At 43.9% G+C, this 144,179-nt stretch overlaps 2 protein-coding genes across 7 annotated transcripts; both read right to left on the bottom strand.

Moving 5' to 3' along the window:
- Window positions 1-1,426: 1,426 nt before the first annotated feature.
- LOC137570504 (transcription cofactor HES-6-like) lies at window positions 1,427-18,801 on the bottom strand. Its single transcript, XM_068279178.1, has 4 exons — window positions 18,745-18,801; window positions 13,980-14,075; window positions 6,839-6,927; window positions 1,427-1,739 (listed from the first exon to the last, which is right to left on the bottom strand). The coding sequence occupies exons 1-4, from the start codon at window positions 18,799-18,801 to the stop codon at window positions 1,427-1,429; spliced, it is 555 nt and encodes a 184-aa protein (XP_068135279.1).
- A 41,286-nt stretch (window positions 18,802-60,087) lies between these two features.
- LOC137571441 (period circadian protein homolog 2-like) lies at window positions 60,088-135,315 on the bottom strand. Of its 6 annotated transcripts, none has more exons than XM_068280550.1 (23): window positions 135,150-135,315; window positions 118,337-118,953; window positions 113,016-113,078; window positions 111,609-111,763; window positions 109,758-109,879; window positions 107,172-107,373; window positions 105,899-105,950; window positions 104,203-104,351; window positions 102,649-102,727; window positions 102,454-102,560; window positions 100,090-100,243; window positions 99,055-99,163; window positions 96,833-96,970; window positions 94,294-94,384; window positions 91,948-92,095; window positions 89,602-89,711; window positions 88,967-89,245; window positions 85,318-85,530; window positions 80,971-81,830; window positions 80,695-80,878; window positions 79,138-79,327; window positions 73,496-73,646; window positions 60,088-63,942 (listed from the first exon to the last, which is right to left on the bottom strand). In XM_068280550.1, the coding sequence occupies exons 2-23, from the start codon at window positions 118,909-118,911 to the stop codon at window positions 63,844-63,846; spliced, it is 4,230 nt and encodes a 1,409-aa protein (XP_068136651.1). In that variant the 5' UTR covers window positions 118,912-118,953; window positions 135,150-135,315; the 3' UTR covers window positions 60,088-63,843. The 6 variants fall into 6 exon arrangements, with proteins under 6 accessions (XP_068136651.1, XP_068136652.1, XP_068136653.1 ...); XM_068280551.1 differs by lacking the exon at window positions 135,150-135,315 and adding an exon at window positions 122,477-122,554; XM_068280552.1 differs by lacking the exon at window positions 135,150-135,315 and adding an exon at window positions 122,340-122,458.
- Window positions 135,316-144,179: the final 8,864 nt, after the last annotated feature.

The following is a 144,179-nucleotide window of genomic DNA, read 5'->3' as shown; positions in this document are numbered from 1 at the left end:
GAAATGTAAAAGGTTTGTGGGTTGTTAGTATCTCAGGAATTCCCTGTATCCACCTTATATGGCACATGCTTTATATCCTATAGTGTGTTGTGTTTTTGTTCAAGGGGGACTGGACTTTTTGCCGGGAGTGACAAAAAGGCTACAAACGTCCCTGCTGGTTTTGATAAATCTGCCCCAGACTCAAGTTGATATGTTGATTATTACCAAGCATTTAAACCTAGAACAAGACCCTTATTTGCTGCTCCAACGCCGGCAGAATAACCTCATAGAGATGGTCCATGGCAGAGTTCCCCAATCCTGTCCTCAAGGCCCATCAACATTACATGTTTTGCAGGAAACCTCAAACATTCACAGGTGAGGTAATTAATGTCTAGGTAACCTACAGTGTTGTGCCAACTTATATAGGCAGCTGAATCTGGATAGGGGGTTCCCAAAATCCCCTAAAAACTTCAAGTAGACTATATAACAAAAATTCAGACAACCCTCAGATAAAAATCTAAAGTTTTATTAATAATAGTTTGATCAGTATTGATGTCACAAAAATATATTCATCTAGTGAGTCACCAATATGGTGCACATACATGTGTTAATCTACTGCAGTAGAAAATAGATCTAAAATTAATTACTCATTGCGCAAATCTAAAAATGTTAAAAAACCCACACTTTTGAGGAACTTTTTAGAAAAATGGTCCCAATTTTTTGGGGTGTAGTACTGCTTTAGCTTGGATGTAATTAGTGTCTCAGCAGAGCTGATTAACTACCTCTTTGGATTTCTACAAAACATGCACTGTTGGTGGGCCTCCTATTTCAGACTCGCTTGCATCTTCTGTTCAATCTTGTTTATAATATGAAATCTGAAAGTTGATGCCACCTACTGGTCATGTTAGGGTATAAAATCATTCTATCTGATAAATCATAGTTACTTGCACAAAATTAAAAAAACATTTATTCGGGGAAATACATCAGAAAAGATCACTTTACTTACTTACCACTATGTTTGGTCAGCTGTCTTTTGTAGCAAGGAACTACTGACACAGCTTACTGTATATATTATATTTATTTTGAAATAAGAAAGTGTAAATTACTTTAAGTGAATAGAAATGTTACATGAAGAGATCTGTAATAAATAGTGGGGAAAAAAAGCCTTCTACAATGCAGGCTACAAACATGGGGCTCCAGCCAGAAGCACCGGGTCTTTAGTACACCTAATGGGGTGCGCACCCCAATGTGTTAAACAAAGTATATCTATAAGATACAAATATCATGCTAGGTCCAACAGCAGGTTCACTCTCTGCTCCTACACCCAGGGTACCTGCAGGAGACAAGGTGCAGAGGAAGTGAATACATGTTAAGGAGACAGAGGAGAGTTGAGTGAGTCTGGCTATAGGTTACCCAGTCTGCACTATGGCAGCCCTGTCACTACTGATTACCAGGGCCTCCACATCTGTAGTGTGCCCACAAGGGGGCAGTGCGTCTGCAGAACGTTAGTATGCGGCTCTGGGTCTGGATCAGGTTTCAGAGCTGGCAGGGTTGTTCTTCCAGCAGCACTCTCCTCACAGCTCACAGTCAGCTCAGCGTTGGCATCCTTGCCCTTGGGAAGTGACTTCAGGAGGTGGTTGAGCAGACGCGCACCGAGGGCTTGGTCCATCCAGTCACAGTTGAGGAGCAGATTGTGGAGTTCATGCATACACTGGATGTATCCTGTGCTGAATCTCTGCTGAGAATCCACATACTGGACGCTTTCACCTGTGAGAGCACAAAGCGGAGTATACATCAATAAAGACATTGTGCACTGACATATAGTCACTCCTGCATCAGCCTATAGGTTCAGATGTCCTGGCACCTTAGACTTCACCCTCCACAAACCTATAAACTCCCGCCGAACCGCACCGCAAGTGTTGGCTGGCGCAGCTGTCACTTCTCCCTTAATTCTCTTGCCTATCATAGGTATCTACAGGTCAGAATCAGAATCAGCTTTATTCGCCAAGTACGCGGAATGACGTACCCGGAATTGTTTTTGGTACACATGGCATGGCAGTCAAACATATACAAACATATACAACATAGCATTGCATGGCAGTCGAACATATACAAACATAGCAAACATATACAACATAGCATTGCACTACATCAAAATAACATAACACACATGGAGAGCCTAGGGGACATGCATTCAGGGCAAGGGCCAGGGGGTGGCTGAACTGGTCATGGGGGGGCTCGAGGTTGAGTTCAGAAGGTGTACCGCCTGAGGGAAGAAGTTATTTCAGCGTCTGGTGGTTCTGGAGGGGATGGCTCTGAAACGGCGGCCCAGTGGGAGAAGCTTGAAGAAGCGGTTGCCGGGGTGGGAGGGGTCCTGCGAGATCTTGATGGCCCTTGTCCTCATTCTGGTAGTGTGGAGAAGATCAAGGGGCGGCAGGGGCACTCCGATGATCTTTTCTGCGGTGCTGATTACTCTATGCAGTTTGTACTTGTCCCTGGCAGATGCCCCTGCATGCCAGACGATGAGAGAGGAGCACAGGATGGATTCCACGGTAGCCGTGTAAAAGCTCTTAAGCAGTTCACGCGGGATGCCGAATTTTTTCAGCTGGCGCAGGAAAAATAGCCGCTGCTGTGCCTTCTTTTGGATTTTAGTGGAGTTCTCCCACCATCTTAGGTCATTAGTAATGCTTGTGCCGAGGAATCTAACGCACGGAACCCTGGAGACCTCGGTCTCCCCAATGTGAACTGGAAGGAGGGGGGGCGGACGCTTCCTATAGTCCACAATCAGTTCAACAGTCTTTGCCGCATTGAGGACGAGATTGTTGTCTTTGCACCAGTTGCAGATCCTGTCTATCTCATAACGATAGGCATGCTCGCTATTCCTGCTGATGAGGCCGATGATTGTTGTGTCATCTGCGAATTTAATGATCTTGACAGAGTCATCAGTTGAGGTGCAGTTGTTGGTGTATAATGAGAACAGGAGCGGGGACAAAACACACCCCTGCGGTGCTCCTGTGTTAGTTGTTCGCTCGCTGGAGTAGCAATTGCCAAGCTTAACTTTCTGCGATCTGTTTGAAAGGAAGTCTCTAATCCACCTGCAGAGGTAGGGGGCTACTCTCAGCTGCGCAAGGTTGGCAAGCAGGTGCTCCTTAGTATTAGGTAGCCAGAAGCACCCTCAATATTAAGTAGCTAGAGGTGCCCCCAAGTATTAGGTATCTGCGAATTTAATGATCTTGACAGAGTCATCAGTTGAGGTGCAGTTGTTGGTGTATAATGAGAACAGGAGCGGGGACAAAACACACCCCTGCGGTGCTCCTGTGTTAGTTGTTCGCTCGCTGGAGTAGCAATTGCCAAGCTTAACTTTCTGCGATCTGTTTGAAAGGAAGTCTCTAATCCACCTGCAGAGGTAGGGGGCTACTCTCAGCTGCGCAAGGTTGGCAAGCAGGTGCTCCTTAGTATTAGGTAGCCAGAAGCACCCTCAATATTAAGTAGCTAGAGGTGCCCCCAAGTATTAGGTATCTGCGAATTTAATGATCTTGACAGAGTCATCAGTTGAGGTGCAGTTGTTGGTGTATAATGAGAACAGGAGTGGGGACAAAACACACCCCTGCGGTGCTCCTGTGTTAGTTGTTCGCTCGCTGGAGTAGCAATTGCCAAGCTTAACTTTCTGCGATCTGTTTGAAAGGAAGTCTCTAATCCACCTGCAGAGGCAGGGGGCTACTCTCAGCTGCGCAAGGTTGGCAAGCAGGTGCTCCTTAGTATTAGGTAGCCAGAAGCACCCTCAATATTAAGTAGCTAGAGGTGCCCCCAAGTATTAGGTAGCTAGAGGACAGGGGAGGTTCCCCTGACTGGAGGGAGATCTGGTCAGTGGAATGTCGAGAGCAGAGTGGGTAACCTCTCATTTACATTCTTATCAGTACTCTGCATAGTGAAGGAGGGAGGGAGGCACTCTGGGGGGAAGTGAGATGCCTTTTCATCATTAGGCACGGTAATTAGTTAGGTATGGTAAATACGGCCCTATAGCTAAACATACAACTGTTGTTTATTATTATTAATAATAATAATAATTCTAACATTTATATAGTGCTTCTTTCCTGTCAGGCTCAAAGCGTTTCTGCGCTGCAGCCACTAAGTCTACGCTCAGTAGGTAGAAGCAGTGTTAGGGATTCTTGCTCAAGGACTCCTTACTCCTTGAATAGGTATTGGCTTACTGAATAATAAGAGCCGAGATTCACTTACTCTATGCATTTCCCATTCTTGTAAAGCACCAAGTTGTTATGAGGCCAAACGATGAACACGAACATCTTCTGAAGTCAGTGGCACACGCTGATATCTGCCATACAATGGTCACTGTGAATCATCTGATGCTCAGGAATGGAAGGTTTTGTATTGTGCTGCTGGCATTGCACTAGTTCCTTTGCTATAATCTTTGGGTGAATGTCTTCTCCTGTGAGGCCACTATACTGCTGCTCAGAGATATGAGATGACTGCAATGAAAGCTGCCGGATTCCTGTGTGACTACTGGTCTGCGTAATGACACAATCAGAACGAGACCCCGCGGCTCCTTCTGATTGCGTCATTACGCGACACTAGTGAAGCCGCCGGGAGGAACATTATGGGGTGAGAGGATGCCGCTGATTGGCCCGGAGCCGCCCTGGAAGATGGTGAGACTTGTTGCGCCTCCTGCTGCGCATACTCTGCATTAGGGGCCACAGAGACACAGAGGGGGGCACGAGAGACACAGAGGGGGGACACTGGAAGCACAGGGGACAGAGATAGCACAGCGTCCCGACTTAAAGGGACACTTAAGCCAGAAAAAAAAACGAGTTTTACTCACCTGGGGCTTCTACCAGCCCCCTGCAGCAGTCCTGTGCCCTCGCAGCCACTCACTAATCCTCTGGTCCCCCGCTGCCAACTAGTTTCGTTTTTGCCGACAGGCCAGTCAGGACTGGCCACGCGTAGCTTTTTCCGCATTCCCGACTGTAATTAGCGCTATTGCGGACCGCAACGCGTACAAAAATACGCGTAGCCGCATTACGAACGCATAGATATGCGGCAAATACGCGTTGCGGCGTGCAATAGCGCTAATTACAGTTGGGAATGCGGAAAAAGCTATGCATGGCCAGTCCTGACGGGCCTGTCTGCAAAAACGAAACTAGCTGGCAGCGGGGGACCAGAGGATTAGTGAGTGGCTGCGAGGGCACAGGACTGCTGCAGGGGGCTGGTAGAAGCCCCAGGTGAGTAAAACTCATTTTTTTTTCTGACTTAAGGTTCACTTTAACCTTCCCAGCGTTCAATTTCCCCAGGATTTCTGAGCAAACAGTGATAAAATTTATTTTTAAAACTTTTTTTTTACTGTAACTTGCCAAAATGTGTCAAGCAAGGGTCTAGTATACAGTGCAGGAGAGTATTGATGTGTATGCATGTTTATACTGTTCACAGCATGTTTTTTTGAACGGACATTTCTGTCCATACCGCTAGGGAGGTTAAGGACGGTCTCAGGTTAAGAACAAGCCTACAGTCCCTATCTCGTTCGTTAACCGGGGACTACCTGTATTGATTATTCCCATAAACTGCTTGATTGGGGTACTTTCTCTCGTCACATTTTATTGCAAAATCCAACATTCCGATCAACAAAATGTTGTATTCCAATTGACCATGGAATCATTTCGCATTGATTTTCTCCACATACTACATGGTTTCTTGTACAATTTGATTGTAAAAAACGTATTGAATGATCGCATCTGAGAATAATTTTGTATTGTTAAAGAGCACCTTAAAGCTTATAAATTTTACAGAGCCACGCCAATCCAACATGCATACAGCCTGTTTCTGTCTTTCTAGTCCTCATCAGTGTACGGCAGTGATTGATATGGCTCTGTGGGATAGGGCTTGGACCAGTGCTACAGAATACCCAGATAGCTCATGGTGACCCAGAATCACTAGGAAAGTATAAGGGGCTAAGAGAGACTGTAAAGCAGGACTGTAAAGTTGAGAGCAAAATCATCCGACTCCGGCTCATCAGTTTATGAAACCACTGACTCCGACTCCAGGTACCAAACATTTTCTCCGACTCCAGGTACCCAAAAATTGCTCTGACTCCTCGACTCCACAGTGGTGTGGTTCTGGGCCACCATGAGCTGTCTGGGTATCTCATGTGAGTGTTGTACCATGTTATTGTAAGCAGGGCCAGCGCGTGCATTAAGGCAAGGGGGGCAATTGCCCCAGGGCCCAGACCACTGTCGGGGCCTCAGCCTCCCCCTGCCTTAACATTACTAAGGTCGCCCCCCCCCACCTCCCACACTGCCAGAACCCCGAACTCCCACCAATTGATTTACACTGAAAAATACATCCGCCAGCGTGGCCCCAACACGACAGGTAAACTACAGATGCTGTTGTCGTGCTGGGGCCCCGCTAGCGGATGCATTTGTCATTGCAGATCAGTTGGAGGGAGGTCGGGGTTCTGGCAGCGGGCGGGTGGGGGTGGGGGGGTGTTGATGGGTTTGGCATCTGGGCACTGGTGAAATTAAATTTTTCTGGGCGATGGGGCCCCAGGTTACCTTTGCCCTGGGCCCCATCATGCCCTGATTGTAAGTAAAATGAAAACGTTTTGATCCTCGCCCTGATTCAAAACTTCTTACTGTGAGATTTGTGACTATTTCAGAATTTCCTTGACATTGTCTCTTTCTTTTTAGCCAACCTTTCCAAAACCTAGTGGTCATATCTTCTGAATACGTTTCTGCATTCCATATGTGCCAACAACAGTGCAGAATACGACAGTGAACACGTTAGTATTAAAAGATTTTTAGCTGGGTAAGAGCTCCCTCTAGTGACAGAAAAAAAACAAGTGCTGAAGAGCCTCATCTCACCTGAGTTTCTGTTTCTCTGAATATTTTCCAAATGTCTGACTGTCATCTCCAAGATGTCTGCTTTCTCCAACTTGGACTGCTGAAAAGACAATTTGTAGTAGAATTTTATAACACTGTGCTAAACTTTACTTTGGAAACTCAAAAAGGAGAAGGCAGGTACTTAGTAAAAAGACATGTATGCTGGTAGCTGCATGTATAGTTGCTGGATGTGCGCTCCCTGCAATAGCTACGTGCTCTAGATCATGTAGATACACTATAGCAGACAAACTGAAGCAAGATGTAATCTGGCACTGTAGCTTTAATTGAACATAGCAAATGTACAACTTGGATGGATGCAAGGGAGCCATCAGGGGGGGACAACTGACACTGCAGTGAGGGGCCCTGGGCCCCCCAAAGCACTGGAAGGGCCACATGTGCTGGCTGCGGGCCTGTGGCTCACTAACCAGCACACCGCATTCCAGCACTGAGAGAAGAGTGACATCAGCGCTTGCACGTGGGGAGCAGATGAGTGAGCCCGCTACTATACTGTACTGGGGCACCTATGCCTGGATACCTATACTGGGGGCACCAGGAAGAAAAGAGGGCGACAAAAGAACAGATAAAGGATAATAACGGACTTACAAGTCCCTATCTCATTTGTTAACCGTGGACTGCCTGTATTTGCTAGTATTTGGCCCCACCCACAACATGCCATGGTCACTCCCACTTTTTGCCGCATCATACTGTGCATGCCTCTTTCTTCAGTGTCGGAGCCATGCACATTTTTTGCCGCAGCGCACTTCGCGCACGGACACGGGGTAGCTAACAGCAACCAGTGGGTGGGCCTAGGGAGGGGGGGCCCAGGCTTAAGGATGTGTGAGGAGCCCCAAAATTTCTGATGTCGGCCTTGGATGGATGAACACAATTCACAGTGAAACATTCAATAGTGAAAGTTCCTTGTACTTATCGTGCTCCTGCTGGGGTGTGGAAGATTATTATTGATTTATAAATTGCCAACATATTCCGTGGCGCTGTACAAAGTAAGAAACAAACATGGGGTACATAATACAGACAATGGTGTACACTAATATACAAGATACATAATTAGTGACAAAATACAAAAAATGATACAACATACAGAATACAAAATACGGAATTGGTAATGACAGTGATAAAAGTAACATGATGCATAAAATGTATAATGATTTCCAAGACACAAAAAGGGGGAGAGAGCCCTGCCCCTGTGAGCTTACAATCTAAAGGGAGATGACTGTGGGCGCCAGAGGGTGCGCGGACTCTGACCGTTTCGCTGTGGGGTGAGCCTTGCTTCTTCCGAGACCTGAGTGCATCTCCCACACCCCAGCAGGAGCACGAGAAGTACAAGGAACTTTCACTATTGGATTTTTCACTGTGAATTGTGTTCATCCATCCAAGTTGTACATTTGCTATGTTCAATTAAAGCTACAGTGTCAGATTACTTTTACTTGCTCCAGTTTGTAAACTTTACTTTGGACATTAAAGCGGACCTGAACTCAGAACTTCCTCTCTGCTCTAAAAGATAGGCTACAGATAAAAAACCTTCAAATAAAAACATTTCTTTGTTACAGCTGATTAAAATCCTGCAATAAATCTGCAATGTGTCTATTTCCTGCTTGAATGGAAGCAGACATATTGTTAACATCCTTTGTTTACCAATTAGTTGCTCTGCCGTGGCAGTCAATGAACAAATTACAACATGTGATTAGTCACAGATGAGGGGTAATTAGACAGGTTAAACTCTCTAAATACAAACAGGGTGTATTTCTCTATGTTTTCTTTCTGTCATGTGCAAGAGTTCAGGTCCACTTTAAGGCTTCTTTCCCACTAAGATGTTGCGTTAGATGACACGTTAAGGTCGCATAACGTGCCCCTAACGCAACGCCTGGTGGTGTTGGAGCAGGACGCTACCAAGAGCCGCGTTAAAAGCAGCTCTTGGTGCGCCTGCTCTGTCAGATGCGTTGCAGAGACCACGTGAGCGGAGCTCTCCACATCACGTGCTCCCGCCAGCCAATCAGTGGCCGCTCCTGGAAGTAAACACTGCAAGTGCAGCGAATATAAAGTAGCCATGTGCCTGGCTACATAGCGGCCTCTCCCCGCCTCCTCTCCGCCCACAAAATAAAAAAAACACCCATACTGAGCATGTGCAAACAGTCTAACGCGGCTTAAGCCGCTAGAACGCACAGTATGCTGCACTTCAAACGAACGTGCAGCGGTACAATGTAACGCAATGTGGGCACTGTGAACAGCCCATTGATTTTTCATTGCTGTGCGGTGGGGTGCGTTACAGGCTGCTCTAACGTGCGCCTTTAACGTCTCACTGTGAAAGCAGCCTAAGAGTAAGGGTTAACAATCTGATTTTTTAAAAAGCTGCAAAACTCCAGAATATAAACAAATCCTTCATCTTGCCTGTAGCATTTTTAACTACCTGCCGCGCCAATTGGCGTGAACGCGGTGGCAGCCCCAGGACCACTCCACACCGATTGGCGTGAATGGCTCCCTATGGGGCTTGCAGGAGAGCGCGTGCGCTGATGCGCGTGCATCTCCATTCTGATGATGGAGCTCCACTCGGAGACTGTTAGACGGCGAAACCAGCGTCTAATAACTATGAACAGCGCTGCGATCTAAGGCAGTGCTGTACGGGGCACAGCGGTGTGACACGGCTGTTCCCCGGGGGGACACAGGAGCGATCTGCTGTGATAGGCTGAAGCCTATCACAGCCGATCGCTGTGATAGGTTAATGGGGGGAGGGTGGGAAAAATACAAAAAAATAAGCACATTTATTTAAAAAAAAAAAAAAAAAAAAGAAAAATATTTATAAAAAAAAATGAACATTGGGGGAGCGATTAGACCCCACCAACAGAGAGCTCTGTTGGTGGGGAGAAAAGGGGGGGGATATCACTTGTGTGCTGATTTGTGCGGCCCTGCAGCAAGGCCTTAAAGCTGCAGTGGCTCATTTAGTAGAAAATGGCCTGGTCACTAGGGGGGTTTAACACCGCGGTCCTCAAGTGGTTAAGCCCGCGTTCACACTATGATGTTGTGTAATGCTGTGTTGCTGCATGTATGTGCACTGGCCATACAGTTATATGGGCATGTTCACAGTTCTGCGGACCACGTTATCTTAACACACTTATCCTAACACATCAGGATAATGTTGCAAAAACACACACGTTACATAGCAATTCTTCGTGCTATGAAAATAATATGCACAGTTTGCATCACATTATGCCTGCACTTTAGCACAGTTGTTATGGAGCACACATTGGTGTCGCTAAGGAGCTATGGGCCCCAGTGTGAGTATTACTTTGGGCCTCCAAGCACTCTATACGGCGCTCCAAAACCTGCCAAGGACAAACTCATATCAGGGCCGCGGTAGCGTTTTTGCGTGCAATTGCGAAATTTTGTGTGCAATTGAGAATGTGCGAAAAATTCAAGATTGCGTGCGAAAACGTGAAAATGCTGGTGCGGACGTGATATGAGTTATCACAGTTCAGTGAATGAAGCCCTATGTGCGCTCCCAGTGGCGTGGTAATAGGGGGTGCAGAGGTCTTGACCGCACCGGGCCCCTTGGGCCAGAGGAACCCCGTAGGGCCCTCCCTCAACTGCAGTATTAGCTCTTTATTGGTCCTGTGCTGGTAATAATCACTTCTATAGTTGCTTTGAATAGTAGTTATCAGTAACAAGTTGTTCCCCATCCCCTCCTTGCACCTCTGACACTGTGGTTGTCCTTGGCAGAATTTGGAGCGCCGTATAGAGTGCTTGGAGGCCCAAAGTAATACTCACACTGAGGCCCATAGCTCCTTAGCTACGCCACTGTGCGCTCCATAACAACTGTGCTAAAGTCACGGTTTAGTGAATCAAGCCCATAGTGTGAACTTTGCCTGAAAGTCAGTAATGTGGACAACAGGAGATAGAAATAAAAGGTTGACAGACTTTACAGCTGCCAACAACTAAAAGAACTTGTGTTATATTTCCTAGGCCTCTTTATGATCAAAATCCTTGCTGGACCCGATTACCGCCAATTCTAAACCTGACTTATTTTATACGAACACCATATTTATAACCTCTTGCTGCGTCAGCTCTTTCTGTGGATGTAATAATGCAACTATAGTTGTATTGCTGCTTTGGACCCTTACACTGAAATAAGCTTTCCTGTGTGTTGAGTGACTCTACATTACCATTGGAAGAGCTTTGTAATGTGTGAGTAAAAAACAATCCTGTGGCCTTCTGCGATGGTATGACTGCGTTGTTCATGGTGTCTCCATATTTTACTTTTGTGTGCTGTTCCAGATGAAACTGTAAAAACTGACCTGTTTTCCATTTAATCGCATCAGTTTTTCATCCAGTTCCATCTGCTCCATTTTCGCATTGCCACCTGCTCGGTATCCATCGCCATCACATTCATGTTTCTCTGCTGTTCTACACACTAAAAACATTTGGTATGTTGATCCCAGAGCCCCATCAGAAGCATCAGGGCCCTTTAACACCGGGGCGGTGCGGTATTTTTACCACACCCCACTGCCGGGCAATGAAGGGCTATGGAGACTTTCATAGTGCCACAGTACGGTGCAGTGCAACGGAAGTGATGTTTTCGCCGCATCTCCGATGCTGGTCCAGAACTACATTACCGCGCGGCGTCTGCGGCACCTTGCGTCGGCTCAGAAGTCATGTTAGTCTATGGCAACGTGTGGACTTTTAAACAATTACTAACGCAAAGTTGCAGCGCACATGTGCTGTGAACTTCTGCATACCCTGAAGCAGGAAGTGACTGCAAGCGTGCGTCACTTCCTGCTTGGCTCAATGCCAGATGGGGAATAAGGCATAGTAATACGGTATTCCTCTGAAGTCCTGTTTTTTGTAGTGTGGTGCAGCTTCGCACTGCCAGTTTGCGGTGTGAAACCGGCTTCAGGCGTCCATTGGTTAGCAAAATACCAATGGGAATCCTCACTGAGCAGCAAGGAGGATTTTCATTAGTCTACTACTCAGTGAACCAATGAGAATCTTCCCTGGGAAGGGAGGATTCCAATTGGTCTATTACTATCCGAAGGGAGCCTGCTGCTTGTGCTGGGGCTCTGGGAGCTGTATTCCAGCATTTCTTCCATGAAGGGACCCAAATGGACGGTGTCAGCAGTGGCAGAGGATCCAAATGGATGGTGGCAGGTGAGCATTTTGCAAAACATATATACGTTGAGCAGCCTTGATTGCCTCAGGTGTGACCACAGGAGACGGGGGTTACTTACCCAGAAGTCAGTCGGCTTCTATACGTCTCAACTCATTCACACGACCTATGGGACACGTTCCATGACTCACTACCACACTTCCTCCTTCAAGCCGGAAGGAGGAAGTGCAGTAGTGAGTCATGCAACATGTCCTATAGGACGTGTGAGAGTGAATTGAGATGCATAGAGGCTGACGGACTTCTGGGTAAGTAACCCCCGTCTCCTGTGGTCACACCTGAGGCAATCAAGCCTCATTTTAATTTCGAATTCGAGTAGTTCCTTACTCAAAAGCCTATCCCTGGTTGTTCCCTTCCCCTTTGATTAGACATGTCATAGACTGCAGCTATCATTGCTAAGCAGGTTCTGGTGGTTTGTTACCTACACAGTGCTGGGTGAGTGGACAGGGTAGGGGGGTTTCCTTTGTAAAGTTTGTACCTGGGTCATGGCTGTGGGCATAACAATAGTACCTGTGACCCCTGCGATCACGGGGTCCATCATTTTCCCCTTTATGCAGAGCAGTGCAGCATGCACATACTTGCATTTCCACGGCACCAGCACCAGCGTTCCTCCACAGGGCCCTGATGCATGTCACATGACATTCAGGCCATCTGGAGGAAAGCTGTTGCCTGCTGTAGTGCTGCAGAGTGAGCAGGGAAGAACGAAGTGGCAGCCACATAAGTAGTGGACGAACATGTTTTCTGGCGGACAGTTTGTGGTAAACAACGATCGTTTGCTGTTCACATCCGCACTATACTTTAACATGGACCCATTTTTGGACCCTTCGTTCACTCTTAAGTCAGGTGGTACAGACCGGCCAATTAAGCATTTTTACCACATGGGCCAAAACAGCATATTTTGTGACCGCACCATAATTGTGTCACTTCACCAGACGTCACACAAAGCATTTCACATCACTATTGAGTTTGTAGTGCAGTAGTAGGCTCACACTGCGCAAGCAGCAATTTTTCTTGTTTACACATTAAGAAAAGCCTCTGCGCAAAATACAGATTTTTATGGGAAATTGTTGCGATCCCATTCCGCCTTGCCACTGTGTTCTTGTACCGTTTTGCCACCCTTTTAAAAGAAATTGCGGCTGCAAATATGCCCTGAAGGCTTTCAAAGTTTGCCTGCCAATAAAGTTAATGTGGTCTGATGCAATGTTCGATGCGGAAACTTTTGCAAACGGTCCACAAATGTTTGTTCATGATGTTCGTCCATCACTAGACGTACATTAAGGGAGTCCGGCGGTCACAGAGACAGGACACACTTAGGGGGGGGGGGGAGCTGGTTTTCTTAAAGAGAACCTGAGGTGGGTTTGAAGAATATTATCTGCATACAGAGGCTGGATCTGCCTATACAGCCCAGCCTCTGTTGCTATCCCAAACCCCCCTAAGGTCCCCCTGCACTCTGCAATCCCTCGTAAATCACAGCCACGCTGCTGACAAACAGCTTGTCAGAGCTGGCTGTGTTTATCTCTATAGTGTCAGTCTGCTGCTCTCCCCGCCTCCTGCAGAACTCCAGTCCCCGCCTGCATCCCTTCCCTCCCTGCTGATTGGAGGGAAGGGACGGGGGCAGGGACCGGAGCTATGCAGGAGGCGGGGGAGCAGCTGAGACTGACACTACAGATGTAAACACAGCCTCACAGAATGGCTGTGATTTATGAGGGATTGCAGAGTGTAGGGGGACCTTAGGGGGGTTTAGGATAGCAACAGAGGCTGGGCTGTATAGGCAGATCCAGCCTCTGTATGCAGATAACATTCTTTAAACACACCTCGGGTTCTCTTTAAGCATGGTGCCCCACAAAGTTTTTGCTTGGGGCCCCATGCACCCGAGTTACGCCCCTGGCCATGGCTCTGTAACTGCGCTACTGAGCTTCAGCCATTCAGTCAATACTCACATCAAGATGGAAGGCACTGATTACAGTTTCTTTCAGTTGTTCCAGACATAGGTTGATCCTCTCTCTTCTTTTACGTTCAATGAGGGGCTTTCTGAGCTATGAAGAAGGTGAGGAAAAATAACAATAATGGTTATTAATACTGAGGCTACTAAATACGATGGCTTAGGTTAGTTAGGAAAATGTTCAAGCAGGCCAGGACTTACATCACAGGAGCCTATAGGAACAGATATCCTGGCACCCTAGAATTCACCCTCCGTGAACCTACAAACACCCTATGAACTGCAGCGCAAGTGTGTTGGCAGTTCCAGCTGTCACTTCTCCCTTACTTCCCTTGCCCATCATAGGTAGCTACAGGTGCCCCTTAGTACCATCAATATTAAGTAGCTAGAAGTGCCCCCAAGTATTAGGTAGCAAGAGGTGCCCCTGACTAAAGGGAGATCTCATCAATGAAATGCCAAGAGCTGGTTGAGTAACTTCTCAGTTACACTCTCATCAGGACTCTGCATAGGTAAGGAGGGAGAAGGCGCTCAAGGAGGGGAGTGAGCCGCCTTTCCATCATCAGGCGCCTGTAGGCAAATGCCTACAGTGCCTTATGGTAAATCCAGCCCTGTGTTCAAGTTTAAATGTGTGGGCTGCAAGAGCAGATTTGTAAATCTAAAATCTAAAATGGCACTGCTATTAGAAACCCTTGCACTAAAGGAAACCTCCACTCTCTTTATTAATCACTTGTTATAGTTAAGTTTTCAAATCTGGCATTCAACTTTATATTTCATACACTATCTGCAGTAATAATACTTTCAATTGAAAAGAACCTGCTTCTGACTGTGATGAGACTGGGGGTCACAAATGTAATCTAGGGGTCATGTTTGGCCTCAGACTCAGTGAGTAAAATAAGGGTGGTCATGGCGATATGTAATCAGGGCCGGTTCTAGACTTTTTGCTGCCTGAGACAATCTTATGAGGATGCCCCTCCCCCCCCCCCCCCCCCCCATTTGGAATTATTGCACAGCACCCGGCAATTTACTCTGCTTCATTTAATATTATCACATGATGACATGCTGCAACTCAACACAGTAGCACACTGGCTGGCTGTGAGTCTGTGACAAACAAACTGCTTCCTCTCAGTCACTCCATTCCTCCTGAGTCAGGACAGCAGTGCCACCTCCTGCCTTCTGCTGTGCAAGTCAAATGAAACACTGCTGCTCTCCTGCCTCCCACCTCCTTACTCACAGTGAGAATCCTCACACTGCACAACTAGCTGCTTTTCCCCAATGATGACCTCTTCACCTTGCTCTCCTCTCGCTTCTCCTCCTACTCTGACTGCATGATGTTAGTGTAAACACAGTACAAAAATGCTGCCCCTGTAATCTCAGTGTCTGATGCAAATGTTTCATGTTGCTTCATGAGAGAGACGGCCCTGTATGCGATATGTTATATATATATATACAGTTGTGTTCAAAATTATTCAACCCCCACTGAAATTGAGTGTTTTGGCCAGTGTGACATTGATTTTGATCATTTCAGTCATCTTGTTTACAATCAAATCAAAGAGGCACTTGTACGTCATACAAATATAACATACCATTTATAGTGAAATAACCACAAATGTCTTTTCTGTGCTCACATCATTATCAGTTTTATTCAACCCCCAAGTGACATTCATTCTTAGTACTTAGTACAACATCCTTTTCCAGTTATAACAGCTTTTAAACATGAAGCATAGCTTGACACAAGTGTCTTGCAGCGATCTACTTCATGGGCAAAAGCCTCCAGTTCAGTCACATTCGTAGGCTTGCGCGCTGCAACTGCTTTCTTTAAGTCCCACCAGAGGTTCTCAATCGGATTTAAGTCTGGTCACTGCGATGGCCACTCCAAAATGCTCCAGCCTTTAATCTGCAACCATGCTTTAGTGGACTTGGAGGTATGCTTGGGATCATTGTCCTGTTGAAAGGTCCAACGTCTCCCAAGCCTCAGGTTTGTGACAGCATCACATTTTCTTCCAATATCTCCTGGTACTGAAGAGAATTCATGGTCTTCCCTGTACCTGCAAAAGCAAAACAGCCCCAAAGCATGATTGACCCCCCGCCATGCTTCACAGTAGGCAAGGTGTTCTTTTCTTCATAGGCCTTGTTCTTTCTCCTCCAAACATAGCGTTGATCCATGGGCCCAAACAGTTCTATTTTTGTTTCATCAATCCACAGAACATACACTACCACAAAATGTCAAACTGGCCAAAACACTCAATTTTAGTGAGGTTTGAATAATTTTGAACATAACTGTATATCGACAGAGACACACACACACAAACTCTCTGCTCTGTGGCCTCCCTGCCAAGCGTTTAGCCCCGCTACAGTCTATCATGAACTCTGCTGCACGACTCATTCACCTCTCCTCCTGCTTCTCCAGCCCAATCCCCCTCTGTCAGTCCCTTCACTGGCTGCCAGTTACACTAGGGATACAATTTAAAATCCTTACTCTCGCCTACAAAGCTCTCCACAACCTAGCTCCTTCCTTCTTAATCAACTTATTTCCAGATACCATCCTACACGGAATCTCCGCTCTGCTAATGATATCCTTCTGTCTTCTTCCCTGATCACCTCTTCCCAAACACGTGACCAGAAAGACAACTGAAGGTCTGTATCAGTTCGGGTTATATTTTGGGATTAGACATTATTTTGGCAGGATTAATGTTGGGCATAGAGTAGTAGAAGGTTAGTACCGAATACTTAGGGTTAGTATATAAGGTTTAGTCCTTAGAAAGCACTGAATGTCATTGGGGTAGGTTAGAGTTAGGTGTCAGAAAAGAGTTTATGTGGGGGCAGATTCGATCTAGGCATTAGAAAGCACTATACAATGGGGGAAAGTTAAGAATAGGAATCAGGAGTGGTTTATCTATCACGAGTAAGGCTGGAGTTAAAAGAGCATTGGAGAATGTTGATGGTGGTGAAAGAACCGGGTTTATAGATAGGGAAAGGAAAGGAGGGGGGGGGGGGAGGGGGTCAGTGGCCACAATTGTTTTAACACTTGAACACTTGTTGTATGACCCTTGGTATGTGGGCCGCCAGATTACTGGGGTCACCATGGAGAAAGGGGGGTTAATGAGGTTGAGGTAGACCCCATCGAAGCTTCACTGGGGGGAGGCCCATGTAGGTATGTTACTGCTTGGGCAACAGAACCCTAGAGTATAACTTAAATGCATTTCAATTCTATTTGGAAGGCTATTGTGTTTCGGTGGGTGACTGTTCAGTATTCATTTCTGTACTGTGCAGGTGAGTTATCCAGAGTCGGCATAATGCTTCGCTTGTACATATGTCTACTAAGAACAGAACATCTGAATTGAAGGAGTTTCAGGGTCAGTGGATGGAGGTGGTGCTTGGATAGCATCATCCTATTATACAGACTGGAATGATGCAAGCACAGACTAAATCTCTCTGAGGAGATTGCAGTCTATAGCACAGTCAGTCTGTGGCACAGGAAGTGAGCAGTATCGAATTTGCTGACCAGACACTTTAAAAAGTGATTTATTTGATATCCGTTATTCAAGGAGTATCTATACTGACAAAACAGCTTCTGCAAATAAGATGCTACACAGGTGTAGAAAAACAGATGTGCTTGGAATGGGGCTTCAAATTACAGCTGTAATTCAGTTGCTTGCTATAAATCTCAATTTCCCACTCCTCCAGTCTTCTTGACACAAGATTGCCAAGACCGACAATACCTCTCTATAGATCACCTACTAGTATTACCCATTAAATAATTCCATGACTTGACATTTTCACACTTACAGGAAATCTGAAATAATTACAGCTCGGTGGCCCAAATTTATAGCCATCATCTTAAAAAGGCAATGTAGTGACATATATTAAAATGCAGTACATTATTTAAGATACCCACTTTTATGTAACATTTCCTGGTTTCAACATCAGAAACAATTCCCATGACTATATATTGCTGTATATTAAATGTAGCTCTGCCCTTCCAGGAATGCTTATCCTAGGCTGATAAGATATGCAGAATACTCCTCCCAAAGAATTCTGGGAGACTGGGTATATTTTGGACTGGCTTCAGAACTCTCAAACATTCTGTAGAGATAACCTGCCAGCAGTAAAGTTGTCACCACCTGTGATAAATTCCAGCATGTAAATCAAGGAAAGGAAAGATTTTACAATTGGCAAACAATTACTAAATAATTTATAAATGAATATTGTAAAAAAAAAAACAAAAAAAAGTAAAAAGTAATTTAATTAATTGCGTTATTTTAACTAAAGTTCCTTGTTAAAACAAATGTCACTAAAGACATCAGCAGTGGCATTGAGGAACAAGAGGAAGAGGTTGAGGCCACTTCCTTCTGGGGAATGTCATCATGAACAGATAAAAAGAAAAAAAATCATTAATTACAGTAGTCCTTTAATAACAGTGTTGATGCCAATTAATACCTAGCAACCAGTAGCTAATAACCAATACAATTTTACTTAATAAAAAAAGCAATTGTTTCAATTTAGTTTACAAGAGTTGCTATTGGTTACTGCTAATCACTGCTAGGTATTGCACTTTTATAAAAGATCCTTAAATGCTTGAGGGTTATTGGTTATGATTGGTTTGAACATGGTACAAAGTGGCAGCAACTCAAGGCAGCCAATCAGAAATCAGCTTACAGCAGACTTACAAGTGACCAGCATTGGGAATTTAGATATGAGTTTGAATTTGAATAGATTGAGTGAAGGAGACTTGTGTGATTCTAGCCTGTCACTAATGGTTCTCTTACCTTCCTTTCCTGCTTGGCACTGGATGGCTTCAAGCTGTCCTTTGCTGCTGCAGACATTGCTGGCTGCTGGTATGGGACTGATATTCCTGTGCTGGTTTCCTGTATGAGCAGTCACTGCTCTCTGCCACCTGCCTATATGACTCTTCTCAATGCCAGTGCGCTTACTGCTTTGCCTGATCAACAGTTTCCCGCTCTAGCATTATATACAAGCCTCTATTTGCATGTGAATTGCTCTCTTCTTCTTCCCTATTGAAAGTTTCCAGGCACAGATGTCCAGATCAGTTCCTTTTGTTAGGATACCACCACCCTCCTAAAGCACCCATGTCACTATGTAACCCCATCACAGCCAGGAATGCATCTACTGTACATCAGCACTACTGGAAAAAAATTGCTGAGGATTTTGCTCATATTCATGATATTCCTACATAAAGCAGTACAGTATTCCGGTTTGGATTGCTGCACTACAAACTAGCGCGAAAGCTGCATGCTCTGCTACCTTTCCTTCAGGGTGGCACAGTCCTCTTCTCCAACTGGAGAAACCTTGAACTCCTAATTGGTCCAACAGTAGACGCTAAGGGGGAGTGGACAAGTCAAGCCAATGTCAATATCAACCCCTTGATATAAAACTACATAAACTACATGCAATCAGGAAACCAGGTAAACAAACAGATATAAAAACCTATGAAGGTGTTGGAAATGGAGGACATTAGTTTATCAAAGCACTGCAGAAGTTTGCATTAAGCTAATTCACTGAGCTTCAACCTTTGTCCCTACTCTAGCCAACCTTACCATTTTATGCCTCCCAGAATTTATTTGCTATAGCTGCTGTTGCTTTTCATTGATAACAGTTGCTCAATTTACCATCATCTAGTATTCCCGAGTCTTACTTCAAGTGGGATGTCCCCATTTAATTTATATGGTGCTTTGGCATTGGCACATTGAAGATACATTTATCAACATTATATGATTATCCGTCATTTCCCTGCCCATATACAGTAGTAATATTATGCAGGAGAACAGAGGCGCCAAAAGGATAAAAGGAAGCTAAATGAGCTTAAAAACCAACTTCTTGGTAAATAGAGGAGGTAGTGGTGGACTTACCTCCTCCAAGTAGACACACAATGACTGTAGTAAACACAGTCAATATATTTTATTTATGAACTCCAAATATGCAACGCGTTTCGCAGGTTTGATCCCGCTTCATCAGGCAATAACAACGGAGCAATAGCATATGTGGTCAGTAGAAGAGCCAGGCACCTAACATACAAAATGTAAATAGTGAAGCAGTATGGATGAGAGTGCAGTTTGGACTAATCCACTAGATTGTTAATTAGGATTAGTCTAACCTCTCACACTATATAGTAAATACAAAACACCCCCCTGCATATAACCCGGCATGTTTAAAACCCTCAAAAAACGGGGTTCTTTGTCAGGGAAACAAAGTGATACGTGCCAAAGGTGCCTAATGCTAAGGTGCAAAGCTATCTACAAAACAGTAGATTCACATATCACATCTCAGTAAGCCTGTCGGCTCATATGGCAGCCAGGTTTCTGACACTGTGCAGTACATTTTGCTCAAAAAAGTCTTTATAGTTTTTAGATGTCATTGTTCCCAGCATAGATTCCAGGGCCCATATGCAATTCAGTTTTTCACCTGAGTTTTCTCCTAGGTGATATTTTTAAACCTCCAGAAAGCAAGAACATACTCAAAATAATTTTGATAGTACTTTTTCATTTACATTTTGGTACTTTTTTTAGTTGAAAAGTGCTGGAAAGTTATTTTAAATAGAAGGTGAAAAATTATCTCCTAGGAGAAAACTCAGGAGAAAAGGTTAATCACATATTGGCCCAGGGGCCAGATGCAATTAACTTTTTCACCTGAGCTTTCTCCTAGGAGATAATTTTTCATCTTCTATTTAAAATAACTCTTCAGCACTGTGCAACTGAAAAAGTAGCAAAAAGTAGGTAAAAAAAAAGTACTATCAATATTATTTTGAACATTTTCTTGCTTGCTGATGGTTTAAAATACATTTTATTGATAAGTTTGAAAATATCACCTAGCAGAAAGCTCCGGAGAAAAAGATGAATTGCATATGGCCCCAGGTATCCTATGTCAGATGTAGCAAAGCAGCTCGAAAACATAACAGCCTCCTCCATGTTTCTGTGTGAATGGTAGTTTGTTATGGTAAGACAAATAAAAGAAAAAAAAAAAGGTACAAACTATTTCTCAGCTACAAATGTGAATAATTTACTGCTCCTGAGCAAATAGTACAGAAATATGACCAAAAAGGAGAGAGCGTACATGTATACACAGTACAGGCATACATAAAAGTCACAGTAATATACCTATAGATCTGGAGGTAATTAAATAATCTCAAATACCTATTGAAGTGTTTTTAGAAAACACAAAAAACTTAAAATCTCTGTAAAGAAAATTTTTGAACTTTAGAATTTTAATGCAGTGACCGTAGCCCTGTCTTCCCAAATTATGATATATTTATTCAAGTTATCAGTTATAAAATAAAATATTCTGTCTGTTAGTACATTTGGTCAATCATCTGTAAATAGAGAGAATGGAATATTACCAGTAGTGTGTTTCCAACTGTAGGCTATAGTCCAGTTGGCCGAACAGAAAAAATAGCGGTAGAGTTAAGAGAAAAGTTTAGTGACATCAGAGTTAGAGAACCACAAAAAAGCATGTTCAATTGAATATTAAATTTGAATTTGCTTTGTATTATACATTTAGGCTGGTTTCACAGTGGAACGTTAACCACGTTACAGCAGCCAGTAATGCAGCCTAACTCACAGCACTGTAAAATCAATGTGCTTGTTCACAGTGCACACGTTGCGTTAGGTAGTAACGCAGCACGTTTAAACAAAGTGCTGCATGCTGTACGTTATACTGGGCTAAGCCACGTTAGACTGCTTGCACATGCTCAGTAATGTTGGAGGTGGAGGTCTTCCCTCCTCCTCTGCGGCCAGCCACATGGCTAATTAATATTCACTGCACTGTGGTGACTCGTGGTGGAACTAGTAGTGTTCGGATCATGAACGGATCGTTCATTTGATCCGGATCTTTTTTGTGAGTCGAATCATCCGGATCACCACAATGAACGATTTGGTTCACAGTGGATGTCTGTCTGGAAGAAACAGGAACATACAGAATGTACAGTGCAGGGAAAGTCCTGTCCTGCTAGCCATTTCATCCAGTCTGCTTCCCTAGTAAAATGATTCAAATGATTCGGTTCAATGATCCGGATATTTTCAATGATCCGATTCAAATGATCTGAATCCTTAAAAAGATCCGGACTTCCTATCACTGACCTGGAGCGGCTGCTGTGAGAGCTGCATAACGCAGCTCAATCTGACGTCCAACTTCAACACCACCATGCGTTGCGTTAGGGGCACGTTATGCGACCACAACGTCCCCTAAAACGCAACGTCCTGGTGGGAAAGTAGCCTAAACCTTGCTCCTAAATTTAACTGCAAAATATGTGGGAAAGGGAACCATCATGTGCGCATCCTCTAAAACGGGGGTCCCCAACCTGTGGGCCGCAGCACACTGGTGGTCCGCGGGCAGTTTCGCGATGGGCCGCAGCAGCTCTCCCCCTTCGCGGCCGCTGCTCCTGTTACCTTAGGAGCGGCGTCCGCTTCCTTCCTTATGTTCCCCATAGCCGCTCTCCTCGCTTCAGCACCTTCAATTACAGCGCTATCATCGCGTCCCCCGGCTGCTTTAAGAAGGGAAGGAACCAAGGCAGCGGTTACCATGTTAGCGGCGATGCTACAGGAAGTCGCTGCCCTACTTCCCTTCTTACAGCAGCCGTGTGACGAGATGATCGCGCTGTAATTGAAGGTGCTGAAGCGAGGAGAGTGGCTATGGAGATTATAAGGAAGGACACGCCCGCCGGCTAAGCCTAAGGTAATAGCAGCAGCGGCGGCCGCAAGGGGGGGGGGGGGGGGGGGCGGTGACGCCTATACTGGGACACTACCTACCGATACAGGGGCGCGCTGTACTGGGGCACTATACTGGCACTATACTGGCTATACTGGGCACTAAACTTACTGGGCACTATACTGGCTATACTGGGCACTATACTAGCTATACTGGGCACTATACCGGCTATACTGGGGCACTACCTACCCATACTGGCACTATACTAGCTATACTGGGGCAACTAAACTCCCTATACTGGTGCAACTGATAGTTATGCATCCATCCCTCCCCCCCCCCCCCCCGGTAACCCGTTGTGCACGACAAACCGCCAGCTAACCCCCCCCTCCTGGCGGGCCAGAAAAAAATTTGGTCAGAGAGTGGTCACCGGGCCAGAAAAGGTTGGGGACCCCTGCACACACATGTCAAACTCTGGCCCTCAAGTGGTTTCCCCACTTTGCATTATGTTTGCCCACTCTTGATCACCAGGGAAGCTATACTAAGGATTAAGCCCTAGATCATCAGGGAAGCCATATGGGGGAGTGAAGGATGAAAGCAGACATCAGGGAACTGTATAGGGGAGGGAGTGAGATCACTAGACTCCAGGGAACTGTATAGGGTAGGGAGGGGGGCCACTAGACACCAGGGAACTGTATAGGGGAGGGAGTGAGATCACTAGACTCCAGGGAACTGTATAGGGTAGGGAGGGGGCCATTAGACACCAGGGAACTTTATAAGGGAGGGAGGTGGCCACTAGACATTGAGGTTGGCCCACGACCCAGTGTTTCATTTCGGCCCACTATGTACTTGAGTTTGACACCCCTGTGTAACGATCGGTGGGCGCAGAGAGTATCTGATTACCGGTGATCTGCAGTATCACCGGAAATACAGATATATACCAGATTATAAGTGATCTGCAGTCTCACCGATAATCCGATATACAAACTAACCTCTGTTCACCTGAGTAGAGTGTAGTGTTTGGTGTAACAGTAACACTTAGAGGACAAGGCCTCAATGCAGCAAGGAGTACTGCACAGATTCCTTCCGCAGACCTGAGCTCTCCAAGACGGGAGGAGTCAGACTGACAGTAGGAAGGTATATCTGAAAGTGACCCTCAGGAGGAAGGATCGCTAACAGAGCGAGGAACCGCCTCTAACGGTAAGGTCGGTTCTCGAGGTCGGACAAGCCAGGTCGTACACACACGGACAGATAAAGTACAAGATCAGGAGGCAAAGGCGGAGTCAAAGTACAGGCAGGGTTCAGCAACGAGGTATCAGATATATCGGGGTACAAAATCAGGAGGCAGAAACAGAGTCAAGGAACGAGCCGGGGTTCGGCAACAGAGTATCAGAAATATCGAGGTACAAGATCAGAGTTTAGGAGGATAGTCAAAGCAGGCAAAAGTCATAACATATAATCACAATCAAACTAGTACTTTAGCTATCAACAGAATCTAGCTAAGTGTAGGATTACAGCTCCAGCTGGTCCCGGCACACTTAAGGATCTGACTACAGGTCTGAGTGCTCCCACATATGTGATCGCACGCCAGACAAAGAGCAAGTGAACAACCAGCAGTATATATACTCTAGGACCTTTCCAGGACCTCCCTAATTGCTGGTCCAATGAGAGCAGTGGAATTTGTCAGCTGACCCAGCTGGTCAGCCGACACCCTTCTAACTGCTATTTAAACTCTGCCTCTGTGCTCGCGCGCGTGTAAGTCTGAATCCTGGTGGACTATCAGTCCCAGCCACACCAGTACTGTCATGCAATGTATCTAGTGCGGGGGCCGCCTCTGATGCGGATTCCGCCGTTACCAATGCGGATTCCGCCGCACTGCCCATGCGGCATGCGGCGTTTTTTCCGCGTTGTGACGCCATGCTGGACGCGGAAACAGCCGCCTCACCTCGAGAGACGGCGGCTTTTCCGCGTTTCCTCACACCCTGCTCTAAAACATTCACGTTGAGTAGCTGGAAATATTCTATGCAATTTTAGACATGCAAAGTAGCATCTAATAAGTAGTTTGAATACAGTTGCTTTAAACATAATGGGCCCTATGCAATTACCAAACTCGCCAGCGCTAAGTGCTGGCGAGTTCCTAAATTAGGCGTCAGCAAGGTCGCCTAATGCAATTGCATTTAACACCCCCCAGGGCGGAAAAGAACTCGCTTGGGCGATATAATCGCCCAGCAAGTGCCTTTCCCCCTATGCAATTGCATTTTGCACCCCCCGGGAAGCGATGCTTCCCGGCAAACATAGGTGCTAACTTTTCACCTGCTCTGAGCAGGCGAAAAGACCTATCGCTGCTGTCAGCGGGCTGATTTTGGCATCTGGGAGCCTCCTTTACTAAGGAAACTCCAGATGCCAGTCATTTAAATAGGTAAAGGAGTCAGCTTTGACTCCTTACCTATTTAAAATGTAACAAAAAAACATACCTCCATCGTTCCCGTCTCGCCACATGTCCCACGCCGCTCCTCCGCTCATCTCTGTGATTGTGAGTATTGGAGCCGGCAAAGCATCTTTGAGTATCCCGCCGGGGCTCTCCATTCGTCCACTAGGTGGCCCAATGAGAATCATCCTGATTCTCATTGGTCCAATTAGAATCAGGATGATTCTCATTGGGCCACCTAGTGGAGGAATGGGGAGCCCCGGCGGGAGACTCAAAGATGCTTTGCCGGCTCCAAGAATACTCACAGTCACAGAGATGAGCGGAGGAGCGGCGTGGGACATGCGGCGACCCGGAACGATGGAGGTATGTATCTTCTGAAGGTCCCGCGGTAGCGACGAGCGGCAGGAGGCGACGGGCGGCGGGTACGAGCCTTGCAACGATGCGCTGGCTCTTCCGACGATGCGCGCGCATCTTCCCGGGAGCGAGGCAGCAGTGTTGTGGTGCTGAAGGACAGCGCCATTGCACAAATGCCTCGCTCCACATCGCTGGCCACACAGGAGCATCGCTCGGCGAATACCTAGTATTCGCCTGAGTTATGCTCCTTTACACAAGGACATCGCTCAGGTGAAACTGGCAATTGAATTTGCCGGTAAATCCTGAGCGATGTGAGGAGATAAGAAGCTCGCATGTTTTCAGCTTCTTATCTCCTCGAATTGCATATGGCCCAATGGCCCATATGCAATTAACTTTTTCTCCTGAGTTTTCTCCTGGGTGATATTTTTAAATGTGTCAAAATGCATTTTAAGCCGTCAGAAAGCAAGATAATGCTCAATATAATCTTGATAGTCCCTTTTTATTTACTTTTTTTAATTGAAAAGTACTGGAAAGTTATTTTAATTTGAAGATGAAAAAATATCTCCAGGGAGAAAACTCAGGTGAAAAAGGGAATTGCATATGGCCCCATAGCTTTTAGCGATATGATAACATGTTTTATCCCATTGGGACATAGAGTATTCCCTCCTCCATGTTTCACAGTAGGTATTGTGCTATGGTGTTCATCTCTTTTAAAGTTTTACATTTTTGTCTGTGGACATAGAGCTCATGGGACTTGTCAGAAAGGTCTAGTTTTACCTTATCTATCCAAAGAACATTTTCCCAGCAGTAATGTGACTTGTCAATATGTATTTAAGCATATCCCAGTCTGGCTTTCTTATGCTTTTCTTTCCACAGTGGCATTTCCCTGGGTCTTCTTCCATTGAAAGAAAAAAGTCCAGCTGCTCACACTGCAAAGCTTTAGCACCAGGGAGTCAACTAGTCCACACCCGGATCCACCTGAGGTGCAGGTATACACAGCAAAAAAGAAAGATGACTTGGTCTCAGACCTGGATTTTAGTGCAAATTAGCTATACATTTATTTCACCATAGCAAAAAGACAACACGACGTTTCGGCCAGCGGCCTTTATCAAGTGTTAACACATGAAGCAATTGCTCACAATATAAAACTTAAAACACACCCACAAGGGGCGGGCACACACTTAATCAAAAGGGAGGGGAAAAAAAACAGATAGGCCATTTAACGGCAAGCATACGTATTAAAACGTCATGCTTTCCCCTATTAATGGCAACATGACGTTTTAATACGTCGCGCGTTCCCGCCGCCGCTCCGCACGTGTCCGCGCCGCTACCGCCGCAGTTTCCGTCGGGTTCCCGTGCTGGGTGATTGGGGAAGAGGACCGAGTGGTCCTCTACCCAATCGCACTGCCTGGAGTGAATGGACGCGACCGCGAACAGCGGCCGCATCCATTCACAAAACAGGAAACTGTCACAGTTGCTAAAATGTAAAAAGAAAAAAAAAGTGATCACTTCCTAATGGGAGAGTGTTCACTAGCACCATCTTGTGGCCAAAAAGTATATTGCACATACAGGCAAATACATAATATCCACACAATATTAATAAAATTAAATTACATTTCCACCCTTTCCTCCATCAAAAAAAACCCACTTTTAAAAAAAAATCAGCTATAAATAAATAGTTGCCTTAGGGACTCAGCTTTTTTAATCTATATTGTATGAGGGAAAAATAATTTTACTTTATTACATAGGGGCTTGTAATTATGGCCAGAACAAAAACAAAACAAAACAGAAAAATAACACCTATATTTCAAAATAATATATTGTCGCCATACATTGTGATAGGGACATAATTTAAACGGTTTAATAATCGGGACTACTGGGCAAATACAATGTGTTGGTTTTATCAACAGGAGCATGTTTAATTTTAAAACTATAATGGCTGAAAACTGAGAAATAACGATTTTTTCCCATTTTTTTTGTATTTTTCCAATTAAAATGCAATTAGAATAAAAAAATTCGTAGCAAAATGTACTACCCACAGAAAGCCTAATTGGTGGCGAAAAAAACGAGGTATAGATCATTTCCTTGTGATAAGTAGTAATATAGTTATTAGGGAATAAAAGGGAGGAGCACTGACAGGTGAAAATTGCTCTGGTCCGTTAGGGTAAAAACCCTTGGGGGTGAACTGGTTAAAGAGACAGTACCTACTAAAAAAAAAACACAAAAAGCATTTAAAATTGAAATCATGTCCAGATGGACTTTAGTGAGTGACACATAATGGCATACTTATTATTTTTCTCCTTTTAAATAGGCTGAATGGCTGTATAATTGGTGACATGTGCAATACTAATTAATCACTTGCGTACCAGCAGTCTCTGGCTCCTTAAAGAGTAACTGTCAGGCTGCAGAAGCTAATTTAAACCTCTATTCTCCTGTGTTAAACAGTTTAGAAGGAAGCCCAAAAGCCATTAGTGAAGATAAAAATCTCAGTTACCTTTGATGTGTGCTTATCAGCAAGGCTGTTAAAACCCAAGAGGACGCAAGCCGCATACTATACTGCAAAGCATTCTGGGGCCCTTCCCTCGGCTGCTAATGATACGTTACAGCAGCGTGTAATCAGTCCAGCGCGTAGCACTGATAAATCTCCGGGCAGAGTACACTACAGGAGTCAGCTATTGTTCCTAGCCACATGGCTCATTAATATTCACTGCACACTGTGTTGTTCAAGTAGGAGCTTATCTGTGATCAGGAAGCAGGCAGGACATGACGACACATTTGACAGAAAAACATGGAGCCTGCCATGAGCTGTCAGGAGCATCTATCTCTGCATATACTATATACAAATTCTGTGAAATCCAAACGTGGACAGTGAAATGCATATGTAATGTAAGTACAGCCAATCTTTAGCTACTGATATATGTGTTTATTTTCTCTGAGACCTTATACCTAACAGCTCCTCTTTAAGGACAAGAGACTGCTGGTACAAAAAAGTGGGACTTACTGACATCTCGATGCACAAAATTGCTGCTGTCGCTGTTCACCTGTCGCTGTTCACCTGTCGCTAAAGCCCACTCGTTCTGCTGTTGCTGTGACAACAGAGCTCTGTGAACCGGTTCCATTGGCTCCTGACCCTGTGATCAATGTGAGTCAATGAGATTAGCTCACAGACATCACGGTGTCAGTAGCCAATGGAATTGGTACCTGACCGGCTCATGGAGCTCTGCTGTCATAGCAGGGTGAGTGGGCTTTAGCCAGGGACATTTCTAGCCCCCAAGATCAGTGGCACATGCCCGGATCTATTCTGTGGTGCCCCGAATGTCCCCCAAGCAGAGTCAACTGTGATGCCTCAATGGCGGACATGCTGGGAGCTGTGGTGCTTCAATCAGGGGTTTCTAGGGTGCTGTGGTGCCTTTATGTGGGCAAACTAGTTGCTGTGATGCCTTTATGGGGGCATGCAGGTAACTGTGGTAACTGTGGTTCTTCTATGGGGACATGCTTTGAGTTGTGGTGCCTCAATGGGAGGCCTGTGGGAGCATGGGAGGGGGTCCATTAAAAGTCAGGGAATGCTGGGGGGGGGGGGGGGGGGTGGGGACTGCCAGACAGCCTGGCATCAGGCCAGCCTGCCCAGCAGAAAGCCAGCACAGAAGTCAGGTATCTCTGCCCTTCTATAATTAAGTGACACTGCCCATTTATGTGATATGCTGTTTTTTTTGTATTAACGGAGAGGGGGCTTCATCCAACATTTTGTTGGGCAGGTCTACTTAGACCGTACATTTAAACATTAAATTTGGCTTCACCCATGACCACACCCACATTCTGGTGCATGCCCACACCCATTTTCCAGGTGGAGTGCCCTGTATCTCTTAGGATCCTAGCAACACTCCTGGCTTTAGCAACAGGAGAGCAGCGTGATCGGTGGTAGTGTGCATCCGGGAAGTTGAAATCTACACCCTGACAAGGATAACAGGTCCCAAACAGGGCGTAGATTTCAAGTTGTGTATTCCAGAAGCGGTTTAAGAAAATACTTTTGGAGAATAGGAAATACTTTATCTCTTTTTATACTTGCTTTGTTTAATCAATGGTATATCAATGGCATGAAGGTATAATGGCACAAATGTCATTTAATCTTTTTCATGAGGTAGAAAGTATTTTTTCAATGACCTGTGAGGGTAATACAAATGTGTAAGTGATTGTAAATAAAAAAACAACAACATTGTACTGTTTTTATTGCTCAAAATCACCATGGCATTATTTCAGCTAAACTTTGTTTGATAAGTCTTGGGAGTGTCTTGAGCTTTTTTCAGGAACCCCTCTTCCTCCTTGATTGTTTAGCTCATGCAGCTTGCTCCAAAAAAGAGGCCACTCATGATCTGGGGCATCTGCTCCATTTGTGCACCAGTTTTGCTTCAATGTTCCTTGCGCCAGTTTTGATAAACCTTCCCCATGGTCTGTAGTTAACTTAATCACTATTGGGTGTTCTACAGTATTCCAAGAGACTAGTCACAGCAACTAGTTGCTAGCAGGGGCGAAACAATAGCCCCCTCGACCCCGCCATCATGGGGGAGCATGAGAGCTGGTGGGAGATGGTCCTGTACTGAGCGACAGTGGAGCTTTAACGATTGGTGTAGCAACACAGATGTCTGATTATGTGTGATCTGCAGAATCACCAATAATACAGACGCTATACCTGATTATGTGGTGATCTGCAGTATCACCAATAATACAAATATAGCTGGCAGGGTACAAGGTATTTAGTGCTTGGTGCAACAGTAACAGAATAGTATAGCTAGGCCTCACCAGGGGAGCTGGTGGGCACTAGAACACAGTAACTGATTAGTTTGGCTAAACCTCACCAGAGGAGTTGGTGGGTACTATCAGAAACAGTAACTGAATAGATTTAACTAAACCTCACCAGAGGAGCTGGTGGGTACTATCAGAAAAGCACCTCACCAGTGGCGAGGGCCCACTGGTGAGTAGAGAGGTCAGACAGGCTAGGTTCGGCAACTGAGAGGTAGGTACAGTACAGAATCAGTAGGCAATAGAGTAGTAGGTATTCAGGCAGAGGTTCAGCAACTAGATCAGATGGGCAGAGGTACAGAAACGTTAAGCAATAGCAGAGTCAGAGATAAGCCAGAGTCGTACACAGAATATCAATAATAATACAATAACAATAGTCCTAGTCTTGTGTGAAATCCCTGGTTTCCTCCCAGATCAAAGCACACCGGATACTAATCTAAGGTCTGAGCGCTAACACGTATGTATTCGCAACCGCAGACAGGTTGCGAGTGAAATGTGAAGGCTTAAGAAGCAGAGGAGACCTCACAGCCGCGCCCACAACAATCAGCAAATCCTGAGCGGCGTGAGTCTTCTCTGACGTCAGCCGACCAGCGGGTCAGCTGACGCGCCTCCTCCCAGCATAAAGGTCCTGTCTACGTGCGCGGCCGCGCGATACAGCAACCCTATGACTAAATGACAGTTCCGTCCTCGGTGTGCTAGACACCGGCGGAACGGAAAAGCTTTCCGAGCAGGGAACTGAGGCGGCTGCGGAGACACCCAGAGTGTCCGCAGCCGCAGATGTTACAGGAGCGTTGTACATTACCTGCTCCCAGTGGGTATACAGGTCCTCTTCACTTCCTGTTCAGTTTACAAGTGCTGTGTAGCCAGCCAAACGCCATGCAGCTTCCGTCCCTGTCACATGACATGGGACTTCAATATTCATCATGGGAAAGATTCAGCAGACAAACCCATACTGCTACAGGCCAGGACAGATTTATGTCACTGCTGTTGGGTTTGTTCATCTGCATTGTTACGGTATTGAAACAGGCAAGGATTAGGACTGCTAATTTTACATAGTTTTCCTAACACTGCAATTATACCTGTAATCAGGCTTGTGTAAAAAACAAAAAAAACACAGAAACAGACACTGCTTTAGCTAATGTCAATACTAGGTAGTGATCGGCCATTTGTTTCAATACACTTTCTCTAAATGCTGAGTGACACTGTGACATTGCTTGTGATGGCCCTTATGACTTGTTTCTGTCATTGCTGTTAAATATATATATATATGTATATTTCTTTAAACATTTGTGTAAGACAAATACATTCTGTATTCCAGTGACATAGTTATTCCATGGCTGTGCTTGTTGCTTTTTTCAAACTACATTAACATTTTTTTTTACAAGAAAAGGACAGTGTCAGGTATGGGATTGGAAGGGGGGGGGGGGGAGAGAAGGGTAATGGGTCAGGGAGATTAGCTCCTAAAGAATCTGCAGTATGACACAGCTGTAGTAGGAATTCAAGAAATGAAAGATACCAGGCACGTTTGCCGCTTCCTGCAGATGTGTTGTTGGCCAATGACAACATATGACTTTATGGGACAGTCATTGTATGATCCCCTATAACCCCATGTCCCCCCGTCCCCTCCTTCTCCCGTCCCCCCAAAAAAAGAGAGATTGGCTTCAATTCATCAAAGGCCGTTCCAAAAAACCAAGTCCTTACAATACCGCATTCGAAATTTTAGACTCATCAACATTTTCACAGGTGCAGTAGAAGTTCGGTAATTTACTGAAGCCCATTGACAAAAAACTGTTCATAACAGCAAAAAAGTCTCTGTTGTTACATGCTGGCCTCCGTGCAGAGACAGCATTACAATAGTAAGAGGCATCCCACCATCCCTTTAGATGTACATGTTTTGTTATACTGTTTGTTATACTGCCTTTGCTCGCTCTGAATCTGTCGATAAGGTTTTTGTTTACATTTTATTTAGTTGCGACAGCTTAGAATAACTTCCAGGAGACTTTAAACATGCCATACTTAGGCGATTTCTCCACTAACTCCTCCGCATCTTCAAACAGGAACCTAAAATTTTATACCGCTGAAGGGGGGTAGGGGAAGCCACTTTTATTCTGTGATCTCTCTGCTTGCTGCTTGGGGGAGGGGGGTAGAAAAGCTAGACCTGGAGAGGCCTGGAGCCGGAGAAGCCTGTGGGTCATATCACATCGTTCAGCAGGACTTGCAGGAGACAGGGGCTGTAACTATTGGCCCCCCTGCTCTTGTCAATCATGGGGATAGCCACATGGAAGGCATTCAAAGCTGTTTTTCGCCACCTCGGAGCTTATACCACATGCTGTATTAAGCGGCCTATTTACAGTTATCAGTTTACCGGCTCCTTGTCATTATATGAATAGCTTATGTCTGATCATATTGGTCACACCTTTTCTATACTCTGTGAGTGGTTATAATCATACTCAATTACTATAATGCAAACAATAAATTTTTGCAGGATATCAACCACGTAATTATCCTTCCGTCTCACCTATACAAACAACCAATATCTAACAAATTTATAGGGAGCCAGGTTTACAAAAGTAGAAATTTATTATTACACTATTCAATTTATTTCAATTAGCCACTATGCGTGTTTAAAAACAATTAAAAATCATCAAATATAGCCAGCATTGTTGGATTCCCACCCGGATATTGTAGGTGCACCTATGAAATTGATTTGATACCGGTATTCAGTTCTATTGATTTTCTTCAGGCCCCTTTTAATCACAGGTAATCCATCATGTTAGCTATATTGGGTCACCATAAGCTGTTTTCTTCAGCCCTCTCCGTGTGCCACTACAGCACGCCTCTAATCACAATTGGATACGCTCTCATTACGTACAATTATATTGTGTACAACCCTGCTGCCTTAGCATCAACCGGACACTTTCCAAAGGTCATACCATCCGCAAAAAGCATCCCTCTGTAGTCACATTTAACATTTGCAGAGCATTGCTCAATTGTATGCTTGTGGAGAACAGCAGGCCGGGTATGCCGGTACTCACGCAACCTGGACGGCAGAGTTGCTCACTGAGGGTCCTTCAGGCTTTCCATGCGGACGCGACGGTACAAAGTCCGCGTTTCTGCGGCGTCTGGGTGCACAGGCTAACAAGGAAGAGAGCGGAGGCACGGGGAGGACAAGCGTGATGACGCACCCTTCACGTGACGCGTTTCGCCTAATTGGCTTCTTCAGACGTCGCGTCCGCATGGAAAGCCTGAAGGACCCTCAGTGAGCAACTCTGCCGTCCAGGTTGCGTGAGTACCGGCATAGCCGGCCTGCTGTTCTCCACAAGCATACAATTGAGCAATGCTCTGCAAATGTTAAATGTGACTACAGAGGGATGCTTTTTGCGGATGGTATGACCTTTGGAAAGTGTCCGGTTGATGCTAAGGCAGCAGGGTTGTACACAATATAATTGTACGTAATGAGAGCGTATCCAATTGTGATTAGAGGCGTGCTGTAGTGGCACACGGAGAGGGCTGAAGAAAACAGCTTATGGTGACCCAATATAGCTAACATGATGGATTACCTGTGATTAAAAGGGGCCTGAAGAAAATCAATAGAACTGAATACCGGTATCAAATCAATTTCATAGGTGCACCTACAATATCCGGGTGGGAATCCAACAATGCTGGCTATATTTGATGATTTTTAATTGTTTTTAAACACGCATAGTGGCTAATTGAAATAAATTGAATAGTGTAATAATAAATTTCTACTTTTGTAAACCTGGCTCCCTATAAATTTGTCAATTACTATAATGGTTTCCTCACAGCGGTTGGCTATGGTGTCCCCAATAATTCTACCATGACTCAATTTAAATTTTGGGGTTACCTTGATTATCTCACCTCATACTGACATCTTTTGATATTGGCCATATTGGTTGCACCAGGATTTGCCCTCTGTGAGTGGTTATGACCATAGCTGTCTTACCTCATTGGTCTCCTCGCGGGAATATTATGTTGGTGCCACCAAGGTGCAATGAATTATCAGGACTAGGTCCCATGGTTACTGTCTAGAATTATTTAAAGAATACAGGTATCTTTTGACATTGACCATATTGGTTGCGCCAGGATTTGCCCTCTGTGAGTGGTTATGACCATAGCCGTTCTAAATATCCGGGTCTCCTCGCGGAGGTATTATGTTGGTGCCACCAAGGTGCAATGAATTATTTGGACTATTTTCCCATGGCTACTGCTTATATTTATTAAGCTATATATAGCCCCTAGCCAGTATCATATGTTTTTTAGATCTGTTGAGATATATTATGCCACTGATAGTTGGATGTGATCTGACTTATTAAATTGCTATTCATATTCATACGGGGTTGTTTGTACTGTCCTTGACAGTTGCAGCACATAGTATTGTACTTGTCAATACTTAAATCTATATGCCAGGTTATTTCCTGACATTTTTTCTATAATATATGTGTGTGCCTTTTTAAACTATTTTGAATAAAGTGCAGTTTTTTGAGCAGCATAAACTGGTTTTCTCCTTTCCTCTTTTTTCATACCTCATGCTGTAACCTGCATGTATTGATATTTACTGACATTTGTTGAGGTATTTACCGAACAAGTCGGTAATTTACCTCACTGCTCGGTAATTTCAGCTTTTCATGTGGTAACAGCCTTGATGAATTCACATTTTCCCAAGTGCTCGGTAAAATCAGCTGTTTTCTGCATTACCGAATGCGGTAATGCTTGATGAATTGAGGCCTTTGTTCTTTTATTTCCTGTATAAACTTGGGCGGATGTCTTTATTCAACCAAACTAACCATGTAACTATGAAGTTTTGATTCTTTTTGCTAGGATCCCTATAAAAGCCTTCTGCCTTGCCAGGAGTAAGATACATTAATAATAATTTTCAATACAAAACTGCCAAGAATAAATGTGTCGGAATAGATTTGTAAAATTGTAAATTACAGCTAAACATAAAATGTAGTAGCAGTCGCAGACTATTGCACAAGCTGTTTCGAATATCAGGACATATCCATTCTCAAGCCATGAAGAAGTACTTTCATTTGAAGGATTTGTTAGTTGCCAAGCCTTACAAACTGGTCTCCACTGTGTTCCGCAGACCCATGGTAAGCTTTGCATGCCATTTTGGTGAATTTGGCTGTTGTAGTTGGCCTGCAGGAGACCAAATAAACCATCAGAATTTTTTAATGTTGAGATTTGGGGCCTCCAATGCTCAAACACTAAACACGGGCAATTATTCCCCCTCAGTGACAGAATCACCAGCAGAGAATTACGAGAATGAACCTACAGTGTCAGTATAGCGTCACTAGCCACTGAACTTGCAAACAGCTGAGTTTCCACAGACTGCAGCTAGTGACAGACAGAGGAGCGCTTTTGTGTTGCTAGTGATTCTATATTAAAAATAAAAAGTTCCTTCAGTTGATGGCCTTCACGTGATGGTGTCACTGAGCGATGAATCATCTAGATTATATAATCTAGATAATATAATTCCAAAAGTTGTATCACATACATAGATGTGTAGCAGCTACAAATCTCAAGTTTCGAACGTTATTCAATGAAGTTGGTTACATTTATGTCACACTAGCAGTAACATGTAAGCTGCTTGCTTTGTATTGTAGCTATGTACGTGTCTCTTCCACTAATTTACGGATGTGAGAAAAACCTAAGAAACATTTGTGCCTTCCATTAAAGGACAAGTGAAGTGAGAGGTATATGGAGGCTGCCAGATTTATTTCCTTTCAATCAATACTAATTGCCTGGCTGTCCTGCTGATGCTCTGCTTTTAATATGTTTAACCATAGACCCAAAACAAGCATGCAGCAGATCACATGTTTCTGACATTGTCAGATATTTCAAGATTAGCTGCATGCTTGTTTCTGGTGTTATTCAGACACTACTGCAGTCAAATAGATCAGCAGGGCTGCCAGGCAACTGGTATTGTTTAAAAGGAAATAAATATGGCAGGCTCCATATACTTCTCACGTCAGTTATCCTGTAAAAAGGTTTTTAGCTTCAGAATATTTAGTATGATGTCTACAAGATACTCTGGTTGGCTGAAACAGTCAGTATTGTTTCGTCTAGCAAAGCATTTGCTCAGAATGACCGATCCTTCTTATGGCGCTCATACATTACTTGATTTTTGGCATCGATATCCAGCCAATTAAATCATGATGATCGAATCTGGCAGATTTTGTTGCTGCAACCTGGCCATCCAAGTGATTATTTTGATAGATTTCTGTTCAAAGTTGATCAAATGGATTGATCGGGGCACGCTGGAAAATCATGGTCGCTAGGGCTTGATTAGGAGGTAACGGCATCCGATTTCCTGATGCCCAAGTGTATGTGTCCATCCACCCTGAGCCGAGTGATGAAGCCAGGGCTGTGGAGTCGGAGTCACAGCAATTTTGGGGATCTGAAGTCGGTGGTTTCATAAACTGCGGAGTCTGAGTTGGATGGTTTTTGTACTGATTCCACAGCCCCAGTTGAAGCATCACCTGTCACGCCGGCGTGAAACCTTGCCTTTTCCGTCTTTTTCAACTGTCACCACAAGCTCCAGTACCACGTGACACCCAGATGTCACTACATGCACCAATGTCACATGGTACAGACGTTCATTGTGGCAATTGAAAAAGACTCCAAACACAGAAGGCAAGGATTTGCAGTGGAGTGACAGGTGAGTCTTCAAAACTTACCATGGGCACGGGGAAGGACACATACACTTGAGGAACCAGCCCAGCAAGTGGTGGCGGCAGCACTGATGTCTTCCGATTTTTGGAAATCTGTATTCAATGTGTGGCCAGGCAAGGCAATAGATCCCTCTCTGACCAGACTCAAGCAGAGAGGGATCTATCTTATGGTCGATCTGGTGGCAGATTGACAGGCGTATGGCCACCTTTAATAAAAAAATCTGATCTGCCAGTGCCAGGTGCTTTTAGCAAAGGCATCAGGGTACAGTAGATACAGACACATTGCTCAGCTATGGCAGAGGGATTAGTGAAGCCAAGCGGAAGTGGCGAATGATAGCGGTTGTTGGTTTCGTGATCTGGTGTGAGAGATTGCTAAACAACATCGTGGAACAACTGTATTGACTCTAGATTTTTTACTGAGACCATCACGAGAAAAGCACTTTAGAAATGTTAGCTTATGCTTTCATCTCGGCCAACAAAAATCTACTGTCCGTAATGGTTCGTTGCCTAAAAAAGGACAAAAAAACCCCAAAAAACCGACAAAATGCTAAAAATTTGCACTAAAAAGTATGCAAGAAATAGCTTTTTTCTCATAATTCCAGGAGCAAAAGGACACGCATAGTTCAACAAGGAAGTGACAACAAAGGCTGCGGCTCTTGTCCCGACATTGTCACAGTTGTTAGCAGGCTTGTTACATCATCAATAGCTGCAGCAAGCAGCTTGATTCTTCCCCAAGACACAGCCGTGCCCCCTGCCCCCAACACCTGCCCTCTCTGCCAAACAATAAGCCACTCCTCATGAAACCCTTCACATCATTTCATGTACATCTCTGTGCCCACCGCAGAGCAGCTGGGATCTGAGTCAACCTCCTCTCTCATAAGAGAGCAGCAGCTGCCAGTCCTCACACCAGATGCTGAGGAGGGGAATGTGCACAAGTCTAAAAAGAAAGTTTTGTTTCTTTCTCTAAGAGTGGATTAATTATGCAGCATATTGTAGAGCAGATCTTACAGACACAAAGCTGCGAGGAAATAAATAAGAGAAGAATTGCCAATTTTCCCCCAGTAGGGATGTGGAATTAATAAACAGTGTAACTCTGAGATTTGAGAAAGGGTATTTCCTCAAGCTAGCTGATGCTGCCCATAGCCTACTTGCCTGCACAGGGATGTTCTAATTGCTGATTATAAAGAGGCCTGGCACACAGAGCACTCACCTGACACCTTCTGCATCATTTCAGTATGAAAAATCATGGATCCCAAAATAAGCATCATCAGGAGCACAATAGCCATAGCAATGATAGAAGATTCTGTGGGATCTCAATCTGTCCCTAACCTGGTCAACATGGTTTTGATTTGTACATAGCTCTGTGACGATACGGGTGCATACACACATCCAATTTGTATTGGCCAATGATTGGCCAATTTAGCCATTTCCATGGAGTATTAGAGCTTGCCTTTTTGGCCTTCATACTATATGGAAGTGGTAAAATTGGCCATCAAAATTGGATATGTGTATGCAGCCTAAAGAGGAGCAGTTTTTAGAGCAAACACATTACGGCAAAATAAATTCTACTACTCTATACCTTCATCATAGTCCAGTCTCACCTTTATCATGCATCCAGTCATACGGGTAATAAGTAGGAAAATACATTTTGAATTGAATGTTATGTCAGTGTTTTATCCCACCTTAAACCTCTATACTTACCGTATCTTCTATAGCGTTTTAAGAACAACAGATCAAGCCTGACTAAAAGTTTATACGGAAGAAAGGGAAGCCTATCAATGGCTGTAGTACGGATACAAACAGACTGACAAAAATACTAAAGGTAGACAAAGGTCATATATAATTCAATCCTGTGGCTCAGGTGTATTATATTCATGAACTTGCGACCGCTCACTTTTAAAACAATATTTAGTATACACAAAGTTAACTTACATGTTTCACCCCATAATTGGGGCTTTGTCAGGATTGAAATAGAGTGCTCCTTTCTGTGCAAACATATGTACAGATACAACTAATGTCAGTCCGTCACACTAGCAGCATTGCTATATGACCGAGCCAGTGGCTGTATGATCTTTACAGGCCAGGTAAGCATTCTTGGGCATGTTAGAAATACACAAGGGGCTATATCTATGTATTGTAAAATGATTTCAGTGACAAGCAACATCCATATCTGCACCCTTTTGATGCACGGAATTCAATACATCAAACAACATTTACATTTTCAAAAATGGTTATTGCCTCTTCCTTATGCTTAAATGTATGTAAAGTTGTGTATGTAAGGTATAGTAGACCAAAAGTGTTCCATTTGATTTTTTTAAAGTTAGCCAGTAAATCGTATCCTCTTGATTCAAAACTTCCTGCTTTAACTGCCTGCTTACATCAGGGGTGTCAAGCTCAAATACAAAGTGGGCCTAAATTGTACACCAGTGACCTAGTCGCGGGCCAATCTTGATCTCTATTGGGCACCATCCTTCCTTATAACGTTCCCAGGTGGTCCCCTCTCTCCCCTATACAGTTCCCTAGTGTTTAGTGCTTTCCCTCTTCCTCCCCATATAGCTTCCCTGGTGATCTAGGGCTTCACCTCCAATATAGCTTCCCTCGTGATCTAGGGCTTCACCTCCAATATAGCATCCCTGGTGGTCTAGAGTGGGCCAAACATAATGCAAAGTGGGTGAACCACCTGAGGGCCAAATTTAATGGCTCTAAAGGCCAGATTTGGCCCACGGGCCGAAGTTTGACATGTATGGCTTACATGGTACAAATAGCTTACATGGCACAATACTCTACTGCAACTGATAAAAGTTAACTTAGTATCTATATAACCTGCTACAGTGTGACTCGCTCTGCACTAAGCTGAGCTAGCTTTGGGCAAAGACAAATAGGGGATAACCAGAAAGGACTGGGCAATGGGCCCAGATCTTTCCTAAGCAAACGCCAGCCCTGTTAATGCAGCCTGTGCTTTCATGTCAGTAGCTTCTTTCTAAAGATGAAAGCATAAGTATCAGTGCAGTAGGGATGGTCAATGAAATGCAAACAATACCAAGTTCATGCAGGAATAGGATACAGCCCTTGATTTTGCACACTTAAAGAGGAACTCCAGTGAAAATAATGTAATAAAAAAAGTGCTTCATTTTTACAATAATTATGTATACATGATTTAGTCAGTGTTTGCTCATTGTAAAATCTTTCCTCTCCCAGATTCACATTCTGACATTTATCACATGGTGACATTTTACTGCTGGCAGGTTATGTAGCTGTTTCTAGCTGTTCTGGCTGTTACAGACAGCTGTAAACAGCCATTTCCTGTCTGTGAACATTGTTACATTGTGGCAGTTTGCCCAGAGTACCACGGTACCAGAGCCTCTTTTGGGAGGGGTTTCAGCACAAAATCAGTCATACAGCGCCCCCTGATGGTCTGTTTGTGAAATGCAATAGATTTGTCATGTAAAAGGGGGTCTCAGCTACTGATTGGGATAAAGTTAAATTCTTGGTCGGAATTTCTCTTTAACATGAGTAAATCTAAAAAAAAACAATCCACTACTGAAACCACACTCCTTCCCCCATATGCACAGCCCAAATTTTACCATAAAATCACAGCCAGTAAAAAAAGCCACTACCATGACACAAGAGGTGGCAGGCAAGCCTTACATCCTTTTCTTTTTCTAGAAACGTTATTTAACAAAATGTAAAAAAAATCACATTAAAGATATTCAATGGGGATCATAAACATTACATTAGTTTCTTTCTTACGTGGGACTAAATGATCAAGAAGTACACCTTCATATAACATAGGATAATCAAACCCTTAAAGTACACCCTTTATGTATTAAGAGAGTTTAGCCTGCCTCATTTATGTCGAATCACAAGTTGTAAATTTGATCTCTCCCCTGTGTCACTTGACTGCCATGGCAGAGGTGGCAGATAAGCTCATTTGAAAGCACAGTATGTTAACAATATGTCTGCTTCCATGAAGCATATTTATATTAGGACTTGTATCAGCTCTAACAAAGAAATGTTTTTGTTCAAAGGTTATTATGCTGTTACGTATCTTTAATGCTGGGTACAGACATTGTGATTTCCTGCTAGATCTACGGGATCGATCCCAGTCGATCGATTATTTCCGACATGATCGATCGGGTTTCGATGGATACAGCCGTCGATTTTGCATACTTAACATGAGTAAATTGACGGCTGTATCGATCTAAACCCGATCGAACATGTAGGAAATAATTGATCGACCGGGATCGCGCTCCGGATCAAGCGGGAAATCACAACGTGTGTACCCAGCATTAGAGCAGAGACGAAGTTCTGAGTTCAGGTCCTCTTTAACATGAAAACACAGATTTTAAAGGCCCTCTAAATCTTGCAAATACCTCTCTGTCATTAAAAAAAATACCCAACAAATCTCAGTCCTAAGGCAAACCGATAGAAAAAAAGAAAACAGAAAAATGAAACCAGATAGTACACTGAAGAAGATATACATATCCCACTGTCTAAAGGTGTCTAACGGTCCAATTTCTAGTGAAAAATCTTTAGAGCGATCAGAAATTATGATCTGATTGGTTGTAAACAATCTCAGTTGATGGGCACAATCGATTATGAAAATAGTCGTCCGATTTAATTTTGGCAAACCAAAATTTGGATTTTCTTGTTGGTTGTGATAGATAGGAAGTATGTAGGTAGAAAAAAACAAAGTCTTGTAAAAGTAATACCTTTTAATGGCTAACTGATAAAGTTAAATAATGCAAGCTTTCTGGGATCTAGTCCCCTTCTTCAGGCATATTTCCAGATGTAAGCTGAAGTAAAACACTGATGCAGGTAAATAGTAAACACAAAGATGGCAGTTGTGCTGGTTACTGTTTAGCAGTTAGATGTCAGGTGATCAGCAGGCTGAAGCCAGTGAGCTCATGCAAGCAAACATGAAATCTAGCAGGTTTCTGAAGATCATGAAGCCAAGTAAATCATGTTGCATAAGAAGTCATGAATCCCATTCCACAATTTTAACCCTCTGTTAATGTCTTAAACATCTTCATAAATTTGTACTCAGAAATCTTTCTTGCTTGTTCATTTTTGAAGTTGCCCTTAAGAATAAGTACTTTGAGATCTTGCATGCTGTGTCCTGGTTCACAGAAGTGTTGGCCCACTGGTGTGTCCATAATAGATAGGAAGTAAACATTGGTTCGTTGATGGTGTAGTGAATGATTTTTCGCTAGAATTTGGGCCGTTAGTAGCCACTTTTAGGAAACCAGTCTCATGGCCCCTTTAAAATATTTACTCTAAATGCGCAATTTTTTTTTTTTCAAATTGTGTTTGATGGTCAGTTAGGCCTCTTTCACAGTGGGACGTTGCGTTTGATGCAACATTAAAGTCGCACAAGGTGCCCCTAACGCGGCGTATGTAGGTTATAAAATTGGACGTTATTTTGTACTACGTTATGTGTCTTTTGGTGCGCCGTTTTCGTTGCATACTGATGGAACGAAAATGGCGCATGCGTTACATTAAAAAAAATAATAATAATTACTGAGCATGTGCAACACACAACGCATCAAATGTATTGCTAAACGCACAGCATGCAGCACTTTCTAAATATTGCTACTCATTGCACACAACGCAACTTGTGCACTGTGAATGTTGCACAGACTTAGTATTGCTGTGCGTTAGTCTGCGTTATGATTTTTTTATTACGTGCGACTTTAACGTCCCACTGTGAAAGAGGCCTTAATATGCTTGCTAATTTCTTGTGACATAATAGTTGAGACTAATTTTAACATCATTAACCACTTGCCGACCGCACACTCATAACGTGTGTCGGCAAAGTGGCAGCTGCAGGACCAGCGACGCAGTACTGCGTCGCCAGCTGCAGCCTAATTAATCAGGAAGCAGCCGCTCGTACGAGCGGCTGCTTCCTGTCAAATCACGGCGGGGGGCTCCGTGAATAGCCTGCGGGCCGCCGATGGCGGCTCGCAGGCTAGATGTAAACACAAGCGGAAATAATCCGCTTTGTTTACATTTGTAAGGCAGATCGGCGATCCCCGGCCAATCAGCGGCCGGGGATCGCCGCCATGTGACAGGGGACGTCCTGTCACTGGCTGCACAGGACGGATAGCCGTCCTGTGCAGCCCCGATCACCGGGGGAGGCAGCAGGTAGGAGAGGGAGGGGGGAATTTCGCCGCGGAGGGGGGCTTTGAGGTGCCCCCCCCCGCCACCCACAGCAGGCAGGAGAGATCAGACCCCCCCAGCACATCATCCCCATAGGGGGGAAAAAAGGGGGGCAATCTGATCTCCCTGCCTGCACCCTGATCTGTGCTGGGGGCTGCAGAGCCCACCCAGCACAGATCAATCAAACCAGCGCTGGTCCTTAAGGGGGGGTAAAGGGTGGGTCCTCAAGTGGTTAAATTGAATCACTGGTTGCGTTTCCCCACCTTAACATTAGTCTGCTTAGCTGCAATGAAACAATATTTTATCAACTTAAAATTGTTGTTTAATTATATAGTAGGAGGTTTAAAATGTAATAACGCTAACCAGGGATCTTTGGGGACATCTGAACCTGCAGAGTGTGTACCATCCCAAATATCCTAGATCACAATCTAAATAATTCTAGCTAATTCAGGCCAATCAGGGATCTCTAGGGAGTGACATCATTTAGGACATGACCAGATAACATGAAGCATATCACCCGGCCAGCCACACCCTCTAAAACAAACTCCAGGATTAGTCTGAGTAAATTGTTGGTAGGTTGGCGAGTCACCATCCTGGACTGTGTCACGGTATGCAGCACCTGAGTCTGTGGGACTGCTTCCATGACAGCTTAATCACACAGGTACTTTGCCTCTTAGCACATACCCATTACTTATAAAATGCCATGCTATTTGGCAAACCCACACCAATAACTCATTTCTCTTTATGGTGCTGCCATTCAGTGGACTTGTTTCTTGTTGGTATGCACCATATCCTCCTGGCTACATACATTTCTCTGAATGCATTAACATACATTCACAGTCTGCCAGTTGCACCCATTGCATTCAAGGGTTAAAGATTCCTGTAGGAGGAGAGGCAGGGAGTGTGTGTTGTGCTGTTAGGCTGCATTTTACGCTTGCCCTGTCCTAAACAAGAGCCCGCATCTGCCAGACCGCACAGCAGATGTCCTGCAAGTGACACGCGACATAGACACCTGACATGAGGCAGCATTGTGTGTCAAAAATGTACAGCTCCACACTGTGTGCCCAGATTGTTAATATGTCTTTCATTGGTTTACTAAAAAGGCTGGCATTCCAAAATTCCCCATTGTAGAGAAAGTAGGGGTCAGCTGACCTGTATGCACATGTATTATTATTTAGTATTTATATAGCGCTAACATCTTCAACAGTGCTTTACAGAATATACAGCCTTGTTAATAACTACCATAAAATATGTTCATCTTAGTCTAGGACCAATTTAGGGAGAAGCCAATTAACTTATCTGTATATTTTGAGGAAGTTGGAGGAAACCAGAATGCCCAGAGGAAACCCACACAGACATGGGGAGAACATTCAAACTCCATGCAGATAGTGTATTCACATTTCTCTTCAAATGTGCCTAGTCATATGGAGATGTTCTCTAATACTTTGCCACTGAAACAACTATATTTCAGTGGATATTATAAAAAGGGTTAGCATTCCTTGCTGTCAAATCTGGTTTTATGAGAGTGCTTGTTTTTTTTTTTAAATTGTCTTATAAGGTTTTTGAACTGAATATAGATATTGATGACAACGCATTCGGACCATTGAACTTTATAACCCTTCCCATCCTTTTTTCTCTTCGCTTTATCCACCTTCCTATATATATATATATATATATATATATATATATATATATATATATATATATATATATATATATATATATATATATATATATAAATATATATATATATATAAAATTTTCTCCGCCACCTGATGTCCTAACATTGCTCGGTTATGTATTTGGCTGGTGTTGGCTCCGCCCACTTTTTCTAACCCTAACACTCAATTACTCAATGACCAAGTGTGAGCTTTGCGGTCTTTGGCATCAATAATTTGCATTAAAATGAAACAAATCTGATTGGCTGTTTGTGGCCCCACCCCTTTTTCTGAATTTGACCCCAGTCACCCAATGACCAACTGTACCAGGTTTAAAGAGAATCTGTATTGTTAAAATCGCACAAAAGTAAACATACCAGTGCGTTAGGGGACATCTCCTATTACCCTCTGTCACAATTTCGCCTCTCCCCGCCGCATTAAAAGTGGTTAAAAACAGTTTTAAAAAGTTTGTTTATAAACAAACAAAATGGCCACCAAAACAGGAAGTAGGTTGATGTACAGTATGTCCACACATAGAAAATACATCCATACACAATCCGGCTGTATACAGCCTTCCTTTTGAATCTCAAGAGATCATTTGTGTGTTTCTTTCCCCCTGCATCTCTCATGCACTGAAGTTTCAGGCTGCTCTTTTCTTCCTGCAAACAGCTTTGCCCTTGTCTGTAATTCTTCAGTATGTGAAAGCCCAGCCAGCTCAGAGGACGATTTATCCAGCTTGTAAAAGATAAGAGAGAAGAGAGAAGCTGCTCTAATCTAAATAACACACAGGCAGTGTGCAGAGAGGGGCCTGAAAGGGGGAGTTCATAGCAGAACCACAACACTGAAGAACTTGGCAGCCTTCCAGACACAGGCTGACAAGTCTGACAAGAGATAGATAAGTTGATTTATTACAGAGACTGTGATAGTACAAAGTGCTGCAGTAAGCCAGAACACATTAGAATAGCTTTTGGAACTTGTAGGATGATAAAAAACAGGATGCAATTTTTGTTACCGAGTCTCTTTAAGGCTTGTGCCATTAACATTGCAAGAATGGCAGCAATTGCATATTCCCAAGCTAAGTGGGAAGCGGCGCTAGTGGGTTTTCTAAGCTGCAATATTCCAAAAGGGGATTCCACAAACCTTTTAATTGAATAAATGTAAAAAGAAGGAACATGCGCTTCTAAAATATCAACTACTTTTAATCAGATAATCAGATAAATCAATGAATCGATAAAAATGTATCTAAAAGGATCCTATACTCATAAAAGCAATCCACAATCATACCTCCATAACATCCACACAGTCATACACAATGCGTGACCTGCCGCATTTAGCCTTCCAGCACCAGGAAAACTTTGGTTAATTTCCAAGATGCAGTTCACTTTTGTTTGAAAGAAACTCAGGTTGCAACGTTACAACGACCATAAGCATTCAGGTCCTTCAGACAAAAAGATTCAATATGTCCATAGGAGAGTTTTATATGCTGTCCACCGTTATAGATAGAACTCTAGGATTAGTCCTCCCAAGGTTGTACTGATGGTCTATTTTATGCCTCTTGGCTATGTACAAGATTGCTCATAACATTGATCCACTCAAGGTACCTTAAGTTAGATGATCGAGTTCTTTTCTTCTGCTACCTGCGTAGCTGGGAACTCCAAAGCTCTCCGTCTAGATTGCGGTAATGCCCGGCGGCCTACGTCACTTCCTTCTGGCAATCCCAGTGGTGACGCTCGCTCTTCCGGGGTTTCTGCTTGTAGTGTCTTTGTTGTCGGTGACGTCACCTTAAAGAGCTCCTATATCTTTAAGGTGACGTCACCGACAACAAAGACACTACAAGCAGAAACCCCGGAAGAGCGGGCATTACCGCAATCTAGACGGAGAGCTTTGGAGTTCCCAGCTACGCAGGTAGCAGAAGAAAAGAACTCGATCATCTAACTTAAAGGGAACCAGAGAGGAATGAAATAAGAAAATAGAAAAAGGCTTTTATACATACCTGGGGCTTCTTCCAGCCCCATAAGCCTGGATCGCTCCCACACCGACATCCTCCGCTTCCTCTATCGCCGCTACCGGGTCCCGTCACTTCCGGCGGACGCGGCCAATTGTCCGCATTACAGGGGCTCCCTCCATACCCTTACGCATGCGGCTGCGCAGTAGGCAGCCACAAGCGTAAGTGTATGTTGGGAGCCCCGGTGATGCGGAGAATTGGCTGCGTCCACCAGCCGACTGGCCGACTGCCGGTAATGATGGGACCCGGTACCGGCGAATCCAGGCAGCGGAGGATGACGGCGTGGGAGCGATCCGTGCGTATGGGGCTGGAGGAAGCCCCAGGTATGTATACAATCTTTTCTTTTATCCTCTCTGGTTCTCTTTAAGGTACCTTGAGTGGATCAATGTTATGAGCAATCTTGTACATAGCCAAGAGGCATAAAATAGACCATCAGTACAACCTTGGGAGGACTAATCCTAGAGTTCTATCTATAACGGTGGAGAGCATATAAAACTCTCCTATGGACATATTGAATCTTTTTGTCTGAAGGACCTGAATGCTTATGGTCGTTGTAACGTTGCAACCTGAGTTTCTTTCAAACAAAAGTGAACTGCATCTTGGAAATTAACCAAAGTTTTCCTGGTGCTGGAAGGCTAAATGCGGCAGGTCACGCATTGTGTATGACTGTGTGGATGTTATGGAGGTATGATTGTGGATTGCTTTTTATGAGTATAGGATCCTTTTAGATACATTTTTATCGATTCATTGATTTATCTGATTATCTGATTAAAAGTAGTTGATATTTTAGAAGCGCATGTTCCTTCTTTTTACAATTACATATTCCCCTTGAATTGCAATAGGTGAATTTTGATTGGCTTTTGTAGGCTCCACCCACTTTTCTGAATATTAATCCCAGACACCAATTTTGCAAAGTTTGACAGCCCTACCATTAACAGTGTAAAGGTGGCCACTAACGGTCCAATTTCTAGCGAAAAATCGTTCGATTGATCAGAAATTCTGATCGGATTGGATGTAAATAATCTCCATTGGTAGATACAATCGATTATGAACGAGTGAAAAAAATGTCGTCCGAATGAATTTGTGTCGAACCAAAATTTGGATTTTCTTGTTGGTCGTGATAGATAGGAAGCAAAGATTGGTTCGATGATGGTGTAGTGAACGATGTATTACAATATTTCACTTATGATCAGAATTTCTGTTCGCTCAAACGATTGTTCGCTAGAAATTGGACCGTTAGTGGCCAGCTTAAAGCTGGCCATACACTGGCTCGATTTGCCGCCGTTTCGACAGCAGATTCGATCACTGGGATCAAATCTGCTGCCAATCGTTCGCGCTAAACGCACCCGCCGATCCGATTTCCTCCCAAAATCGGATCGGTCCGTTGATCGCGCCGTGCAGGAAATTACCGTAGATCGCCCGCAGGTAGGGAGCACGTCGCTAGCGGCGGCCGATCCGATACAGGTATACATTACCTGACGCTGGCTCCCGGGCATCTTCCCCGCGCTGCACCGCTCTGTTCCTGCTTCCATCCCAGCGTACATTAACTTCCTGTGTCACTCCAGTGACCAGGAATTTCAAATAGAGGGCGCTCTATTTGAACTTCCTGGTCACGGAGTGACACAGTGTACGCTGGGATGTGGTGCAGCGCGGAGAAGAGGACCCGGAGCCAGCTTCAGGTAATGTATACGGGGGGGCGGGTCAGGCGGCAGGAGCAGCTCAACAGATTGTGATCTGTTTCAGGCTGAAATCGATTCACAATCTGTTTGCAGTAAAGGCAGCCATACGATCCCTCTCTGATCAGATTCGATCAGATAGGGATCTGTCAGTTTGTCGATCTAATGGCAAATCGACCAGTGTATGGCTACCTTAACCACTTGAGGACCGCTCCCAGCCGATGGGCGGCGGCAAAGACCAGGCCCAAACAACCGCAATACGTCCATCGGCGGGGGCAGCATCAGAGGTGGCTGTGCGGCGATCGCGTCATCAATGACGCGATCGCCGCCGGCAATAGGCTCCGCCCACCCTGCTCAGAAACCCGCCGGCCAATTAGCAGCACCAGCGGGTTTCAAATGCGGCGATCGGGCCAATCAGAGGAGTATAATACACTTTGTTATTGTAACAAAGTGTATTATACTGGCTGCCTCCTCCGCTGATGGTCACTCGTCGTGCAACCATCAGAGAGGACGGCAGCCATTAGCTAAGTAAAAAAAAAAACACACTTTGCACGACACAGACCCCCCGATCGCCCACCCCAGCCCTCAGAACCCCCCCTGACCACCCCAGCACACCACTATCTGCACCCCACCACCCACCTAAAAACCCATCAATCACTCCCTGTCACTATCTAGCGACGCTACCCCCTAGGTTAGGTCCCTAACTGCCCCCTAGGGTCCCCTGATCACCCCCCCTACCCTCAGATCCCCCCCAGACCACCCCCCTGTATACTGTATACATTTGTATACAGCTGCCTTACCCACTGATCACCTGCCTATCACCTCTTGTCACCACCATCCATCAGAGCAGACCCTAAACTGTCAGTTGGGGGTACCTGATCACCCACCCAGACCCTCAGATTGCCCTCAGACCCCCCCTCCTGATAACCTCCCCAGTGCATTGTTTACATCTATTCTCCCCTGCAATCCCTCACTGATCTATCGTCACCTCCTGTGTCTGCCACCCACCAGATCAGGACCCAGTCTGCCCCGTGCGGGCACCTAATCAACCCCCCACACCCTCAGATCGCCCTCAGACCCCCCCCCCCCCCCCAAATCACCTTCCCAGTGCATTGTATTTGATTGTGCTGTAATTGTGTTTGATTGTGCTGACATTCAATTTCATTGTGCTGACATTCAATTTCATTGTGCTGACATTCTATTTGATTGTGCTGTAATTGTATTTGATTGTCCCATGATTGGCTTTGATTGTCCCGTGATTGCCCTGTGATTGGCCTGTGATTGGCTTTGGTTGGCCTGTGATTGTCCCGTGATCGGCTTTGATTGTCCCGTGATCGGCTTTGATTGTCCCGTGATTGGTTCGATTGCCCTGTGATTGGCTTTGATTGGCCTGTGATTGGCTTTGATTGTCCCGTGATCGGCTTTGATTGTCCCGTGAATTGAGTGCCCTGTGATTGGCCTGCGATTGCCCTGTGATTGCCTTTGATTGTCCTGTGATTGTTTCTGATTGCCTCTGATTCCCCACTCGCCACCACCCCCGTCACTATCCTAGTGATCTAAAAACAGTGATCAGTGAAAACGGTCACTTTTTTAGTATCACTAGTGTTAGCAGTTAGGCCAGTTAGCTAGGCCCCTTTGTAAGTGTCAGTTAGTGCTCAGCCCACTGCACCACAGTCACTAATTAGCGTCATCACTGTCGCAAATCAACATTGGTACTATATAGTATCTGTAAGTGATCATTACTGATCGCAGTCAGATCTATTAGGGTCACTAGGATCCACAAAAAAACGCAGTGTTTGCCCGATCAGGCCTGATCGTTCGCCTGCACTTGCGTTCAGCCCGCCCCACCACAGTGACAGAAATTTTTTCTGATCACTTCAAAAAACACTGTACAATAGCTGTGGCACTGTAAACATCAGTTTTGATTTTTTTTTTAATCAAAACTCAGTGACCACAGCTTTATACCTCTCAAATACTCCCTTTTGCTAGGTAGGTGCTCTTTTTTTCTGGGTAGTCTCAGAGGAATACCCCCTAAATTTAGCAGTCCACCATGGCAAGAAAGGGGTATTCCGATGATGAGGTTCTCAGGTACATGGCCTAGTCGGATGAGGACGATTGGGACACCTCATTCGACGAATCTTCCGGGTCAGAGTTTGAACCTGAATTGAGCAGTGGCTCACTGACCGATAGTGATGACGAGGTTGAGGTCCCGGCTAGAGCCAGGCGTACCACACCCCATGTTGTTGGACCGCAGGTGGCGCAGGATCGGCCTCAAGGGCAGCAGAGTGGTGTTCGTGCTGGTCTGAGATTTCATGGTGGGACAGGCACCAGCAGCACAACATCTCCTGGACCTAGAACCAGTACTTCCGTAGACCCTGGTGAAGTGGCGAGCACCAGCATGGAAGTTGAAACTGGTTCGGTGGCACGTGCAGTAAGATCCCAGTCGCAGCCACCAAGAAGACGGGCCCGTACTACCCCTAGTTTACCAGAGGTGCTGGCAAACCCAAATTGGCAATCCCCTGATTCCGCCGCACCCGTACTTCCCCCTTTCACCACCCAGTCTGGAGTCCAGGTGGAGACAGATAATCTAGGATCGGCCCTAGACTTTTTCTATCTGTTCTTCACCCAGGATCTCTTAGACTTAATTGTGGCAGAGACCAACCGTAAAGCCACACAATATATAACCGCCAATCCGGAAAAGTTCCTTGCCCAGCCTTTTCGGGGGAAAACAGTCCAAGTTTCCGAAATTAAAATTTTTTTGAGCCTTCTCCTTCACACAGGACTAGTAAAGAAGAATGTGTTGCGGTCTTATTGGTCTACGGACCCAGCATATCATGTTCCCCTGTACTCTGCTGCCATGTCCAGGAAACGATTTGAGAACATCCTGCGCTTTCTGCACTTCAATAACAACGAAACCTGTCATCGAAGTGACCATCCTGCTTTTGACCGGTTCCAAAAAATTCGACCCCTTATAGACCACCTGTCATCCAGATTTGCAGATGCTTATACCCCTGACCAGGACATCTGCGTAGACCAGTCCCTCATACGTTTTACCGGCGCCTTCGCTTCAAACAGTACATCCCAAGCAAGCGCGCCCGGTATGGGGTGAAACTGTATAAGCTCTGTGAAAGGGCCACAGGCTATACATCTTATTTTAGGGTCTATGAGGGAAAAGACTCAAAATTGGAGCCGGTCGGATGCCCTGACTACCTGGGGAGCAGTGGAAAGGTTGTGTGGGACTTGGTGTCACCCTTGTTCCAGAAGGGGTACCATCTTTTTGTGGACAATTATTACACAAGTGTGGCCCTCTTTCAGCACTTAAAAATAGAAAAAATCCAATGCTGTGGCACCGTGCGGCCTAGTCGCCGGGGCTTCCCCCAATGGCTCATTACCACCAGACTTGAACGAGGGCACAGGGCCGCCTTGTGTGCTGACGACCTGCTCGCGGTGAAATGGAAGGACAAGAGGGAGGTTTACTTCCTGTCCACCATTCACGCAGACACGACAGTTGAAATTCAACGGCGAGCTGAGGTCATTGAAAAACCCCTTGTCGTCCACGAGTATAATACTAACATGGGAGGGGTGGACTTCAATGACCAGAGGTTAGCGCCCTATTTAGTTGCCCGAAAAACAAGACGCTGGTATAAAAAAAGTGTCTTTTTACCTCATTCAATTGGCAATTTACAACAGCTTTGTTCTCTACAGTAAGGCTGGGAGAACTGGATCGTTTATTCAATTTAATAAACAGATCGTGATGGAACTCCTGTATCCAGGAGGTGCCGTTGCCCAACCCCAAGATGCAACTAGCCGGCTGCATGGAAGGCATTACGCCTATCCAATTCCGAGTACCCCAGGTCACAGAATCCGAAGAAAACGTTGTCGTGTCTGCAGCAGGGCTGGAATAAGGCGTGACACCACTGTTTATTGTCCCACCTGTCCTGACCAGCCTGGCCTATGCCTAGGGGAGTGTTTTGAGAGGTACCACGAGCAGGTACACTATTAGAGAGTAGGGAACTCCACACACAGCGGTAGGCACACAAGGGTCTCTCAGTGCTATTTCACACTGCTGCGATGCGTAAGATAAGCAAACAAGTTAATGTTTGGTTCGCAATGTTAAGGTTTTGATTAAAAAAGCTCAAAGTTTATTAATGTTAATGAAGAAATTGCTTTGCTGGTTGCTTGTTTTTTTTTTTTTTTTTGTATTTTTTTTTCTCTTTTTCCATCCATTAACCTTCCAGGTGGACCGAGCGAACGACTAACCAGCTGCAGCACTGATGGTGCATCCTGACAGAACATTGCGCGTCTGTCAGGTTACACAAAATCGGTGCATGCAGCGCTGCAGGACGAGATTTCTCCTCCGCAGTCAAAAAGATACGTTTGCCGAGGCATATGGGCCGAGGAGTGGTGTTGGGGTTCATACGCTTTGGCAAGCACTTTGTATCAAAAAAAGAACTCTGGCAATGATTTGTTCATCCACATCGAACGGTGTGAATGGATAAATCAGGTTTGCCAGGGCATACGAGCTGGTGGGTTTGGATTTTTGGGGCGGCAGCTCCTATGTCCTGGCAGACGCCTTCCCCTCCTTTTTGTATTGTTTTGTCTTTTTTCTTCTCTCTTTTTTCTATCCAGACCGACCAATCAGCTGCAGCACTGATGGTGCATCCTGACAGAAGCATTGTGCTTCTGTCAGGTTACACAAAATCGGTGCATGCAGCGCTGCAGGACGAGCGTTCTCCTTCGCAGTCAAAAAGATACGTTTGCCGAGGCATATGAGTCGAGGAGCGTTGTTGGGGTTTCATATGCTTTGGCAAGCACTTTGTATCAAAAAAGAACTCTGGCAATAATTTGTTCATCCACATCGATCGGTGTGAATGGATAAATCGGGTTTGCCAGGGCATACGAGCTGGTAGATTTGGATTTTTGGGGCGGCAGCTCCTATGTCCTGGCAGACGCCTTCCCCTCTTTTTTTTTCAAATTTTTTTGGCCGATATTTTTTCATCCACATTGATTGATTGTTTGACGTTCATTTTTCCTTTCAGCCCAGAGTGCATTACCCTTATGCCCAATATAAGGAGAATAGCAGAAACTCCTAATACTGGCCATACATGTAATGATTGCAGAGACCCTAAAATGCCAGGACAGACCCCACGAATGATGGCATTTTGGAAAGAGGACACCCCAAAGTATTCTGTTAGGTGCATGGTGAGTTCATAGAATAATTTATTTTTTGTCACAAGTTAGCAGAAATTGTGTTGTTTTTTTTTCACAAAATGCCATTTTCCGCTAACTTGTAACAAAAAATACAATTTTCTATGAACTCACCATGGCCCTCATGGAATACCTTAGCGTGTATTCTTTCCAAAATTGGGTCATTTGTGGTGGGGTTTGTTAACTGTCCTGGCAAGTGTGTGTGTGGGGGGGGGGGGGGTGCTAAATTGTAAGCACCCCTGTAAAGCCTGAAGGTGCTCATTGGACTTTGGGCCACTTAGCGCAGTTAGGGTGCAAAAAAGTGTCACACATGTGGTATCGCCACACTCGGGAGAAATAGTTTAATGTGTTTTGGGGTGTATTTTTACACATACCCATGCTGGGTGGGAGAAATATCTCTGTAAATGACAATGGTTTAGGGCCCCTAAAATGCCCGGACAGTATAGGAACCCCACAAATGACCCCCCAAGGTATTCCGTTAGGAGTACGGTGAGTTCATAGAATGACCAACTGTACCAGGTTTGAGACTTGTTCCATTAACAGTGCAAGAATTGCAGCAATGAAATATTCCACTTAAAAATCAAAAGGTGAATTTTGATAGGCTTTAGTAGTAGTAACCAACTGTGCAAAGTTTGAGAACCCTGCCATTAACAGTGCAAGAATGGCTGCTGTTTACATTTTCCCAGTGAAATTTGTACTTTGTCTCCACCCACTGATGACCCGGTTATTGCCTGGATATGTATCTGTATCCCCCTTTCTCAATTTGAACCCTAGTCACCCAATGAACAATTCTACCAGGTTTGAGGCTTGTGCCATTAACAGTGCAGGAATGGCAGCAATGTAAATATTCCCCTATCCAAATCAATAGGTGAATTTTGATTGGCTTTTATAGGCTCTGCCCACTTTCCTGAATATTAATCCCAGTCACCCAGTAACCAACTGTGCAAAGTTTGAGAACCCTACCATTAACAGTGTAAGAATGGCTACGGTTTAAATTTCCCAGTTAAATTTGTATTTGTCTCCGCCCACTTTTTGGTTATGGGAATAAAAAGTATCCTATACGTTATTCCAGGTAATGTACTATGTGTGTGCCAAATTTCATTCAAATCTGTTCAGCCATTTTTGCATGATTGAGTAACAAAAATTCAAACTTTCCCATTTATAATATTAGAATATGCATACATATACACACACACACACACACACACACACACACACACACACACACACACACACACACTTCCCGGCTAAAAGGATACCCTAGATGCCATATTTCATCACTTGTTGGGAATGTGGTGTATCATTATTGCTAACTTGTGCATCTGTAGCGATTGGATCTGATCGCTATGGTGCAGTTCAGGGACCCCAGTGCTGTAGATACATTGCTAGGCAACAGCACAGCGATGCATTTGTACAGTGTTGGGGGCCAGAGCTGTCGCCCTAGTGATCGCATCCGATCGCTACGGGCAGCAGCCATTACAGGTGTCCACTAATCTTAGGGCTAAGTATAGGTGACACAAGGTTATTTTTTTTCCCCAAAAAAAACTACTTTTCAGCAGCAATTACATATCAAATTAGTTAGAACAGTAGAAGCAAAATGGTTCTGATTGGAAACTGGGAGGTGTTACAGTAGTCAAGACGGAAAATTATTAGAGCATGTAAAGGCATTTTAGTGGCCCCTTCTGTGAGGTAGGGACGAAATATGGACATATTTTTCAGATAGAAGTAGCAGTAGGTTGTTAATGTGTTAATACTGTATGTGGTCTAAATGAAAGCTCAGAGCCCAGAGTTATCCCCAGAAAGTGACCTTTAGGAGTAGAAGTTATTGTGGTGTTTTCTACTTGAATGGTAACTATGGGGGGGGACATCACAATTTCCATTTTACTAATGTGACGTTTGAGGAAACAGGATGACATTAATGTGAAACAGCAGGTAGACAGACAGGATAATAGTGTGTAGAGGAGTCAGGAGCTGAGAGATAGATTTGGGTGTCTTCAGCATTGAGGTGATTCTGAAAACCAGAAGGGCATATTAATTGACCTAGGTCCAAAAATGGAGCCTTGTAGCCTTGAGGTACACCAACAGACAGTTTGCATGGTTGCTACTCAGGGCATTACAGGACAAATTTTCTTGTAACAATGTTTTATCCAACCTTTCCTGAACTGAAGGATTAACCCACATTTAACAACAACAATACCAATGAAGACATCATTTTTGAAGTTTATATTTCTACCCAGTGCTTTGAGATTCAAATTCATTTGGTCACATTGCATTTTAGATATCTTTGTTCTTTAAAACGAAGGTTCGAGCAGAATAGAAAAAATAAAATCTACTTACCTGGGGCTTCCTCCAGCCCCATGGCAGCCGTCCTGAGCCCTGGTCCTGATCCCCTCTGTTACAGATACCGACCTCGGCATCTTCTGCGCCTGCGCGAGCACTACTCGTGATCATGTGGTGTGGAGTGTTCTGCACCGAGCGCTCCAGGCTACGTGAGCACACTCGCAAGCGCACGACCGCGTACATGCGCAGTAGATGTTGGTCCGCATCTGTAACAGAGGGGACCCCAGACCATTGGCCGGGAGCAGAATTACGGCGAGGGCACAGGACGGCTGCCAGGGGTTGGAGGAAGCCCCAGGTAGATCTTTCTTGTAACACCGTGGATCTTCCCTTTAAACAGCAGACCCATATCTTAACTACATTGAATAACGGCCACCAATTAAATAAAAGATATCGCTATGTAAATGTGGGTTTGGACATGATGCTCTAGTCCCCCCTCCCCCTCCCGAACACGATAAATCCAGCGCTGGAGACTTGGGCGCAGCAGCGCAGGAGACTTAGGTGCAGCCGGCGCCACCATACACCGTAATAGGAACTACGGTTATAGCAGGCACAGGGAGTAACTTCAGCGCCGTCAGAACACGTAGCTGAAGTTGCTTTTGAAACAATAATTATTTCATTCCCCCACTATACATGGCGGCCTAGAGAGGGAATAGTAATTAACACAGCCTGGACTTGTGCGGCAGCAGAATCAGCCATATACCGGCTGAATCCTGCGCCCACGTCTCCGTTCTCTCTTGTACGCCCCCCCCCCCCCAGATTCTACTGAAAAAGAAAACCAGAACATTTTAATGGTTCAAATACTCCTATGGCTACTAAACTATAAAATGAAAGCTTACTCAACAAAATTGGTGAAAGATGCAACAATGACAGGAAATGATAACTAAGACAATCTTATTTTCAAAATAAAATTGTGAAAGCAGGACATGAGCACCCTCTGCTGGTAATGGATAATCACTGCTTATAGGATCCTTGCTGGTGCGTGTTACTACTAATATAGTACAAAAAAGGCAAGATTACTAATGGAAAAAAGTGGGTAAAGTGGACTCCTGACAGTCTTGACAAGTCCTTTTTTTAGACTGTAGATAGTTATACATATAGAACACTTGTATATCTTTTATTTACCGGTATGTTGTGAATAATATATTCTAACAACTAAGGTGGCCTATGTTCTAGGACAGCCTTTCTCAACCTTTCTACCATGGAGGAACCCTGCAAATAACTTTTGGATCTCAAGGAACCCCTGCAAACAATTTTTTGGTCTCGAGGAACCCCTGCATTTATTTTGCAGGAGGCATGGTCTTTAAAAGTATGTGTAGCTGTTTTTCACTACTCCCTATTACACTGCCACTCATTATACTGTCTCCTGACCCCCCAATTTAGTGCTTCTTGTTACAGTACCACCCAGGGCCGAGCCGAGGCATAGGCTGGAGAGGCTCCAGCCTCAGGGCGCAGTGTAGGAGGGGGCGCAGAATTTATTCAGCTCAGCTGTCATTCCTAATTGTGTTTGAAGCAGAAAGAAATAAGAAAAGGGGATACATAGCAGTGACTGCAAGCCAGATAACTAGAGATTAAGGTGTTGGGGAGGTTGTGGGCCCTGTGGCCCCTTTTTAGTCTAATAGCAATCAGTGTGTGACGGCTGGGGAGGCAGGGATGGAGGGGCGCACTTTTCTGTCTCAGCCTTGGGTGCTGGAGGACCTTGTCCCGGCTCTGGTACCACCTATTATAATGTGCTCTATTATACATCCCCACGGTGGGGGAAAATGCCAAGGAACCCCTGCAGAGTCCTCAGGGAACCCTGGTTGAGAAAGCCTGTTCTAGGATATTAATTGAAATCTACTGGTACTCATTTAAGAGATTGGCCCATATGCAATTAGCTTTTTCTAAGGCCCCATACAGACATTTTTCAATTGCCATAGAAAACTTTTGTTTATTACTTCAGCCATCACTCCTCCTGCAGAGGTGACTCCCAACTGAATTATATGCACTGTTCTATGGAGAGAGGTAGAGGGGGCATGGAGAAGGCTTCCCACAGTTCCCAGGAGTTTAGCAGTGATGTATTGTGGGACACCTCATATGCTCACTCCAACCTGAGTAATCGCAAATACCTTTTTTAAGAAGGTACATTTCTGTTTTGCGTCATAAGAAAATGATACAAAATACTTAATTCACCACGAGCTACCTAAAAAAAAATAAAGTTGTATATATTACTGTGGTGTTTTAGGACATAGTAGCTGTGAGAAAGTGAAATATGTATAGTGAGTGATGTGTGGTATTGTGTATCTGTGTTCTGGAATAGATTTATTTCAGGGTTTTTTTTGTGCGTTTGTTTTTTATTACTAATTTGGTGGTCACATTGGATGGTCTTAATGTGTTTGTAATGATAGGAATTTGTGTTTTTGCAGTGAAATGTTGTACGGCAGTAACAAAGGCTTACAGCTAAATATTTCAAATTTCAATATAAGAAAATAATGGTGGCAGGGAGAGACAAGATTCATTGTCATGCACACAACTGAAGTATATGAAATATGGCAGCGTGGATGGCGGTAGTGCAGACCAACTGAAGGTTTTGAAACAAGGGTATGCTCTCATTTGCTCTAGATAAAAATGGCATTGGGGCTGGCTCAGGATGCTAAATATGGTACCAACACAGATTGGCGGCATAGGCATGCGCAGTAAAGCCATTAGGCATGTGTTAGAAGTTCTAGGTGTTCATGTTGAGATGGTATAGAAGCTGATGTAGAAAGGATAGAGATGTAGACTAAGGCCTAGTCCACACTAGGTCCGGAAACGTATCCGTGGCTGCGTTTTTCAGCCCTGATGAAAAACGGAGTCCCGGATACTAATGTTAAAAATAGCAGCCATCCTCACCCAAGAAAAAAACGGATCAGTCTACGTTTGCGGGGACCCATTTTCAAAATCTGAACGGAAGGTCCGGATCTGCTGCATTTTTACGGACCACGGATACACGGATGGGTAGTGAAAAGCAATGGGAAAACGCATCTCCATCTCCACAGGCAAAATAGCACCAAAAACTGATGAAAAACGGATAGCCTGAACTTTATTATTGGCCCAAAAACTCCTCCCACTACTTTCCTAATAATAGAGACATTTTCTGTCCGTAAAAACTGAACGGAAACTGATGCACTTTAAACAGTTTGTGGTCTGGTGGTACTTCCCCTGATCCCGGACTGCAGTGTCCGTCCTGCAACCGTGCCTAGTGTCGACCTAGCCTAAACGAGCAAGGAGTGTTTGTGGGCATCAGAATTTGTCGTATTAAGTATGTGTTTAGAGGAAGTAAAGTGTGGCAGAGTCTGGTCGCAATGGATTTAGTTGGTCGGACAATTTAACGTAGGATCATATGGGAACTATGGATGTGAACTAACGGTCTTTTCTGGAACTCTGTGCTGCAGGGGTACTTCTTGATACAATGTAGTGACAGAAATAAAGGTAGTGGATTCATGTGTGCAGCAGTGTGGAGACTAGTGATGGTCAATGAGATGCAAATAATTTGATTCCCTGATTATGCAAGTTTTGTATGCAGATTTATGCAATTTGAAAATGGCCCAAGTGAGCAAGTGATGAGTGGGGTTGAGTGTTTTATGCTAAATACACACTGATTTCCGATAGAAAATAGATTTCCCATATGTTAATTCGCTATGGCAGGGGTCCAAGCCCTTACATACACACAAGCACTGCACTAGGGGTGGGATTTCACTATGGCACCACACTAGGGATAGAATTAACTGTGGCATGGGTTCCCCAGTAGTGAACTTCCATCCTCTGATGCCCAGCATAACCGCTGATGAGGTCAGCTGGCCATTGATGTTTGCAAACCAGTGCATACTGACATGAAGGAGCGTTCGAGAACACATTCACCATGGCAAACTCCATCCCTATTGGCCAGCTGACACCAGGGCAGTGGTTATACTAGGCATTATGAGATCGAAGTCTGTAGCCGACGCACCCATTTCATGGTGAATTCCATCCATAAGCCATACCATCCTGCACCAATCTTTTAGTGAAATTTATGAAATGTTCCTTAGCGATCTTAAGAAACAATGCAAATGGGACATGAGCAAGGATTCATAGCTGCAGATCGATAATCATAAAAAAAAGAAGATTCGTAAACACACGTTTACATAAAAAATAGAAGTTTTTATTTTCATTTGCCTACCAAGTAACAGATGAGACAAGGCAAGTTCATGGACGCACAGGAAAGGACACATAAACCTGTAGGATTTGGTCGCACGTGAGATTAACAGTCGATGTTAGTGTAATTTACCAGGGCAGATCCAGAGCTTGATCCATTTACTGTATATCTCAGGACAGGAGACATTGCTGAAGTAGGATACAGTGGAAAACTTTGGGGGCATGATTCAATTGCAGGTGATAAAAGACTTGCGACATGCATGCAAATCTCCTATTACCCTATACATACATACACACACACTCCCATCTCACTAGCTGTTTTAGCTACAAACTCAATGCTCCCAATGCCTGGGCAAATTTTAACTCGCCTGGAACACTGAACTGATTTACGGTAAGTGCTACAAAGGTAGCAGGGACAATTTCTATTGCTTTCACCAAGCTGTTTCACTCAATCCTTCACTATCACTTTTTCAATTCTTACAAATATTTTTTCCCCCCTAAAAAGCATCCCCCTCTCCTACTCCACCCCTCATCCCACTTTGCAGGCAGCTGAGCAGGACAGCTCTAGAAAAGAAGGCAGAAGAATGAATAACAGAAGTCTAGGTGAAAAGACATTTAATGGGGAAGAAAAAGTTCAGATAAAAATGATAAAAGAAAAAAAAAAGTAAATACACAAGATGATAGAACAGGATAGAAGTATACAGAAGAAAAGGATTACAGAAGAGAAGTATACCGATACAAATATTAAAACTAATGTTAATAAATATTTTATCTACTTTTATTTCAAATTAAACTATTACTTTTAATCCTTTGCTATAAATAGGTAGAGGGTCAAAACTGATATTATGTACCTTATTTTAGTATGAAAGGGGACTCCCAGATTTCACCATAAATCTTCTACCCAGCAGCACCTACCTCCGCATGCTTGGGGCAGTTACACCCACATCTGGTACCTTGGTATCCTTTGTCATTGACATGGACGAGGGGGATTTGCAAGAGTGGGGAGAGATCTCGCCCAGTCCCCATCATGGACCTTGTGGGCTGGTATTGTCCAGGAGGCAGAGCCCCACACTGTCTGGTTAAACTGTCCTGGCAAAACCAGCCTACAGGAAATAAACAGAGGCTTGGAAGGCAGAAGCTATGCCAATTTAGGCTCCTTTTCCACTTGCAAGCGCAATCGCAAGTGTGTTTTTTTCACTCAACGCGATTGCGACATTCACCGTCGGGAGCGAAATGCAACTGTGGCAATAATCGCACAGCACTACGATTGCGCTCAGGGAACGATCAAAACGCGCTAATGGAAAAAGTGCACCGCAATTTACATGTAAATCACGTTGCACTAGCGATCGGCAAAACACCAGCGATCTGCTTTTTCAAGCGGATCCCGGCCCTAAGTAAGTGTTATAGATTTGATTGAAATTAGACAAAAATGATGCCAAAAGCACCGTTCTGAGACAAGCAATGTAAACCCTCTGTGTAATGTTAATTTGCCCTGATTCTGTACTTAAAACATCTACTCACATCTAAAACTACTAACTGAATCAAGTGAAAAGAATGTCAGGATGATAAATAGGAATTTCAGCGAGTTATTTGTTGCATAGCCAGGCGAGTTAATATTTGCCTGGCCTTATTTTATTAATTTAGTCATGCAAATTCAAATTTGCTTGAATTAAACACTTGCCAGCCATTGACACTCATGATTGTTGTAACTGAATCATGCCCCTGGTGTATTCATCAATGCAATAAACTGGAGCTTGAACTGCCCACGGTGATCTCCTGGTCCATGGTCACACACTGAAGTGCTGTGTATCCATTTTTGCTACACTGAACCTGTCACTAGATCTCAAGGTTTCTTCACATGGAACACAGTCACACTCTCACTTTACAAGATTTACAAAGACAAGACAGGCACAGTGGTCTGTAGTAACACACACACGCTACAAATACAGTCTTTGGGTCTAAGGACAGGCAACTAGGAAGGTGACGTGGATAGTTCATCATAAGGTGCTTTGAAATCCAGCCTTCGTCGTTGCCATGACCCTACAAGATCAGGAAACTTCTCTAGTTTAGAATCAGAGTTAACCCAGAGTCACCTCTATCATACACACAGGTGTAGAGGTCCTCATATTCCTGAAGCTGATCTCTTGTCGCATTAGCTCCATAAAATCACGACAGTGCTCTGCATAGTTAGCAGAAAAGCCTAGCGATTGTGCTGCAGTAACAGAAGGGCTTTAAAAGTCAGTGACTGTGAAGTCTATAGATAGTGCTCTGTCCATAAATGTGAAGTTTGCCCTGATCAATGATGGAATTACTTTGCAGATGGCATTCCATTCCAAAAGAAAGCATGTTCTGTTCACTTTCTGTATAGACTGAAAACAGTGCTTTGTTCAGTAATGCTAAGTTTCTGTTCATTCACTAGAAATAAGCATACTTTATTTTCCAGAAGGCATATAAGATGATAAGCCGTTTAATAACCAGAACGCCTGTAGATGGTGCTTTGTACAGCAGGTGAGGCTCTGTTTAGAAACTGGAAAACCTACATGTGGTGCTCCATTCAATAGCTACAAAGCCTGTAGGTGCTACTTTGGTCAGTCACAGGAAAGACTATAGGCGTTGCTCCTTTAGTAACTACAAAAGCCTGTAGGTTGTGATTTGTCCAACTGATGAAGTTATTAAGTAACTAGAAAGCCTGTAGGTAATGTTCTGTTCACTTACTAGAAAACCTACTGATGGTGCTCTGGTCAGTATCTGGAAAGTCTACAGGTGGTGCTCCATTTAGCTGCCTGCAGATTGTGCTGTTCAGCAACTAGAAATCATAGAGATGGTTCTCTGGCTTGTAACTGGAAAGTCAACAGGTGGTGCTCCCTTCAGCTGCCTGTTGATGGTGCTGTTCAGCAACTAGAAGGCCTATAGATAGCGCTCTGGCATGTAACTGAAAAATCAACAGGCGGTTCTCCATTCAGCTGCCTGTAGATGGTGATCTGTTCAGCAACTAGAAAGCCTGCACTCTTGTTAAGCTTCAGGAAGCTCTTTGTAATTGTAGCAAATGGTGCTGACTTATGTTCTTTGATTTCAGTGGATATTACAGCATTACATCCAATGCTGGGATGAGTCTAGGCAGTAAGAGAAGTGTTCTACTAGAAATCACATTTAGAGGGTCAATGCAATAAATATGTCCAAAATAGTAAAAATATTTCACAACCCTTCCAAATACTGGCGTACAGAATTTTGTTTATAAAGTATACAAATGCTCTTATGCAAAAATTGTGTAAATATTTAAAAATAGGTTTCTTAGAAAGTCTACAGTCATAAAACTTCTGTATTACTCTTCCTATGCAATGTTTCACAGCTAACAATATCTACAAATTCTTTTGGTACCAGGTCTGTGCCACAGTCATCCAGTGTTTGTCTAGAAGAGACTATAAAAATGACCTTCGTGAGTTCTAATACGTAAATGAAACTGTACAGCAAACTGGATGCCAGTACCGATGGAAACCTGAATGAAAGCGGAACCAGGGTTGGTTTCCTCAAAGGACCTCACAAAACATAAAAGTTCCTTGAAAATGAAAAAGGAATTGTATAACTATGTGGTGGAAGATGGTTCCCACTAGCTGGAAGAGACCAAGACCAACAGGATATCTGATGCCCACTTAAGGATGAGCATACAGGATGAACAGGGCTCATATGCCAGCAGTGTTTGAGCTAACTGCCAAGGAATCTCCGTTATCTTCCATACTGGCACTAATCACATGATTCCATGATGTCACTGAGCTCCAGTGCCTGGATGGTGTCACAGTACTCTGTACAGTCTGTACCTCTGTCCTTGCAGAAAACACAGCCCTGGAATAAAAGAATGAAAGTTATCACTATGGATCCACGCTATAACGGATTAGAAAAGGTTAGAAATGCTTATGGAATAGGTCACCAATGTGAAGGAAGGGGCTCTGCAGAATACCTATTTCGGGCCACTAGGCCATGCCCACTGCCCCCCCATAATGTATCTTTCTCTTGGGCAGAAGTTGTGAGTGGGGAAGGCATCAGTAGGACATTGGAGGAGAAGAGAGGGAGAGGTTAGGTTGTGTATTGTGAAGTCAGAAATGTAAGTGGGACAGAAGTTGTAATGTACATGCAAAGCACGGAAGCCTGAATCTGATTCTGAGTTGAATTACAGGCCAATACAGAAATTTGCACTGAGGTGAAAGGAGATTAAAGGTGTTTTAGTGAGAAAGTAAAGTCTAGATGTGACATTCATGTTGAATTGTAGAGGAAGAAGTTTTGTAAGTGGAATACAAGATAAAAAGGATAGGTAGTAAAGACAGGAGCTAATGAGAGCTTGTAGGAGGAGTTGGGTGGTCTCTGGGGTAAGATGAGGTCTACTTTGGAGATGCAGTGCAGGTAGATGTAATAAGTTCTAGAAAAGTTTTAAAAATGTGAAAAGTTAAGTAATGTGGGAAGTAAAGGAAAGCACCAAATCACAGATGACAAGAAGGTAAAATGCCTATAAGGTGGGGCAAATGGCAAAGTCATTTATAGTAGTAATTCAAACCAGGTTGAAATCGCCAGTTAGGATTGCAGATCACAAATGTAAACCTCATTATTGGGTCCCTAGACTCAGGTACACTGTTCCACAATCACGATTACTCCATTGTTTTTATCTTTTGAGACAGTTAGATTCCTGCCCACACATATACCTATACACTTGTCTAAAGGTGCCCACACATCTACTGATTTGGCAGCAGATCGACCACCCAATTCGATAATTTTTATGAAATTGGATGAAAAACAGTGCCGCCAAAAGCATGCCAGATCAACGATTTTATCAATTTCGAGCAAAATTTGGTCGAATGTATCGACCGGACATGCTGCCCGATGGGCTGACATGCTCTATTGGGTGCACGGCAGTAACGGCGAGTGATAACTGTGAGCGACAAATGCAACGGAAATCCCCGGCCGATGTCCTCCCGTGCCACCCGCATTAATACATTACCCCTCCACGGCCCACTGGACTCCTCCTCCGGGTTCCCCTCCCACAAGGGCTGAAAACCCGGAAGAGGAGTCTGGCAGGCAGGGAAGAGGTGATGTATTAATGCAGGTGGCATGGGGGAGGGGCATTTACACTAGCAGTCAGGGGTGACGAGGCGGCATCACGAGGCCGATAGATTTCATGCTGAAATTGGTCAGGAATCGGCCTGCGGTTTATGGCGGCCAACAGATCTCTCTCGGATAGGATTCGATCAGAGAGAGATCTGTCTATTGGTCAATCGGCTGACAAAATTGCTAGATGTATGGGTACCATAAGAAAGTAATTAAATCAAATAGCAAAGGCACTTTGAAAATTAAGCATTAACCTCAGTGGATAGAAGCACACACATGCCCCGTGGCTTATGGCTATGGAAGCTGACATTTATTTTCTGTTAAGCAATACCAGTTACCCGGCTATCATGCTGATCCTCTGCCTCTATAATGTTTAGCCATTGACCCTGAACAAGCATGCAGCAGATTAGGGGTTTCTGTCACATCTTACAGGATTAGCTATATGCTTTTTTTTTTGGTGTGAATTACACACTATTGCAAGTCAAATAGATCAGCAGGGCTGCCAGGCAACTGGTATTGTTTAAAAGGAAATAAATATGGCAGCTTCCATATACTTGTCATTTCAGGTTCCCTTCGAACTTGCACTGCACAGTAATCAGCCGTCCCTAGTTCAGGAGAGTCCAACTCAAATACACAGTGGGCCAACCTCATTGTCTAGTGGCCACTTCTCTCCCTCATACAGTTCCCTTGAGTCTAATGGCCACCCTCCCTCCCTATACAGTTCCTTGGTGCCTAGTGCCCCATTTCCCTCCACCATGTGGCTTCCCTGGTGGTCTAGTGCTTCCCTCCCTCCCATACCATGCATGCACAGAGATGTCCAAAAACGTAAGTACTGTGAAAAATACCAAGTTCTCCTTGGCTCAGATTGGCACAGCGGCGTCCTGAATGAGGTCATCGCTCCGGGCTCCCCCCCCCCCCCCCTCCTCCTCTCCCCCGTATACCTCACACGTTCCGCGGTACTCCGGAGGTAGGTAACAGTGATATTGAAATGCTGGTGCTACTTCCCCAATAATCCCACGCGACCACCCATGTGATGTCGCAACACATTGAAAAAAGGAGAAAAAGACCAGGGCACTGCCCGATAAAAGCTCTTTATTGTGGCTGGGTAGGTGGCATACAGCAGTGGGAGAAAGCAAAAAGCCTGAAAGCTGTTTCCCAAGGACTAGCTTTGCTTCCTCAGAGGCAGTGTCATATAGCATAGATCACTGCCTCTGAGTCAGGTGCTTGCAGGCCAAACATAATGCTAAGTGAGGAAACCACTTGTGGGCCAAGCTTGATGGCAGATTTGGCCCGCAGGACAGAGTTTGCCACATGTATGCTCTAGTTGAAGCCAAGGTCAAGCATGGCTTCTTATGGCATAGAGAACGCCCGTACCGAGCAAACATCCAACTCAAAATTTCACAAAAGTTAAAACATACTAACTAAAAAAATAAATAAATATGAATGTGTAAATACATCAAAGGGGCAAAATGTGTAATCAACATAGCTTGATCTGGTTGGGTAGTGTAATGGTTAAGGGCTCTGCCTCTGACATGGGAGACCAGGGTTCGAATCTTGGCTGTGCCTGTTCAGTAAGCCAGCACCTATTCAGCAGGAGACCTTAGGCAAGTCTCCCTAACACTGCTACTGTCTATAGAGCGCGTCCTAGTGGCTGCAGCTCTGGTGCTTTGAGTCCGCCAGGAGAAAAGCGCTATATAAGTGTTTGTCTTTGTCTTTTGGTCACCCATCAATATTGGGCACATAAGCCTACATTAAAGAGAACAACGTCTTAACCAGACATGACAGACTGATTACGTGATCTGTCAAATACGCTTCCTGCCTATTTAGATTGGCCTAATGCCATGCTGCATACAATTAACACTACAATTAGCAGGAAAACAAAAAGAATTAGCATCTATTTAACTCTGTAGTATAAGCAGTTTACAAGTCTGCCTCCCAGCCTAAATGTGGCAGCATGCGACAATCACATCTTCAAAAAGATGAAAAAAAAACATGGGAGACGTAGTTCAAATACAACTGCAGCTCACTAGTGACCATTACAAAGTTTGAAAGGAATGCCCTTTAGGCACAGCAGCCTCACATCCAATGCATTGAAGCGCACCTGGACTGAGAGGGATATGGAGGCTGCCATATTTCTTTCCATTTAAACAATACCAGTTGCCTGGTTGTTTTGCTGATCATCTGCCTTTAATACTTTTGCCAAAGACCCTGTACAAGCATTCAAATCCGGTGTTTCTGACTGAAGTCTGACTGGATTAGCTGCAGGTTTGTTTCAGGTGTTCGATTCAGACACTACTGCTGCCAAAGATCAGCAGGACACTGTGCAACTGGTATTGATTATAAGGAAATAAATATTGCAGCCTCCATATACCTCTCATTTCAGGGGTCCCAAAACACATTTCTGAGATATAGTCCTGACAAAAGCTCAAGTGGACATTTCCAAAATGTACTTTATGATGTGTGTACTGTATATGCTGGTAGTTTTTGTGTTTTTGTGGTCAGGGCCTCCTGGCCTTAATAAATGTAAAAAAATGCTATTTATTTTGTCAGCGTGATCTCTAACATGGCATCAAACAAGTATAAATGGCCAAAGTTAAACGATTTAAGTATGAAGCTTGAAATAGCCTCCAGATTGCCAGAAACGTGATGATCCGCCTAAAAAGACACGGAACACTCACCCCACAGCAGATAATCCTGCCATGTACTGGTTACAGGACACTATATACAGGACAATGACCACCTGGTCAGCACGTGTGCCTACCTTCTGCCTTCAGATATGTGCGCTACATTTCTCAGGTTAAGCTAAACATGTCCCAAAACTTAAGATGTCCCAGACAGACCCAGCTATTTCCAGATCGGATTTATCCTGTAGCCAATTATAGCAGCTGCCCGAGGGCAATCCGATTAGTGAATTAACCAGCAGAACTTAGTTTACACCGCTTCTATGGTGCAGAATCTGCCACCATCTATAAGTCTTTATGTTTGATAGAGCATAAAATTCAAGGAAATACTTAGACCTGTTTTTTTTTCCTTACCAAAGAGCATTGAAAAAACTTCTAGTGCAATGCACATACTGATTTTAACTAGAATAGGCAAGTTTCACAGTAATAGGCACCTTAAAGGAAACCAGAAATAGCTGAAAAACAAAAATTCCTATATACCTGGGGCTTCCTCCAGCCCACTGCGGCCAGATCGCTCCCTTGGCAGCGTCCTCCCCCTCCTCGATCTTCTGTAAGGGTCCCAGTATCTTTGGCCAGTCGTCTTGCTCCCATCGCCGGGAGTAGTACTGCACAGGCGCAGAGAGCGAGACAGGGGAGTGCACGCAGCTGCACTGCGCATGCGCCAAATGATCCAAGATACCGGGACCCGTTACAGAAGATCAAGGATGCAGAGGACGTTTCTAAGGGAGCGATCAGGCCGGAGGGGGCTGGAGGAAGCCCCAGGCATGTATGATATTTTTTTTCCAGTCATCTCTGATACATTTTAAAAAGCATTGTTGCTTACTGAATTCTAGATTCTTATTTGATTATAAAAACTAATGTCTAAGAACAAGTATTGTTTTGTCCCTCAAATGATACTAGTGTTAAAACTGAAAAATCTTAAGCCAACAGCTGTATATAAACAGAAATATAGCGCTATTAAGTTTTGTTAGTATTTCTCCTGTCAGTCAAGAGGCTGCCCTTTTTTCAGGTCGGTTCAAGTGGACCTGAACTCTTGCACGGGACAGAAGGAAAACAGAGAGAAATGTACACTGTTTGTAATTAGAGAGTTTAGCCTGTCTAATCCCTCCTCATCTGTGTCTTATCACAAGATGTAATTTGATCTCTCCTGTGTCAGCTGACTGCCATGGCAGAAAAACTAATTTGAAAGCACAGGATGTTAATAATATGTCTGCTTCCATGAAAGTAAAAACACTGCATATTGATAGCAGGATTTGTATTAGCTGAAACAAAGAAATGTTTATCTTTAAAGTTATGATGCTGTTGCTTATCTTTTAGAGCTGAGATGAAGTTCTGAGTTCAGGTCCGCTTTAAATGTCTCAAAGCTGATTTTAGCCACTCCCCTTGTGGATGGCTTGTGAATCTGAGCAGTGAGGACAGCACATCAGCTATCCCCTTGTGGATGGCTTGTGAATCTGAGCAGTGAGGACAGCACATCAGCTACTCCCCTTGTGGATGGCTTGTGAATCTGAGCAGTGAGGACAGCACATCAGCCACTCCCCTTGTGGACGGCTTGTGAATCTGAGCAGTGAGGACAGCACATCAGCTACTCCCCTTGTGGATGGCTTGTGAATATGAGCAGTGAGGACAGCACATCAGCCACTCCCCTTGTGGATGGCTTGTGAATCTGAGCAGTGAGGACAGCACATCAGCTCTCCCCTTGTGGATGGCTTGTGAATCTGAGCAGTGAGGACAGCACATCAGCCACTCCTCTTGTGGACGGCTTGCGAATCTGAGCAGTGAGGACAGCACATCAGCCACTCCCCTTGTGGATGGCTTGTGAATCTGAGCAGTGAGGACAGCACATCAGCCACTCCTCTTGTGGATGGCTTGTGAATCTGAGCAGTGAGGACAGCACATCAGCCACTCCCCTTGTGGATGGCTTGTGAATCTGAGCAGTGAGGACAGCACATCAGCTCTCCCCTTGTGGACGGCTTGTGAATCTGAGCAGTGAGGACAGCACATCAGCCACTCCCCTTGTGGACGGCTTGTGAATCTGAGCAGTGAGGACAGCACATCAGCTCTCCCCTTGTGGACGGCTTGTGAATCTGAGCAGTGAGGACAGCACATCAGCCACTCCCCTTGTGGACGGCTTGTGAATCTGAGCAGTGAGGACAGCACATCAGCTACTCCCCTTGTGGATGGCTTGTGAGTCTGAGCAGTGAGGACAGCACATTAGCTCTCCCCTTGTGGATGGCTTGTGAATCTGAGCAGTGAGGACAGCACATCAGCCACTCCCCTTGTGGACGGCTTGTGAATCTGAGCAGTGAGGACAGCACATCAGCTCTCCCCTTGTGGATGGCTTGTGAATCTGAGCACTGAGGACAGCACATCAGGTCTCCCCTTGTGGATGGCTTGTGAATCTGAGCAGTGAGGACAGCACATCAGCCACTCCCCTTGTGGATGGCTTGTGAATCTGAGCAGTGAGGACAGCACATCAGCCACTCCCCTTGTGGACGGCTTGTGAATCTGAGCAGTGAGGACAGCACATCAGCCACTCCCCTTGTGGACGGCTTGTGAATCTGAGCAGTGAGGACAGCACATTAGCTCTCCCCTTGTGGATGGCTTGTGAATCTGAGCAGTGAGGACAGCACATCAGCTCTACCCTTGTGGATGGCTTGTGAATCTGAGCAGTGAGGACAGCACATCAGCCACTCCCCTTGTGGATGGCTTGTGAATCTGAGCAGTGAGGACAGCACATCAGCCACTCCCCTTGTGGACGGTTTGTGAATCTGAGCAGTGAGGACAGCACATCAGCCACTCCCCTTGTGGACGGCTTGTGAATCTGAGCAGTGAGGACAGCACATCAGCCACTCCCCTTGTGGATGGCTTGTGAATCTGAGCAGTGAGGACAGCACATCAGCCACTCCCCTTGTGGATGGCTTGTGAATCTGAGTACTGAGGACAGCACATCAGCTCTCCCCTTGTGGATGGCTTGTGAATCTGAGCAGTGAGGACAGCACATCAGCCACTCCCCTTGTGGATGGCTTGTGAATCTGAGCAGTGAGGACAGCACATCAGCCACTCCCCTTATGGACGCTTGTGAATCTGAGCAGTGAGGACAGCACATCAGCTCTCCCCTTGTGGATGGCTTGTGAATCTGAGCACTGAGGACAGCACATCAGCTCTACCCTTTGACCTTCTGCAGAAAGGCTCTCATACAGACTGCGTCACATCTGGCTCATTTTAACATGCATTTCAGATTTTCTATATCACAAATATAAATCGGATTCTGGGGTCTATTCATTATCAGCACGGGCCATTTCGGCACAGGGTGAAGCAAAGAAATTGAGTTGTAGCAACAACATCTTCTGTCCCCAACTAATACAACTGATTCATTTTCAATCAATTTTAGCCAGTTTATCGATTGACTGGATATTCTGGAAGATCTCCATGAGTGAGAGTGGGCTTTAGAGGAATGGCCGCATAGCAATGCACTGCAGTGAGCAGTACAACACTAGAAGTACAACTTATACCTACCATACCATAGATTTCTGATTAAATAGAACAGTGTAGGCCAAATGAAATCCCCAAATCAGCCAATTCCAATGGGGGAGGGATCAGTAGGGGAATCTGGAAATGTGGGCGCCTGTAGCTAATGGACTATCTTGGCGTCCTATAGGCACTTATGCAAAATATCGGCTATTGGGCGCCAAAGAAGAAATCTGGGCACCCGATATATAGCGAGATCTTGGCCTGTGCAAACAAAATTTTTCTTTTTGAGAATTAGGGTTTCAATAAATATCGTTTTGAGAATTAAAATATCGCAAATTATCGTTTGGAACTTTATTAACTTACAAATGTATCGCTTTTTGTATTAATGTTATTTGCAGCAGAGAAAGAGGGTTTTAGGGTTAGGCGCCAGGAAGTAGAGTTTAGGGTTAGGCGCCAGGAAGTAGAGTTTAGGGTTAGGCGCCAGGAAGTAGAGTTTAGGGTTAGGCGCCAGGAAGTAGAGTTTAGGGTTAGGCGCCACCAGGGATATTCTGTAAAATCTTAGGCATCACCTTAGGGTTAGGCATCGGTAGAGGGTTTTGAGTGACAGTAGGGTTAGGTTTAGTTGTAGTAAAATATCGGTAATATTTACCAGTGTTTTACTATGTTTATTACTACTGTACATATATTTTCATTTTCATTGTTATAGATGATATTTTGCAATTTTTTTATTACCAATATTTTAGCATATTTATTATTCTATATTAGAAACAATAAAAAAATGTTCAAGACAATATCTTAAAGTTTTATCTATACCCCGAACCCTTTTTTCCTGGTGTCCTTATTTGATTAAGCTTTGGAACACAGACCATTTTAAACCCATGTATGCCTAGTCCAACACTGACCAGCCTGGCCCTACAATACAGGAACTCACAAAGTGTACTGTCACACCAATTCATATGTAATCACACATTCACCAGGGAAACATGGGGTTGCCAAGTGGTCATCACAGCCATCCAACTCATGCCATCAATGAAAGACATGGAAGCTTGGAGTATTTCCTCATGCCATCCTCTAGAGAAGATCTTACTGCACTCCTCTTAGCATGACGTTAAAGCAGACTTAAAGTCAGAACTTCCTCGTTGTTCTAAAAGATAAGCAATAGCATAACCTTTAAAGAAAATGTCTTTATTACGGAAACATTTCTTTGTTACAGCGAATACAAATCCTGCAATTATTCTGCAGTGTGTAGACTTCCTGCTTTCATGGAAGCAGCCATAGTTAACATCCTGCGTTTACAAATCAGATGCTCCGCTGTGGCAGTCAGCTGACCAAGCTTAGAGATCAAATTACAACTTGTGATTATTAACAGGTGAGGCTGGGAACATACTGAGCAGAAACGCTAGCGTTGCGGAAAGCGCAGTGTTATTGCATGCGATGTTAGTCAATGGGCCCAATGAAAAAAACACATATTAAAAAAACCTTAATTGCGTTTTGTATGAGTTTTATAATATGCGTTTTTAAAAACGCTGGTTTATATTTTTTTTCAAAAACGAACATAATGAAAGTCAATGGCGACGCAATGTAATGCGTTTTGCATGTGTTTTTCTGATGCATTTCCGCTTCCTGTTTGCCTAGTGAGTAGTGATTTACATAAAACACAATAGAAAAACATATACAAACCACGAACCGCAAACACGTTAAAACGCACGCAAAACCGTATATGAAAAAACAAAAACGCAAACGCATAGAAAAATGCAATACAAACACACAAACGCATATGCATAAAAACGTGACATTTCCCGGTTCACATTAGGCTGTTTTCAGCCTACGTTCCGCTCCAATAAGTGGAATGCAGCAGCCGCAGCAATGCTTTCCCGATGGGAAAGTTCACATTGCTACATTCCGCTCATCGGAGCGGACGTTCCCGACATGTCGGCACCTTGCGTTCCCGCTCCGCTCACGGAGCGGAACGCAAGCGTACGGGCAGATGCGTCCTAATGTGAACCCGGCCTAAGTGTGCACCCAGCCTGAAGGGGAATTGCTCTCTGTTTTCCTGTGCATGAGTTCAGGTCCACTGTAACAGCAGATGCGGGATTCCCCATATAGCACTTTTGTGAAAGCGCTGGGTAATCCTGAGCACTCACCGCCACTTCCTCAGCCCACGGAAGTCCTCCTCTCTGTATCCAAGGATGGATCTCTCCCAGTTCTTTCCGCTGGTCTTCTGTAAACCGAGGCTGTAGTTTCTGCATTGATTTCAGCCTATCTCTGTCCTCTCGCAGGACCGCATCCATGTCACTGAAAAATGCAAAGTCACAATATGTGCATAGGAAGAGAGCCTGCACAGAGCATGCCTTTGTTAGACGTGCTGCTAGTATTGTGGACCAGTATAAGTTTCAGTAAGTATTCCAGGAATAGTTTTTTGTCTGGATGGGAGAGGTAGGTGTACAGTTCAGTTACACTTAAAGGGGCACTATAGCGAAAAATTGTAAAATTTAAAAAAAATATGTGCAAACAAATATGTATGTTTTTTTCCAGAATAAAATGAGTCATAAATTACCTTTCTCCTATGTTGCTGTCACTTACAGTAGGTAGAAATCTGACAGAAGCGACAGGTTCTGGACTAGTCCATCTCTTCATGGGGGGATTCTCTGGAATGTATTTATTTTCAAAAGCACTTTGTGAATGGTAGTTGCTCTATCCAACTGCCAAAAACTGTAGCGAGCAGGGAAGCTGGCCAGCATCATTGTTTAAATCCTTTTTAGGAAATGTCTTTATAAAGAATAAAAGCCTTGCGGAGAATCCCCTATGAAGAGGTGGACTAGTCCAAAACCTGTCGCTTCTGTCAGGTTTCTACTACCTCCTGTAAGTGACAGCAGCATAGTAGAAAGGTAATTTATGGCTCATTTTACTCTGGAAAAAAACGTACTTCTTATTTGTCTATGTTTGCACATATTTTACAATTTTTCGCCACAGTGCCCCTTTAAGTCCAGGGCTGCCATTCAGAGATTTACAACTGCTAATTCAACAAGAGTTCCCTGCACACTCCCAGGTTCTGTGTGCCACTCTGTAGTGAGCACTGTTAGTGGGTCCTGTACAAGAGTGAAAGAAAACGGTTATGGCTCATTCACACTATGCGAGTTGCAGTGAGTTTTGACTCCCTGCACATAGTGTGCATTTTTTACAAGGGAACATGAAAGTCCATAGGCTTTCATTTTATCATTCACACTACAACAGTGAGTTTCTGTGCAGTGCATTCCTACTTGTCAGGAGTTAAAACTCAAGGAAATCCATGGAAATGCACAACTCACAAACCCATTCACACTTTTTTTTATTTATGCACTTCAACTCACTGACTAGTGTGAATGAGCCCTTAAAGCAGCTTTACAGAAGCATACTATCTCAGCAGAATAACTGACAGAGATCAAAGGAGGAAGAGAGATTTAAAAAAAGATAGAGAGAGAAGTAAGAACGTTTGGGGCTACAATTTACAAAGGGCTGTTCGATTGAAGAAAAAGAATCAGGTGGTTAAAATACAGCATCTGGTATTTTAGACTTATTTTTCCATATTCACAAAGATTTGGAACCTAACCCTACCGAAAAATGTTGCTTCAATTCACCAAGCCCTGTTCCATATGTAGAAGTCTCACCAGTGGAGTCTGCATGAGCCTTTCCTGTGTCCTGTGACAGCTAGTTAGAGAGAAAAAGGCTTCCTGCATCACTGTAGATGTGCTTACATGCCACTACCGTAGAGGTCATTCTTCTGTGTATTGTAATACAGATCTGCACAGCTAATGTGATGCAGAAAAACCTCTTTGAATGTCTCCTTCTCCTGCTCTGTCATTGTGAAGTCCTGCCTGCAAAAGCATCAGATCGAATGGGGTAAGAAGCAGGAGGGGGAGGTTCTTGCTATTGTCTCTCTGCTTTCTGTCAATGCTACTGCATGCTATTTGCTAGCTTCCGACAGATCAGAGCTGGGGATAAATGCTGAATATCCTTCTTGGCTTTACCACATATGCTCAAATCTTTGTGAACTGAAACTTATGGACCTGTGCTGAGGTATTTACCGCACAAGTCTGTAATTTACCTCACTGGTCAGAAGTGTCAGCTTGCCATGCGGTAACCGCCTTAGTGAATTGACATTTCACTAAATGTTGGGTAAAGTCTGATTTCTACATTACCGCATGTGGTAATGCTTTGTGAATTGTAGCCTAAAAAAAGAGGGTCAGGAAGATTCACTACCACACTTAACTTTGAAGGACCCTATAAGCTATAAACTAGTTATAAGAGTCCACTGATTATTGCTGGGGAAGTGGTGGTGGTGCAGGAAAGTATGGGGATGCAATGAAGACATCAGTTGCAAAAACTATTTGAATAGCTATTTGAATAGCCATGACCACCACCAGGCTTTTCCTGTCCTTCACCATGCTGTTCCAGAGCCGAGAGCTCATGGCTGTGCTCTTGTGTGAGAACAAGCGCAGGTGCAGGACGCAGCAGCACAAAGCTCCCGCTCGGGCTAGGCAAAAAAAGTTGAGCCAGTTCAGCTCCATGCTAGTGTGCAGGCCACCTGTGCATTGTGTCTGAGCTCCGCTGACAAGCCCTCGTCAACAGGCTTCGGGGGGGTACCTACTCTGGATCGCCAAGGAGGAGGGGGACAGGAGAAGCCTGTGGATTATTCATAGGATTCCCTTTACCTAGATAAGTTCCCTATTTGGGGCACTTTTTTTGGTACTTTTCCGTTAGCCGGGTGTATCCGGCAGGTGGCGCTAATTACATGAATAGTTCATGTAACAAAAGTATTAATGTAACCGATTGTATTGTGTTTTTACTGGCCGTCTCGCTGCGGCCAAATGTATTGTAAAAAGTGAGTTAATTGAATTAAAATGAAGCTGGCGGCAATGTAACAGATGAAGCCGCCAGCTTCGGCTCTCGCTCTCCTCCCCCTTGCCCTCTCTCTCTCCTATACAATACTGGCACCCGGCGGGACATGCGTGTCCCCCCCAAAGTCGTTAGTCGCGGCAGGGAATCCTGGTTGTTTTCTTGCGATGAACGACTCTGGGTCCCCCCTAGCTGCCATTGTTCTATAGGAGAGAGGCAGAATACAATACAATCGGTTACATTAACACTTTTATTACATGAACTATTAATGTAATTAGCGCCACTTGCCGGATGCGCCCGGCTAACGGAAAAGTACCCTTTTTTCCCCTACAGGTACACTTCAAAGAGGCTCAATGGAACAAATTATGCTGACCAAATATCCATGTAAGCTGTAAAGTGCGTAACATTTCTCAATGGAGTTTGTATTACCCAGAAAAACTATTTAACATATTTTGACAGCTTACCACTTGCCATTAATAGCTGTCCTCTGAAATAAGTCATTCCCTTCTTATCTAGACTGTTCTATCATCTCTCTCTCTACACCTTCCGTTCTGTAACTGAATTTCTTACTGTACACACAGGCTTGGTGTGTGCCGTCCTGTGTAGCTTCTGCATTATACTTGGGAGGAATCCACCTAAGTATTTAGGCAGCTATATTACTCAGCAAGCAAGAGAGTCCAGCCCTGTCCAAAGCTGCGTTAATGAGGTGCTGACAATTCCATTGGACTATATCTTCTACCTATTCAGGGTAGAGCCAAAATTAGGACTAGGCTTACAACTGAGTCACTTAGAAAGCTAAATGCCAGATCTGGCAGAGGTAGAAGACAGAATTAACATTTAGTTTTCTAAGTGAGTCAGCTGCATTACTCATGGGAGACGCATCAGTTACTGTACAATGGTATGTCTAGGTAATTATATAATACAAACTATTGATAGATTAATACTTTTCCTATTACATAAAGGCTAACAGGGATATTAGAACAGCACAATTATCACCATAGTGCCTCCTTTAATCACTTGATTGTAACAGGATCATGCTTCTCACCTCACTAACCTCCAATGCATACATTTAAAATGGCTGCGGGTAAATTTGGGCGCAGGGCGAGGCCGAGTGACTGCTTGTTCTGCTTCTGCTGACACTCAGGGCTGTGTTAAATACTATTCCCCCCTCTGAGTAGTCGCAACCCAGGAGGGGGGTCATCATGTAATTTGTGTACTCACCGAATTTCATTTTTTTTCCTAATTTGAGCTCTGGCAATCACCATTAGTCACGGGGTGCCGTTATAGCCACAATTCTCATTACAGCCTATGGCAGCGCTCAAAAGATCACACCGAAATTAGCTGATCCACCTCCAATGCCTGTGGCCAGAAGGTAAGTTAAAATGCAGTCTTACAGGTTTACTTCCTTTGTGTCTGATCAGTTCAGGTCTGTATTAGAACTCTTTATTTAGAAAGAAAGTCTACTGAAGTGATGAAGAGTGTATTAAAAGCTGACAAGCTCAATAGAGCTTGGTGCTCAGTTATGACATTGAATTGGAGTCCCTAGTTAGGAACAGTGTTACAACTATTTATAGTCAATCATATGGGATTGTTCAGCTCAAACTAAGGGGATGCGCAGACCTGCAATGACAGCAGTCCAATGCATTCCTGATTGTTTTGGACAGCCTTTCTCTATTCAGCTATCTGCTAATCAGCATGTTAGGCTGTGTGGAGATGGAAGGGTAGGATGGATAAGTGGGAGTGAGCAACCAGAGCCTGAGGGCATGAATAACAATAGGGATCAGGCATACATTTCCAGCATATTCGATCGCCAATAAACTGTTGGCAGATATCGGTAGACCTCTTTGCTGAAAATGACCGTTGCAAGTGTCCCTTAGATATCGTATTGTGACCTGATCAGTCATATGAATAGTTGTTACACATTCAGTTATATGAATAGTTGTCACACATTTATTTATTTATTGTATTTATAAAGCGCCAACATATTACGCACCGCTCCAAGCATGGCATGTGAATCTTAGGCAAGTGGATGTTGACAGCTGAAATCAATCTGCTGCCTCTGCTTTACATGACTGAGAATGTGAGATTCTCATGCTTACCTCTAGAAATTATTGGATTTTGTGGTAAGTAGCAAATACATTTCCAAACATCCAAATTTCATGTATCGCAGGAAACGAAAAAAAGCCTCTCAAAGCCAGCAACTGCTTATCAATTAGCTGGCCGACAGCTAATTACCCAGTAGAGGCTTTGATTGGTTTAACTTAAAGTGAACCCGAGGTAAGCGTGATATGGAGTCTGCCATATTTGTTTCCTTTTAAACAATACCAGTTGCCTGGCAGCCCTGTTGGTCTATTTGGCTGCAGTAGCATCTGAAGTACACCAGAAACAAGCACGCGGCGAATCTTGTCAGTTCTGACAATGATAGAAACCCCTGATCTGCTGCATGCTTGTTCATGGTCTATGGCTGAAAGTATTAGAGACAGAGGATCAGCAGGCCTGCCAGGCAACTGGTATTGCTTAAAAGAAATAAATAGGGCAGCCTCCATATAACTCTCACCTCAGGTTCGCTTTAAGCCCCTCCCTTGGTCAGGAGAGAATGACATGTTAAAACAATTCTTCCTTCATATTACCAAGGTGAGTTTCTTATTGTAATATCAGCAGCCAGTGCTCAAATATTTACAGGCGAGTAAGCTTGCCATCGTGTCATTCCTGAGAACGACTAGCCAATCAGAATCTGCTTTCTGAGCTGAAGACCCTGCCTCTTCCCCCTATAAACTTATAGCGGCTACTCTTGTTAGAGCTACAGTAGCCATCTATTTTCCCTTACAGCAGTCTGCTGTCAGATTAGCTGTAACCTGTTAATGTCAAATACTGAGTTACTGTGAGGCCTGTAGAGTCTCCTTACACTCACCGTAATGGAATTTGGTAGGTCATCATGACATTCTCATCTGCATTTGCCATTAAAAGCCACATGGGGTCTTGCAGGACATACTTCATAACAGATTCAGCAGCTGACTGTGTGGACCCCCTTGCTTTGTGAGTGTTCTCAGAGGAATCCACACTGGCAAAGTACTTGCTGCTGCGACTTGTCTGACTGCTCCCTGTAACCAAGAAAGCATAGTTAGAGTATCACAGGAGAAATGTGTCACTACTACAGTACTGGAGACCAGGTAGCCTAAATATACAATATTTACATATTTAAAAGACCACTATTGCAAAAATGGTATAATTGAAATGCATGCATATAACACGTAAGTTTCTCCTGGAGTAAAATGCACTATTAATTTATGTTTTTTCTATGTTGTTGTTACTTAGAGTAGGTAGTAAAAAGCTGACAATTCTGAAATATTTTGGACTAGTCCATCTCCTCAGAGGAGATTCTCAGTATTACCTTTATTCTTTAAAAAAGCACTCCCTGGAAAAGTCCAATTCAATCAAAGAGGAGAGAAGGGCACTGTTGCATAAAATACCCTTTATTGTGACCAGGTCGACACACAGGTTACAGCAGTGGGGGGAGGAAAGTTGTCTGACAGCTGTTTCGCAAGGGTTAACCTTGCTTCATCAGAGACCTCAGAGGGTCTCTGATGAAGCAAGGTTAACCCTTGCGAAACAGCTGTCAGACAACTTTCCTCCCCCCACTGCTGTAACCTGTGTGTCGACCCGGTCACAATAAAGGGTATTTTATGCAACAGTGCCCTTCTCTCCTCTTTGATTGAATTGGACTTTGCATTGCATGGGAGCACGCTGCAGGTAAGCCCAGTGTGACCTGGCATCCATCACTGCCGCATTTAGTGCCAGTTTTTTCCTGTCTTTTCCAATTGAACTCCCTGGAAAAGCTCTGTATATAGATGCCGGCCAGCTTCCCTACTTATATGCACACTATACTGGCAGTTAAGACTGACCAACTGCTGTTCAGTAGATTTTTAAATTAAAGTGAATCCGAGGTGAGAGGGATAGATATAGAGGCTGCCATATTTATATCATTTTAAACAATACCAGTTGCCTGGCAGCCCTGATGATCTATTTGGTTGCAAAAGCATCTGAATCACATCAGAAACCAGCACGTGGCTAATCTTGTCAGTTCTGACCTTAATGTCCGAAACATCTGATCTGCTGCAGGCTTGTTAAGGGTCTATGGCTGACAGTATTAGAGGCAGAGGATCAGCAGGACAGCCAAGTAACTGGTATTACTATTACTAAGGAAATAAATATGGCAGTCTCAAATATACCTCTCACCTCGGGTTCACTTTAAAGACTACCTGAGAATCCCCCATGAGGAGATGGACTAGTCCAAAACCTGTCACGTCTGTTTTTCACTACCTACAGTAAGTGAAGACAACATAGGAAAAAGAAAATTACTGCATTTTCCTCTGGGAAAAAAACTACCTCAACATTTTGTATGTATGTATATATTTGATACCATTCCTTTAATGGAAAAGTTATAGCCTTGCTGTAGAATCTGACCCACCTGTTTGACTCCCAGATGTCCCATCCACATGAGATCCCGAGGTGAGTGACTCTGAAGCCGCAGAAGAGGCAGAACAAGTCCCAGAGGAAGCATCTTCCTGTAGCAGTATATCCATTAGATCACTGCCAGTGGACAACGCATCACTATAGTGAGCATCTGCAGGAGACCCTGGCTGCTGGGCATGCTGGGAGATGAGAAGAGTGACATTTTTATTACTCAACTTTTGAACTACACACGGTTAACAAGTGATGTTTAAAATAATGCATAAGCAAGTACCAGCTCAGGATCTTCACAGGTCTGAGACATGAATGTTCCATTCAAAGCACCACCTGTGCCTCCCTCTGACCGATCAGCTCTCTGTGACTCTTCCAACTGCAACAGATTGAGCTGTAGGGGTGAACTGCAGCGAGACTGGAACAGAGGAGGAGACTGAGGATCTCGTGGGGTGGAGGAGCGGGAGATGCCTTCCTTCATCTTTGGTTCACTTGGAGGAGCTGGATATGAGAACTGTTGCACAGGGCAAGGGGTCTGCACAGATGGGGGGGCGCAGGATGACTGAGGAATAGTAAAAGCATGCTGTGCTGGCGGATATACAGAAGCTGCCACAGGGAATGTTGGTTGCGGTACTTGGAAGGTGTGCTGTGGCACAGGGAATGGAGAATTTGAAGCAGTCATGTTTGGTTGTGGGGTGTACAATGAGGGTGGTACAGGAAACGGATGCTGGGGTGCTGCAGCAGGATAAACAGCAGGTGGCATGCCAGGTGGATACATGTAATTAGGGAGGACTAGAGCGACCATGGGTGAAAGCAGAGGGGTAGGGAAAGGTTGCATAGGAAGAGTGGTGGAGGGGGCACTGCTAGGAATGTCATTTGGCACAGGGATGGGTGGAGGAGGGAAGACAGGCAAAGGAAAAGCAGGCAATACAGGATAAGGCAGTGGAGGATAGCTGGTATGTGACATCTCAGTCTGGGACCAAGCAGTGGTACTGAGTCCGGGAATGGGAGAGCGATGGGCCTGGGGGACTCCAGAACTGCTGCTATCCCAGGATTCTGGCCGCACGCGTTTTACTTTAGATTTTCGTGCCTTCCCGTTCCTCCGAACTGCTGGATCTATTGCAGGACCATGATACCGCAGGGCTGCCAAACACAAGAAACCTTTTTCAGTAACACAAACAGTAAATGCTTGAATGAATACTTATTCAGTAAGCCAAGTATAAAGCTGACCTACAATATTTCTATGGGGTAACACATTTGTATGCCTCTCCATAATCAGTTGCTCCATTTAGTGTATACAGTTTTTAAGGGAACCCAAGGTGAGAGACATATGGAGGCTGCCATATTTATTTCCTTTTAGCCTCTTTGGCTGTATGATTATTTCCGGATTTTAGAGTCTAAAAACGGTGCAATTTTTTCACGAGCTTTTAGACCCTAAAAACAGGGAGGGGGAACATATCGCAGTGACATCTGCAGCAGCTCCTGCACAGACTCACCTCCTTGGGATCTAGTGCTGCAATTCTCCTTCCGTCCTCCAGATGGCGCTGTACCCCTGAAGTGAGATTGCAGTCTGTCGTCATGACGATAAATGACAATCTCACCCAAGTGAATGGAGAGCCTCAAAGGACTAGAAGAAGAAAGGCTGCCAGCGTCTGAGTCCCGGGGGAGGCAAGTTAGGAAACATTGCTACGTTGTGCTAGGTCTGCATACCTCCTGGTGGCTACCCCGAATCACTCTCGGGATCACTGCTCCTGGCTTCTTTTTTCCACCCAGAGTTTGACTCAGGGCTACCACCAATGAGGTTAAACCCCGCACATTGCCCGGCTGTCCTGCTGATCCACTGCCTGTAATACTTTTAGCCATAGACCCCTGAACAAGCATGCAGATCAGGTGCTCTGACTGAAGTCTGACTGGATTAGCTGCATGCTTGTTTCAGGTACGGTTCAGACACTACTGCAGCCAAAGAGATCAGCAGGACACTTGGCAACTGGTATTGTTTTAAAAGAAATATACAAGGCAGCCTCCATATGTCTCTCACCTCGGGTTCCTTTTAATCTGTGACACAGCATACAGGTCATTCAGGATAAGAATAATGACTACTGTATATTCCTGCGTATAAGACTACTTTTTAACCCTTGAAAATCTTCTGAAAAGTTGGGGGTCGTCTTATACGCCGGGTGTCATTGATGCTGGGTAAAACGCCCTATCCTGTTACCGACTCTCAGATCTCACTGCTGAGGGAGCGCAATCAATTCTTCCATACCGCTCTGATAAACAGGTAGACAAGGAGAGCTGACCAGTCTACTTAAGGAGAGTTGACCAATGCAACAAGTCAATTGACTATATACTGTTATATACTGGGTACCACATACAGTACAGCACCAGTATCTGTTCATACACAGCACCAGTACATGATTTTTTTTTTTTTGGGGGGGGGGGGGGTCGTCTTATACGCTGGAATATACGGGTAGTTCTGTTCTAGGAAAGGCTTGCCGGGGAGCAGATCATGCCTTACCCTGACACTCCATACGCCAGCAAAAAACATAATTAGCACAGATTTAGCCACAAGTGTTATGCTGAAGAAAACGTGACTAAGGCTGAACAATGCTGAACAGGGTACAATACTCAGCACAGCTTCATGTGTAAATTGACTCGCATGCTGCCAGTAAAAAAAACAAACAAACAAATATTTGCATTTTGACACTGAACGGAGGAGCGCCAATATACTGTGCTAGTTTCCACTTTAACTCTACCACTTTGCTAAAACTGCACATACACAGAGAGGAAATTCTGCAGGTGAGAAGACAAGGCAATAGATTACCACATCTTACATTCTTAACCAATGAAACATTTACCACAGAGAGTCACATGCTACAATTCACAAATTCCCCAAACTATTTGCTTGAAGGACACCTGAACTGAGAAAGATATGGTGGGAACCATACTGATTACCTTTTGAACAATACCAGTTGCCTGGCAGCCCTGCTGATTTCTTTGGCTGCAGTAGTGACTGACTGGAATAGCCACATGCTTGTTTCAGGTGTGCGATTCAGACTCCACACAGATCACCTCATCTGCATGCTTGTTTAGGGTCTATGGCTAAAAGTATTAGCGGCAGATGCTCAGCAGGACAGCCAGGCAACTGGTATTGTTTAAAAGGAAATAAATAGGTCAACCTCCATATCCCTTCTCACTTCAGATGTGCATAAACAATGCTGTCTCCCCAGTGTGCAAACATTATTTGCCCTTATAGAACTAAAGGTGGCCACCAACGATACAATTATCCGAACAATCGTTTACAAGCGATTATTCGTATAAACCATCGGAAATTATTGTTTGGGACCATCATTGCACAAAAAATTCAATCCCATCAACTTGATCGGATTGGTTAGGAGATCACTGTCCATTAGTGGATATTAGTAGAATATTCGTTCATAAACGATCGTTTGGCAAATTGTATCGTTAGTGGCCACCTTTATAAATCAGGTCCTAGATTTGTTCTAGCCATAAAACTGCCAGCACTCACCATTATCTCTCCTCTGAATCATCCGACAGGCCCAACACATCCAATCAAATGGCTACTATCAGCGGTAGCACAGTGTTTAACCACTTGCCGACCGCACGCTTATACCGTGCGTCGGCAAAGTGGCAGCTGCAGGACCAGCGACGCAGTACTGCGTCGCCAGCTGCAGGCTGATTAATCAGGAAGCAGCCGCTCGCGCGAGCGGCTGCTTCCTGTCAAATCACGGCGGGGGGCTCCGTGAATAGCCTGCGGGCCGCCGATGGCGGCTCGCAGGCTAAATGTAAACACAAGCGGAAATAATCCGCTTTGTTTACATTGTACGGCGCTGCTGCGCAGCAACGCTGTAAGGCAGATCGGCGATCCCCGGCCAATCAGCGGCCGGGGATCACCGCCATGTGACAGGGGACGTCCTGTCACTGGCTGCACAGGACGGATAGCGTCCTGTGCAGCCTCGATCGCCGGGGGGGGAGCAGGTAGGAGAGGGAGGGGGGAATTTCGCCGCGGAGGGGGGCTTTGAGGTGCCCCCCCCGCAACACCCAGGCAGGCAGGAGAGATCAGACCCCCCCCCTGCACATCATCCCCATAGGGGGGAAAAAAGGGGGGCAATCTGATCTCTCTGCCTGCAACCTGATCTGTGCTGGGGGCTGCACAGGCCACCCAGCACAGATCACTCAAAACAGCGCTGGTCCTTAAGGGGGGGTAAAGGGTGGGTCATCAAGTGGTTAAATTAAAAACAAAAATCTGTATTTTAAAATTAGTGTTAACTAAACTAACAAATCCTCATGACTGTTTTCTAGCAAACTAATATAATAGGGCCAATATAAGTAAGACAAGACAAAACATTTATATCACGCTTTTCTCCTGGCGGACTCAAAGCACCACAGATGCAGCTAGCTGTTATAGGCAGTAGCAGTGTCAGAGAGTCTTGCCCAAGAGCGACTCACTGAATAGGTGCTGGCTTACTGAACAGGAAGAGCCGAGATTTGAACCCAGGTCTCCTGTGTCAGAGGCAGAGCCCTTAACCATTACACTTTCCACCCACTGGTTATAAACAGTTTTGTTTTTTTAAGCTCCTGCATGGTGTGCTTTCATTGGCCATCATCTCACCTCCTGCTCGGTCATGCATGTAGCTTTTGCATCTAGTTTGGAAGGCACTCAGCTTCTTGCTATCCATGAAGCCACTGAGGAAGTCATTCTCTTCCTTCTGTGTGTGAGCCACCAGCACTTCCTTTGTGAGTCCCAGCTGCTTGTATGGCTCCTTCTCTGTGTAAGCTGGGGCTGGCAGTGGAACCTCAGCATGGGATGGTCCATCCTCCAGTTCTAAGGAGAGGAAAAGCAGTCACATGAGTACAAAACATAGAAAAGCCACCTGTGAACACATTTCTGAATAGACTATGACTGTAGCTATACAGATGTGACATGAACAGCAATAGAAGACAACCTGAAATATTTTAACATTATCAGCGGTTTGATAAAGGTGCTGGCACTGCTGCTGCTACTTCCACCAGTAGCTTAGCTTAGGAGCTCTGGGCTCCAGCACGAGTTTTACATTGGGCCCTCTCAAGCACTCTATACATAACAATTCATATGGAGCACTACAACCTGCCAAGGACCTCCACAGTGTCAGAGAGGTGTAGACTGGGGAGGAGAACAATCTATTTATGGTTACAACTCATCAAAACACATACAGAGGTGGTCATTACCAGCTTAGCACCAATAAACGGCTAATAAAGCAGTTGAAGGAGAGCCCCTACTGGCCCCCTATGGTCTAGGCCCTGGTGCAATCACTACCTCTGCATCCCCTATTGCTACACACTGACTACTACTGTGGCTCTGCTACAGGGGTCTCAAACTCAATTTACCTGGGGGCCACAGGAGGCAAAGTCAGGATGAGGCTGGGCCGCATAAGGAATTTCACAATCGCGGCGCATCGCCCCCTCTGCCCGCCCCTCTCACTCTTCCTTCACAGAGAGGGGCGGGCAGAGGCAGCGATCCGTGCGGAGATTGACGTCAGGAGGGGCAGAGCTGAAGCTGAAAGCTCTGCCCCTTCCAGGAATTGCCGGTGGATTGCCCCCCGGGCGATTTGGGGGCTCTGCAGCCCTTGTTTAGCGGCAGGGATGCAGCTGATTACTTGGGAGCACTGAAGTGAACTATAAGGAAGCTTTTGCCAGCGAGGGCCACAAAATATTGTATCGAGGGCCGCGAGTTTGAGACCCCTGCTCTGTTACATGCGGAGTGGATGTCTTCACATGACTCCAGTTCTTCTTTAAAGGGAACCTGAAGTGAGAGTGATATGGAGGCTGCCATATGTATTTGCTTTTGAGCCATATCAGTTGCCTGGCTGTAATGCTGATCCTCTGCCTCTAATAGTTTTAGTCAAACCCTAAACAAAGCATGCAGATCAAATGCTTCTGACAAAAATATGACTAGATTAGCCGCATGCTTGTTTCGGGTGTGCGAGTCAGCCACTACTGCAGCCAAAGAGGTCAGCAAGATTTCCAGGCAACTGGTATTGTTTAAAAGAAGATACATATATCAGCCTCTATAAACATCTCACTTCAGGTGTACAAGCTATCATTACAACCACAGCAGTTAACATGCTAATGCATGGATGCTTTGGTAGGTAGATGTCATAAATGCTTGGGAAGCTTCATATGTATAAGCGCATGAGATGTTAATCACTCTAGCCAATGGAAATAAGTAGGAACTCCAGAGATATGTTTTGATTTTTGCCCAGAGATAATTTTTAAAAAGTTTTAAAATATGGTAGATATTGAAGTCGGATTCAACCAACTGTTGAAGCATCATGGAAGATACAAGACAATACATTTATACTGCGCTTTTTCTCCTGGCAGACTCAAAGCAGCAGAGCCGCAGCCACTAGGTCGCGCTCAGTAGACAATAGCAGCTTTAGGGAGTCTTGCCCAAGGTCTCCTTACTGAACAGGAAGAAGCCCCTCAACCAGTATCTATCCAGCTACTTAAAGAGAGACTGAAGCATAATAAAATCCACGTTTTTACCTTCTAGTTATGTTTAGCAATATTAGGAGTCATGAAACGCTGCATTCCCGCAGCTGGACGAGGGCTTCATAACCCCAAAATCCCCGGGGCAAAAAAAGGGGGGGCGCTTCCTGTAAGAGGCAGAGCTCAGCGCTGTAGCTCTGCCTCTACTAGAGTCAATCCCCGCTGATTGCCGCCTCTCCCCGGCCCTCTCAATCTCCTTTCACAGAGAGGGCCGGGGGAGAGGCAGAGATCCGCGCAGATTGACTCCTGTAGAGGCAGAGCTACAGCATTCAGCTCTGCCTCCCCGGGCAGCAAAATCCATGACTTTGCCCTGGGATTTTAAGGGTATAAAGCCCTCGTTCAGCCACGGGAATGCAGTGTTTCAGGACTACTAATATTGCTAAACATAACTAGAAGGTAAAGATGTGGATTTTATTAGGCTTCAGAGTCTCTTTAAGATAGGTAGGATATTAAAATATGCATAAACTTTCTTAGTAGCTGTGAAAAGATTTCCCTTTATGAAGCTTGAGTGCTGAGTATAGGAATTACTTAAAGGGGTTCTGTTGACCTTTTTAAAAACAAAAACTGCCATTTACCTGTGGCTTCTATCGGCTCCCTGCAGCTGGAATGTCCTGCGCCGTCCTCTTCCGATGCACCGTTCCCCGCCGGCACCGGTGCAATTATTCGTCTAACTAGACAAATGGGAGTGCGCATGGCCGTGCGCGCGCCAACGGGAGCTTACTGCGCAGGCGCAGTACAGGAAAGCTTTGTACTTCGCCTGTGCAGTAAGCTCCCGCCGACGCGCACGGGAGCGAACATGCTCGTGGCCACGCAGCCGCACTTCTATTCTGAATAACTACACCGGTGCCGGCGGCGGGGAGCGGTGCATCGGAAGAGGACGGGGCAGGACATTCCAGCTGCAGGGAGCCAATAGAAGCCACAGGTAAGTGGCAGTTTTTGTTTTTAAAAAGGTCAACAGAACCCCTTTAATAAATAAGAACTCATACCAGCATTTGAAATGCAAACCAAACTCATGCCATGTGACTTAACACGTGTGTTTTGAGTCACATGCATAAAAAAATAATCTGCCACAAGATATCCTTTTTTGTTAAAAGGAATATGAAGTTCTGATATAATGAATTGTATGTGTAGTACAGAAATAGAACATTAGTACCAAAGAACAGAGTCTCATATTGTTTCCAGTACAGGAAGAGTTAATAAACTTCAGTGATATATTTCCAAGAGAGTTTCTCTGAGCTCTCAGACCCAACTTGGGTTGGAGACAGTCCTGTTTTCTGAAGCACTTATACATCAAAGAAAGAGTGAGAGACAGCTTCAGATTAGGTTTTACTGCAGTGGAGTTAAAAGAGTCATTAGCTCTGCTCCGTTTCATAGTCTAAAGTACAGTGTGTGGTTTGCAATTGCAAATATGACAGAGTGATACAGTTATAAAAACAAACAAACATGTAACTGAAAATAAAAACCATGAGACTCTTTTCATTGCTATTAATGTCCTATTATTTATCTGTACTACACATACAATTCATTATCTCATACGTTTTTTTTCGGTTCAGTGTTTAAGTTAATACAAATGCTCCCCAATCTCCTTCAACGCCTGACCGTTTTATAGCAGCCCTTAAAGCATTGAATGCAGGACTGTTTTAAAATCAGAATGGCTAAACTAGAAGAAAATCATCAGTGACACATTTGTAGTAATACACAGAAGCAAAGAAGATGCAGTACACAACTTATACCTGTTTCTGGCTGCAGCTTCTTGTCGCCCACATGTACGATTGTACTGCTGTAGCTGCAGTGGCTGGTTAGAGACACCACACTCTCAGCCTTAGCACCCATAGACAGCTGTGTGATGGCAGCACCAGAAACAGGCAAGGAAGTGAGGGGAGGACGTAGCAGAGAGCCCGGTACAGACTGGCAGCTGGTGGCGGCAGGTCCACACAGTGACGTAGCTTGAGCTCGGCAGGCAGACTTTGTCGCTCCAGTTATGGGGTTAACCACCCGATCGGCAGCAGAATCTGACAAAGACAAGAGAGTTCAGGAACCGGCAGAGGACAGTGCTGGCAACTTATAAATGCTGACTTTAGCTGCACATAGAAGCAGAACAATATTAGAAATAATATTTAGTTATTTCCAAGCCTAACAGAGCTTGTGTTCTGGATCCTGCCATAGAAAGAGTGAAGACAGCTTTGCCAAGGGCACATCTGTTAACCAAGGACTAATGCCTGAATCTGTTGAAATTCTCAGATAACTGGAATATTAAGCCCAGCCCATTTTCCACTTATGCAAGAGGAGACGTGGATTAGGTAGCAGTGTATGTAGCATATCAGAATATGAAACCGGAAGTCAGGTGGTCATGTGTCTTGTAGCTTACCGACATTGTCTTGCATTTGAACAGGATCGTGAAAGGCAAGGGATGATGTGTTGTCAGTTGACATAAACCCTTTCTTATTAGAAGATAAAGCACTGCAGCTGTCCAGGTATCTAAGGAGACATAAAAAAAGAGAGCAGAATGAATATAAAATAGCCACACTTACACCTCTTCTTATTATTGTTGGGATCCAAACACACTAAATGGAACCTTTGAGGAGAATAGGAAACAAAAAGCACAGCTTTTTATCAGCATAATGGCTAAAGATGCAACTTGTGTATATAATAATGCTACCTCTTTTGTGATGCACTATAGCACTATTGTTTTAACCCCTGACGAAGCATCCATTTACAAGGTGAAACATGGAGGAGTTTAATTGGTTGAGGGTTATAATTAGTTAACATGAAAAAAGGAAAGAAAAAAGTCCTAGTTTAGTACAACCCTGATAAAAATCCCCAATAGGGCTCCTCTTCCATACCAGTTAGGTAGCACATCGTGAGTCACTATAAATGTTGTCTGTCCCTGCCTACTATTTAGAAATTTTCAATTAAAAAAGTTATATTTTAGCTCTATCCTCCTCAATGGTTCTATTTAGTATGTTTAGCTCCTCAGTTCAGGTTACTGTGTTTCTGCATTGTTGGGATCCTACAGACATTATGGACTTCTCCGCTGTGTAGATTATATAATTTTTCAAAAAAAAAAAACACCTTTGGGCATTATAGGAGAGATTTACTAAAGAAAAGAAAAGGCAACAGCAGTGAAGTTACTCTATGTCCACATCAAGCACCTAATCATGTAAGGAAAAGCCTTTCCTATTCTGTGGCTACAAATAGATGCTTCATCTTAACACAGCCCAACTTCACAGCACCCTGTTCATTCTGGGCAATCAGGAAGAAACAGGGATGCCTGCAGGCATGAGTGGGCAGGGGATCATGGAAGCATGATAGGATGGCCTTAAAAGGGAAACCAGTAGTCAGGGAAAAGGAGGAGGGCACCAATTAAGCCCAAAAGTTAAAGAAAATTCTAAAATAAAAATCTAAATTGGTGTTAATTATAAGTACACTGTACTGTATATTAAAGTGAATCTGAGGTGAAAATAAACTGATGAGATAAAGCACTGTATTTATCCACCTCCTCCTAAAAATGACTTTTAGATATCCCATAGTTTTAGTTTATATTTAAATATTTACATAGTAGATTGTTTTGCTGTCTCTGCTCAGTGGCAACCTATTAGGTGTCCCTAAATGAAAATAAAAAATAAATAAATAAATAGTATAGTACTATAGTATAGTTCATTTCCTCCTGCTCTCAGAAGTTGTATTCTGCCAGGAAAAAACTTTTATGCTGTAATTTGCTTATCAGTGATGTTTACTGTATTCCCAACAAGTTACCAACTAGACAGAAGCAGTCATATCCATGCCTAAAAATTATCTATTTCAGGCAGCAAAATAAAACAAGTAAACCAGCCTGGTTATTTATATGTTTTGCACTGTACATACACGTTTATCTCATGTCACCTCGGGTACACTTTAAACTTTTCAAATCAATCATTTGTATAGCTGTGCTTGCTGCAGCTGTGTGGCCATCCATACAGGTTTCTGACCTCCACAACCTGATATTTCCTGTTAGCAGAGATGAGGTTTCACATTTAGGTCATGTAAATGACAAAATCCCACCTGCTCCAACAAATGCTTGGCATAGTGTTTACCATCTATAGACACTAAGCCAAGTCTGAGAGAGCTGCACTCTGGGTAATAGGTATGGCTCCTTGCACAATAGAATCTAGCTTTAAATTACCGTAAGCCAGGAATCCATATTGAATCCTAGGAAAACAAGTCATATATGCAGCTGGAGAAGTGAAACTCCCAATTCAGCCACCCCACCCACCCTCCTAAAAAAAAAAAAAAAAAAAAAAAAAACACCTTGCCTTGAGAATCTGGCCATAATTAAACATCAGCTTTGAGGTGGACTTCTGCCAGCACCTGTTAAGCTTTACAAATCACGGTATTTTTCCGTTAGCCGGGCGCATCCACTAGGTGGCGATAATTAATTTTCCCCCTCCAGGCCGCCATGGATAGTAGGGAAAGATGTAATTCTGGTGGAGTCTAGTGGATGCTCCCGGCTAACGGAAAAGTACCCAAATCACCTGTGCATAAGCGAGTCATTTTGTGCCAACATTACAATGTCCACATGTAGTCCTCAACAAAGGCAGAATGAATATACACTGAAACTGGATATTTTTCTAATTATTGTGTCTGAAGCTCCCTCAAGAGCTAGTGAACATTTTCTAAGGATTACAGCAGCAGTGATTCACAGTGCTGATCTGTTAAGCCACACATTAAATCTCACCTAATGACACTGTCCAGGCAGCTTATTTGCTGGTAAGAGTATGGAGGCTGCTTTGCTGGCAGCTGGTCACCCTGGATTGGGCACGCAGCAGCTCCTGAGCCCTCGCTGCTCACGTCCTTATGGCAATTGCTTGCCTTGTCAGCTATGCCTGTTAATGAAATATGCAGTTACTTTAAAAGCAATATATTATTCATTCTCGCAATTTCTTAGCAACAGTTTGTTTCTCCGAACAGGATTTCTGAGAAACCCTCATCAACTGACAAACAGAAGAACAAACTCATTCTTAGTGTTGCCAGGCAAACAAGTAATTAGCAGAAAAACAAGTAAAGTATCATTTGCAGCAACCAATAGGATTTTTCTTAAAATACAGAAATAAGCTAGTAATACCTCATCACATCTCCCAGAACAAACAATGAAACACAATCGCCTCTAAAATGATAACTTTATATGTGCCACTGACATACAGCTCACGTGTATCCGACAACCTGGGTCTGAGGAGTTCCAGTGAAAATAATGAAATAAAAATGAAAAATCTTTCCTCTCCCTGATTTACAATCTGACATTTATCACATGGTGACATTTTTACTGCTGGCAGGTGAGGTCAGTGAACGGAGATGCTGCTTGCTCTTTTGGCAGTTGGAAACAGCTGTAAACGGCTGTTATTTCCCACAATGAAACAAGACTCCTACAAGTCTGGGAGAGGTTTCACCACAATATCAGCCATACAGAGCCCCCTGATGATCAGTTTGTGAAAAGGAAAATATTTATCATGGGAAAGGGGGTATCAGCTACTGATTGGGATAACGTTAAATTCTTGGTTACAGTTTCTCATTAAATCAAATCCATGAATAGGGAGGTCAGATACAGATGAGCTGTATGACTTGTGGTAACAGGTAACGTTATCATTTTAAGCTTTAGGTCAGCTGCGGATCTTTGATTGTTACGTGCATCTTGCTGTGTGTGTGTGTGTGTGTGCCTGTGTGTGTGTGTGTGTGTCTGTGTGAGTGTGTGTGTGTCTGTGTGTGTGTGTCTGTGTGTGTGTGTGTGTGTGTCTGTGTGTGTGTGTGTCTGTGTGTGTCTGTGTGTGTGTGTGTGTGTGTGTCTGTGTGTGTGTGTGTCTGTGTGTGTCTGTGTCTGTCTGTGTGTGTGTGTGTCTGTGTGTGTGTGTCTGTGTGTGTCTGTGTGTGTCTGTGTGTGTGTGTCTGTGTGTGTGTGTCTGTGTGTGTGTGTCTGTGTGTGTGTGTGTGTCTGTGTGTGTGTGTCTGTGTGTGTGTGTCTGTGTGTGTGTGTGTGTGTCTGTGTGTGTGTGTGTGTCTGTGTGTGTGTGTCTGTGTGTGTGTGTGTGTGTGTGTGTGTGTGTGTGTGTCTGTGTGTGTGTGTCTGTGTGTGTGTGTCTGTGTGTGTGTGTCTGTGTGTGTGTGTCTGTGTGTGTGTGTGTCTGTGTGTGTGTCTGTGTGTGTGTGTGTGTCTGTGTGTGTGTGTCTGTGTGTGTGTGTCTGTGTGTGTGTGTTCACTTTAAGCTGCTTCTGTCAGTATGTGCACATCACCCGTAATCGTATTATTTTTATGGGACCACTAATTTTATCACATCCAGGTCTGCAGGGATGGCAAAACTTATCTGGTTTGAGGTGTAGAGCTCAGACAGCGTGTATGACCTCAGAGTGGCACAACATAAGGCACTGGGGATATAGGTCACTATACTAATACCCACCATGAATAATGCAGCAACTAAGTAACAGCCAGCCACAATATTTACATCTCATGAATGATTAAATACATAATTGCAAAATTATATATCAGAAGAGACAGGGCAAGTGTAACCTAATACTTTTAGATAAGAGAAAGGGTGCACGCCTTATGGGGAATCCCAGAAACACACCCTTGACACACACACACACACACACACACACACACACACACACACACACACACACACACACACTAAAAACCCCAGCTACCAACACTCTTATGCAATTCCCTTCCTAGAGAGTGTGAGCCTCTCTTCCGCCTCCCCAAACTATGCAAGGACACTTAAAGAACTGGCGCTGTCCTCATCTCTGCTTTTCACAGGCGCCGGCTGTGCTGCTGCATCCTCAGGTGACACACATCCACCTACGGAGGATGCAGCAACACAGTCAGCAGCCGTAAGAAGAGGAAAGGAGGATGGCGCCACCCTGTGGAAAGATGCTCTGCATAGCTGGGTAAAGGGCTTTCTCATGCAATTGGAAAGTACAGTTATTCGGGGTCAAGCAGTCGCCACCTGAGCCCGATATTAGGGTTTTACTCTGTATGTGTAGGAACACTGCTGAATTATAAAATAAAATAAAAAAAACCCTCATTTCATACCTGTTTCAGGAGTAGTGGTCACATTCCGCTGAGCTTTTAACACCAAGCTGCTGGATCCCAACTGTCCTTTTAACCCACGGACAGGATTACCCTGTAAAAAACAGATGCTCGTTACATACAGAACAGCAATATAGAGCTGGGCAAGCCATCAGAAATACTGTGTTCAGGTGCGCACAATGGACGACTGGGAACATAAGGTGCAGGTAAGCTATTTAAAGCTATGTGATCAGTCTGATTTGATAGTTTGTCGATCATGAGTGCATACTGGATGATGTATACAGAGGCTAAAATGATATTGGTGTGTAAAAAAAAAAAAAGAGAGAGAGTGTGCAATTACAGTTTGACTATACAGCGAGCTCTGTTCTCAGCTAAGCAGCCCATTCTGTTTTATGGACAGCAGTAAGTAGAGGACCAGAGGCGCACGCACGCACTCTCACTATAGCCTGGTACACACACAAAAATTGATTGGCCAATTTTACCTCTTCCATGTAGCATGAGAGCTTATAGACAAACTGCTCATAGGATTCAAATCTGTTGGCCCGCATACTACTACCACTGCAAGTGGTAATACTGGCCAATCAAGACTGGATGTGTGTATGCATCTTAAAGGACAAGTGAAGAGAGAAAAATATGGAGATTGGCTTATTAAAGTGGCTGGATAGCGTAATGGTTAAGGGCTCTGCCTCTGACACAGGAGACCTTGGTTCAAATCTCAGCTCTGCCTGTTCATTAAGCCAGCACCTATTTAGAAGGAGACCTTGGGCAAGTCTCCCTAACAATACTACTGCCTATAGAGCGTGTCCTAGTAAGAGTCCATTAGGAGAAAACTGCAATATAAAATGTTCTGCGTTTCTGTGTCTGTGTTTATTTGCCAGTTGCCTGGCAGCCCAGCTGGTCTGTTTGGCTGCAGTAGTGTCTGAATAACACCAGAAACAAGCAGGCAGCTAATCTTGTCAGAATAATGTCAGAAACACCCGATATGCTGCATGCTTGTTCAGGGTCTATTGCTAAAAGTATTAGAGGCAGAGGATCAGCAGGACAGCCGGACAACTGGTATCGCTCAAAAGGAAACAAATATGGCAGCCACCATAGCCCTCTTGCTACAGTTGTCCTTTAACTTTGGGAATCTGAAATTAAAATAAACTTACATGACTCGAATATTGCTTCCAGTACAGGAAGAGTTAAGAAACTTTTATCTATGCAAAAGAGCTTCTCTGAGCCAACTTGGGTCAGAAAGAGTCCTATATTCTGAAGTACTTAAATATTGAAGAAACAGGCAGACAGATTTACATGAGGTTTTACTGCTGGGGAGTTTAAAGGGTCATTTGCTCTGCTGTGTTTCATAGTTTAACTTTAAAATATAGAGTGTGGTTTGTAATTGCAAATATGACAGAATGATGCAATGTCAAAAAACAAAACAGAAAAAAAAAACTATACCTGAAAATTAAGACCTGAGACTCTTTTCTTTGCTACTAATGTTCTATGAATTATCTGTACTACACACACAACTCATCATATCATAAGTTGTTGTTTTTTTGTGCTTCCGAGCACTAGGCGATTAGAAGGGAATTAGCACTTCCGGATACCAAGGAGAGCACCAAAAGCGTTCCAGAAATCAGGTCTTGTGAAGAGAGCACAAGAGGTGACAAGTGGATCTGTTTATGTGAAACCCAGGCGCACAACGCATAATCCAGCTATTGAAACTGATGGAAGGAGACAGACAGCACACCCACACAGTCACACACTGCATCATTCGCTTGGCAATATCACACACCTCGCGCAGTGACGCACAAACCCTGTGCCATACCTACAAATAACATAGGCATCCTTCACATATGACGCACATTGATACAGGTGGGCCCGTCAAGCATGCTCTACCCTACACAAGAAATATGCTGCATGCTGTCACTGGAATTACGGGCCATGCTCTCCTCGCTGCCCACACAAGCAGAGTGGGAAGAAAGGAGGAGAAGGGGAAGCTGGAAGTGGAGGAGGGGAACTGAAGAACCACTATGGATCTCAGCCAGTCATCCTGCAGATTCCAGTGCAATAATGATTACACAGTGGCCCCAGGAAGAGTTCATTACATCCCTCTGCATGCAATCTGTCAGAGTCTCCTGTGTGGGAAGGGAATTACCGTAACCAGGGAATCATTAGAAATGACTGAGAACTGACGATTAAGACATTAAGAAAAAAATAGAGTGGGAGCAGGGAGCATACAGAGAAAGAAAATTAGATCTCTGAAAGGGGAGGGCTGTTTATGTGAGTGAGTGAGTGAGTGAGTGAGTGAGTGAGTGAGTGAGTGAGTGAGAGAGAGAGAGTGTGAGTGAGTGAGTGAGTGAGTGAGTGAGTGAGTGAGTGAGTGAGAGAGAGAGAGAGAGAGAACTCGACACAACCTTTTTTTAGAATTATTATTATATGTTTGATAACTATCAAGATTCTTGTGCAAGGCGAGAGGAAATGCAAAATAAACAATGCAGGAGATAAACATGAGGAGGAGGAGGGGTGCTGAATGTGTACATATAGTTGGCGCACTCACTCTACTAGCATGTTTCTCTTTCACATCATCATTAGCATTGCCATTGCTGTCACTTGACGAGGCTCCACTCATGGGGATTTCATGGGATCCATTGCTGCCCAGACTTCCATATCCACTGGAGCCGCTGTTATGGACAGGCTGAAAGAAGGAATAGGCACCAAGTGAATGGCTTGCACACAAAGGGTAGGGGACATCATAACATATGTTCTTAGAAGCAGTGGTCAATTTCACTCACATTAACAGACTTCCTTTCTACAGTTTTAGCCAGGGTACCCATTATACTCTGACTGATCAGACAACACACAAAATGTATATTGCACTTTTCTCCTGACTGACTCAAAGCGATTAGGGCTGCAGCCACTTAGGACGCGTTCCACGGGCAACTAGGATCATTAGGGATCCTTGCCCAAAGACTCCTTACTGCTTTACATACTAGTTTGAGCCGGGATTCATCCTCTGGTTAAGGGCTCAAACCCTACATCAAAGGCAACAGCCTTACCAGTACTTTATCCAATTACATGGCATTTCTGTACTGAGAATAAAGGAACCTGGAAGCCTTATCATGAAATTAACACTGTAAGGTATAATTCTGCTTTATATCCGAATTCACAGACAATAAGACAGTTATTTGTGCTTCCATCTGTGCAAGATATAGGCCTCAATTCACTAAGCTTTATAAAACACTTTATCAAACGTTTGATAATTTACCACATGGGTAAAATCTAATTTTGAATTCACTAAGGTGTTATAGATTTATTGAACATTTTATCGATAAAACATTCGATAAATATATAACACCTTAGTGAATTCAAAATTAGATTTTACCCACGAGATAAATTATCAAACGTTTGATAAAGTGTTTGATAAAGCTTAGTGAATTGAGGCCATAGACTGGCCATGTCTATGTGTATATGATACTCTCACAAGCCCTACAAAAGCAAGGAGTTTTGAATCAGGATGATACCATTTATTGGCCAACTTAAAAAAATATGAGTAAGCTTTCTGCTATTGTGCCCACTCAATTCACTAAGCTTTATCAAACACTTTATCAAACGTTTGATAATGTTCCTCATGGGTAAAATCTAAAAAAAATTTAATTCACTAAGGTGTTATATATTTATTAAATGTTTTATCGATAAAACGTTCAATAAATCTATACCACCTTAGTGAATTCAAAATTAGATTTTACCCATGAGGTAAATTATCAAACGTTTGATAAAGTGTTTGATAAAGCTTAGTGAATTGAGGCCAAATCGATGGCTGGATAGTGTACTGGTTAAAGGGATTCTTAAGCCCAAGAAAAAAGAAATCAGTTTTACTCACCTGGGGCTTCTACCAGCCCCTGCAGCCATCCTGTGCCCTCGCAGTCACTCACGGATCCTCCTGTCCCCCGCCGCCAGCTAGTTTTGATTACGGTCGAAAGGCCTGGCCACGCTTCTCCTTCACGTTCCCGTCTGCAATAGCGCTATTGAGGATGGGAACACGTAGAAGACTACACGTCGGCAGGCCTGGCTGCGAATCGAAAGTAGCTGGCGGCGTGAGACCGGAGGATCCGCTAGTGACTGTGAGGTCACGGGACGGCTGCAGGCGGCTGGTAGAAGCCCCAGGTGAGAAACTGATTTTTTCTTCCTTAGGCTTAAGTGTCACTTTAAGGGCTCTGCCTCTGACACAGGAAACCAGGAATCAAATCTCAGCTCTTCCTGTTCAGTAAACCAGCCCCTATTCATTAAGGAGACCTTGGGCAACACTCCATAACACTGTTATGAGTCCACCCTAGTGGCTACAGCTCTGGCGCTTTCAGTCCGCTAGGAGCAAAAGAAAAGCACAATATAAATGTTCTGTGTCTTGTCTTGATGCATGTACTATTCTGTGACTGGAAACATAGACCAAAAGGGACAAGTTATTTAACTGTTTAATTTGCAGCTATAGAAGTCTAAAGGGGATTCCTGTGACATCTAAAACTATTTTTCGGCCGTTTTGAGTTTTTAGTGTGACATGCATGAATGCAATATGCATAAATACATTTCCAAATTTCCATATTTGTCAAAAAAACTAAAAGCCAAGAGCTAAGAGGAGCAGTAAAGAACAATCACAGAGATACAGGTATACACAGAAAACGCTGGCTTTATGTGTAATGAGCAAATATAGCTGCACACAAAAAGAGAGAAAAAGATAAAAAGGTTTATATGAAATGAATACGCCAGTGAATAGTAAGAGATCACCTGCATAAGTAGCTGATGAATTTGCTCTGTGAGTTCTTGGACTTCAGGCTGCAATGACCGGTCTTCCAAGCATGGGGGCGCAGTGAACACATCTTCATTAACAGGACCCCTATAAACAAAACACAGATCGGCACCACACGTGTACTAATCAGTTATTGTTATATTACAGCTGCAGCAAGTTACATGCACATAATGGAATGATAGGACATGGTGGGAAAGTTTTATTGTACAGCATAATCCTTTATCAGGCAGCAAAACCACTGCCGATACCAGCATGCCTTGCCCACAAGCCAGCAGGTCCAGGATTACTGCTATCATGCATGGACCTATTATATTAAAGGACACCTGAAGTGAAAGGGATATGGAGGCTTCCATATTGGTTTCCTTTTAAACAAAACACATTGCCTGGCCGCTCCTGTTGATCCTCTGCCTCCAATACTTTTAGCCATGGGCCCTGAACAAGCATGCAGAATACACGGTTCTGAATGAATTAGGTGAATGCTTGTTTAAGGCGTGCAATTCAGACACTGCTGAAGCCAGAAAGATCAGCAGGACAGCCAGGCAACTGGTATTGTTTAAAAAGAAATATGCATCCTCCATATTCTTTTCACTTTAGCTTTTCTTTAAAGGACAACTGAAGAGAGAGGTATATGGAGGCTACCATATTTATTTCCTTTTAAACAATACCAGTTGCCTGGAAACCCTCTTGATTTATTTGGCAGTAGTAGTAGATCTATTTGCAGTAGTGTCTGAATCACCCCAGAAACAAGCATGCAGATAATCCTGTCAGATGTGACAATGTCAAACACCTGATCTGCTGCATGCTTGTTCAGGGGCTATGGCTAAACATTATAGAGACACAGGATCAGCAGGATAACCAGGCAACTGGTATCGCTTAAAAGGAATTAAATATGGCAGCCTCCATAACACTCTTGCTTCAGTTGTCCTTTAAATGAATACTGGGTAACAAAAACAATGTATTCCGGGCTGTTGTATGAGAAAGGACTGAATGCACAGGGCACAGGTTGTACTCACATCCTGACTTTGTGTCTGCCAATGATGAAAGACACTTTGCGACTCCATGGATTGATGAAGCTGGACCAGCTGGTATCTATGGTAACATACTCCCCGTTACGGGTGCAGAATCGCATTGGAGAAAAGTCAAAGGGCTGCCCTCCACACTGCAAGACTAGAACAAGAAAAATAATCCTTAATAAACATTTAAAGCACTCAGAGTACATGACTTTGTCCCTGAAACAGTAAGTGGACTACAGGATAGATCATGAACCACTTGGCAGCAGATCTGTGTGGCTCACTAACCTGCTAATGTAGCCAGGGTTACCACCACATCTGCTATTACAAGCATCTAACAAGAACTACATCCAGCCTAAGGTCCGTTCCCACTAGGGCAATAAGTGGGCGATTCCCGCTATTCGCTGAAGTGCTAGCATTTTTTAGCGCTAGCGCAATAGAAATCTATTGGCAGTGATCTCACTGCTACGATGGCCGCTGATCGCGGGCAAAAACATGTTACCTGCAGCATCTTGCTCCGATTCTCGAGTGATCGCGGTACAGTGCCTTTACAAGCGCTGATCGCGATAGCCGGGATTCGAGGAAGTGTACAATGATTTTACCACGATTAGCTAAGCGCTACAGTTTTGCGCTTTTTAAGTGTGGATGGAAGCTAAGGAATGGAAGAAATAAAAGAGCAGGCAGCACAATAGCCATTTACAGGGAATCTATGGACATTCATTCATTCTATTGATGGGCCCAAACCGTGATGTCCTCAGAGCTTTTAAAAGACAGTAAGGCATTTTTTTAAAGATATTTCATGGTTTTATTTTATATTTAAACATTTACAAAAGTAGATTGCATGTTTTGTTGTCACTGCTCAGTGGCAGCCTATCAAGTAACCTTTCCCTATCTCTCCCTCTTCTTTCGGAAGTTGTATTCTGCCAAGAAAATTTTTATGTATGTACTTTGCTTATCAGTGATGTTTACTATTCACCAACAAGACAGAAGCTGTCACTTCCATTCCTAAAAATTAACTCTTCCAGGCAGCAAAATAAAACAAATAAAACAGTCTGGTTATTAATATGTTTTGCACTCTACATATACATGTTTATCTTCTGTTACTTCGGGTACACTTTAAACTTTTCACATCAAATAAATAATAGGTGTAGGTTTTTGTACACTATTTGCCATTTGGTAGTATCTCAGGTAGTAGGATCATTTGTATTCTGTCCATCATGCAAAAAAAAAAAAAAAAAAAAATTGGGTATGCTAAAGCAAACCTAAAAATAAACTTGAGGACATTGGCTGTGGCTGGATAGTGTGCTGGTTAAGGGCTCCGCCTCTGACACAGAAGACCAGAGTTTGAATCTCGGCTCCTGTTCAGTAAGCTGCGCCTATTCATTGAGGAGACCTTGGGCGAGACTCCCTAATACTGCTACTGCCCATAGAGCGCAACATAGTGGCTGCAACTCTGGCACTTTGAGTCTACCAGGAGAAAAGCCTGATATACAAGGGCCTGTTCACAAGTGGAATGATTTAGCCATTTGCATTTTGATTCCCATCCAACAGAACGAGAATCACAACGCAATCGCCCCCAAAGCACTGCATGCAGCACGTTTGCAATTTATGCAAATCGCAAACGCTGCAGTGAGAATGGTGATCTCCGATGACTAGCAAAGCACTGCAAAGCTAACCAGCCCTTAAAGGACCACTGTCGCAAAAAAAGTGTGAAAATTAAAATAAATGTAAACACATACAAATAAGAAGTATGTTTCTACCAGAGTAAAATGAGTCATCAAATTACTTTTCTCCTAGGCTGCGGTCTCTTACAGTAGGTAGTACAAATCTGACAAAACTGACAGGTTTTGGAGCAGCTCATTTCCTCATGGGGATTCTCAGCCTGGCACTCCCTGAAAAGGTTTATACAAGTATGCTAACCAGCCTCACTGCTCACTGGACACTTTTTTGGCAGTTGGATGGTGCAACTGCCATTTACTAAGTGCTTTTGAAAATAAAGAAAACAGACTCCTTTTTTCTCTTTTTCTTTTCTTATCTTGTTTTGTCTTGACGTATGCGCAGTTCTATGCTTGCTCACTTATGGGTGTATGCAAATGACAAAAACAGGAGACTATCACAACACCTGGATCTGGTGATTATTATCTCATGGTAAATGCCAACAATATAAACTCTCCATCCAACTATGCTTATGTAACTGCATTCCACACAAGCTTGCATTTACAGCAGGTAAAAAATAAACAAATAATATCGGCTCACTGCTAGATATCATCACTGTAAAACAATGTGTGAAAGATTGCTGTAGTGATCCACCGCAGACCAAGAAGTGACATTCTATACATACTAGAATGACATATATAGTATACATACTCTTTTTGTGCACGGCCAGCATGAGGGGCCGATCGCTGGGATGCACGTGCAGAATTATGGGACTTCCGATCAGATCCTGGGGCAAGTAGCCCAATAATGGCACAGCTCTGCAGATAACACAAAGGATTGATCAGAAACAGATTAGGGAACTGACGAGGCTTTGATTCTCAGTGACTTATGAAAGGAAGGCCTCACCTCTCATCCACGTCCTGAAACAGACAGCTTGGGGTGTGAGTGGTTGTGAAGATGCGTTTATCTGCAGGGATCCGGGGAGCTAAAACAAAAAACAACAAAGGAACACAATTTCCTCATCTTAACAACAAGCCCCGCTTACAGAGCTCTGCTGCTTCTGCACAGCTCTACCACTACTTGTAATCTGAACTGCTAACTTTACTGTCTGAACTTCTACATATACAGACATCCCAGCCCAGTGCATCATACTAAAAATACTGAAGCCAGGATCACATGCAGCTCAGTATGCGTCAATGGATAACAGAGTCATGTGGTGTTTCCCAAGAAGAATGTTTGCAAACATCGTTCCCAGATCAAACAAAAAAGCAGTGAGGCACAGAGGTCCTGCTGTTCCCGATTTCTCACAGATGAGAGGCAAGTCTAGTCCTGATTAAGCACTAACCAGATGGGAGTATGAAAACGTCTCTTCTGGTGTGATAAATGGAGACCACCCCTGGTCTAATTACTTCCTCATATCATTTCCTGAGAGATGGCACAGATCAAATCATGCCAAGGATTACTCTGCAACTAAAACCTGTGACCTTTCAGGATAAAAGGGAGAGAACTGAATTTAAAGTAGATCACAATATTATTAAATGTGCAAGAATCCTGTTTCAAACCAGTACGTAAAGCAGTAAGGAGTCTTTGGGCAAGGCTCACTAATGATCTTAGTCGCCCGTGGAACATGCCCTATGTGGCTGCAGCCCTGAATCGCTTTGAGTCAGCGAGGAGAAAAAGCACTATAAAGGTTATGTGTCTTGTGTAAAGCATTAGAATGCATCTTTTTAAAGACTGACAGCCTTCTTCTCCAGCTAGACTAGTAATAATAGAGCAAGATTCTAAAGAAGCCTTTTCGATGTAAGAAACTGCAGTCATGTTGCTACGGCTCCTCCTAGGGGCCAAATTGACAAACAGGTTATCCTTGGGAGCGACCCAGAGACCTACTGCCAAAATCAGGACCCTCCACATCTGCCAGACCACACCCACTCAACTGTCCCTCAACGAAGGAAGCTTGACAAACCGATGCTCCCTCCTATCACTAAACTGGGAGCGGTGGGGAGAAGCAGCCTCTATTTAGAAGGCAGTAAGAGATGGCAAGACATGACAAAGGGGACTACAAGATGCAGCAGAGGACAATGACATTCAGCTATTTAAGGGCTTTTTAATAATCTTCCGCTAATATTGCTAATCTAACTACAGCATGAAGCGAGGAAACAGGATCTCCCTGTACAGAACAGAATTCCTGTGGCGAGTAGGTGTGTCTGAATTCAGCTTTGGATATTACATAAATAAGGACAGGGATATAGACACTGAGGTTAACAACAACCACCCCAGTTTGTTTTTGGCTTGCAACAGTCCATGCTCATATCTTCTAAAAGAGGGCCTAATAATGAAAACTGTGCACTATTGATGAAGTGGTATTTCTACAAAACATTCTCTGAAGAATTCTTTAAAACCTACATTTTCCTACTGATTTAAAGGCATAATATGCAGTCGGCAAATAGCAGACATACGTACCTTCATACCCCGAGTGGACTCGTTCTGCAAACAGTACACAGCAGAGCTGCTCAGTAGCGCCTCCTTCTGACTCAGTCTGCACACGGATCAGGTAGGGAGTCAGGCGGAATGGGTGGTAAGACACTTCCCTTCGGGACTCACGGCCACAACTGTGGAGAACAACGTTGTCAAAGTTCTGCTATACAAATAAAGGGCTCGAGCTGACACAATGATTCTGTGAGAAACGATTTTAAGCGGCCATTTTCTGCTGGATAAGCTCTCCCTGGCTGCATCTGAAGCCGGCCTCAGGTACTGTAAATGATAAACCGTATTGCTTATCGGTGAATATTTTGGGATGCTGGGCTCTGTAGTACATCCCTCTAAGCCATCTCTACCTCCTTGTTATCCAGAGAGGTTGAGAATTTGCATAAAGGGGACTTGAAGAAACAGGGATATGGAGGCAGTAATATTTTCTTTATTTTAAACAATGCCAGTTGCCTGGCTGTCCTGCTGATCTTCTTCCTCTAACATATTTAGCCATAGACCCAGAACAAGCATGTAGATAAGACGTTTCTGACAAAAATGTCACGCTTGTCCGCATGCTTGTTTCTGCTGTCTGATAGACACTACTGAAGCCAAAGATCAGCAGGACTGCTAGGCAACCAGTATTGTTTAAAAGGCAATAAATATGGCAGCCTACATATACCTCTCCCTTCAGGTTCCTTTGGAAGGGAGTGTTTGGCCAGCTGTCAGGCTCCGGAAGAACGCCGGAGAGACCCTGACTTCTGCCAGTACTGGGGCAGAGCAGCACAAGTCACATAGGACTTGATGCACAAAAGTGCAGTAATATTGCCATGCACAGACAGAGCACAGCAATATTACTCTCACTACCAGCAGAGCGCTATTAGCGCCACCCAGTACAGGCGAGCGTTAGCGTACCAATTAAGTATTGCAGGTCCCACTTTTAGTGTAGTTTGCGGTACACACTGCTGGCAGCAAGGGTAATATTGCCATACATGACAATATTACTGCGCTTTTGTGCATCACGCTCATAGCCACATACTAGTATAAATGCTATTAACATGTACATGTGATTGCATGGGAGTGAGGGCATCAGAGGAGAAAACACTTTGCCAGCAGAGGGATATTAGAACCTTTTTATGTTATTAGCCTTTTTATCTCTTTGTCCTAAAAAGTCATGGCTGCTTTAAATGTTATCACACATTTGAAAGACTTTACGTACAAAGTGGATGATTTCTGATTAGCTCCTGCCCCAATCACATCTATGGATTTAAAAAAAATACAGCACAAAACGATAGAGGATCCGGGCACCAGTAGATTTGCAAGTCACCTATTTATTGGCTCCCGACACCTTCATAATATACATGCAATAAATCCTGGCCTTACAGCAGTTTCGCAGGAAACCTGCTTCTTCAGAGGCAGCGGATTATAGGATTTAAATAAATGTAGCAGTGATGAAATACACTCAAAAGCCGGGCTCAGGTTCTGGTCTTTCACCGCAAAAAAAGCCAGGCAGCTACTCTTACACTTTCTAATAAGTATTTACTCTGACCAGAGAGCCTAATGGTACAATTTACAACACCAGCACGCAATAAACTAAGAAAATGTAGACCGTCCTTCCATATAGGCAATGAGATGGTTCTGCACTGCGCATGTGGCACATATTTCTGACTAAGTACAAACTCTCAAATCTCACCTTATCCGACAGTAAAAAGATTTTTCTTCTAAACCATCCAGATATCCGGGATCTGTAAAAATAAAAAAGGGACATTTCGCTTTGGTCTTCCGATTCAAAATGAAATCTGTTTTCTTATCACTTAAAGTGTACCGGAAATGAAAGAAAAAAAAGTAAGAAAGTATTTATACATACCTGGGACTTTCTCCAGCCCCCTGTATGCTGTTGGCTCCCTCGCTGTCTTTCTGGGCCGCCTCAATCTTTCACTGGTCGTCCTGGTAAATCCTATCTCCGCCAGTCAGCCCAGCTGCGTGCCCCAGTCCCGAGGAGCATTCCCCGTCACGAAGGAAGCATAATGGTGGGGGCACAGTATGCAGTGACTGCAGGATTTACCTGGATGGCCAACAGAGGACCAAGGTAGCCCAGAAAAACGGCCAAGGAGCCAACGGCCTGAAAAGGGCTAGAGGAAGCCCCAGGTACAAATAAAATTTTTTTTTTTGCCCATCTCAGGTTTCCTTTAAACTGTACAGATTATAAAATGATTTAACTATCTGCTCCAATCCCCCCACACAAGATAAATAGCACATGTTACAACTGGTATAAGGCAGGGGTCACACTTGTAATAAAAGTAGGCAGATAAACGCATTGCGAGATCACGGGAAAACACGCACATAATCATTTTCTGTGGAATTGTACATTTTGCAAAGTTGAAATATCAAGTGCTGCTTGCTTTTTTTCTGCAAAATAACAGCGAATTGCACTCAATAAACACCTATGGTGCCGGAAATAGCAAGACATTATTATGCGTTTGACAATAACATGATTGTATCCAAATCAGGGGGGCGTATTTCCTCCTCCTATGCAGAAGGGCGCTGATCTTGTTGATTGCTCCAGCACAGCAACAACGACCTTCAGCACAGAAGGTCACTTTCATCCACTAATTTGCATAAAATCACAATTTGTTTTTCAAATGCAATAATCTCTTGACATTCTCTCGGAATATTTTTGGAACCATAGAAAATCAGAGTGTGATTCACTTTTTCGCCACACTTTCACAGAAAAAATTATATGCACGTTTTTCCACGATTTGGTAGTGCGTTTAAGCGCATCCTTTTATTGTGACCTCTGCCTTACTTGCAATACAATAAAATAAAGAAATTTCAGTGCACAGAAGACAGCAGAATGCAAGTTCAGAGGGCAGAGGGAGTTGGGAACACTCCATAGTAATACACACAATCCTCCAGTTCATGGCATTATTGTATCTGGGAAATCCCTGTTTAGCAAGACTCCTTACCGCCTCCGTTACAGACACTCCAAGATGGCAGCCTGTGTGGATCGGTTGAACTGTAGAATACGCTGACGTCCTGAGGGGCCAGGAGCTCTACAAAGCGAACGTGAGAGAACAGATCCGCACTGCAGCGTAGCACCACTGAGGCCTGCTCCGAAATATACAGGATCTGTCCAGTTATTAGAGACACTGCCACAGCAAATACATCCTGTGTGAAAGGGAAAGCACAATAAGCAAGGAAAATGCAACATGAAGTGAGGAGCTACACAAGCAAGGAAAAGGCAATAGGGGTTATAGAGTACATGATGATCATCAGAACACCGTGCACAATGATAAGCCAAAACATGAAACCCTTGTTCTACCAAATACCTCTGACTAATTGAGGCATTGACTTCAGAAGACCCCTGAAAGGCCCTGAGGTATGTGGCACAGACATGTTAGCAGTGGATCTTTAAGTCCTGTACATGGCAAACTTGTTTTTCTAACACACCCAATATAATAATAAGCGACCGGACGTCCGGCTGAGGCTAAGCCTAAAGCTCAGCATGGTAGCCAGGCAACTAGCATGGTTTATAAAGGAATGAAGACGACAGCCTCTGTACTCCTTACTTCAGAGGTTCCCTTTAGGTTTTTCTGAACATTGTGCTACACTAACTCTTCTGTGGGATCATACCAAACAGCCTTCTGGCTTCCCTGTACTACCCTATGACCCTGTCGCCAGCTCAGTGGTTGTCCTTCCTTACACCACTTATGGTAGGAAGTAAACACTGCATAATGGGAAAACATCACAAGATCCGCCATTGTGAAGCTGATATTTCCCAATGGGTTAGCCATCACAATTTGGCACTTGTCACTCAGATCCTCACACTTGTCTATATTTCCCGCTTTGAACATTTCACCTTCAAGAAATGACAGTTCCCCTGCTGCCCAATATATCCTACCCCTTATCAGGTTCCATCATTACGAAATAACCGTTATTTATTTCACCTGTGACTCAAAATTACATAGAAATGTGTTAAAAATAACAGAACCATTAACTGTACAGCATCATGTCATAAATTAACTTCCAGTTGGCAAATGCCTTTTTGAATCAGAATAATGCGTGAGAAAGACTTCCGACCGGAAGCGACTGGTACCTTTCCATAAAAGGAGCTCTTTGTACTCAAGCTCCGTAGATACAATGCAGCAAGGCAATGAATTATAACACATGACCATCTGGAGATTTGCTGGCATATGGAATGAAACAACTTCAGCTGCAGGGTACACAGTTGGCATACTCCTTTGGCACAGTGTTACTGAATGACTGAGTCTGCATTTATCAACTGCTAATGTCGTAGATAACGGAGAACATTGACGGGGTCCTGTTCTGGATTGGAATATTTAGGCACGATTACTCCCACTTTCCACCACCACACATCCCAGATGCAAATCTATCCTACTCCTTTTTGGATCAATTAGCTTCATAACAAGATTTTTTGATATCTCTTGAAAAAAACAAACTAAAATAAAATGTTGTTGTCAATTAAGAATACTTGAGGCAGACTGTCCCTCTGGACTTGAAAGAAGATCTATACTGAGTGTCTGGTTATTGAACTGGTTAAGGGCACTGCCTCCGACATAGGAGACCAGGGTTCTATTCATTAAGCCAGTTCCTATTCAGTAAGAAGTCCTTGGGCATGACCCCCTAACACTGCTACTGTCTACTGAGCACCCTAGTGGCTGCAGCTCTCAAGCGCTTTGGGTCTGACAGGAGAAAAGCACTATACAAATGTTGGAAGATGTTATCAAGTTGACCCTCTGCCTAATGCTGGCCATATGCAGGTAGTTCCCAAGTTACAAACACCCAACATATGAATGACCGCTGATAGGAATGCTGCATTGGATGCAATGATGTCACTTCCACAACACATGCAACGGGGAAAGACGCCACAGAGAGCATTTCAGCGCACCGTGGGACATCACAGGAGGTGATTAAAGGGCACAGAGGGGACGGGAGGAGACAAAGGGGCATGGATGGAAAAACGGGGGGACGGATGAAGACACAGGTGGGATGGAAAGAGGCACAGAGGGTGACAGAAGGATGCATATGGGGCACAGTGGGATGGAATGAGGGACTCAAAGAAGTACACAGGGATGGAAAGAGACACTGGGTTGGCACTGAAGGTCACAGGAGGTACAAAGGGACCATAGGGATACACTGCAGGCACACAGGGACAAAGGTAGCACAGAGGGGTACACTGGAGACACAGGGGAGCACAGAGGACAGAGGTAGCACGGTGGTTTCATCTAACCAACTATTAGATTTGTGGAAGATTAGGTAAAGGATTCATTTATCCCTGTTGTCGATTTTTATATTTACTACTGGCACCACAAGACATTCTGACTATAACTATAAATCTGAACTGATTGCTAGGCCAGCGTTCCTAGATTAGTACTGCTTGAGAAGGTGAAAATGTATGCGGATGTTGATCATGCTCCACCCATGCCTGAAAACCCTCCCCATACACTCCTACTGAAACCAGTTTGTCTCATGTTTATGTTCATTGCAAAGTGACATTTTTATCCAGTGAACCTGAGCAGGATTTTACTTACCAAGTTGTTCTTGGTATACTCAGAGGTGATGTTGGCAATCTCTTCCACTGTATAGCATGAGAGATCGCGGCCGCATTGTTGATCATCATTAATCATCAGAAGCTGGTGATATTCTTCATTTGCTGAAAGGTACAAAACAATTGAAATGAAACTCATTAGGATTAGGCTGCAATTGAAGAAAGCCATAGAGAGACAGGTGGGAAAGGGAATGAGAAATATATTTAGTACCAAATGTAATAATGGAGTGTGGGTCATATCACCAGTATTTTCAGTTCCTTAGCTGCCATCCACACCAGGGCTGTGGAGTCGGTACAAAAAAAATCTTCCGACTCCAACTCCGACTCCGGGTAACCAAAATGGCCCGACTCTGAAGTCTAATATTTAACAGGGCTGTGGATTTTGTACAAAAAAAAAAAAAAAATATATCACCCGACTCACGACTTTTTTTGAAACCACGACTCCGACTCCAACTCCGACTCCGGGTGCCCAAAATTGCCCAGACTCCGACTCCACAGCCACCATCACTTATGTTCTGCTGTATCATAAGAAACAAATTAATAAAAACCCAAGAAAACTTCAATAAGTAGAAGAAAAACAAGACTTCCTATGCTGGCATTTCTCTTTCCCCCCACCTCCCCCACTTTCTCAACTGATGGAGAGAGGAACTTGAGCACACAAAGGGCCATACGCAATTAACTTTTTATCCTGAGTTTTCTCCTGGGTGATATTTTAAAACTTGATATAAAAAGTATTATGGACCTCCCTTGAGACTTGAATTTCAGCCCCTTTACATCTTTTGTCCAAAATGCATTGGAAGGTTTGCCTACAATCTATCTGGACTGGTTGGATTGGCAATCATTCCATGATTCTGGTTTCCTTGGTCTACTGTGTGGAGCGATTTGCACTCTTTTCACGTTTTAAGCTGAATGTAATAATGTTGGGTGTGGCTCAATTAAAAAAAAAAAAAAATTATATGTGAAGGATGCATTTCAAGACAATCCCATGCAGATTGGCACAAATGGCATAGGTACAGCTAAATCTCAAGAAACCATATGATCCAGTCCTGACCATGTGCTGAGGCAGACTGACAGGACATTACCTCACCACCTTTAGGTAACCTTCTACCATAAAGCCCAGTGAAACTTTTGCATAATGTGACTTTTTATGTCTGTACAGCAGGGCACAGTGATAAGACTTACTGCTTAGGTTTGAGCAATATAGTATTATTGTGTATTTATATAGCATTGACATCTTCAGCAGTTCTTTATAGAGTTCAAAGTCATGTCACTATGCGTCCCTCAGAGGAGCTCACAAGCCAATGTTTACCTCTGTTTCAGTGCAATGTCCTCATCATATTCATCATATAATTTTCCAGGAACCAATTAACTTATCAGTCTGTTTCCTGGAGGAAGATAAAAGTCCTAGCTCACCTTTGGTGTTTTTGTTGTTTTCTGATTGCATAGGAAAATTCAAAGTTGCTGCTGCGAACTGGCAGTAGAGGTGGCTCAGTCTGCAGCACAGTCAGGTGTTACAGCACTGATGTCGCCAACATCATATAGGGGCAGGACTGGCAGCAATCACTGTAATAGCTATGCTTCCCTATTGCCAATAGATAGACCGATAGACCGACTGACGCAATGAAGGCATTAGTGTAGTGTGCATTGATATATGGCCCACCACATTCATGAAATGGCTCACACCTCCATGGTTACGAGGCAGGACTTGGTCTGTAAGAGGGTGCAGGGAGAGGGAGGGAAAGGGTAAAAGGAGGCTGCAAGCAGTTTATAGGACACCCTTGACTACTGCTGACAGTTTGCAGCCTGCCCTTGTTTCTAGTGTATGTGACATTACCTTTCACCTGCTGGATGCAGTGCAGAGCATAGCGGAGTGATGCAGCTGTGCAAGACTTGCTATGTGACCCCTTTTCTGGAGGGAGATAGGAGCGCAGCTCCTTCAGTATCTTCAGCAACTCCTTCTGGGTCTTGGCTTTAGCTGGCTGCTCACTGCTGTAAACAGAACATAAGCATTTCATTAGAACCCCTAACCTCTCCAATCTAAGGCCTCTTGCACACTACATGCGAATCCGATTTTTTATTCGATCCGATTTTTGATTCAGATTTAAAAAAAAAAATACTGCATGCTGCTACGTTTTTTAAATCGGAATCAAAAATCAGATCGTATATGAAAAAAAAAAAAAAAAAAAAAACAGAATCTCAAATAGTGTGCAAGAGGCCTAAATCAAACCCTGCAGAGGAAGACTTGTAGCTGCTGTATAATCAGGACAGGGCACCAAGTTACCCAGCAGGCTTATGCACTACTGAGGAAAGCCATCATTATAATGGAGAGTATTAAGCAAGTAGTATAATAAATATCCAAACTGAAAATTCAAACTTAAAAGAGAAAAAGTCGTTCACAAACTTCAAAATGGTAAGCAGAAGATGAAGAAATCATCCTATTTATTTAGGACTTCTGTTTGTTTGCACCTTCATCCATGTATACTGTTACAAGGTAATATTCCTGTGCAAATTGAGGGGGGGGGGGGGGGGAAGCATAGCCTAAGGCAGTGATGGCTAACCTTGGCACCCAGCTTTGACAAAACTACAAATCCCATCATGCCTCTGCCTCCCAGAGTTATGCTTAAAGCTGTCAGAGTACTGCAATGCCTCATGGGACTTGTAGTTCCACCACAGCTGGAGTGCCAAGGTTAGCCATCACTGGCCTAAGGGCTCTTTCACATTAGAGCTCTTTTCCAGTGTTTTAACACAAAGTCTATAGACTTTCATTTTACCTTCCACATCCGACGCTGCATTGCAGTTAAACGCACGTGGGAGCTTTTAATCGTCAGGAGAATTAATAGCTACCACCGCTGACTGCGTTGCACAACATTCCGACGACACGCCGCACGCCATATAACGCATGCAGGAGAATGGCTCCTGTCCACGTTGTTAGATGTGAAAGAGCCCTAAAAGCTGCTCTTTTCTCCATTTCTATGTTCAGAAGATCGTCAAAGCCCCCAATATAAACTTATCCATAGGAGTAACAAGTAAAACCAATGGAGAACCTATCAGCAAAAACTCTAAACCAGCTGCTCAAGGCTGGAATAGTTTGGTCCGCATTGTGATGAGCAAAACATCTTAATGCAAATGGACAGGTTTCTGTGTGCTTCTTGTACATCTCTTTCTGGTTGCCTATTCTACCTAGAACTGACTTTACTCCAGAGTTCCACTGTGAAGACTAAGGAATTGTAAGAGAACTTACCTGTAGCCACTAGTGGACGGGTTATGTTCAGAGTCTGCCATCATCAAGGAAAATGCATTGGAACTGGAAGTAAAAATAAAAAAAATAAATGAAAGCTATACTACTACTACGCATATTACAGACACAAGTCCTTCCAAACAAAACAAGAATCTAACAATCTCTACCTGTAAGAAAACTCCTTAGGACTCTAGAAGCTGAAGACACATGACCAGTATTGTAAATCCTTCATTTCCTGCTTGGAAATCACAGCTGTGCGCTTTGAATTATACACAGGAAGGTGTCCGTTCCCAAGTTAGGGCCCATGTCTACTATGTCCGAATACGACTACTATGCAGGGAAACGCTGCATATTCAGACAATAGACTCGCTGTTTTGAATTGCATGCCGATGCGATTCTGAATGGCATGCTGCAGTTTGCCATAGCACACATTCAAATCCCTGTAGCCGTGCATTGTACGGTTATAGCAATTCGGCTGCCGCTTCGCAGCATGTGCACTGTGTCCAGTTCGGGAATGGACATGGTACAAAGTGGAGTAGGTCCTTACATAAGTTACCTAATTTTACAGAATTGTTTGAATGCAGCTACAATAACAAAATACAAACCAATCCGTTTTGTTTTTTTAGATAGAGATATCAGCAGTTCTACTACCTTTGTCAAATACAGACACTTTGCCCTTGACGGTTTATGTTCGATACGCCTCAACATTAAAGGACACCTGATGTGAGAGAAATATGGAGGCTGCCATATTCATTTTACATTTGAACAATGCAAATTGCCTGGCTGTTCATCTGATAATCTGCCTCTAATAATGCATTTAGCCACAGACTCTGAACAAGCATGCAGGTCAAGTGCTCTGACTGAAGCTTGACTGGATTTGCCACATGCTTGTTAGGTGGTGATTCAGAGACTGCTGATGCATGAAAGATCAGCAGGTCGCCGGGTATTATTTAAGGTGACAGGGATATGGAGACGGCCATATTGATTTCTTTGTAAACAATGCCAGTTGCCTGGCAGCCATGTTGATCTTCTGGCATAAGTAGTAAGTAGTGTCTGAATGAAAACCTGGGAACAAGCATATGGCTAATCCAGTCAAACCTGGGTCTATGGCTAAATGTACACCTGAGACACTGGATCAAGAGGACTGCCAGACAACTGCTATTGTTTAAAATGAAATAATATGGCAGCCTCCATATCTCTCTCTCATTTCAGGTGACATTTAAATTCTGATTTATGCTAGTTTCAGATACATTATATGAACAGCCATCTGCTGGACTTAATACCCTGTTAGCAGTAGCTTAAATTTGCACAAGCATAAAGGTCAAGGGAAGACTCAGAATACCCATTTACTAGAAACCTTTCCATGTACTGATCTGACCTAAAGAGGATTTATTTTTTACAGTATATCTTCTCAAAGAATGTTAACGTCAAGTACAAAAGCATCTCCTTGAGGGAGTTTATCTCATAAAAAATAAATAGAGATTTGTCCTGAACGCACCAGGTATTATTTTAGATGTTACTTAGTAATTCAACAGAGCAGCCAAGTACACTTGGTTACTGAAGCAATCAGGGTCATTGGAAATATTGTTTTATGTGTGAAAAGAACTCTTCAAAATAAATGCGTAGCTGTTCTGAGCAAGCACACGTCCATCCATAGCCATATATACAGCACATAAAGCACTAAGCACGCCAGAGATAAGAATAGCACGTCTCAGACATACACCACTCAGTTTCCTAGAATGAACTGAAGTACTGTACTGTTCCAGTATGTGAGCACATCTGATTGGAATGCACTCTGCACAGCACTGTACAAGATACCATCAGATCTATAGAGTGTTTCTTTACTGCTTTATTTTTAGAGATAATCCCAACTGCAAACACCACATCATGTATGTATTCTGATTTAAAGCTGGATTACCAGCTATTTTTAACACCTGGTCTGTGTAATGAGGATCTTTAATCTGAGAATCTTGACCAGTGGAAGGAGGTCAGACATGTCTGCTAGGTAAACATGCAGTGGTAACACCCTTTGTTTATTAATTATTATTATTATTATTATTACGACCCTTTACCAGCTCCTTGAAAATGTACACCATCTCAGGAGCTTTATATTCCTGATCACTTGTAAATTTGACTTCCCGATCAAAAATTTACTTAAAGGGAATCCAAGTTGAGATGGATATGGAGGCTGCCATATTTGTTTCCTTTTAAATAATACCAGTTGCCTGGCAGCCCTGCTGGTCTATTTGGCTGCAGAACTGTCTGAATTACACCAGAAACAAGCATGCAGCTCCTATTGTCAGATCTGACAATAATGTCAGAAACACCTGATCTGCTGCATGCTTGTTCAGGGTCTCTGGCTAAAAGTATTATATGCAGGGGATCAGCAGGATAGCCAGGCAACTGGCATTGCTTAAAGGAAATAAATATGGCAGCCTCCATATTGCTCTCACCTCGGGTTAACTTAAAATTTTTCCTTCAGAATATAACATTTTATTTCTCAAAACCCTACCTAAAGAAAGTATTGCCCGACCTGGAGCAAAAGTAGCAACACTGGCGCAGTTCATTGCCACTTTAAAGTGATACTCCATTATTTTTTTTTCTTTTTACCACTTTATAAAATGACACAATGGCCTCAATTCACGGAGCATTATCAAACGTTTATCAAACACTTTATCAAACGTTTGATAATTTACCTCATGGGTAAAATCTCATTTTAAATTCACTAAGGTGTTATATATCTATCGAATGTTTTACCGATAAAACGTTCAACAAATATATAACACCTTAGTGAGCTTTTACCCATGAGGTAAATTATCAAACGTTTGATAAAGTGTTTGATAAACGTTTGATAATGCTCCGTGAATTGAGGCCAGTGTAGCAGTAACCCTGTGGTTAAAGACAGTGATTACATTAATAGTTTCCCTTTAAGATGCACAATTTTTTTAAATCTGGATACTCTAGTGCTGTCTTCCTGCTCCCATGTCTCTATTATACTTACAGTACACAGCACTAACATATAATAATTTGTACAACACTCCCTGACATATTACACAGCACTTTAAAAGCAACACTGAACTAATCGGATTAGCTCAGTCATGGGACATAAAAAGCCAAGGTTTCTCCTACCGGTGTTGGAAGGAAGCAAGAATGCTCTCCAAGCTGGAAAGGTCACAAATGCAGTTCATGTGACCTGTTGTTGTGTCCAAGTGCACATTCATGACTCTCCCCTGCTGGCAATTTCAGAGCACCCTTTGAGTGCCACATATATCCAATACTCCATTATAAAAGCCTATGTACTGTGAAATCTTGAAACTGTAGCAAGAAGAAAACACACCAAACTGTCACAAGTCTCCAATGATATCTACAGATAGGAGATGGTTGTAGCCCAATGTGATCATTTACAGTCAGATTTGGGAACAGCTACTCAGAATATAATAATTCAGCCAGCTGTTCCTGACGCACCGTCACCCCCTCCTCCAGACCTGCAAATAACCAAAACTATGCTATTTTTCTGCCTAGGAATGAAAATGCAGTTCAGGTGTGCCCATCCACGAATAGTATTAGTAAAAGGTATCTATTGTTAGTTAGACTATGAATGCCATCTGAGGTCTCAAGGTTCCCTTTCAAGTGGCTCCAGATGCTGGATACATGCCTCCGATCACAGTGAGGGGCTTAATACCATGAGAAGAAGCTGGTTTGGGATATTCACTGTGGTGCCGGTACCAGGTTTACTGAAAGTTCACCAAGAGGAATATGGGGTGGAGGAAACTGTAGCCTTTGCCACCCAATGGGTTAATAATGGACCAAAGATGCAATCAATTAAGACTTCGCTGAAAACTGAGCAAACAACGCACTCAATCAGATTTCAGAAGAAAGAATACTGAAAATATGCAACACAGATTTCTGCCCACCATCCATTCGGCACAAATTGGACAGCACTCCAGGCCAATCAAGAAACTGTCTGAAACTGATGGGAAATTTACAGGTCAGCAAGGTGCATGAACCATGGGGGATTCAGTGAAAGTCAGAACATCGCTTCAGAAAAATAAGTACATAATATCAACTCGTGTCTGATCATTTTAGCACTGGTAAGGAGTTCAGCAGCTATGAAGCAGTTCTGGTATGTTATAGCTCTGGGTTCAGTGTTACTCCACTGTGTGCCGTATATTCAGCAAAAGCCTTATACTTCTATGAGGCCTGAGCGCTACTAATGCAAGCAATGCTTAGAACCCGATAGGACACTGAACTGGGACAGAGCTGTGGGAAACACAGATTGCTAATGACTTGTACTTTCGGGAAGGCCATCATATAATTATCAGAGTATTTTACATACCTCCTTTTAATGCACAATATTTACTTTGGTGGAGCAGCGATTGATCAGATCCCTACTTAAATATCGTGCAGCAGAGCAACACATAAAAAAATTGTGCCATCTTGTCCCGGTATGTAGCACAACAAGTGATAGAAAAGCTTCCATGAGCTGTAGTGCTATATATAGGACATTCCTGTGTCAGGCAAGCTATAATGGGGATCAACCCATTGCCTTTGTGAAACTTAAACTGGACCTGAACTTGCACAGGACACAAGGAAAACAGAAAGAAATGCACTCTGGGTGTTTTTAGAGAGAAGAGTCTAATTCCCCCTCATCTGTAAGTAATCACAAGTGTAATTTGATCTCTCGGCTGTGTCACCACAGAATTTCAGCCGTCTCGGCAGACACAGCTAACATGTAAACAAAGGATGTTAACCATCTTTGTCTGCTTCCATGAACGCAGGAAGTAGACACTCTCCAGATGTATTGCTGGAGTCCTGCAAGATGTAGCAAATAAATGTTTATCTTTAAAGGAGGTTTTGCTGTTGCTTATCTTTTAGAACAGAGAGGAACTTCTAGGTTCAGGTTTGCTGTAACTTATACACTGTGGTAACATATTCTCTGTCTGGCTTATTGACACTTTACAGATTGACTGGTTTTTCACACCTCAGATTGTGTGGGGCGGCCATAACCATAACTGAAGAGCTTCACTTGTTCCCAGATACCAAATTGCTGCTGTCTGACTGTTGTTACTGTGAACAGGCTCACAGACTTCACTAGAAAAGCTTAACAACAGTGGCCTTGGTCACAGTAAAAAATATCATCAGTGCTTATATAGTGTGGATGAATTTGGGGGGGGGGGGGGGGGGGGGGGGCAACGTATCCTCTATACCTTTTAATTACAATGCATTACTGTCTGTGGCTTTTCTTACAAATTATAGTAAATATATATTTTATGACCATCTATAAGTACCAGTCATTTTATATATGTAGGTAGGTCTTTGTTTACCTTTTTGATGCAGGCTCCTTCCCGTTCTCGTCTGATTCATTAAGATCATTACTGCTGGAGTCATTACACGTCTCCATGTCCTCTTGTAGACTGCTTGCAGGGTCCCCAGACTGATTGTTACTGTTCAGGTCCTCAGCTTCGTGGGACCTTGCAGTCAGGTCAGTAAGCAGAGTCTCAAGTGTAGCATAATGCTGCTGTGTTACCGAGTCTCTGGTCAGAAATGACCCACAGTTCCTGTCCATAGCAGCAGGTTCAAAGGTACTGGAGCAGTCATTTCTTGGGTGGCCTGGTGTGGGGGGCGATACACCTGCTGTCTCTATCAGTGGTGATTCCTGCAGACAAGGCATTAGATTCTGTGGTGGTGACATGCGACTAGCATTAAATCCCTGCAGCACAGGTCCTCCTTGCTTGAAATGAAGGCTGGTGTTAGGCATGGCAAAGGAAACTTCATGCTGACCATTTAGGATCTCTGTGGACTGGAGGTGCAAACCAGCTGATAAATGCCCCTGTGCTGACGTAGTACAGAGCCTTGGCAATGAAAGATCTTGTTCGAAATCCTTGCTCTGATTGGGCATTGCATTAAACAGAAGGCTTCATCTAGCTCAGTGTAGAAATACCTGCATGAAGAAAAATGATTGGTTAAAAATGTCGAAAAATGGTCTTACAGTTTATAGCACAACTAAACTAAAACCTGGTACACACTTTCAATATTGATTGGCCAATTTTATGTGTTGATGTAATTGAGGCGCAGGGTAGAGCCGAAAAAACAGCTCACACTGCTCCTGCAAAAGTCCCAGCAGCATCAATTACTATCCCTCTTCCAGGCTTGTGGGGTAAGGCTACTGCTGGCAGGCCGAATTAAGCCGGTTTTATAATAATTCGGGTTCTGTCTTGACGGCGCCCAAATTACTGACCGAGCGTCGTTATAGCCGTAATTCAAATTACGGCCTATGGCGGTGCCTGGTGAGCCCAAATTTCCTGTCTGGAATTTTATGTACCTCCATGCAGTATGAGGACCAACAGATTTTGAATACTATGAGCAGGTTGTGTAGCTCTCATACTACATAGAGGTTTTGAAATTGGTCAGTGATTGGCCAATCAAAGTTGAAGGTGTGTACCACACTTAACATCACGAGCTACTTAGGAAGTGCAGCGGATGAAGCTTTACAGAATGATTGTAAACATTAGCTTGAACAATAACAATCTATAACATTCGTGATTCAGGTCCTATTAGGAGATACTAATACATGAAGGCAGCACTGCATGTGCACAAATGTTACCGTGACCCTCTCAGTCAATAGCCTGATGCCTTTATAAAGAGAAAAGTACAGCTGGTCCAGTAACATCCTGAGGTACACAAGCTGTGAGCCTGGACTGTATTCAGCTTGGGATTACAAGAGAAACCAAATCACTATCAGGTCTGAAGACAATGTAGCTAGGCATACACAAATGTACGGAAGCCATAGAATACTATATATATATATATATATATATATATATATATATATATATATATATATATATATATATATATATATATATATATATATATATATATATATATATATATATATATATATATATATATATATATATATATATATACACACCATATATTTTAACTGAGCCATTGCCAAGCTATCCACATAACACAACCAGCTGGACAAAAAGTCTTTGGTAAAAAAAGTAGCAAATGCTGTATATAAACTGGGTATTCAGTTGTCGGCTTGGAGTCCAGCTTTAAAGGCCAATTCCAGGAATCTTGAAATGTAACTAGACAAGTCTGTAATACAGTGATCAGCCTCAGAGACATACAAAGGTGTTCCTTGTGACATTTAAAGGTTTTCTTTTTTCCTAGCACATAAACTGTCATTTTTGTGCCCAACCATAGTAAGTCGCCATCTCAACTCAACCCACAAACCTCTAGCCAACCCTGTGAAATCTATTTGGCCCGGTGAGAAGAGATAACAGTCCTCCTCCATTGACTGACTGCAGCTCCTGTCATAATTGAGCATTTCCAGGATGCTGCTTGCTCTGGCCAGCATATGCAGGAGGAATCAGCTGGGACTGGAGTATCTGCAGTTCCTCCTATGCAAAGGTTGGAGGGGGGCTTAAGTGGGCATGCGCCACCCAAGTCACACCCACATGCGCCATCCAAGTCACACCCACATCCCATTAGAAGTTCTCAATGAGACAAAGCAAGAAATAATGGGTGCAGGGAAATAAGAACTCATGAGGAAGTCTTGACTGATGCCCGCATTCAAGTTAATGCTTTATCCAGGATCCACCCCCATCCAGTCCTAACTCCTCTCGCAAATGAAGGAAGGTGCAAAGAGAGGGCAGACATATTGAAAAACTGAAAAGTCTCAGAAACTGTAAATACGGCATGGCTTGGCTCACTTATCCCCTTAGCCACGTAAACCCTATTCAGCTGGAGAGGCATCAATGTCTTGTGACTCCAATTTTGATGCTAAAAGTAGAAGTACTATGCAGCCATTGACTAGATTCAGTTGGAACAGTTTTAGAACAACCACTGTGTCTTCTTGCTATCCATGTCGGTTTCCCATTTCCTATGTTTTATGACACCCGTGAGTAGGGGATTTAACCCCAACAGAAACATAACCTGCAATAAACACATGAGCGGTTTAATCTCCCCCTCTTTCTAAAGTGGGAGAGAAAGAAAAGAGTTTTTTTTTCAGTTAAGATTTTCTGTCAAGCTTTGCCTTCTCACACCCATAAGAGCAACAGGAAGTGAGTAAAATCTTCTCACCTAAAACCAAGACAGAAATAAAAACCTAGCAGAGCTTCTAACCTATACTTAGTTCATCCAATCGCCAAATTAATTCTGACTTGTTTGGGCTTTAGGAATATATGTAACCTAGATGCATGGGTTAGGCTCAGCAAACTTAGTTGCAAAACCAAATTAGCATTGTTCATCTAATGATAGTAAAAGCTTCAAAGACCTGCTGAATCCCTGATGCTAGTCTTATAAACATGTCAAATTCAAGAGGCACTACAGTGACATATAGTAGAATATAGGAAATTATTCATGATACCCACTTTTACAGTAACAATCCTAGTTTCAGCATCAGAAACACTTCCTATATCTATATATTGGTATGTAACCCCTCCCTCCCTGTGAAGTTTAGCATAGGCTATGTGGAATCTCCTCCCAGAGCCTTCTGGGACACCAGGTATTACTTTTACTGGCTTCATAACACAGAGAAAACAAACATTCTGCAGCAATGCACCAGCCAGCAGTAAGTTTGTTGCCACCTGTGATACATTTTTGAATGTAAATAAGGGTGAAGAAATATTTTACAATGGGCCAACACTGTTCTAAATTTATAAATGAATATTGTGGATAATAAGCAATTTTATTAATTACACTTTTTTCATTACCGTTCCTCTTCAACCCATCAAGCCAACAACCATTGTTAAATTTCTGTGTGGGGACCAGGGCTGTGGAGTCAGAGTTAGAGTCTGAGTAATTTTGGGTACCTGGAGTCAGACGTTTTATAAACTGAGGAGTCGGATTTGGGAGTCGGACAGTTTTTGCACCAAATCCACAGCCCTGGTAAGTATTAGACCAAGGAGTTGGAGTTGAGGAGTTGGTGCCATTTTTGGTTCCTGGAGTTGGAGTCTGAGTCGGTGGTTCCATAGACTGAGGAGTCGAATGACCACAGCCCTGGTGGAGACAACAGAAACATCTGCCCTGCCAATGAACGTACATATTCCATAATTATCTCTTTACATATAGAGATTCCTTATACCCGGTTGTATGGTCCCCCAGTGCTACCTCACACCTCATCCTCTTCCACAGAGCTAAGGCATTCATGTCAGATGATATGAGTCAGCACTATACCCCTGGACTGCTTTCCACACATTCCACACTCTGCTTGCCAAGTCCCTAAACATTCAGAAAATCCTCCCAGCGTAAGTACGTATGTTTATAGTCACAGCGGGAATCAGGTCAAACAAACTGCACAAATACTCCCAGCACCATGTAAGAAACCTCAGCTTCCGCTGCTCCATCAAATTCCAGAAAATGTGAACAGCACACCGCCTCTTCTTCAGTCTCGTGGCTTCAAGTGACCCTGAATATAACAGCTGTTGTATAAGCGGTAACGGGCAACCTACATCTGGGTCCTGCCATCCCTCATCTCCCATAGACAAGAGCATAGAAGTAGCTTCACCACCAGCTCCCTCATAAACACGTTACATAAACCCTGCTCTATCTAGGCTACGCACCCATGTGACTGAAACACACAAACGCCAGATCCCTTCTAATCACACAAATTCTCTCTCTGCAGGGACCCATCAAGCCAAATTCTCAGAGGACCGACGGACGCTCCCAATTAACCGTTGCAGTGCAAGGAGATTGTAGCCGGAGTGTTTAAAAGAAAGACCTATTGAGGCTTTGGAATGTAAACATTCAATAGCCAAAAACTACGTAATAAAGGACATTTGTCATTCTCAATGAAGATTGCCATCTCTGGAGCAGTAACCTACAAAAAGAATTGTGAATGAATACGCCAAGGCTCATAGCTTCAGTCTGAATGCGGCCTGTACAATAAACAAAACAAAACACATAGAAAACAGGTTGCCCTAGTTGAGCACTATACAATACACATAAAAGGCTTAAGGTTTCCTTATATAACAAGTGATTTTACTGTATTTTTCTGCTGCCGAAACAACACTCCACATTTATGCTCTGCCTGCCAAGGCCATTATTGAATTGGCTTTGAAAATCGGATATAGCATCTGACTTCAATAATAGCAGATAGGAATCTTTGTAATGAGTAAACATAAATAAGACAGAATAATACACTAAAGATGTGGCACATGCTGCTCATGGCATCTTATAAAGCACATTATAAGGACTATTACTTCTGAAATCACTGCCACACAGTGAGCAGGAGTCTAAAGCTACAAGCACACAGGCACATGGGGAATAGGAGTTGCCCAAAGTGACCTTTAGGGACAGTTTACACTCAATGAGCTGCTGGGCTATATGCCCAGCAGCTCATAGGGAAGAGGTACTCAAGCACCCTACTACAATAGTGGTTAGCCATGTAGGATCAAACTTGAGAAATTACTAATGATGGGGACAGCTGTACTAATACTAGATTTTCAGAAATGATCACAAACAATTGTTTCAGTTGAGGAAACCATTGCATGGATACAATAGCTTTGAACACAGCCCAAGAAAATGTTTAATGCATCTGAAACATTTACTAGAAGTTCATAACGTGCTGCACTGACATTGATACTTTTGTTGCCCACAATGATTGGCTGCCACAGTGGGCTGAGTCGAATATTACAGCAGAGCAGTGTGGGGACCACAGGGGGTGCTGGACTGTGAGGATGGTGCTGTGAAATATATCACAGCACCGCATGTAAAACATGATTTAGGCTACTTGCACACCAAGACGTTGCGTTAGGTGCTACATTAAGGTTGCATAACGTGCCCCTAACGCAACGCCTGGTGCTCTTCGATGTGGACGTCAGAGTGAGCCGCGTTGTGCAGCTCACTCTGGCGTCCGTGATGCGTACTCTTGGACGCATGCGGCATCACGTGGTCCCGCCGGCCAATCGCCGCACAGAGCGGCCGCACCAGGAAGTAAACACTGCACGTCACAACATGCAGTGAATATTAATTAGCCATATGCCTGGCCGCTCACCGCTCCTCCCTGGTACATAAAGTTTGTGGTTTGAGCCCGGGGACACGGCTTTTTCTTCACGCTCACCGCTCCTCCCCAACATGACTGAGCATGTGCAAACAGTCTAACGCGGCTTAAGCCGCTGTAACGCCGTAGCATGCTGCACTTTCGGAAGAACGTGCGTTACATGTAACGCAACGTGGGCAGTGTGAACAGCCCACTTGTGTTACATTGCTGTGCGTTGGGGGAGCGTTACAGGCTGCACTAACGTGCGCCTGTAACGTCCCTGTGTGTAAGCAGCCTAAAAGTATTAAAATGAATACTGTACTCAATTCAGGGGTTCCTTCAAACTGAGCGATTTGGACGAAAGCAATTTTGGATCATCACTTTCCTCTATTGAACTGCTCCCAAAATGCAGGTTCCAGTTTGTGATTTTGGCAAATCGAAATGGACTTTAATTTGCCTAGCACTTTTGGAACAGTCAGTGATTCCAAAGCGTGGCTAAAAGCACTCTTCTGTGCTATAGACCTTACTGAGAGTTCTATGCACAGAGGGAGATAGTGCCTGCTTGACAGTTAAAAAGAGCTGTTAATTCCCACAATGCAACAAGGTTCACAGACAGCACACTGTCAGGACCATGGTAATGACATCACACTGTGGGAGGGGTTGCACCACAATATCAGCCACACAGATGTCCCTGTGGATCTATTTGAGAAAAGGTCAAGATTTCTGGTGGGAAAAGGGGCATCAGCCACTGAATGAGATGAAGTTCAATCCTGGGTTAAAGTTCTTTTTAAAGGACAACTGTAACAAAAGGGATATGGAGGATGCCATATGTATTTCCTCTTAAGCAATACCAGTTACCCGGCTATCCTGCCGATCCTCTGCCTCTAATACTTTTCATCATAGGCCCTGAACAAGCATGCAGCAGATCAGGTGCTTCTGACATTAATGTCAAATCTGACAAGATTAGCCACATGCTTGCTTCTGGTGTTATTCAGATACTACTGCAGCCAAACAGATCAGCAGGGCTGCCAGGCAGCTGGTATTATTTTAGGCTCGTTACACACCAGGACGTTGCGTTTAGGGGACGTTATAGGGCACATAACGTGCCCCTAACACAAGGCCTGGTGCTCTCTGGTGTGGATGTTGGAGTGAGCCGCGTTGTGCAGCTCACTCTGGCGTCCGTGATGCCGTGATGCGTACTCTTGGATGCATGCGGCATCACGTGGTCCCGCCCGGCCAATCGCTACACAGAGCGGCCGCTGCAGGAAGTAAACACTGCACGTCACTGAGTGCAGTGAATATTAATTAGCCATGTGCCTGGCCGCTGTCCGCTCCTCCCCAACGTTACTGAGCATGTGCAAGCAGTCTAACGCGGCTTAGCCGCGGAGAACGCACAGCATGCAGCACTTTGCTGTGTTACAATGTAACGCAACGTGGGCAGTGTGAACAGCCCACTTGTGTTACATTGCTGTGCGTTGGGGGAGCGTTACAGGCTGCACTAGCGTGCGCCTGTAACGTCCCACTGTGCAAGAAGCCTAAAAGGAAAAAAAGTATGGCAGCCTCCACATTCTTCTCACTACAGTTGTCCTGTAAGGGATGGACAGTAAAACTGCATTATTTAGTCACCCAGTTGCTAGAAGTAAGTGCCATCTAGTTGTTGTATAATGGAACCAAACGGGAGTGTTTCTAACTATAAATGTGTCAGCAGTGGACACAGTGAAATTACTATCCAGTACAAAACCATTGCATGTTACATCTAGAAATTGGTTGCCACCTGCTCAAATGGCCTTGCATGGGGCGACCACCTTTGCAGGACACTTGCAGCAAGCCGCAATCTCACGGCATAGAAACAGGAGCAGCTGACAGGCAGTAAACTGTAGCACTGTCTGTCATCTGTGTAAAAGAGCCCTAAAGCTGGTCATCAGGGGTGAGCAGAAGTCTCCTAACACACAATCCCACCCCCCCCCCCCCCCCTTCCAATTGAAAGTCACTTGCTGCTGATCAGTTAGCCAGAAACCATCCAACATTTTTTTATTTATTTTTTTGTATTGATGTCAGAATATGAGCTCTTGACTCTCTAAGCTCTTGGTACTAACCCCACCATCAAGCATGTACCCGCTCCTGAATCTCTAAGCTCTTGATCCTAACCCCACCATCAAGCATGTACCCGCTCCTGAATCTCTAAGCTCTTAGGGCCTGTTTCCACTACACGCAGATTGGATGCAGAAAAAAAAAAATGACTCCAATAAATGCCTATGGGCCTGTTTCCACTAAACGCAATTTTTCTGATGCAGGTTTTCCCATAAGCATTCATTGGAGTCCGTTTTTCTGCATCCAATCTGCGTGTAGTGGAAACAGGTCCTTAATGCTAACTAACCCCACCATCAAGCATGTACCCGCTCCTGAATCTCTAATCTATTGGAACTAACTACATCGAGCCTTCACATTTCTGTATCAATATGTCATTCAGGAGCCAGTTCTATTGACAACCAATGCTTATTAGAGATGTGTGAATTCCAATGTTCCATACAAATTTGTACTGATGTAAAATTGAGGCAATCAAGTTCTGTACCTGCTGATCATTCATTTGGCAGATGGTTGATTAAAGAAGTAATCGTCCACTGGATTTTGCTCTTGTGGGTTACTCTGCCAAACCACCATACTCTGTGCTGTGCTAACCTAAAACTGTGGCTGCTGTGAGAAATAATGCAGTAATACGCCCAGCCCCTGTGAATTCCAGTAGCTGTTTACTTACTAATAGGAGTTTCCTCCATAGTGGCAGTGAGACCTGCTGCACTTTTAATATTTCCTCTTCTGGTTCAGCTCCTTAATTCTTGTCTCTGGATTTTGGTTTTTTTTGTGTCAGTGCAGTTACCATCTGACCTGGCATTCTCCAAACTGATAAAGGAAAACTGAAGCGAGGGGGATATAGAGGCTGCCATATTTATTTCTTGTTAAACAATACTAATTTCCTGGCAGTCCTGCTTGTCTATTTGGCCACAGTAGTGTCTGAATATACCAGTAACAAGCATGGAGCTAATCTTTTCAGATCGGACGATAATGTCAGACCCACTAGAAGCTTTTTCTAAGCGCTAGTGATTTGAAAAAGCTCTTGCTAATGCAATGCTATCAGGGGGATTTTTATAAAATCACATCGCTCAAGTGGGATCACACCCATAGCTTTACATTAGCAAGAGCTTTTCAAATCACAAAGCACTCAGAAAAGCGCTCCTAGTACGTTTCTGGCCAAACACCTGATCTGCATATGCTTTAGGGTCTATGGCTAAAAGTAACAGAAGCAGAGGATCAGCAGGACAGCCAGACAACTGGTGTTGCTTAAAAGGAAATAAATATGGCAGCCTCCATTTACCTCTTACTTCAGTTGTCCTTTAATAACAGATACAAAGAATGTGTAAAATCATGTATTTTCTGTAAAACAGGGCTAGAAAACAGCCCAGCCAGGTGACCAACACGCTGACAAAATTACCATTGGGGGAGTATTACACATGGTAAAGTATTGTCTGTTGATCATTGAAAATCCAATGGGTTTAGTACAGATTAGGGCTGGTACACACCATGCAATTTCCAGTCAGATAGATTTGATCAATTCCGACAGATCCAATCTGATTTCCGATTGTTTTTCTGATTGACTTTGCATAGAGGTGACTGGAAAATTTATCGAAAATTAGATCAGACTTGCCGGAAATAATCAATTTGATGGGAAATTGCATGGTGTGTACTAAGCTCAAGGGCTAATTATGTCAGACTAATAGATTTTCTTATCCTTTCACACTGTCCAGAGGTTATGAGAAAGATTGACAAATTCCAGTTTTTTTTCTGGATGAAAGCATTTTATCCTGGTTTTCCTATCTTAACCTACATATGCATCCCCTACCCTCAAAATACTCCCCACACTCACCTACAGGGATCCTCATTCCCAGGGGGGTCACAAGCTGGAGGGGACTACCTAGATCTCTGTTGCACCACTGCTGGGATTACTAATCTGTCTTGATGCTTCCCCCATGCAGAGTTCCAATCTCACTGCCAAGGGAGGAATGTGAGGAAGTCAGCGGTGTCCAGCCCCACTACCACCCATGCCAAGTCTAAAATCTTCCATGCCTATTCAACAATACCTCCCACATCACAACCACTGTAGCCATCCTTCACACTGCTGGAAAAAAATGGGGGCGCTCTTGTCCAGTAAAAAAAAAAATGTATTAAGCAAACATTTACCGCCCTCTCCCACTACACTATTCCTGTGAATGTCAAGGTTCAAAAATATGCCACTGTCCTTCAATTCCTCTTCCACAGGGACATGTGATCAATCCTGCACTCACTTAAATTTGCATCTTGGGCAGTAACATTCAATTTCATTGTTGGATGGCTTATGTAGGCACAATGGCAGAGGAACAGGAAGTTGCTTTGAAACAGCTGTATGGAACACATAATGATTACCAATCAGAATATATTCTGGAAGAATCAACCAGGGCTGTGGAGTCAGAGTTGGAGTCGGAGTCGAGGCAATTTTGGGCACCCGGAGTTGGAGTTCGAGTCGTTGATTTCATAAACTGAGGAGTCGGATGATTTTTGGACAAAATCCACAGCCCTGTTAAGTATTAGGCTAAGGAGTCGGAGTCGAGGAGTCGGAGCCATTTTGGGTACCTGGAGTCGGAGTCGTGGTTTCATAAACTGAGGAGTCGGAGTTGGAGTCGGAAGATTTTTGTCCTGACTCCACAGTCCTGGAATCAACCACGACAGGACCATAGTAGACCTTACTTGGAACTAGTATGCAGATCATGAAAGGCAGGTGACCTGAACAGCACACTTGTTACAGTACAGGGATGTAAAAGGTGCGGTGACCAGATGATTGACCTCATAGCCAGGAGCGTAGCATTGCTCAAAAGGAGGACAGTAACAGACGGAGCTAGATTTCACTCACGGCACGTGTACAGCAATGAAAAAAAAAGAAAACAAGTGTTACATAGAGAAGGACGTGTACGTCTGAATATTCTGCTCATCACACTACATCCATGTTCCTGTTCCAGTTCCTTTTGTTTTCATTCTATGTTCAGCTTCCATTGAAACCCGGTCAGAGGGTTACACAAACCTACAACCACACGTGACACCTGGACTCTGAAATAGGTCAATCATCGTCAAACTAGATGAGAGCAAGACTCCTAATCCCTGCTCGGTATAGGCTTCCTATACTAGGCACACTATCTGATGGCAGAATAGAAAAAAAAGAATGGAAAAAAGGCTGACCGTCATATACTTCATTCCGTAACGTGCTCTCCAAGCAAAACGAATTAAAAAGAAAACACGCCCACAATGACAACTATAACAGATTTATTAAGGCAAATATACAGAGACACCAGAATGAACCACAACTGTGAGAAAAGCAAACAGCATTTATTTTCTTTTTTGACTGATATCTATAAAATCCATACAACTTAATCAAATGATTGATACCAAACACTGATTGCGTTGTTTCTTCAGATAATAAAAACTTAATTAGAAATTAAGATGTATCACCAATTCTCACTGTTTTGTTTGCCAGATAGACATGCTTAAAGGACAACTGTAGCGAGAGGGCTATGGAGGCTGCCATATTTATTTCATTTTAAACAATACCAGTTGGCTGGCAGCCCTGTTGATCTAATTGGTGCAATAGTATCCGAATCACACCAGAAACAAGCATGCAGCTAATCTTGTCAGATCTGACAATAATGTCAGAAAAACTTGATTTCAATATTCTTGTTCAGGGGCTATTGCTTAAAGTATTAGAGGCAGGGGATCAGCAGGATAGCCAGGCAACTCATATTGCTTAAAAGGAAATAAATATGGCAGCCTACATAGCCCTCTTGCTACAGTTGTCCTTTAAGGCTGAACACTGCACACTGAAAACAGGCCTTTGGGGATTACTGCATTGCAATGCAGTATTCCCCATCTTGCTACGCAGGAAGTGACGCGGCGCTTGGGGTAACTTCCTGCTTCGGGGTATGTGGAAGTACACTGTAAAAATATGCTTCCGCACATGTGTGCTGCGACGTCACGTCGGAAAATGTTTAAAAATCTCCACGTCGCCATAGAATAACATGACTTCTGGGCCGACGCAGATCGCCACGTGGTAACGTAGCTCTGTACCAGCGTCAGATTGAGAACTTCCTGCGGACTGCACCGCAATGCAGGTAATATTAACTACCCCGTAGGTTTGCACTGGAGTGCGGTAGCAGTGCATCAATTTGACACACTGCCCCTGTGTGAAAGGACCCTTAAAAGGACAACTGACATGAGAAGTATATGGAGGCTGCTATATTTGTTTACTTTTAAACAATACCAGTTGCCTGGCAGCCCTGCTGATCTATTTGGCTGCAGTAGTGTCTGAATAACACTAGAAACAAGCATGCAGTAGTCTTGTCAGATCTGACAATAATGTCAGAAACACCTGTTCAGGGTCTATGGCTAAAAGTATTAGAGGCAGAGGATCAGCAGGATAACCAGGCAACTGGTATTGCTTGAAAGGAAATAAATATGACAGCTTCCATAGCCCTCTCATTACAGTTGTCCTTTAAGGGTGAATGTTTTCCTATGGGTCAGTTCACACATGTCCATTTGTACCGTTACCATTGCGCTACCACAACAATCAGATGTATTTCCTCCAACAGAATGACAAGCATCCGCTCTACAGTGTGTACAGACACAACAGCAACATATCCATAACATACAGACACGGTACCACTCCAGCTCAGAACCAGCCAGTGAGAACTGAGACTAAAAGGGAAAGTACAGCAATTAAAAATAACAAATCGCAGAAGCACATAAACAATAACGAGTTCCAAGTAAAACACACTCAGTAACATGTACATAATCGTGCCATACTAGTCCACAGACTGCTGGATCAACAGTAAGGGCTGGTTCAGACGGACGGTTGCGGAACGTTTACCTCAAGCGTTCGGAACGTTGCGGTAAATGCTCCCATTCAAGTGAATGGGAGCGTTTACACCGAGCTTTTGCGCGCGTTTGCACGAGCGCGGCGTTCGGGTCCCGATTTTCACGAGCGTTCGAGCTGCCCCTGGAAGCGACATGTAGCCTCCAGGGGGCGGCCAACCGCGACGGCTAATGTCCCCCTAGGGAAATAAAAACGCGACTGCAACACAACGCAACGCAAAGGCTACTGAAAGCCTGACCGCGCAGCCGCCGCAACGCCCCCGAACGTGACGCCGCCGAAACGTCCGTCTGAACCAGCCCTAAAGTTCATAAAACACCCCACAATGAGAACAAACTAGTGTGATATCTGGATCATCACAGTTCACACAATACAGCCACACATAGATCGCAGCTCACATTAGGCTGTATTCTGCCTGCCTTTTCTCTTAGTACTCGTTTTCCAGCAGTCTGTTCAGGTTTGGATTCCTGAACTCATCATATAATGCACTCAAAGCTGCTAGAATCATTCAATACACAGGATACCCCCAGTTCCATGTATATTGGTTGGGGGGACAATAGTTGTGCTCAAAACGTAACAGCAGATTCTAAACATGCTGGCATGCTGAGCTATCAGTATTGTGCAGCCTGCCCCTGTGATTAAACGCCTCAACGGACACGAGATAAATGACTGGACATGTGAAGCAAACTCTGATCAAACTGACAGCATGCTTTTGCTCAGCTGGCATGGAGGTGTAGTAATATTCATACACCTACACATAAGATGCCAATCATCCAACATATGCCCTTTCTGCGACACACAAGATAAATGCAAGGGAAATCTGTAAGGAGGAGATTTTCCTGTCGCTAAGCACTTATTGTAGCACTACTAATTCTTAAATGTGGGTTACAGCAGCTTGCAATGACTCACTGTAGAACATGGGCATACATGTGTACACTTCTGGGAGTAAGCCAAGCATGCCGCAGTCAGATCATTAGAGGATAACAGCAGCTGTCTAGGTGCATTGCCCTTGTGACAGCAACAACAAGCCCTGGTGGGTCTAGTCTGTTCTAGTGCTGCATACACGATACAAGGCACAAAACAAGGATGACAACAACAAAACAACATACTCATGATAGTTCCATAAGGAAAACAGGAAGCTGCTAGTAAAATGTTACCTGAAACGATCACAGGATCACAGACGCTTTCTGGGCAACAAAACACTGTGAACTGCGTAGCTTTGGAAGCATTGTAACCCTCCGCTTCAAAAGCCATTTGTTCACTTTCCAATCGCTTATATGGCTCTGCCTAAATAGAAGTCGACCAGCTTTACACTACAGAACTACTTTTGTTAAGGGGAACCTGGAGTGAGAAGGATATGGAGGTTGCCATATTTAATGCCAGTTGCCTGGCAGTCCTGCTGATCTCCTTGGCTGTAGTAGTGTCTGAATCACACAATTGAAACAAGCATGTGACTAATCTAGTCAGACCTCAGTCAGAAACACCTGATCTGCTGCATGCTGGTTCAGGGTCTATGGCTAAAAGTATTAGATGCAGAGGATCAGCAGGGAAGCCAGGATATGTGCATTGTTTAAAGAGAATCTGTACTCTAAAATTTTAGAAGAGGGTCAGTAGTCCAAATGAAGCTCCACTTTAAAATGCAAATGATCTATACTCCACTTTTGCAGAAAAACAAAGAGGTGAGGCTCTACTGAGTTTTGGCTGGACAGTAACATTTCCTACAACCCTCACATGCAAACGTATCGGTGTGACAGTAGGTAGGCTAAGGTAATGCTCATACTAGGCAGAAGCTAAAGGTTAGAGCCAGCCATTGGTTGTACAATATATAGATATCAATGATCAAAACACACATTTACCTTCTAACAAATGACGATAGTAACTAATCGTAAACCCCTTGTCCAAAATGGAAGACTCATAATGCATCGCTTCAGAAAAGGAATTTCAACAGTAAAGCCTCTTACACATGCAAGAACCAAGCCTTAGGCCTGGAACCCACTGAAATCAGCAAACGCAAAACGCAACCGCTAGCGTTTTGTCTGAGCGGTTTGCAAGCGGATTCATGTGCGTTTTTGGTCATGTTTTGCAACATTCTATTTTTTTGCCCAGCGGGTGCGTAGCGTTTTGCGTTTTTATCCTAATTGGTCCTGTGAATTATTTTTCATTTTGTTACAGTGTGCTGAACCGCAAAACGCTAGCAAAACCGCTCAGTTTAGGTTTTGCTGAGCGTTTCCGCTAGCGGTTCAATACTTTACATTGAAGCGCTAACGCTCCCAAAATGCTGCAGGTCCTGCGTTTGCGTTTCTGAGAAACGCAAACGCTCCTGTGGAAGTTGCACCATCCATTAACATTAGCCCAGTGTTTTGGCAAACTGCTAGCGTATCGCAGTGCTGCCAAAATGCTACCAAAAGCGCTCCTGTGGGTTCCAGCCCTATCACATTGTAAAGAAAAAAAAATAGTAATAATGTCAGTGTTGAAATTACCATACTGCATTGTGAAACAGCAGAGAGTACATACACAGGACTGAATGTCCCTCAGAGAGCCCATTACTACCATTAGTGATGCCAAGTGGTGCACTGAACACTTGGCCACCTTGTCACTAGTCTAATTTAGGGGAGCCGGCAGGAAACCACATAGGACAATTCCACTAACGTGACTGTGTAGACAGACAGTACCCTCTTGAACTGATAGGTTTCAGATAGGTTGTAGTAAACTACGCCCACACTATTTGGCCAATCTTAAGGCTTGGAGCTAGTTTTCTTTAGGTGACCCAGCAGAAAAACTTATAGGTAAATTCCGCTACCGTGATTGGGTGGACAACACCCTCTCAATTTTTCAGGTTTCAGATAGGTTGTAGTAAACTACATCCACATTATTCAGTCAATCACAACACTTCGTGCTGTAGAGGGTGATGTGATTGGAGAACTGTTCCCTATGAGTGTTTCTGCTGGGTCCCCTAAACAAGACCTGAGCTGCCACCTCCATCTGCAGTACTTGACCCCACTCTATACAAGCAAAATGGAGCTGCCCATCTTCAACATTTCAAAATGCATCTGCCACCTTTTTTTTACATGATACGCCACACGCGTTATCAAAGGAGATCGCCTGAGAGCGGCAATTGTGATTTGTATTACATCAATTAATTTCATTGAATAAAAACATTGATAAAACAAATAGTTAATAACTAGGACTCAGCCAAATGATTTTGCATGGAATATCAGTCAAGGATCAGGAACAACATTATGGTTTATTAATTTATCATAAGGGGTTTGGATTGGCAGTAACATTGTACAGAACTCTCAATACAAAGCTTGAGATTTTGATCAAACAGATTTCTGCCAAAATATGACCATAATGAACTGGTGCCTGATAGTAAGGTATGGTTGGTCCCCAAACAATTTATGATCAGGGAAGATATCTGTTGTTGACAGCAGGGCTGTGGAGTCAGTACAAAAATCATGTGTCTCAGACTCCTCAGTTTTATGAAACCTCCAACTCCAGGTACCCAAAATTGCTCCAACTCATTGACTCCGACACCACAGCCCTGGTTGACAGGATCTGTCAGCTGACTGTATAAAGTACACAGCAGCACCCTAAAGGTAGCCATACATCTAGTGACCAAGCAGTCGACTTTATTGGGGCTATCAACATCAGTGTGGTTGATCGAGAGTCAATCGACTAATGGCTCACACACTACAATCAATATCCTATGTGATTCACCTTCACTAATCGATCTGACCAATGCCTCCATTCTCTGTATGCAAAAATTGATTCAGTATCAATCAAATGATATCCGAACAATGGCCGAGCTCTGTGCGAGGGACCGATATCTTCCAACATGCTCAATCGACAGAGTTGGTCGATTTGACGTGATATTGTCCACTTTTCATCAATCAGGCATACTGGAACACTCAATTCTTTCTTGAGTCAATGAAACATAATCAACTCAAATGGTTGATCATACAGCCAAATTCTCTAGATGTGGCCATCTATTGACTCCTTGGCTGAGTACTGTGAGTAGTAAGGAGCCTGTGGCTGGAAATGATGAGAAAACAGAGAAATGAATGTACCTTCGGGTATCAGGTGCAATGATTCCTCTCTGGTTGCTATGGCTACAATAAATAAATAGCCCTGGTCCCGTAGGTGGGAGTAGTGCAGGAATCCCCACTGCAATGACTCACCCAGGCAGGGTAACACTTACCTGTGCCCACTCTGTCCACCGAAACCACCGCTGCTTCCGGTAAGGATCCCGGTATTTCCGTCCGACCACTAGTGCTCTCTCCCGTACACACCGCTAATTCCCAGCTGAAAACCACCCAAACTCTCCGCTTCACATAGACCTCAACGTGATAGCCGCTCTGTGTTACACCCACTTCCTGCAGCCATTGGACGGTTTCTACAAAGCTCCCCCTGAGCTGCACGCTGATTGGCTGGCAGGATGATAGCCGCACCCCATACAGCCCTCAAGCACCTGCCCCGCTGCTGATAGGCTATCGCGGCCGTCTATTAGGATGCAGAGGCAGCTTATTGGCTGTGGGTGGAGCTTTACTACTTGCATAAGATTCACGTGGAAACCCATGAGAGACAGAGAGAAGGTGCTCGTCATACTTTGCATGCGATGCCTGTTATGTGACCAGCACACAGCACAGCAGTCACTGTGGCGAGCGGGTGTGCCTGGCTAATGATGGGAGGCAGGAAACTCTATACAGGGGAGGGAGTATTTACTGCAGACCTTCTCATTTCTCGCATTACTTTTTGGATGTCACCCTCTGCTGGGTGACACCGTAGTCCGTAAGCATTTCATGTAAGAGGTGGAGGATTCATCAGTGATTTATTGCAGAAACCTACACTGGCTGATTTTATATATATATATATATATATATATATATATATATATATATATATATATATATACACATACAGGATCTTCTAAAAAAAATTAGCATATTGTGATAAAGTTCATTATTTTCTGTAATGTACTGATAAAGATTAGACTTTCATATATTTAGATTCAAATACACAAAACTGAAGTAGTTCAAGCCTTTTATTGTTTTAATATTGATGATTTTGGCATACAGCTCATGAAAACCCAAATTTCCTATCTCAAAAAATTAGCATATTTCATCCGACCAATAAAAGAAAAGTGTTTTTAAAACAAAAAAAGTCAACCTTCAAATAATTATGTTCAGTTATGCACTCAATACTTGGTCGGGAATCCTTTTGCAGAAATGACTGCTTCAATGCGGCGTGGCATGGAGGCAATCAGCCTGTGGCATTGCTCAGGTGTTATGGAGGCCCAGGATGCTTCGATCTGCTGAAAAGTTGTGGAGATGAAGATTTCATTTTTCAGCACGACCTGGCATCTGCTCACAGTGCCAAAACCACTGGTAAATGGTTTACTGACCATGGTATTACTGTGCTCAACTGGCCTGCCAACTCTCCTGACCTGAACCCCATAGAGAATCTGTGGGATATTGTGAAGATAAAGTTGAGAGATGCAAGACCCAACACTCTGGATGAGCTTAAGACCGCTATCGAAGCATCCTGGGCCTCCATAACACCCGATCAGTGCCACAGGCTGATTGCCTCCATGCCACGCCGCAAATATATATATATATATATATATATATATATATATATACATACAGAAAAAGTTGTGGAATAGCGTTGCGCCCGCCCCACGCACAAAGCTGAAGGTACTGTTAAGGGATCCCAGTTCCTTATAAAATAAAACAATAAGCAACTAACAGACTGCGCTAGTAAAAGGAAATAAGAAACTTTAATTTGTTGATGCTAAAAATCAACCTGAAGTTGATAAGGGGAAAATGACTCCCTCTACTGGCTAAATAAGGCCCGGTTCACATTAGCGGTGGCCGTCCGGAATCGCCGTGCCGGAGCCGGACCGCTTGCAGAACGGACGGAACGGACGCACGGCAATAGCAATGAAAGCCTATGCGTCCGTTCACATGCGTCCGTTCTGCCGGACCGGATCCGGATCGGATCCGGACTCCGGCGTCCGTTCCAACATGCGCTATTTTTTGGTCCGGCTCCTCCGGCAGCCGTATCCGGGGCGGAGCCGGACTGCACCATCCGGCCAATACAAAGTAATGAGAACCGGAGAGCGCACAACACACTGGCTACAAAAACCGGACGTTCTACCCCACTTCCTATGCATTTTGGATGGGGACCACATGGAGTTCACAGAGTGGGGCAGCAGCGATTTCATGCTGGAGCTCTAGGCAGCAACATGTCTGATATAAGTCTGATAACGAGGAGGCGAACAACAGAGAATTCCCAGGTATACGAAAAATGCCTGGATCCATGGTCCCAACTGCAGTCTCTGTATCCACGGATGGTCTCCACACGTCCACCTGTCTCCAACAATGACCCCAGACCCTTCTGCTGACCTCCCAGACCCCAGGTATTTACAGGTTGTTATCTCCTTAAGAAACCGGATCCGGACCGCAACCGTGTTCACACCGCACGGAAACCGGATGCAAACGGACCGGATCCGGACCGGATCCGGATAGGAACCGTACGGATCAGGTCCGGTCCGGATACGGTGCGGTCCGGACATCCGGTGCGGTTTTGACAAAACCGCAAGTGTGAACGGGGCCTAAAACTCAATCAAAATTCAATAAAACTCAATTGATAATATATTGCACATTGAGGGTAATGATGTGAATATTGATGGAAGATGCAGCTGGATAAAAAATAAACTGAGTATTCCTCATAGAGAATGTGGGGATTCACAGTTTCTAATCCATAGAAGTCCGAGAACTGATATCAAACATAACAGTTGCGGAGGACAATAGTGGTGTAGGATATAGGATGCATGGATCCCTGAGGGAGTACGGTGATCTTAATACACTAGTAGTTAGATGCGGCCTGTGAGCCGTGGGTGTAATGATGGAGTGATCTCACCCGTCTTGATCTTCAGAGAGGCAGTGTAGATCTTCAAGGGAGCCGCTCGATCTCACCCGCCCCGGCCGGCGGCGGTTGAGATCGAGCGCCCCTTGCCCTTCATGGGTAGCTACAGGACTAGTAGGTAGCCAGTGGTACTAAAGCAGCATTGTCACCATAAAAATCAAATTTCAGCAGCAACTGGTCTGAGTGTATTAAAGAGACACTGAAGCGAAAAAAAAATTATGATATTATGATTTGTATGTGTAGCACAGCTAAGAAATAAAACATTAAGATCAGATACATCAGTCTAATTGTTTCCAGTACAGGAAGAGTTAAGAAACTCCAGTTGTTATCTCTATGTAAACAAGCCATTAACTCTCCGACTAAATTAGTCGTGGAGAGGGCTATTATCTGACTTTTCTTATCTCAACTGTAATTGAACTGTTTACTTTTCCTCTGGCAGAGGAGAGTTCATTCCTTCACAGACTGCTCTGAAATAATCATTTTGAATGCTGAGTGTTGTGTAATCTGCACATATTATAGAGTGATGCAATGTTAGAAAAAACACTATATACCTGAAAATAAAAAGATGAGAATATTTTCTTTGCTGCTAATCTTCTAGTAATTATTCATAGTACACAACCAATTCACTATATCATTTTTTTTTTTTTGCTTCAGTGTCTCTTTAAGTGATAAAGATGCTAATCCCGCATTCAAAACTTGCAAAACGTTTTTTCTGCTGTTATGGTTTGTAGTTATCACATACTTTAGGAGCACTGGCCCTGGTGCCAAACAGTGCCAAAGAGTTAAATGCTGGGAGTTCTTTTTATCTATAACATATCCCTCCTCTTCCATTTATTTCTCTGACAGCTGCTTATCAGAAACACCCTCTGTTTACTGGTGTTTACAAGCAAGGCTGAGGAGACTCCGTGATTGGATGTGTAAAAAAAAAAAAATGAAAGAAGACAGTGCAGTTGTTAGTATACACCTTAGTGGGAGTGTCTGAAGACTCTGGGAGGAGGGCAGCTAACGAATACACAATGAGCAAGAGAAGGGAGGGGGAAAAACTAGAGTCAGGGAGGATATGATGTCAGCATTAGCTTGGCAAGATGGCTACTGCCCAGAATAGGATTTTCTGCTTTTCCTTTATAAAATTCACAGGAATCATTACGTGGATAGCACAATACATCCTTATCTCCTGTTTCATTGATGCATAATCTGCAAATATCGCCGCTCTCCTTCCCCGTTCTGACGGTTATTTCCCCCTGTTCAAGTTCCTCCGGAATCCAATATGGCGGCGAGCCCCGCATCTACTTCCGGGGCATTTATCATTACCCATCAATCGGGCACTTCCCTTTAGCGCTGTGCACGAGAGAACGTCATTATCATGCATGCGCAGAACGTCCTCTTGTGCTCGCGCCCAGTGACAGTGTGCACAGCTTCAGCGCATAGGACTGAGCCAGCAGGCAACCGGAGGGGCGGGCGGAGGAGTTGGAGGGGCCGTGCCTGTCTTGAAACGCAGGACTCAAACCAGGAACAGCACTTCTTCTTCCTTGGTTGAAATCTCAGACTTTAAAGTCGGAGATTTCAGAGGAGAATACCGAGGCCACCGGGAGTGCCATCACATGGACTAACTGGCGAAAAGGTATGTCTCAAGACAGCAAACATACCCCAGTAGTCCTTATTGATTTAAAAAACAGGCTTACAGTATCCCTTTAAGTAGCTAGAGGTGCCCCTGACTGAATGGAGATCTCATCAGTGGAATGCAGAGAGCTGGGTGAGTAACCTCTCATTTACAGAATACTGTAATCAGGACTCTGCATAGTCGCTCAGGGAGGAGAGTGTGCTGCCTTTCCATCATCAGACGGTTGTAGGCACATGCCCACAGTGCCTTATGGTAAATCCGGTCCTGTATATATAGATATATATATATATATATATATATATATATATATGTATATATATATATATATATATATCCTACCTAATAAAAGGCAAGTGTCCCTGCGTCCTGTCCCTGTGTCAGTGCTTTTGCGCTACTGCTCTTGCCCTGCACTGACAGCCGTTGGGACCAGGCAGATGCGGGCATCGGGCGGTTGGGTGCAGGCGCCGTGCCAGACCTAGAGCCCGTTTTTAAACAGGCTAAGCTCATATATATATATTTTTTTTTTTCAGGGAAAGTCCAAGTATTTATCTAGAAGGAAACACAAAGCATAAAAATCCAATGGTTATGAAGAGGTCTGAATATCTATGTCACTCAAATATTTTTATTTAAGGGGCCCATAATCTTGGATAATTTTCCACAGCTCCCACGGATGCCAAACTGAACCCACCCTATCATTCAGTCTATCTGTCATTTCCTCCATTTGCTTCACCTCCAAAATTTTATCAAGTGGCATATCTCTTGTTGGAGGAGATTGGGAAGCAAAGCCGTAAGCTTATTGATTTTTGCGGGATTGTTTTGGAAGCCGGTATCTTAAGAGCAATTTCATTGGTTTGTATTCCACCTTTGTCTCCAGGATCTCACATAATAATTGGGCAACTGATTTCCAAAAAGGTATGATACGTATGCAGTCCCAGGAAATATGCAGCAATGTGCCTCGGCATTCTGGCATCTCCAGCAACAAGCTGGTAAACTAAGAACCCATTTGTTATTAGGGCCTGAGCCCACTGACGCAGTCCCTTTAAAAATGCTAAGCGTTTGCGATTACTCAAGCAATTTTTAGTGTCCACTAGCCCTTAAACTGAGAACTCAAGCTAAGCAATGGGCTAGTTCAAAGTTTGCGTTTTTCTGGTGTAGAAAAAAAAACAAAAAACTGACGTCCTGCAAGATAATTCTTCACATTTTGTCAGTTTTCTTTCTCAATGACATTAGTTTCTGTGAATAAATCTGCATGTCAACTCACTGCCCTTACAATTCTATCGAGCATGTGCGACGGATCAATTGCGAGCGGCGAGAACAATGTGGGGCTCGAACGTCGTTACAGATCCAACATGACTGGTTTTTAGTGACCTCCAGTATTTTTGGAGTGATTGTGCTTCAATACAAAGTAGAAGGTCGCTGTAAATTCACTTTTCAATTGCTGTACAAAGCAATTTTGCTGGGCTTTTACTACCCAAAATCACTTACTCTACCCATAAAGCCTTGCGGTAATGAAAACTGCAAATCGTTATACAAATCGCTAGCAATAAATTCAAAAACTCTTCAAAATCTCCAGAAAACGCTGCAAAAAGTCAATGCAAAAGCGCTTAGGCAACTTTGATTGCAGTTTGTAGTAGGGTCTGGCCCTGAGGCTCAGTTTACACTGTCACATGTGAAAGCCAAAGCAGACAGTGCACTAGATGTATGGTGTAGCACCGGTGGAGTTTAAACTGAGCTGGAGTAGATACGTTCAGATTATCATGCAGGCAGGGCTGGCTCTCTCATGAAGCAAGGTGAAACATTTGCATCAGGCACAGAGATTGCAGGGGCTGCATGTTTTTACTGTGTTTACACTAACAGATTGCAGTCAGAGTAGGAGGAGAAGCGAGAGGAGACCGAGCTGAAGAGGTCATCATTGGGGAAAAGCAGCTTGTTGTGCTGTGTGAGGAGTCTGACAGTGAGTGAGGAGGGGGAGAAAGGAGAGCAGCAGTGTTTCATTTGACATGCACAGCACAAGGGAGGAGTTGGCACTGCTGTCCTGACTGAGGAGGAATAGAGTTGCTGAGGGTGAGCAGTTTGCTACTGTACAGGGTGGGCCATTTATATGGATACACCTTAATAAGATGGGAATGGACGGTGATATTAACTTTCTGTTTGTGGCACGTTAGTGTATGTGAGGGGGGAAACTTTTCAAGATGGGTGGTGACCATGACGGCCATTTTGAAGTCGGCCATTTACAACTTTCTGACCACTTATAAAATGTGTTCAATGTGCTGCCCATTGTGTTGGATTGTCAATGCAACCCAGTTCACCCACTCTTCACACACTGATAGCAACACTACAGGAGAAATGCTAGCACAGGCTTCCAGTATCCATAGTTTCAGGTGCTGCACATCTTGTATCTTCACAGCATACACAATTGCCTTCAGATGACCCCAAAGATAAAAGTCTAAGGGGATCAGTTCGGGAGATTTTGGGAGCCATTCAACTGGCTGACGATGACCAATCCACTTTCCAGGAAACTGTTCATCTAGGAATGCTTGGACCCGACACCCATAATGTGGTGGTGCACCATCTTGCTGGAAAAACTCAGGGAACGTGCCAGCTTTAGTGCATAAAGAGGGAAACACATCATTATTTAGCAATGTCTCCCAATCTGCCCCCCTTAGACTTTTATCTTTTGGGTCATCTGAAGGCAATTGTGTATGCTGTGAAGATACGACATGTGCAGCACCTGAAACTATGGATACTGGAAGCCTGTGCTAGCATTTCTCCCGTGGTGTTGCTATCAGTGTGTGAAGAGTGGGAGAAGAGGGTTGCATTGACAATCCAACATAATGGGCAGCACATTGAATGCATTTTATAAGTGGTCAGAAACATGTAAATAACTAATGAAAGAATAAAGTTACATTTAAATCAAGCACACCATTGTTTTTCTTGTGACATTCCCAATACGTTTGATGTGTTACATGACCCTCTTCCTATTGTAAAAACAAAAGTTAGATTCAAAATGGCCAACTTCAAAATGGCCGCCATGGTCACCATCTATCTTGAAAAGTTTCCCCCTCACATATACTAATGTGCCACAAACAGGAAGTTAATATCACCAACCATTCCCATTTTATTACGGTGTATCCATATAAATGGCCCACCTTGTACATAATCAAATACGCCTCCCCCCCTCAAAAAAAAAAAAAAAATCATCCAAAGACTATCATAACTTATGGAAGACAATTAAAGACTACTATTGTTTATTTAGCGCACGCTTACCGCTGAAATACCGCACGTTTTACCGCACTTTATGCATTTACCGCACATTTTACTGCATGTTTGGAAATGCACAAAAATCTTTCAGAATTGCTCAAAAAAAGAGTAAAAATACAGCATAAGGTATTTTACCTACAAAAAAATATTTACCTTATGTAGCTACCAGAATTGAGGCTATAGTTTCTACTTGTACGAGTGATACACTCTGCTGAAATGTATAGCTGCTTGAGCCTGTACCATGTGAAATAAACAAGTTGATCAGATTCAGCACCACTGTGACTGTAATAAAACTTTCTCCTTGATTCAGAAAAATCCAAGTTACAAAACCTCTGATCAAAAAGTCATGTTGATATTCCAAAGGTCATGGATACCTGAAGTAATTTAAGTGGTCCTCTACCTCCTGTAGCCCTTTCTAGCACTTTGTAAGCTAGGCAATGGCATAGATGAAAGCCAGTGGATTTGCTAGTGCGTGTGACCGGAATCGTGATCCAACATTGCTGCTATACCAGCTCATGTACTGGCTTTCATCTATCCTGAGCATACAAAGAGCTTGAAATTGCTACAGGTGGTAGTTTATTTCTTGAATGACTTCAAGGACCGATGACCTTTGGCTTATACAACAAGATTTTTTTTTTATCAGATGTACTGAAAACTGAGATGCAAAGATTCATAACCTGGATTTTTATATATAAAGGGCACATTTTTCTTATGTTGGCGCTGATCTATTTGATTCTGTTATATTGACCACTGCAGTACAAAGAGGTGCGACAATCACTTGACTGCTACCCTCCAGTTTCTCTGTGGACAAGTAAAATATCAACGTGACGTAATTGTCAAATAATGCGTCAACTGTTTTCCTCAAACATAACGCAGAACGTATTTTTGGGTTTGCTCAAAATATTAGAAGTTGCTATAGTAACCGCTAGTGCATCCAGCTAATATTCCATCAGTACCAACAAATCAATGTAACAATAGCATTTTATATGCTGAGACAGTTCTCTTCTCTTAGACAAGCCAGAAGCCAGCAACATGTAATGATCACATTAGCGACTCGATGTACGTCATGTCATTATGTCAGTGAGGGGATTGTACATTGTGAAAATGGTGCTGGATATAACCACTTGTAGAATGTCATAAAATTACCAATATTCTACTAGTTTATTCTGATAGTAAAACAATGTTAATCTTTACTGATATTTTACTATGACCTAAACTAACCCTGGTCTCACACAGAACAGACCCGTTACCAATCCCTGTGGCAAGATATACCATAGCTGAAATAAGATGGAAAAACGGGGGAAGCAGGCATATACTGTCAGCTGTCCTAATGCCCACCGCTTACCCCCCCACCCTTTCTCCTCTCGGCCCCCGCATCCTACCTAAAGGTCCCCTGGCAGCCTCTTTTGGGCAGTCCGA

Source organism: Hyperolius riggenbachi, chromosome 4, assembly GCF_040937935.1.
Source record: "Hyperolius riggenbachi isolate aHypRig1 chromosome 4, aHypRig1.pri, whole genome shotgun sequence".
Classification (NCBI taxonomy): Eukaryota; Metazoa; Chordata; class Amphibia; order Anura; family Hyperoliidae; genus Hyperolius; species Hyperolius riggenbachi.
Note: the sequence above shows the minus strand (reverse complement) of the source record. Positions and strands in the feature narration are given on the sequence as shown.

Coding starts and splice junctions, on each gene's coding strand:
- LOC137570504 (XM_068279178.1), bottom strand. CDS start 18,801: ATGTCTGCAGCAGCAAAGGACAGCTTGAAGCCATCCAGTGCCAAGCAG. Junction 6,928..13,979: donor TCAGTGCCTTCCATCTTGAT/GTGAGTATTGAC, acceptor TTGTCTTTTCAG/CAGTCCAAGTTGGAGAAAGC. Junction 1,740..6,838: donor AGAAACTCAGGTGAGATGAG/GCTCTTCAGCAC, acceptor CACAGGTGAAAG/CGTCCAGTATGTGGATTCTC.
- LOC137571441 (XM_068280550.1), bottom strand. CDS start 118,911: ATGCCCAATCAGAGCAAGGATTTCGAACAAGATCTTTCATTGCCAAGG. Junction 111,764..113,015: donor CCGTCCACTAGTGGCTACAG/GTAAGTTCTCTT, acceptor TTCTGTTTACAG/CAGTGAGCAGCCAGCTAAAG. Junction 63,943..73,495: donor CGTGGGCTGAGGAAGTGGCG/GTGAGTGCTCAG, acceptor CTTTTATTCCAG/GGCTGTGTTTTCTGCAAGGA.